Source organism: Hippopotamus amphibius, chromosome X (genome assembly GCF_030028045.1).
Source record: "Hippopotamus amphibius kiboko isolate mHipAmp2 chromosome X, mHipAmp2.hap2, whole genome shotgun sequence".
Taxonomy (NCBI): Eukaryota; Metazoa; Chordata; class Mammalia; order Artiodactyla; family Hippopotamidae; genus Hippopotamus; species Hippopotamus amphibius.
Window position 1 is genome coordinate 64,111,837 of NC_080203.1, and position 121,896 is coordinate 64,233,732.

The window sequence follows — 121,896 nt, forward strand, 5'->3', positions numbered from 1 at the left end:
GAAGTTTGCGCTTGGCTTCTGGCTATGTGATTTAAAAGGTTGGTAAGCTAATTTTATTATGGCAACCAAGTCCCTAATTGTCTAGCCACTCTCATTAAAAGTCCATGAGAATCAACATTTCACTCAGTGACCCTGAAAGGTGAGGATCCAGTGTTTGTCTCTGCAGGTCAGTCTGAAGCAATCATGATCATGAATCTAGTGGGGCTACCACTGTATCATTAGTGCAGGTTCTTTTCCTCTTCCAATGAGATATGAAAGGTCTCAATTACCTTGGAAACTTTCAGGCTTTTGGGAAAACTCCACCATTCTTTGCCACAGCATATATCCCATATCCTACCTGTAGTGGTGAGGGCTATAATAATTAGCTCAGCTCTGGATTCTCACTTTCCTCCTCCATTAGGTCTAGAGCACAAAGGAGGCAGACATTTAAGATTGCTTGTGATTTACCTATATCTTGTGAGTCTATGTGCTCTTGGTGAAGCCCCTTTTATAGGAAAAAGAAACCTATTCCAGCCATATTCCTGGTGCTAGAAATGTAATTGGACACCATCGCTACCCTCAAGGAATTCCCTGTCAGTCTAGATCATCAAGTCAATCTCCTGTTATGTATGGTATATACTTATGTGTAGTGGCGATTGCTTTTGAAAAGTAGCTTTTATGAGAGAATAGATATTTGTAGTGTGATTGCACCTAATATTACACTTACATTGGGACAATGCTGAGAACATTATCATTTGATGAATGTCACCTCCTGTTATAAAAGTCCAAGAACATGGTCAATCTATTCTCCTTTGGTGTGGTGGAGATTTTTTTCTCAGTATTCTTATCTCCTCCCCTACCACATTTATATTACACTGCTGTAATTATTTGTCCTAGCTTTTATCATCCAACTGCACACTGTTTACTGCTTCTATTAAATTTGAATACTTTGCATAGTTGAAATTTTTTTATATTTGCAATTTTTAATCATGCAGTTTTTGCCTTTAGTAACTGGGTCATTTTCTGCTCAGTAATATCTGATTCAAATGGTCCTACCCAACTAAATAGTTTTGCTTTTATTATTTAATATTTTGGTTTTTAAACAAAATCTTGTTTATGTAACTTAGTATACAATCAATATTTTTAGACTTAATAGTTTTTATTGATAAGCATCCCTCACATTCATTTTCTTCACTGTTTTCAAGGATTTTTATGCATATAACTTTGTTATATATTTAGTATAATAACAGAGATTGAAAATGTGGCCATAGTTAGGAATATGCTACAACATTGCTTGAAATACAGAAAAAGAACATGGGTCCTAAATGTTTACAAATATGGAGATTTTGACTTATAATGCCTCCATACCTTGGAATATTATGCAGCTTTTTATGAGTGAGAATTTTCAATATGCTATTTATGTAAAAATTGCCCATGATAAATTATTTGGAGGAGAAAGCACATTTCAGAATATTTGTATATGTGTCTATGCATGTAAATATATATGTATACCTATCTATCATCTATCTATCTATCTATCTATCTATCTATCTATCTATCTATCATCTATCTATCTATCTATCTATCTATCTAATCTATCTATCATCTATCATCATCATCTAAATGTCTAGGAGAATACACACAATACACACAAAACAGCTAACATTATCTATGGAGGGTGAGTGGGGAGAGATCAGGAGGATTTCAGTTTTTACTTTATACCCTACTGTATCATTTGAATTTTCTAACCAAATGTGTATTATTCTTGCAGTTCAATAAGTAAATGTTAAAATAGAGAGGAAGGAAGGAGGGAGGGAGAGAGGATGGAAGAGAGATGCAGCCATATCATGTGGGAACACCTGGAAAGCTAGTCCCTAGCTTCTCAATTAAGGAGAGAGTAAATAGATGAAATAAGCAACCAAGTCATTCAATGATATTTGCTGAAGACTTCTGAGAACCTCTTGAACATGATAGCATAGAATAAGATGATATTTAGGTTACTTTCCAACCTTCAGATTTTATTTTTCTAGCTCCCAGTAGTCTGCTAGGTGCCAAGGGAGATATATAAATAGAATAAAAGACTTGTCTTCAAGAAATTATGAAACATTTATCAAGTACAATTTTTATTTTTACAAAAAAGGATTATAAGATCTGTGCGATGTACAAAGATGTTAAGACATAGACAAGTGATGTATTTTTATAAAAGTAATATACATATAATAAACATTGTTGGTTGATTCTCTAATAACCATTCTCCCCTTCCTCTTTTCTAAATAATCTCAATCTGTTTAGGTATCCATTCCTTGCCATTTCAGTTCATATGCCTCAAGGAAATTTTACCTTACCTGTTTTTCCAGAGATGGATCTAATTGATCCAGGAGTGAGCATGTGACCCAAGTTGGTCCAATTCCACTGGAGGGCTTCCAATCAACTTGTTCTTTCAGATTGTGTGAGAGAGATGTTATTTCTGCTGCTGGATGTGAATGAGGAAGCCTGTAACCCTGGTTGCTACTGGCAAGTATCATATAAACATAAGAGGAAATTTCTTTAGGATGCTGTGGAGAATAGATTTGAGAGACTCAACCTCCAAAATTAACAACCTAATGATATCACTGAGCTGCTGAATCAACCATCTCTGAATCTCTTCCTACCTCTGGGATCATTATTAGGATAATAAATATCCTTATTGTCTATGCCACTTTGAGTCAAATTTTCTATTACCTGTGGATGAAACCATCCTAATGTACAATGTGCAAAATAGTCTCTTGGTGGTGGTGGTATTGCAGAAGATTTATTTTCTTTTTTATAACTTGCTAGCTTTTCCAAATATTTTACATTAGACATGAATTACTGCTAGAATTAGGAAAGAAAAATAAATGTTGTTTTAAAATAATATTTCATGTTACAAAGTAAACATATACTCATTGTAGAAATTTGAGAAACAGTAAAACACAAAGCAAATAAAAATTCTTATAAATACATTACTTCAAAATAGCATTTTGTGCCCATCTAGTCTTTTTTCCATATATGCATATTTTTTCTTTTCAAAAATGAGATCACATCACATGACCTACTTTTATACTTGTTAATTTATTATTTTATGAACATTATCCATGAAATTAAATGAATTTCTATGATATAATATTAATGGCTGCATAATAGTTCATATTATGAATAGAGCAATACATTCTTGAATATTTGAGTTGATCTTTGCCCTGAAGTGGAATTGCTGGATCATATGGTAGATGAATTCTTAAAATTTTGAGGACCCTCCAATTTTGTTTTTTCTTTTGTCTTTTTTTTTCCCTTTGGCCTTGCTGCACAGCTTGCGGGTCCCCGACCAAAGATCAAACCTGTGCCCACTACAGTGAAAGCTTGGAGTCTTACCCACTGGACCACCAGGGAAGTCTCTCCCTTGTCTTCTTGTTGATAGCCATTCTAACAAATATGAGGTGATATCTCATTTGCTTTTGATTTGCATTACCCTGATGATTAGTGATGTTGAGAAACTTTTTATGTATCTATTGGCCATTTGGATGCCATATTTGGAAAAATGTCTATTTAGTTCCTCTGCCCATTTTTAATTGGACTGTTTGTTGTTGTTGCTGTTATTGAGTGGTGTGAGTTCTTTTTTGAATATTAACCCCTTGTTTGATATATGGTTTGCAAAGTTTTTCTCCCATTCTGTAGTTGCTTTTTTATTTTATTGACTGTTTCTTTTGCTGTGCAGAAGCTTTTAAGTTTCATGCAGTCCCACTGGGTGATTTTTCCTTTTGTTGTTTGTGCTTTTGGTGTCATATCCAAGAAATCATTGCCAAGACCAATGTCGAGGGGCTTCTTCCTTACATTTTCTTCCTGGAGTTTTATGACATCAGGTCTAATATTTAAATCTTTGACCGATTTCGAGTTAATTTTTCTAAGTGGTGTGAGAAAACTCATTTTCATTGTTCAGCATTTCTATCCATTACAGCAACATCAAAGAAAACTTACCATCACCTATATTGCAGGGGTTGGCAAGCTATGGCCGACACATTTCTTTGCATGTTATGTATGGCTGCTTTTGCAGTACAAGGCAAAGTTGAGTAGTTGAGTGAGAGACTATGACCTGTAAATCCTAAATTATTTACCATCTGGACTTTTAGAGAAAATGGCGCTTTTAGAAAAAAAAGTCCTTTCTAAGGAAGTCACTTCAAATTTTATCTAATTTATTTTTAAACTATAAATAAAGCTGATAAAAGATTTTCATATTGCAAATGCCATGCTTAAAAAGAAAGTTGTTAGCCCACTTGGAATGTCCATTTTACTTTGATTTATAATAAAATAAACCTGTTTACTTTAAATCCTGATTAATCTGTTTCATTTAACATTGCCAGAAAATGAAAGTGACTAATTGTCATACTTTTTATTGTTTAAATCATAAAAATTAGCAGGGTATACTATGAATGAACTGTAACACCTCTGATTCATGTGTATATTTATAGTCATTTCTAATCTGTTGCAGAATTACCTATACAGAAGCATATGACAATTTTAATATTTTGGTTTTGCTTTTAAAAGGGAGGAGGGAGAAGAAGAAAATAGAAAGGTAGTCATGGTTACTCTACTCACAAGTAATTAATTTCTCCTGAAGAATGACATTGACAAATATCAACCTTTTTATATAGCTAAACAAATGTGCATTTGGTGGGTCTTGAAAAAAGGTCTGAGAGAACAGAAAACCAGGGGAAATGCCCACTCAATGACTTCTCCCTATCACGAAAGTAAGGAATGCCTACCTAGTAATAGATAACTGTTTTCTTTGGATATAACCTGTTAGTAATTCATGGCCTGACAGTTAATAATAACCCTCTCCTTCAAGAAAATATTCACCAAGAAGACTGAAGGCTTCCTTGGGGCATGTATGCCTGACCTGCCCATCAGGAAGTCATAATTACAGTACTAATGGTTATCTGGATTTTTAAAAAATTGTTCATTACTATTATCATTTTTAGTTGACATACAGTAAAATTAAATTTTCTATTGGTGTACTCCTATGAATTTTAAGTATTTTTAAAAATATTTATTTATTGGCTGCATTGGCTCTTCATTGCTGCACATGGCTTTCTCTAGTTGTGGAGAGTGGGGGCTACTCTTTGTTGCAGTGTGTGGGCCTCTCATTGCGGTGGCTTCTCTTGTTGCGGAGCACGGGCTCTAGGCACAGGGGCTTCGGTAATTGCAGCACATGGGCTCAGTAGTTTCAGCTCTCGGGCTCTAGAGCATGGGCTCAATAGTTGTGGCGCATGGGCTTAGTTGTTCCGCAGCGTGTGGGATCTTCCCAGTCCAGGGATAGGACCCATGTCCCCTGCATTGGCAGGTGGATTCTTAACCACTGTGCCACCAGGGAAGCCCCCTGTTCTATGAATTTTAATGCATGCATGAATTCTTGAAATCACCAGCACTGACAGAATAAAGAACAATTCCAACACCCTGAAGAATTCCCTCATGTTACCTGCTTTGTATTCAGACCCTCTTCGCAGTGCTAACTCCCCATATCCATCGCCCCTATAGATTTATTTTTTCCATAAACTCATAAATGGAATAATATGTTATGTATCCTTTTGGGTCTGCATTCTTTAACTTAGTAAAGTGCATTTAAGATTCATCCATGTTGTTACATATATAAAATCCATTCCTTTTTACTGCTGAGTAGTATTCCATTGTATGGATATACAACAGTTGAAGGGCATCTGGGCTCTTTCCAGTTGGGGCAATTATGAATAAATCTGTAATAAATATTTGCACGTAGGTTTTTGTGTATGTTTTAACTTCTCTAGGATAAACACCTGAAAGTGTGATTGATGGGTCGCATGGTTAGTCTATATTTAATTTTATAAGAAACTGCCAAACTGGTTTCCAAAGTGGCTGCGCCCACTTTGTATTTCCACCAGCAATAGTAGAGTGTTCCAGTTGCTCCTCATCCTTTTCAGCACTTGCTAGTGTCAGGTTTTTATTACTATTTACTTCCAATCTAATAAGTATTTAATGGTATCTTATGACTTTAAATTTACCTAATGACTCATGATGCAGAGCATGTTTCATATGCTTATTTATCATCCATTTATCTTCTTTGGTAAATTGTTTGTCAAAATCTTTTGTGCATTTTAGTAATTGGGTCATTTGTTTTCTTATTGTTGAGGTTTGGGAGTTTTTAAAATGTATTCTGGATACAAGTCTTTTATCAGATACCCAATCAGCAAATATCGTCTGCCAGACTGTGGTTTGTCTTCTCATCCTATTTATGGTGTCCTTAGCAGAGCAAAGTTTTAAATTTTGGTGAAAGCCAATTTAGCGAGTTTTTCTTTTATGAATTTTGCTTTTGGTGTCATAATTAAGAAGTCTTTGCTTAACCCAAGGGTGTGGAAATTTGTTCCTATGTATTCTTCTGAGTTTTATAGTTTTATAGTATTAGATTTAGGTCTATGATCCATTATGGGTTAAATTTTGCAAATGGTGAAAAGTTTAGGTTTAGGTTCATCTTTTTTTATGCATGTACATATTCAGTTGTTTCAGTACCATTTGTTGAAAAGACATCTTTCTCTATTGAATTGTCTTTACATCTTGGGTCTATATCTGGACTATCTCTTCTGATTTTGTCATTCTATATATCTATCTTTTCTCCAATACCACGTGGTTTGGATTATTGTAGCTTTACAGTAGATCTTAATTTTGAGTATTGTGTGTCCTCCAACTTTCCTTTTTGTTTTTTCAAAATCAGTGTGGCTATGGCTATTCTAGTACCTTTGTCCTTCCCTATAAGTATTAGAATCCACTTGTGTGTATATACAAAGAATCTTGTTGGGGTTTTTATTGGGGTTGCATTAAATTTATAGATGAATCTGGAGAGAATTGGCATTATAACTATATGGAATCTTCCAGTCCATGAACATGGGATGTTTTCCATTTCCTGAGGCCTTCTTTGATTTCTTTCTTCAGCGTTCTGTAGTTTTCAGCATACAGCTCATATATTTTTTGATGTATACTTTATTATTTCCCTGGGGGGTATTTTGAATGATATTGTTTGTTTTTATTTCAATTTCCACTTGTTAATTGGTAGTGTATAGAAATACTGTTGATTTTTGTATGTTTACCTTATAACCTGCAGTCGTCCTAAACTTACTTACGTTGGTTCCAAGAAGTTTTTTGCAGACTCCTTGGGATTGTCTACATAGACAATCATGTCATTTGCTAATAGGGGGAGTTTTATTCTTTTCCTTTCAAATTTGGAATTCTTTTCTTTTGTTTTCTTCTCTTTTTTCACTGTCAATGACTTGAAAGAGTGGTGAGAGCAGACATCCTTGCTGGTTTCTGATTGTAGGGGGGAAATTCAGTCTTTCACCATTGAGTATATTTGCTGTAAGTTTTTCTTTTTTTTTTTAGATATCCTTTATCAGATTTACCATCAAGCATGAATGTAGGATTCTGTCAACTGCTTTATCTGCATCAACTGAGATGACTATATATTTTTTTCTTTTTTGGTTTTGTTAACATGATGTATTATATTGATTTTCAAGTGTTGAGTCAGTCTTTCATTCCTGGCATAAACTCCACTTGTTGATAATATATTATTCTTTTTATATATTGTTGGATTTGAGTTATTAATATTTTGTTGAGGACTTTTGAGTATATGTTCATGAGAGTTAATGTTTTATAGTTTTCTTGTATTATCTTTGTCTCTTTTAATGCTGGCCTCAAAATACATTAGTAAGTGTTCCTTCCTCTTCTGTTTTCTGGAAGAGATTGTATAGAAAATGTATTGATTTTTTCCTTAAATGTTTAGTGAAATTCAGCATTTTTCTTTTTGGAAGGTTTATTATTATGAATTCTAGTTCTTTTATAGACATAGGGTTAATCAGTTTATTCATCTTGTGTGAGTTGTGGTAGTTTGTGGTTTTCAAGCAATTGGTCCATTTTATCTAAGTTGGAGAATATATGTGCGTAGAGTTGTTCATAGGATACTTTATTATCCTATTAATGTCTGTGGAGTCAGTAGTGATATCTCCTCTTTTATTCATGATTTTGGTTATTTGTACTTTCTTTTTACTTTATCTTATTAGAGGATTATCAATTTTATTGACTTTTTTTTCAAAGAACGATCTTTTAGTTTTATTGATTTTCTCTATTCTTTTTCTGTTCTCAGTCTCATTCATTTCAATTCTTATTATTTCCCTTCTTATGTTTGCTTTGGATACTTTTGTACATATATTTTAAAATAATTTGATTACGTTAAAATAACTCCTTTATAGTTTCTCTACATTACAACACAGATACCTAGAACAGACACCACAGGAATTTACCTTCTAACTGAGCTCTTCCATTCTAGCCAAGCTTTTAAAATGATAAAAGAAAGCCTTATAATCAAGCTCCATTCTATCTCTCCTTTTTGTTAAGTTGACTGAGCCTTCTCTGTGGCTATGCCATCTGGCATTTCCCCACTTCTGATGCTTTCCCTTTTTTCAAGTCAGACCTGTCTCATATGATACTTTCTACTATAGGCAGATTTCTATCTGCAAAGCCATGGCAAGCCCTTTCTTTCTTTATCCCTAGCCCAATCTAGAGCATAATGCTAAGAACTCCCATTTATTGTGTATCTATTAGATACCGGACACCATGCTAAACACTTTACATGCATTTTATCTAGTCTACACGACAAGCCATTTGTTAGGGGCTATTATCCATTTCACTGAGAATAACAGAAGCTCAGAGAAGTAACATGATTTGCCATGCTATAGAATTAATATGTGGTAGAGCAAAAATTTAAATCCAGGTCTGTCTGACTGCAAAGCTATGCTCATCGACACTACACTATATAACCGTCAATATTCTCCTTTTATTAAAATGAAAATATTTTATTTTTAGTATCAGAATACCTTAGATAGCTATTATTAATGTACTACTCTGTAGTTCATTTTCATCCTGACTTCTTCATATATATAGAACAATGAGACTCTTATCCATGGTCGTAGATCACCTATACTTCTTCATAAGATTTTAATTACCCACTCCTGAGCAGCTTACAATTTCTTACCCAATGCATAGGAAGTCTCATCTCTCTGGCATTACTGCTTTCCTCTTTTGTCCAAGCCTGCCCCCAACATACTGGTATAATTCAGGAATTTTCAAAGTATTGTGCATCAGAATCACCAGAAGGTCTTGTTAAACAGATTGCTTGGCCCCACCCCTAGAGTCTCTGACTCAGTAGATCTGGGGTGGGGCCCAAGAATTTGCATTTCTAAAAATTTTCCAAGCGAAGCTGCTGCTTCTGGTTCAGGGATCTCACTTCAAGTATCACTGGTATAGTGATATGACTGATCAAACTGTCTTTGGTATGTTTTCATGGTATTGGTGGAATTATAAACTAGTTATGAATTCCCGCTCAATGAGGTTAGTTTAAAACATATGGAAGAAAAAAGCATAAAGAAGAAAAAAGTCTGAAGAGCACCAGTCACTAAAGTCATTCCACACAAAATATATTTCATCACCAACAAAACTTGAAAACCTCTACACATCATTGACCCATTTAGAAGATCACAGTGTCCATTAGCTTATGAAAGGCTGTGAGAATTATGTCAATAAAGCTACTTCTCAAATGATATTTAACCAAGTATTTCTTAAACTTATTTGGTCATAAAACACTTTTCCAGGTATAACACGCTGTAGACTAGTGTTATTTAGGACACACTTTGAGAAATGCTACTCTAAAATAATGTCTTTTATAGGAAAAGTCAGGCATCCCTGGGCATCTGCCAGAATCATAGAGGCTTGGTGCCTGTTCAGCTGTGTTCAAATCATACAGAGGAGTTGTTTACTCTGTTCAGAATCCAGGTCTGATTTTCTCATGTGACTCTTGGAATATCAGAATTAGTTAGTTCTGAGCAAAATTACGCCACATTTAAAATTTACTTAAGGACAGAGATTTAGAAACCATAATAGGGGATACCAAAGGACTTTCAGGAATCAACTATCTCTATTCCAACTATGTGTATCATCAGACACTTGGTAATCTGATACAGAGTTTTGACTTGAATTGATACCAGACTAAACTGTTTAGTATGTAAACTTCACCAATCAGTTTTTTTAAATCGAGACAATGATTTTTCATATCTGATATTCTGAAACATTGCCTAGTCTAGTTTCCCAACAGCAGTTAAGCAAGCTCAACTTTAAGTTCTGTCAGAAGGCTGGAATGGAGTTCTGCTGGATTAAGTGACTTGGACCTATTTAGTAAAACATAGATGCTTTCCTACAATCATCTCACTACCTTGGCCTTTAGTCCCTCTGACCATTGTTTGTCAACCCTTTCTATACGAACATACTTCTCCCTGATCATAGAGAAAGCAAAAGTAAAAAGGTTTGAATAAGTTGGCTTTTAACTCTATCTTTTGCCATTATACCATTAGCCTGAAGCAATGCTCCCGGGCTAGAGATAGATTTGAGCGTCAGCCCCATAAAACAGGAGGTGGAGTACAGGATTAGTTATACATATAAAAACCCCACTGCTGATGCTGACAAAAATTCATTTGGTGCTAAATTTATAATTAATTTTATTATTTAATATTCTAAAATAGTTCTGTACATCAATTTGATAAATTACTTAACTATTTTACCTTAATGGTTTTAGGTAGCTATGCTTTAAAAAAAAAAACCAGACCTATAGGCCTTGAGACATTCTTATTTGCTTTTCAAAGCCTGCTATTTCACAAAAATCACGCCACACAATCTGTTAAAAATGTATTTTAAAATTTTATATCTGGATAGTGTATTACAATTAGCAGGCAGTTTGTATTTAAACCTAATAACAATTTTATGAGGTAGGTAAAAATCAGGACTTTTTCAGATGGCCTTCAAAACAGCTTAGTCAAAATGCAAATCACTGTTGTTGCTGTTTTTATTACCAATAATGTATAAGGCAGACATTCCTGATCCTTACTCCATCCCTTGCTCTTACCATCAATATGGGAAATTTCATTTTCTACTTTTTCATGTCTTTATTTATTTTGATTTTTAAAGAATGTATTGCTTTTATAATCAAAAACACTAAAGATTTTAAAAAGTCTGTTAGAACTGAATAAGCTTCTAAAGGGATATCACATCTAAGGGGAAATCAAATCCACCACCATAAATGAGGTTTTATTAGTACTAAACATAAAATATCTATATGACTGAGTGAAACAAAATAACTGCCAGAAATATAATTAAGGATTCTCTGAACAAGTCTGGAGCTGAGAATGAGAAATCAACACAGTGTTTCATCCACCAACGTAAGAAGTATAGCATAATCATGAAACGTGAGGAATGCACAATGTCAATCCTTTGGGTTTTCAAGTAGAAAACAGAGCAATTGCCGTTATTAAATGATCAAATATATTTATATGCATTTATTAATCAAAAATAGGTAAGTATTAACATTATCTGCATAAAACAATTGGAGAAACAGATCAATGAAGGCACAAATGAATTCTCAGAGAGGAAGCAAAAACTTTGGTGAGAATGATTGATAAGCCTCTCTGAGGTGAGCAAGGGTGTTCAACATATGTTTCATATTCAGATGTAATTTGTCTTCCAGAGAGTGTCTAATCTCACTTCTTATATACTATTCCTGAGCTCAAGTTCTCTCTTCCTTATACCCAGGCACGTGGAAAAGTGGTGGATGAGGCTCAGGAATTGAAAGAGGGTATCAGTTTCACACATTAATTTTTGCCCACCTGCATTAAGGTGGTTGCCTCAAAATGCCATGTATCCAAGAAATATGGAGGGCGGGTATGGATGAAGGAATTTTTATTTTTCATTTCAATCTCTTACTTTAGTTACTGAGATGCAGATATTAACAGCACTGGATGCAGATATTAACAGCACTGTGTACGTGTTTGTGTATGTTTTGAATTCAGATTTCAACAATCAGAGCTGACAGGATGATCCCACTTAATACCCATTCCCTATTCACATATAAAGCTTATTCAAAATGATACTGCTAATGATATTAACAAGTTATTGATCTGATATTTTGCCAGGCTGTTTGGCAGGTCATGTGTTTCTAATTAAATTTTCATTGATCCTTAAGGAACAGCATTATAATGAACAAGGATTAGATTTGAAACCTCTGCACACAGTACACAAATATAAATGTAAATATACAATAAATTATTTTAAAGAGTTTTTAAGGTCGATTTTCAGCATTTTGCATACCTCTCCTCCATAAAAAATCCAAAGATTCTTTTTAAATTCACTTAATGTGCTAATGGTTCAAAACTGTTTGATTTTTCCACTTAAAAGACGTATTGAATGTCCAGTTACAGAACATAATTTAAAATTTTACTTAGCAGTATAATATAGTAGAGCTATAAGTTCTATGTTCAAATCCCAGACTCATCATTTACTAGTAGTTTAACTTTGGGAGGTTTCTCAGCCTCTCTGTGTCTTTGCCTCAGTTCCTCACCTGTAAACCCTCATACATTTGTGACGATGGTAGATATTCCACGCAAAGCTCCTCGCATGGTCAGAGTGAATGACCAGTAAATCACTACCTTTTGTTCACTCAGCAGATAAAAACCTGGCTAGTCAGCCTGATGATGTTCTCTTCCTCTCCAGAATGGTGGTGGTGTCCTGGGTTCTATGGTATATATACACACTAGGAAGACATCCCTTTTCTGAAGACACCCTCAGTGAGTATTCTAGAGTTCTGTGGTGCTGAAATATCTTGTAAGGTAAAATCTGGTGGATAAATAGGCATTATGATTATAATTTCAAGTAGTGATAAATATAAGTGCTGAGCATATTTAATCTCATTATATCAGGTAAGGCACCCCTCAGGACTTGCAGCTCCCTTAACAACTAGATATTAAAAAGGCAATCAAACTCAGTGTTTTCTAAGGCACAAATAAAGTCAGGGTACATTCTTTTGTAAAAATACGAAACAATAAATATAAATGCTAAAATGCAAGGCATTTGTGGAATGGTTAGATTTTTCTTGACCAATCTCCCACATATAGACAGCAATTTAATTATGTAGACAAATCTTCCTCAATTTAAATTAGAAGGCCACACGAGGCCTGGAGCAAGATAAACAGGTCCACAAATTAGAGAGTGTTGCTAGAAGGAGACCCCGTAGCAATCTCCCTTAACTGGGTTTTACAAAGAATGCAAATGTGTCCCTAGGCTAATACCCCTTATTTTGGTCAGGGACTCTGGAATGATAATACTCATGCTTGTAATTACCTTTGCTAAGCTTAAGAACCATGGGAAAGCCACTTTCATGTGACGTTTGTGATTTTTTTTCTGTAGTAAGTTTTGGCATGGGCATGTCCTTGTTTGTCTGTTTACAGTTCAAGTAAATTTCCAAGACTGCAGATTTGGAAGCTCTGGCTTTAGCCCTGAAATTCCACATTCCTCCTCTTTCCAGACTTTCTTAGCCTACTGGGCAGCCTTGTAGCTATCTCTATAGCAAAGCAAGGCCTCTCCTGGCAGGTAAACCTGCCCAGTGAATCCGCCTCTCAGGGGCGTGGCAGTACTATTTCCTGGAGCAATCTCACGGGGTGGCTCCATTTTGCATTTGCACTCAACTATTTTGCTGCCTCCTCTGCAGTTGCCACACCTGCTTCTGCTTCTGCTCAGGTAACTCTCATCTCTCGCTGGCACCACTATAGGCAGAGGTGGTTGAAAAAAGGCTTCTGCATGTGCCTGCCTGCCTGCTTTCCTACCCCTTTCTTTCATGATCTCTCTCTGTTTGTTCCTTAGGGAAAGCACCTGGGGAGTACCTTCTGACCACTACGAAGATGAGCTCAAGCTATTGGAGTGAGACGAACAGCAGCAGCTGTGGGACTCAGCAGGCCCCAGAAGTGCTGCAGTGCCAGCCCCAGCATTACCACTGCTACCATCAGTCAAGCCAAGCCCAGCAGCCTCCAGAAAAAAATGTAGTGTATGAACGAGTGAGGACCTACAGTGGGCCCGTGAACAAGGTGGTTCAGGCCTTGGACCCCATCAGCTCACAGGAAGTATGCTACCCTCTCAAAACTGCCTCCTCCCACCAAAGTTTGGTTTGGAGTGACCGTTCCCAGGTACCACAAAGACAACTTATGTCAGAGAGGGGAAATCTTGAACTTCATTTCTTTTCTTTCTGCTTCTCTGGCTCTGTAGTACAGGATATTATATGTGCAATGTACGGTCACCCAAATTCCATCTCTTGGCTGTTCTTTCCTTTGCTCGTGCCTGTAGCCATTTGTTTATCAGTTCCAATGATTTTCATAATTTAACTAGAACATAGGATGGTTCATTTTTTGTTGAGTTATATTGGAATAGCTGATCTGAGGTATTCTTTTGCTGCTACCACAAAGCAATCCTCAACTTGAATACAGTCGTTTTTATAAAATAGGTTCCCACTGATTCACTTCATATCAAAAATAAGCAGGTTTTTTGTATCAAATATGGTGGTGCAGGAACAATGGCATGTATGGAGTGATGAGAAATCACTTGTTTAGCAAATAGTATGCTGCTCCAGGATAAGTGACAGGCACAATGTCTATTTGAATTGTCATATGTGTTTCATCTTTGAAAATGATGCATTGGTTCTTGTATAGTCAAGGAGGATAATTTATGAATATTAGTAGAAGGAATATTGAAAAAGTGAATATAGGATTGAGGAAGGCAAGATGTAAGTAATTATTATATGAAAGCTAAAAACTGGTAGAAGACATCCTTTAAAATGAAACAAATTTGTTTTTAAAGGGGTTAGTTTAGCAGCAGTATCTGTGCTAATAATCTTGCCAATGAATGTGAAAGAACATTGTAAGACAATATAAAATTAACAGCTCTATGCCTGTCTTCATCTTTAACTCTCTTTATATTAAATTTGCATGTCTTTAAACTTTCTGGAAACTTCTGTCCAAACTGAAATCATGTTTCAAGATACAAGCAGTACTGTGAAGGGCTCAAAAAGCAACCATTGGGATGATATCCTATGTTGCATTGTTATGCTGATCTGGAATAATATGGATTATTTTCCCCAAAACAATAATTTTAAGTAGGATATGAAACAACATTTCTGAAATATGTAATAAAACTATTTTAAAAAGAATTTTTGAAAGATATAGGTAACCGAACAACTACAAAGGCCACAATTTTACTGTTTTATTTCACTCCTAGCTTAATTTGAGGGAAAAAAATATGAAGAAAAACCCAGCATTTACGGTCAGTAATTTCCTGTTTGAGAAAAACTCCACCTACATTGAAGTCAAAGGGAAGAAAAATAAAAGGTCAAAACTACTAGCTTGTGATAATGATGCAAATGTACATTCCCATATTCAGTACTAGGATGTTAATGAACAGCGAAGTGGGTGTCACCTCTGTTCCTGAGTAGCCCCCAAACAATGGGGAGATTGAAAACAACAGTTACCATTATCACAGGAATGCTAAAATCATCCTATCTGGCAGAGTTATTTAAATACATTAACCTGTTTTCTTACCAACTTCCTGGTAAAATAATAAACAGATAAAAATTTAAAAGCCGAAATGTAGCAAATTAAAAACGTTGACCACAGAGCAACTTTTAGGGTCACACTTTATTGTATAATCCATAGTTCAACTTTCCTTTTTAATAATCCTGGGACCAAGCTGGCTGAGTTTTTTATAAGCCTCACCTTCTTTCTACCTGATATTTGCTAAGTGATCCTCACAAGACTAGCTCCATCCTGACATGTAATTCCCCAAAGGAGTTATAAAGCGCCTTAGGGACAGAAAGTATGGCCACAGAAACAGGGTAAAGAGATTGGAACGGAGGGTGTTGTGAAGTCTGAAGTTATTTATAATTGAAAAGAAAGAAAAGGGCTGGGTGAGGAAGAGGGAGGTGAGATACTAGATATGTGGTAAAGGAAAAAATATAAGAATCTTCATTCCCTTAGTGAAATAAGAAAGAAAATTTGACTATAAAATTTCAAACTGAGTTAGATATCAAAGGTCATTCATAAATCCACTAAAAGATAATTTGTCAAGAAAGCTTTTAGATAGTTGCCACAAAGAATGTGACTAGGAAACTATTCTATTATTTTATTTCTTTTCTCCCTGTTTTGTGGCAGGATGGCATTGTATAAAGTAGGACCTAAAATTGATCTGAAATTACCTCCATGTTAACGAAATGGGTAAGATGTGGTGGCAGCTTTATTATATACCATGCCAAGCACAAGCAAGCAGTACACATAACTTAAAACACTTTTTGTTTGTTTTATGTTTTAAAATGCTCTCCTTAATATGCCATGTTTCAATGCTATTTTGAGTTGGTATATAGCAATTATTCTGATGCTAGAGTTTGTGACCATGGCAGCTCAGAAAATGGGTATTATAATCAATTGTTGGTTATCATGAATTCAATTCAACTTTTACTTTAATTGTTTTTAGCATTCTTGTGTTTGGATGATATTAAAAGAATTCATAAGATTAAAAAAATATATATAATTGCCAGTAGTAAAATATGTTCCCTTTGAGAAACTGAAATTGATGCCACTCTGCTTTGCTTCCTGAATCTTAATTTTAGCTGATGTAGTAGCCATTTTAGATTTAACCAAATGCTTTTTGGAGCACTTCAGTATTTTCTTTCTGGCTTTTTAGCACAGGTTTTTCCTTTTTTGCTTTCTTGTGCACTAAAATAGTGTTTATAGACAAAAACATATTTTAAATTTCTCCAGACATAATGTTGCTTTCTTGTCTACAGTTGATCAGATATATTTTATTATTCTCTCAGTTATTACTTTGTCTGACTGACAGAGTGTTTCTCAGAGAAAATTGAATGTAGAAACCAGTTGCTGGTGAAATTGCCTAAATTAATGGTAGAATTAAAATTACTAAGTTTATCCATATGAACAGGAAAAATCAAAAGCAGGTGTAACAAGGTCATAGGTGCATTTTAGAACTGAACATAGTTGTGTAAATAAACGGAGTTCTAGAAACTGCATAAAACTAAAGAAAAGAAAAACCTTATACCTTAACCTTTTAAAAGGCCTAAATATTAAACAAACATCGTTAACTCAAAATGAAATACTGCCTCAAATGAACAGCATTGATGTTAATACACATTGGACATATATATTTCTCCTCCATTAATTTTAGCTTTTTATGAAGTTCAAGATATTTTCCATGTATACAGAGAAGTTCTGTTGTGAGAGAGATAAATTGATGAAAATAAAATATTTTTAATACTAGTCACTCATTGAACACGTTTATTAAGTGCCTCTTATGTAGCAAGCATCATGATTATCTGGATAAATACTGTTTGCTTATCCAGGGAGAGTCCATATTGAAGACAGTTACGTATGACCTGGTCTGTAGGTATCCTATGTATCTATATTTCATTTTAGAATATAATTTTGTGCTTTAGCCATCAATATTTTATTGATGTTGAATATGTTTTACTGAATAAAACGTTTTGGTGCAAGAAGGGACCTCTTAGAGATTGTGTTTATGGATTACCATTCTTTGAAATTTGAAACTAACTCCAGAAAGCAGCCTAGGGGAGAATGTGAGTTTATGAATGACTTCTCCTCTCAATAATTATTCAGCTTGGGCTTTTCTTGGTTTACATAATTTTTTTCCTTTTTCTTTGGTTACAAAGATTGTGGATAGCTCCCTTACTGTGCTAAGATTTCTATACACTATCAGAAAATTTTCCTGTTCTGTGGGGATGGGTGTGTTGCTTTGATAAGTTGTTGTTCAAAGGCGTGGTCACTAAAGTGAAAGATTGTTCAGGGAAGTAGGTTGCCTGAAAAAGGAATGAGGTCATAGGATAAAGAAGCCTGAGTTTTCAGCTTTGGTCACCCCTTTTGTGTTTACAGTTAAATGAAGCTATAGAAATTGAGTGCAACCAATTGCTGGGTGAAAATTCCCTTGCCAATTGTCTCTTGTTTAAGGGAGGTCTGATAAATTGCTGGGCCTGTTTTTAGTCAATGGCACTCACAAGCTATCATTGTGTGTGTGTGTGTGTGTGTGTGTGTGTGTGTGTGAAGATGGTGGGGGCAAGGGGTAGGGAGGTGAACTTTTCCTTTAACTGTTGTGATCCAAATTTTTTTTTCTTGACAATTCTTGGTAAAATAACTGCAAGATTTGCCATGCTTTTAAACCCCATTTAAAAGTGAAAACCTTTCTAAACAAGTATATTTGAGCTAACTTTTTCTTAACAACAGCAGCTATCTTAATAGCCATCCTCTTTTGACTTCCAATGGAACGTATGTATTTTTAGTTTTTAAAGACAAAAAGCATGCACTGCAAAGTGACCGTATACTTTACTTTCTCTCCTATTTTCCTTCAAGAAAAGAAGAGAAAGAATCCAGTAATGGATCTCTTAAAGGAGGGATTTTCCTTGGAGGGAAGCGATGAGGGGAAGGAGTTCTATTACTATTACATTCTATTGCTTTCTTTGCATGAGAACAGAATCACAGATTTTATTCTAAGTTAAGGAAGTGTTTGTTTCATATAAAGAGAGATCATTATAATTTACGTTTCTTTCTGTACAAAGTTCAGAACAACATCTCAACAATAACCTAAGGCAAGTGTTTAACCATGTTACCGGCTTTGAAAGGTTCTAACAAAAGCATCTCCCATACTCTTCAGAGAATTTATTCAAATGGCAGTTTGCCTTAGCAAATTTTGTCAGCATAAATGTCAGGTGGTTTTGGAAGATACTGCCTCTTTTGAAATGGTTCAGCCTAGACTTTTCCTGAGTAACTATTAGTACTTTCAGTGATTCTCATAGTCATTAAAACTGACAGGAGCATATACAAGGCTCCCATATTTTTCCTTCTTAGAACATTATATTATTTACTAGCTTTTAAGTAAAGTTTTAAAATTCAAATTAGGCAACATGAAAGAGTTCCATGTTCATTTCACCAAGTTTCCAAATATTTAGAGAGCAAAGTCCTGTACTATGTATGTAATCTTTTCTATTACCTAATTCTCATTCCCAGCATTCTCGCTGTCTCTCCTTTATGTATTGCGCCAGAGTCTTGAACTCTTTGATCAGAGCGATCAATAGGAAAATGAAAGCCACTAGGTATTGACTGAAGATGTTCATATTTTGTAGAGCCTAAATATCAGTCACAGAGAACATTGTGTGGAGAAAATGCCCATACAAGTGAATCTATGTGTAATGTCTCAGGGAGAGCTACCAATAATAAATGTGCAGTGATGGGGCAGACTTTGGGAGAACTGAGCTATGAAACAGTCAAGTGTAGTGACTAAGACTGTAAGCTTAGGTTTTAAACTTCAGTTTAATTCCTGGTTCAGGGACTTGCTAGCTATATGCTTCAGTTGCCTCATCTATAAAATGGGGCAATAAATAACACCTAAGTCATAGGATTGTTATTAGAGTCAAATGCAATCATATATGGTGAAAAATACACAGCACAGTGCCTGACACATAGTGTTAATGTCGTATTACCCAGAATAAATGACTTGACCTCTCAGGACCTTGTGTCCTCATTTGTAAAGTGGGGACAATAATACTGTCCTTCAGAGTTGTAGTGAGTATTGAATGAGATAACATGTGAAGGTGTCCAGCACAGAGTTAGCACTGGATAATTCTTTCCATTTGTATTATTGATTTATAAAAATATAGCCAACAAACTATGATAATAAACTAAATGAATGGACTATAAAGTAAGAGTTCCTTTGACACTGGAAAGATAAGGTAAACACATATGCTTGAAAGGCTTATTAGGGCTCTACTAGAAAGACTAATGAGGAAAAATATTAAAGCAATTTTCTAAAACATGGCATATGATCAAAAGAATAGAACAGCAGGAATGTATTTATAGTGTTTACTGGCATAAATATCCTTTAGAAAGAGTAATTTGGACGTTCCCATGCTCTTAGTGCCTTTGAACTCGAACCTCAATATTTGAAATGGAGATTTTTAGTGTGTGGTTTTTTCCTTTTCCTTTTTAAAATGTAGTGACACTGAGCATTAAAGCTTGCTTGTAGTCTGCCTCTTACCTAATGCTTCCTCTAGAGCTACACTTCCAGAAGGATAGCATGTGGTTATAGTTGCAATAGTCATGTTTTAAGTGCTCAACAGCCGCATGTGGCTAGTGACATATACTGTACAAGACAGATACAGGGCATTTTCACCATTGCAGAGTTCTATTGGACACTGTAGATCTATATATTCAAGCTACTCATTTAAATATAAAAATACCTCTAAGATCATTGCATTCAAAGAAACACATGGTGGTGCAAATGTGCAATCAAAATGCTGTCAACGTACATGATCAGCTTTAATGGCCACATAGGAATGAAACAAAACATGAAGCCACAAACTTTCAAAGTATAGGTTTAGAATGACAATTTCAGTAGAAGGAGAATCAAATTCATAAACCTTTTTAAAAAGAGCTGAATGAAATATTTTTATGTATGTATGTATGTATGCTATCTGAGGGGAATTGGTATCTGGACCCCTGCTCCAGATACCAAAATCCACAGATGCTCAAGTAAGTATCTTATATAAAATGGCCTAGTATTTGCATTTAACCTATGCATATCCTTCCCTGTATTTTAAATCATCTTTAGATTTGTAAATACAATGTAAATGCTATATAAATAGTTGCCAGAGGGCACCAAATTCAAGTTTTGCTTTCTGAAACTTTCCAGATTTTTTATTTATTTTTTTTAATATTTTCAATCCTCCATTGGTTGAATTTGCAGCTGCAGAACCTGTGGATATGGAGGGCTGACTGTATCTATCCTTTATATAATTTCCCTAGAACCTTACTTTTTGAAAGAAAAAATGTTTAAAAAGAGGAAAAAGATGAAAAAATAACCCCTCCTCAATCAAAATTCACCTTCCTTTCTTTTAGCACATGATCTGGGTTTCATAGCCTCTCTAGAACTGCCTTTGTCCCTTAATCTACTGAATTAGTTTTAAACTTTAGTAAGTAAAGTTCAAATATCATTCCCATTTTTACAGATGAGGTAACCAAGGCACAGGGGTGCTACATGACTTACTCAAGTTCATATGGCTAGTATGTGGTAGAACTGGAATTTAAATCTAAGCAGTCTAGTTCCAAGTCTATGCTTGTAACCACCATGCTATACTGGATGTTCCTGGTCTACACATTTAACTGTTTTTATGTTATACAGTCTTTGATATCTGATTCCTCTTTATGTTTCACGATCATTTTCCTGAATGTGCTTCCATTGTGAACCACCCAAAATCTTTTGGGACACAAGCCAGGGCATAAATAAATAACGTCAGTAAACATTTCAGTGCTTTTAAAATATTATGTTATTTACCAAGAAGGCAGATATATTTTGTTGCTGTTCAGAATTCTTTTTTTATATTTCTCTCATAAATTTTATTGATTGTTTTGTATCAAAACGTAAGACTCCAGCACTGGGTAATAAGTTGATTAATTTTTAGTTATTTAAAGACTCATAAATGCTTTGGGAGAGATTTGATAGAAATATTATGAAGAAATAAGGTTGGCTTGTACCTTTTTGTGGAATTATGATCTCGGCAATAAAATGACGTTTAATGTGTAATTTAGAATCTTTTCAAAAACTTTGAAGTTCCAAAGTTACGTTCGAACTCCTCAACTTGATGATGTTAAAGAGCCTCCTTAGGACAGTCACACCCTATTTTTATACTTTTAACTGCCACTACCCACCTCCTCCCACTTTGTGTTCCAGATGCACTACACTGCTCTCTGTTTCTTGAACAAACTGAATATCTTGCCTCCCTCTCACCCCTTCCTTTGTTTATTCCATTACCCTCTCTGGCAACATCCACCCTTCCCTCACATTTCTGTTGGAATTCTACCTATTCCTAAAGATCTATCTGGAAAGTTGTCTTCCTCAAGACACCTTCGTCAACCCTGAATCTTCTTACTCTCTTCTCAGTGTAGTGCTCCACTCCCACCACCATCCCAGGTGTGGTCTCCTTTTAAAGCTAGTATCGCTTTTCATCATTTAACTATAAGTATCATAAGGTATGCATAATACTGAGTAGAATATTATTTCTGTCATTCTTACTTCCCTCCACCATTGACTTTACATTTGAAGTTTGAGATTTTTATAAAAATCAAAACTCAAAGCCAATCACAATAAGTGTTTTGGGGAATAGACTGAAACTTCAAATCCTTCCTCTCTCTTCTCTCCTCTCCCTTCTCTCTTTGTGATTATGACTTGCAAAAAATGCCTGAATGTGGCTGTCAGCAGTGACTTTAATAAAGATATATGTCTGACACTGTTTTGTGGATTGCACTCCTCTATGCCCCCTCTTTGAATTGAAAATGGAAAGTAGGGCACAAATTGCCTCTTTAAAAAAGTGAACAACACATAAAATAAATATAAGAAGGCTATTTAATAAGTCAATTAGTTTTCTATTCTAGTTCTTGGATCTTATTAAGCATCTGGGTTTGACTTGTTTATATTTGATTGATACATTTTTCCCCTATGGACAAATATTTATCATTACTTATGGCAAATGTTGTGTTGATCTGTCATCATATCATTTCCCTGGGATCTTGTTGTGATACTTCCTTTAACCAAATTAGCCTAAAGATGCTAATTACTCTGCTTATAAAGATATTCCCTTTACCTCCCCTTTATATTCTGCTTAGGGGAAATGTTTTTATTTATTGAATCTTACTCAATTACTCTGTAATTGGTTTAGCATATCAGTTATGTGCCCTGAGATTCTCTTATAAAAACTACTACTACTCTTCAGTACTTATCCACATACTGAAATACATTTGGAACTCTCCAAGGAAGGATTTTTATCCTCAAACATAGTATTTACCCATTTCTCTCTCTCTCTCTCTCTTTTTTTTTTTCTTTTTTTGGCCTTGCTGTGTGGCATGCAGGATCTTAGTTCACCAACCAGGGATCAAACCCGTGCCTCCTGCACTGGGAGCACGGAGTCTTAACAACTGGACCACCAGGGAAGTCCTTGCCCATTTCTCTTTAACTCAGACTTGAGCTTGGATGCACATGTCCCTGAATACAATTATTTTAAAATCTTCACAAACTTAATTGCACCTAAGAATATGTTCTCTAGAAAAGTTGCTTAAATTCCCTACAAACACCTCATATCACTCTTCTGCCCAAAAAACCTTCAATGACACTCAGTGTCTATAAATTTCACTGACTTTCAAATCTCTTCATTATCTGGCTCTCGGGGACCTTACTTTCTGGAACTCCCCTTCTAGTGTTCTACATCTCAGCCAAAGTGTAAACTGTTGTTCTTTAAATATAGCCCCTCATTTTCCACAACTATGTCTTTGTGCGCGATGCTCTTACAATTGAAATGCTCCTATTCCCTTTCCTCACCAATCTAGATATGCTGAAATTATACCAATTTTTCAAGAAACTTTCCTGAAGTGTAACCTTGTGATGAAATCTTAAATTGTCCTGGGCTGAAGTAATCTCTTAGCCCTCAAAACTCCTAGACTAAGTTCCTTATAGCTCTTATGATACTATATCGTTATTTACAATAATAGTTTTTACCCCCTAACTGATTGTAACCTTGGTGAGGGTGGAGAGTATATTCTCTTTCATTACCATTATATAACAAGTATTGAACAAATAACTTAGTTACATATGTTACCAATCCAGTAAAAATAACGCTTTGTATTAATAGATGCTATATTTTATTTTTCAAGATTTTTATATATGTAATTTACTCACTAGAACGCCAAAAAATAAGTAGAAAAAGACTTACTACATCCATTGCACAAACTGTACAGTGTACAAGTGAAAATATGCATTGTGTATTATTTGTCTTTTGTACAGATAAAAAAAATAGAGGCTCAAATTGCTCAAAATAACTTGTCCAAGTTAGAAAAGCTAATTAATGAATGCCCTGGGTTTAAAAATCAGCTCTTGATATTTCCACTTTATCAGCTATCTCCCTTATTAACCTTAGATATTAAAGAATTTTCAGTTTAAACAAGTTAATATTTTTTAGTTTCAGCAAATCATTTGATGGTTACCCTTACTGTATTTTTCCCATTCTAATGTTCCGTTATCAGAGTGCAAAAGTATCAAAAATATATTGGAGGACGAAAATAGTTTTGCTCTGATTTTCAAGGTCTTGCCCTGAAATAATCCTAGAATTCAGAGTATATCTTAAGTTTTTAAGGTTTCCCTTCTAACCTAAAGGAGAATAACATCTCTCCAGCTTCTACTTTAGCTTCTTTCTCCAGTGCACTGAACTACTCAAAAGCTATTTCACTGAAGTAAGTAACTGGGAAATTGGCCATTTGCATTTCATGTGATTTGTTAACTCTGAAAAAGTAGGTATTTTAACAAACAGTTAGAAATAAGATACAATTTTGTGACTAGTGAATTTTTCCCTAAGACAACTAGAGTTTCCCAACTCTGATTTAGGTTATACCAAGGTATAAACAATTATCTAAAGTGATGTTGTAAAATTATCCCAAAAAAGTAGACTGAGTTTAATCTACTCTGATCTTAAAATTGGTAATGCCCTGTGTACCTTAAAGGAGGAGGAGGAGGAGAAAGAGGGGAAGGAGAAGAGGTAAGGAGGAAAAGAAGGAGAAGGATAAAGGTGGGGAGGAGGAGAAAGAGGGAAGAGGGCTGCTGCAAATTTCCCAAAGTAGAAAATGACTTTAGTCATTGTGGGAAAAACAGGCTTGGATTTCATACTAAGCCTGAACCTACCTAATTATAAACAAAATTATTTTTCAACAAAACTCTACTTAAAGAATGTTGCCAAGAGGCAACATTTATGTATTTAGCAAATCGGAGCCACAGGAATAAACGGCTCAATACTATGTTGAATATATGATCAGAAAATGTAGGGCCTTCTTGCAAAATTGAAGGGTTTAAATGATATGAATATTAAATAAAAATTCCATGTTTTATTGAGTTTAGGAGTCTGTATGTACACTCTGTAGATATATCATGCTGTCTATTTGAAAAAAACCCTATTGAATTTGTAGAAGTTGAACGTTTTTAATCAGGGCTATTCTCTCACACGGTCAGTAATGCGTGGATTTCTTGTTCTCAGGCACCAAGAAGTTGATTTTGACAGTAAATAATAAAAAGAGACAAATATCTAGCCTCCTATTATGAGAACTAGTCAAATCTAACAGCAGAATGATGTTCCAAAACTTGAAAAACAGAGAATATAATAAGGCAGGCTATAGGTATGGCCAAGTATAGTGATTAAGGACATGAGTTCTGGATTAGGTGACTAAGTAGCAACATGCTACTCGAGGTGGAATCCCAACACCTTAGTATTCGCTGTGTAATCTTCAGCTAGTTACGTAACCTATCTTTGTCTAACTTTACTCGTATGTAAAATGGGGTTATAGTAGTACCTTTCTGATGGAAGTTTTTCTGAGTGTTAAATACAATGATTTCTGTAGCATATTTGGTGCAGAAAGCTCTTAATAGGTGTTAGTTGCCATTATCATCATCATCAAAGGAAAACGAGACCGACAACTTTCAAGGATTTGAAATTGTTTCGTCTGTATGGAAAAATAAGCTGGGAGTGACTTCCCATTGTCACAGAATGTCAGAAAGAGAAAGTGGCTTAAAGATCCTCCAGTCCACACTTACATACACCCACACCTCATTTCTCACATGCGGAAACAAGCTCAGGAAGATGGCGGGAGCTGTTCATTATCACACAGCTGGCTGGTCGTACAGTGGTGTAGCTAGAAGTAGTACCCAGGGCTCCTGACTTCAAGTCCAGGACTCTTTCCGTTTATTGTGATAGTCACCACCACCCCTTACCCAGCCTTCAGTTATTTTCTTATAAGGAACATGGGACTATGGCATAGAGGGCATAAGCACAAAAGATGTAACTATTCATAGGATTTAATGATTTCAACACGAAGGATTTAGGGAAGCTTTATACAGATGAGTGACACTGTAAAATTAAACATTGATGTAGGTTATCAGGAGAGAGATTTAGATTTCTATTCCTGATATGCCTTTAAAACTAAGACATCCTCTTCATTCATTCATTCACAAGCATTTTTGATCACTTCCTGTAGAATAGGCAATGGCTATTTGTGGAATGACTTGCTACAATCCTGCCTAGAGCCAGATGCCACTGAAAGTACCTTCCATCATCAAGACAATGTTCATTTTGGACATTTACTCACACTACTTACGAAATTCTGTAGACTTTCAGGGGAAAATGGTTTTCTTTTACAAGTCTCTCTGTAATTAATAAAACTTATATTCAGATAGTTTTTTTTCTACCTTACAATCAGTCTAATACTGCTGCAATTTAAATTCATGCTGGTCACTACCAGATGTCTTAATCTCTTTGACCCCTATTAAGCTACCACCTTAATATTTTACTTTTTGAAGTCATTCCATTTGTTGTTTGTTTCCATAAGGGTTGTGTGGGAAAAGCCACATTAGCCTAGATCAGTTCTAATAATGAAGGTTCAAAACAATTAAGTAAAGCATAATTTATGAAATTAATGTACCAGCTTTCCAAATGTAAGAAGACTGAATAATTTCTTAAAGCACCAGATTAATCTTTGTGCAAATACACCAATTTACCATATGAATACCTACTATCTTGGCATCTGAATAAAGTAACTGCCTATATTACTATCAATAAATGTCCTAAAGATGTAAGAGATATATATATATATATATATACACGCACATATATATTGGTGTATGTGTGTGTATTCTTACTTGGGTTAATTTCAGCAAGTTTTTAAACCTTCTCAGTACATGCTTTCATCTTCAAAGCTAGTCCACATAGCTAGTAAGTTTCATTCTGTTTAATTTGCTGATGTCATCAGATTTGAATAGGGTCAATGGAGGGAGAAAGAACTAACATATAAAACTAGGTACCAGGCAGTGTGCATTAACTGTATTCTCAAAATGACCCTAAAAAGGCTAAAAGTTTGCATAAAAGCATCTTCCAGACATGAGTACTTTCCACATTGCTGATGGATAGATATGTAATTGGCATAGCCAATTTGGGAAATCAATTGAGCTGTATATGTTAAAATGAATAATGCACATACTCTGTGCCCTAGCAATCCCACTTTGTAGGAATCTAGAGAAATACTCACATTGCACAAGGATGCTCTTTGCAGCATAGTGAAAACCTGGAAACAATTTAAAAAAGATAGATAAGTAACAAACTATTAAACAAACATTATGGAACATTATAAATTAACTTAAAATAATGAATTAAGACATATCTAATCTATAATATAAGAGATTGTTTGGCTTACATTACAGAAAAATAAAAGCAGTAAATATTTAAACATATATATGTATAAATATAGGTAAGAGATTTGAATGAAGGGAAGATGGTTAAGGGAAGATCTTTGACTTTGTATAAATTTTTATGTTAGGATGTATTCATGCACTATTGCATAACTAAAAAGCACCTTTTTTGTCTTTCTGAACTTGCTCCTGTTGGATCTGTGAGCCAAATCCACCTGCAATTGGTTGTATTTGTAACCATTTTCCTAAACTGAAGAACATGTACCTGTTTAGTGAACAATCTTTAATTCTGTGCATTTGTCTGAGCAATTATCCTCAGCTACCAGCAGGAAATCTGGGAACATATTCAAAGGCTGCCTAGAAACATTAAGCTTGAAGTATTGCTATTGATGTAACAGAGGGAGGAGGGATGAAAATGTTACAAGTTGAAGCAAAAGGAAAACCAGTGTGCAGAACATTTGGCAGTCTGAGTAAATGCATAGTCCTGTTTTAAGAACAGCATGTTACATCTACATTATAGCTATACTTCAGTATGAGTCTGTCAGTGTTTCCCTTGTTCAGTCTGTTATTCTGATTTTTAATACCTCCTTGGTCTCAAGAAAACAGTATTTTTATCGTTTTAGGAATATATCCTGGAGTTGTGTCAATTGGTTGTAAACTATAGTAATGTATGAAGAAATTGAGTAATGCTATCAACCCTTTGCACACTGATAAAATTATGCAGTTTGCTGCTTTGGTAAAAATGTAAAGAATGCCAGCATAATTGATAGAGTGACCGTTTCATCTAATCAGTATTAAAAATCATACTCTTACTTTTATGGATCATTTTCTAACATCAGAACCTACTCTTTGAAATTAAACTAGAAGCAGATCACACAAAGCATACTTAAAAATCAGCTTGATGTAGTCTAAGAGCAGTAGTCTTAGTTGAGTTTTCAAAGGTAGTTTCCCATACTGGTTTTGGATTTTTTTACATTTAATGTTTTTGTTTGATAAATTTTAAATTTTGTTAATTGCAGACATATAATAACATTAGGGGACATATCAGCTGAGTTCTCAAAAAAAGCAAAAGAATGCAAACTAAAAAGTGCAAGTATGTATTGTTACGAAAGCATTCTAGAAATTATTTTTCATTAGGTTACTTGTAGTGTTGACAAAAGCATTGGTAATGTGCTCTTTGGAAAGATGGACATCATCTAAGTAAGCACTTAATAATGTTCTTATTTCTGACAAATTGGGTTATTATAAAAATAAAGGAAATAATAATAATACCTTAAGAACCTAAGACATTTAAGTGACACTGCCCAGTAACAATTTCTGAACCCCCTTTTGTTTCTCTTAATAGGAACTCCATTCTCCAACTCTGAAAATATCTACTTGTGCCCCAAGCACTCTACATATAACCCCAAATACTGAACAGGTAAAATAAGTTATGGATAGATTACATTATTTTCTTTTTGTGTAAACCTTGCTCATTTGTTTAAGTGATCTTTAGGCCCTCATAAAGTTTTACACATTCACAAAAAATCAGGAACATAAAACTGGACAGGATAGTCTTAAATATGAAAGTCAGCTCAGCCCATTAAAGGAATGTGAAACAAGTGCTGAAACAAGTGCTGTGAACTGAGGTTTTTCAGTTTCATTGTCTACTAAATCTGATTGCTTTTCCTTTGAGTGCAATTTATTTTTAGCCAAGGATCTCCCACTGATTATGTATATTTTAAGGGTCCTTGATTTGAGCAGAAATAAAGTACCTAGATCTTGGATTGATTGAGGACGTGGCTTTGTAAATGATACTACTATACGTTTACACCCAGAGAGAATAATTTACAGGGTCAGAACTAGTCCTTCTCCAAGGTACATGATTTGAAAGACACACAAGCTCAAGTTCCCTTAATGTTTATGACCTACTAATCCCACTTTTAAGATTATTTTTGAGTGTATGCATTATATCTCCAAAAGGTACCTGTAATTATAAATACCATATTAACAAATACGTGTTTAATGAGCTAGCCCCATATACGAGGGTGAGTCAAAAATTATTCGCACTCCAGTTATATTAAAACTTCTGTTGGCCGCACTGTCTTATCAGCACTTTCCATTTGAGGCTACTGTCTCCTCAGTTACTCCTGTGCAGGTGTGAACGTGTTACATCAGTTCATCTGTAAGTGCGGTGCGAGCAAAAATGGTTGCCCCACTTGTGATGTGCATGAAAGAAGAGCAGCATACAGTGATTCATTTTTTGTGGTCTGGGGGTGTACCTGGTGCCGTTATTTATCGAAGACTTTGTGTGCAGTATGGACAAAGTGTTTTGCCGCAAAGAAGTGTGTATGAATGGATAGAAAAAGTCAAGGAAGGTTGCACAAGTGTTAGCCATCAAGAAGGAGCCAGACCCCCGTCCACATCCGTGGCTGATGACAACATCAAGTGTACATGTGAAATGATTCTGCCAAATAGACGAGTGACAGTGGATTATGTGGCAAATCATTTGCAAATCAGCCATGGCTCTGCCTATGAAATAATCCACGACAGACTTAGGTTTCAAAAAGTTTGTGCTGAGGCCTACACTTCAGATTAAACTCAGAGGATTGCTATCCAAGGGTGTTGTGATCTTGCATGACAATGCACGTCCTCACACTTGTGCCCACACTGTCGACACTCTGCAAAAACTTCGTTTTGAGGTGTTAAATCATCCTTCCTATAGTCCTGATCTTGCTCCATCAGACTTTCACCTCTTTGATCCCCTGAAAGCAGCCCTATGAGGACGAAGATTCACTTCTGATGAAGTGAAGACAGTGGTGCATTTGTGGTTCACAGCTCAGCCTAAAACATTTTTTTAATGAAAAAGCTTGTTGACAGATGGACAAAGTGTATAGAAAAGCAAGGAGATTATGTCAAAAAATGATGTATTTGTCTTTTCTAAAAGTTAATTAAATTCTACAGCCAGAGTGTGGATAATTTTTGACTCACTCTCATATTAAAAAGTAAATTCTAAGTAAATAAACCATAAGACATCCTAAGTTTGTTAGTACATAGGAGGGGAGTATAAAGGATGCAGGATTTGGAGTATAGGAGGGAGAAAGATACTGTTCTGAGAAAACATGCCTGCCCAGATTGAGGTGTCACGATGTGAACTTGAAAAGTGAGGGGATAAATGGACAAAAGCTGGTCACACTTTTATCATGTATGTTTTTGAGACTGAAATTAACCAGAACATGTAATCATTTATGTAAATGACTTTTAAAATTTCACTCTGAAAATTGCTCTCTATTATTATTGATGGCTCCAAGGTCACTAAATAACTATGATTATATGCAGCTTTTATCTTTTCTTCACAGGAACTCCATTCTCCATCAGTGAAAGTCACTACATATCCACAGACCACTATTAGGCGATATATAGTGCAAAATCCTGAACAGGTAAGTTATATCGTGCAAACTCTTGTCCCAACCTATTAATTCCTCAGAAGTTGATAGCTTAAACAAGAAGGGTGATTCAGTTACTAGATTCCTGAAATCAGATTGTTGGACTTTCTTCCAGTTATAAAGTTAATTTCTAATCATTAATGTAAAAAAAGTCATCTCTAGTTCCAGACAACTATGTGCCTCAGAGATGAAGCAGTTCCAAGTAACATGGAAATTCTTGGGTTATAAAGTCTTTCTGCTTCTATAGCACCATCCTTGTGCTACAAAGGATTTTTGTGCACTTTGAACCAAATAAAAAAGGGACAAAGTTCTTTCATAGGCTTCATATAAAACTATCACCTGTTGAATTGGCAGTTGGAGTCTTTTAGTCTATTTAGATTTGCCATTGAGATATGGGCTAGGAAGAAGAAAATGAAAAGTCAAAAGTTCAAAAGTATTTCCATGTCTTCGTGTACTATGGTGTATGAACTTTTGTGCCTAACAATGAGGTCTGTTGAAAATTTCATTATTATATTTTCTACAAAAATATATAACCTTATACTATACAAACTAGGATGTTATTTTCTGTCTCATTTTAAGGAGAAAAATTAAGAAAAAAATTTCCCCCACAGTAATAAGCCTTCCTCAACACACACACACACACACACACACACACACACACACTCACACACACAGCCTTACTTTAGCTGCAACAGGAGGTTCTTCTATAGGGTTATAAAGTCAAAAGTTTCACAAATAGAAACAGTGTGCCCCAGATAATAATACAACAATTCTTTGCTTTTCTCTTTATTTTTCCGCTATTGTGGGAAACGATTCTCCACTCTTTCAAAAATAAAATTGATCATTTGCTTCAGCTGTGGAAAGCAAAGGGTTAAATTAGGGTACCACACTTGGTACTAGTCTAGTTGGCTGGAGAGGATGTATTGGGTTGGCCAAAAAGTTCGTCTGGGTTTTTCTGTAACCTGAGCGAACTTTTTGGCCAACTCAATGCTATTCTTCTGCTTGCAGCTATCTCCCCTCTTCCTTCTTTCTTTATTCATTTAAAAATTATCTTCTCACATTTCTTGTGCATGTGTGAACCTTTGAGCATACAGGCTCTATGTTGGAGGGGGTGATTGTTTTGGACATTTCCTTGAGTTTTCATATATCTATGTAAATATCAAGAGCAAATGTGATGATAGTAAAGCAGCTGCTTGCTCCTTTTGCAGAATCAGTGTTTAAGCAACAATTCTGAAAAATGTGTGTGAGGGAAGGGAGACATGAGGAAGGCCTGGGAGATGAGACAGTGCCTCTTTCTACAACTTGGCCAATTACTTTCACTTTCCTCTTTTTCCTCTCACTCTCTTTTTCTTCCTTTCACAAATAAAGTGGGAAATAGGTATACTTGGATGCATATTACACTTGATATCCCTGGCTCTCAAAGAATTAGTTCTAGATAGCACTTTGTTTTTCATGATGTGAGAAGTGTTGTGTTTGCCTAAGATATATCCACAGAGAGATTTTAAATATCGAGTCATTTGAATTCCAACCCTCTTTGCCAGTGATTCTTATGTGACTTTGGATGCATTCTTATTCTTTAGTTAATGAGGAAGTGGAAGAATTAATATTTATTGGATATATACTCCATGCTAGGCAATTTACATATTTTATCCCATTTAGTCCTAAAAAAGTGAGAAAACAGAAGCACAGAGAAGTTGTCATTTATTTAGTGAATTTTTATTGATAGCCTACTATGTACCAAAAATTGCCCCAAGAACTGGAGATAGAGCAGTGAACAAAATAAGGTCCCAACCTTCCTGGAAGTGAAGTTCTTAATTGGCTCCAAACCATTTGGTTACAAAACAGCAGAGTTGGAACTGAAATTGAACAAAGCAGATATGGGAGAGAAACATTTGCAAATTAAGAACTATTGATGATGTAGGTGAATTAGGATCCAGAGACCCACCCACATACCACTTCTCTCCCCCATCCTCCCCAGCTACAGTGTAATCGTGAAAGCAGAGAAATTGAGCTTGCCTCATTATGGTTGTGTTCAACTGCAAAGAAGAAAATAGTTTCTCAGGGAGAAGATCCAGCAGAGAGTTAAAGAAAATGATCAATTTAACATTTTAAGCTTTTAACTCTTTCCATTATTGAGGGATAAAATAAATTTCAATCCCCATGCTTTGTAAACAAAAATAATCTAACTGGTTATGTAGAGTAGTCTGAAAATCCTGTCCAGATATATTTTATTTACCTAAGTATATGACTTTTTGTTTGCTCTTTTAAATTCCTTCAGGAGAAGATTCTGGCTACATTACAATATTTATAATAATCTGAGCTTCCTAAATGGCAACTTTATCATCTTTCACCTTCCAATTTATCTAATCTTTACTTCTTCTCCCTGTAATTAAACTGATCTCAATCCAATTCTCTCATGATTTCCTTCTAACTCTGTTCAGCCTTTTTATTTTTGGTTGTTCCTGATCTTCCTTATTTTCCATTTATTGTCATTTTAGTCAAGGGATTTATGCATTTTGGTATATGACATGACTCAGAAATGGGGAAATATTTTTGTTCCATCAGTGGATAGAATCCAACTGATATTAATCAATTAATTTTCCACTTGCAGAGCTCCTACTGTGGGAAGGGCACTCTACAGTCTTCAAATTGGAAAATAAAAGGAAATAAAATAGATAGCTAGTGGGAAGATGCTGCATAGCACAGCGAGATCAACTCTATGATGGGTGATGACTTGGAGGGATGGGATAAGGAGGGTGGGAAGGGATTGAGGGAAGGAGGGGGTATGGGGATATATGTATAAATACAGCTGGTTCACTTTGTTGTACAGCAGAAACTGGCACAACAGTGTAAAGCAGTTATACTCCAATAAAGAGTAAAAAAAAATAAAGGATATACAGCAAGATAGGAAGTAAAGTTCCAGAAAGGACCAAACTTGTATTCGAGGAAATAAGGTGAGCATAACTAGAGCACATAGAACAAGAGGATGAATGAGATGAGATAAGACATGGTGGGGGAAACAATCCAGCAGATACACATACAGAATTGCATCCTGACATCTGTAACCTCCTGGCACCATCTGGTGGGGAAAAGTCATCCGTAACCTCAAATTCAGGAAAAACAACAACAACGAAAACAATAACAACAAAACAACACACCTTTATGGCCACAGTCCACGTGACTTTGGATCAGATTAAGATGTTTAATCTACATATAATTCAATCTCATATGACCTTACTTACAATTGCCTGATTTCTGCTCAATTCAGGAAATGATCAACGCTATTATGTATTTTCTACATGAGTTCCACCAAGGAAAGTTACACTCTTGATAAAATATAACAGGTTCACATGTCAAGTCCACATTTCAAGGCCACATTAATGATTGACCCACTTGATGGTTTTGTAGCTTTTTGATCAAATATTTCAGTTTTCCATAAATGCCCAGAAAATAGCCCTGCAAAATAGAAAAAGCTTTCCTTGGGACAATTTTGTGTATTTTTACCTTAAGTGTAACAATATAAGATAAAAGTCAGTATTTACTGAAAAAAAAGGGAAATAATACATGGTTCTCAAAACACAGGAGCCTACAGTTCCTCTCAGGAAGGGGAATAATATATGTCCACAAACAGCTATGTAAAATGCATGGTTGGGTGTATGATAGATGCCATGAGAGAAATACAGATGAAGTCCTATTGAGGTTCAGAGGTTGGAGATAACACATTTGTTGGGGGGAATCAGAGAAAGATTTATTGTGGTATTTAAGGAATTATTACAATGAACATTGTTATTGGTACCATTTTACTAATGTGGAAACAAAAGCTTAAATAAGTGTGACTTGCTCAGGTCTTCTGACTAAATCTATCAACCTCTATCTTTTCTGACAGTTATTCTGGGGGTATTTTTGACAAGTTTTGATAACTTATACTGGATTTGGGGTTAAAAGAAGAAGAAAATTCAAATATGACTTAAGCTTTTCAGTATGAGATACTGGGAACATGGTAGCCCAATTAAAAGGAGTAAGAAGTAGGGGAGAGGAGAAGCTGGTTTCTGGAAGGGGGAGACTGTGAGATATGTTTGAACCAGTAGCATTTGAGGTACATGGAAGGGAAGATGCCCAGAAGAGAGTTAAAAAGAGACTCGAGAAAGGTCACATTTGTGATGGAGACAGGAGTTATTCCTCTTAAAGTTCTGTTTGTAGCTGTGGGAATGAGTGAGATCACTGAGGGGTAATGGAAAGAGTTGAGGTCAGAACCTAAAATGCCTGCTCTAAAGGAACAGAAGAAAGGAGCCACTTTCACAGGCAGAGTTGCTGTCAGAGAGGCATGTGAACACAGAGTAACTGAAGCAAATAGGGAAAGGGAGTGGTCAACCACCTCAAATGGCCAAAGGACAAAGGAGGATGAGGTTTGAAAATAGAGTTTGACCGTTAAGAAAGCAATGGTGTTGTTTGAGAGAGCAGTTTTGGTATACATATAGAGGCAAAATCCAGGTGCAAAAAATTAATGGGTGACTGGATGAACAAGTGGAGGAAATAAGTGAGGATTACTCTCCTAAAAGGGTTATTGGTCAAAGGAGGAGAGATGGGATGGTAGCTAAAGGAGAAAACAGAATCTTGGAGATCTGAGAGATTTATAGACAGAGCAAAATAACTAGTAGTAAGGAAGAGTAAAGATGCAACAGATAAAGGGGAGAAAGGGATACAATTCTGGAAGAGTCAAGAGTGGTTAGGATTCCAGGTATAGACAGAGAAGTGACTTCCAGATAAAAGAGGAAATATGTTATCCATAATGAGTGGAAGGAGCAGAAACTGAAGAGAGATTTTTGAGGTGGGGAGGAAGATAGAGGAATCTCATTGGATAGATTATCTTGGTTTATTAGAAAGTAGAAGGCGAATGAAGGAACTGAGCATGGTGCATCGACGAAAAAAAAAAGATTCGTAACCATGGTCATAGAGAACTTGGTGAATACAAATACGACCATGAATGTTGGGCCTCTTAAAGTTAGACAACTTGAATTTGTGCTGAGCCACCTCAGTAAATCTTTCCAGCAAGGTTTCATGACCTGGGAACAGTAAAGTAGATGTTGGGGATTATGTACTTTGTTAGGTGTGAGAACTACTCCCAGAGGTTCTAAAAGTAACAATTAAATTATAAGGTCAGCCATCTTTGAAAACATCTGTTAATTTTTAGGGTGGATCTGGCACCAATTCAAATGTACCTGTAGGAAAAAAAAACTGCCAAAAGAGTGAAACTGTCTAGCAGCTCATCTGTTAAATCTAAGATTTTTGATTAATTTTGCTGACCTGTTTTATGCAAAGTGATTTATTCATATTAATATTTGGTTTTACTTTCTTATAGATTTGGGGAAAATAATAGTTCATTAATTTAAGAAGTTTTTCTTTCAGTAGATTATTTAAAATAATAAGTCCAACAAACAGTTTGGGGGAATCAACACTCTTAGTACCTAAGTCATTTTTCTTCTTAAAAAATAATAATGGTCCAGCGTTTAGAGTGAATTTTAGTTCACAGAGAAGAAAACTTTACACTTTTGCTAAATTTTTCCCCCATTAGAAGATGCTTATATCCTTAACATAAAAGTTCATATCATCCCTTCTCATCCAATGATCTGTTCATTCACTATGGGTTATTCAAGATGGATAAAGTCCCTGCCCTCAACAAGCTTACTTTTGTATATTTTTAAACTTGATATCCTAGAAAAGTTCTAACAAGATTCTCAAAAATTATTTTAAATTCAGTATTGATTTTAAATATTATATGACTGTATTATTCAAAACCAATGCCATTTGTACATTAAAATGACAGATTAAAGGCACTTTAACATACATTATTTTGCTTGGTGTAAAGTACCCTGCATTACTATCCCTATGATAAAGGAGCTGAGCCTCAGAGAAGGTAAATGATTTACCTAAGTTTCCGCAGCATGTAGGTGCTAGAGGCAGAACTGAAACAAGTTTTATTACCCCAGGATTTTTTTTTCTATTATACCTACTTCCACTATTTTTAGTAGTCAAATCCAATAGATTTGTAGTAGTTCAAATCCAATCTACTTTGTAATTCAAACCTGTTGACCTCCCTGAAGCATTTATACCTTCACTCATCTTCCTATTGCTTCTTAAAAATTTCTCTTCTCTTGACTGTATGACATTTTTCTCTTATGATTATCATACATCTGAAGATTTTTAGTTCTATCTTTGATCTTCACTTCCCTTTTCGGCAATTGCATGGTTTTAACTAGAACTTCTAAGCATGTGATTCTGAAATCTAGAACAGTAGCCATGAAATCCCCACTCAGTTCCAGACGTGTTTTCAACTGCATGCTGTAAAACAGTCTTTTTGCTAGTTATTTGCCATAAGTTAACACATGTTTAAGGGATTACTATGCACTATATACTTTGCTAAATGTTATGAAAAATAAAAACATGAATCAGACCTAGATTCTTACCAGAAACACATAATACTCCATGTGTCCCCACTTTCACTGTTTTTCTTTTTGAGACCATTGGCCATATAGTAGATTACTCAGGTTCAAGATCTCAGACTCATCTTTGAAAAGCGCTGTCCTTGATGATTTACGATAATTTTCTAACTAGTCTCCTCACCTGTATTCTTTCCATTCCCCAGTAAATCTTCCTGAAGTATACTTATGTTCAAATCACAACCCTGTTTAAAAGCATTCAAAAGCATCTCACTGCTTGCAGAACCAAGCTCCATCTGCCAAGTATGTCCCTTACACATAACTTTACACTTTTCCAACCTTGGTGTCTTGACTTACTTTGTTTCCTTCACTTCAAATACCATTTTCTTTCACCTCCTTATATTCAAAGCCCACCTTAACCTTCTCTCAAATGCTACCTGATCCAAGTAATCTACCCAAGCACTGCCAGATGGAACTCAGTTTTTCTTCTTCTGAATTCCATCCCACAAGTTATTTCTCTGCACTTTTTATTAGCACTTGCCTCTTTCTACCTTGTATTATAGGTATCTGTGTTCATATATCATCTAGCTCAGGGATTAGCAAATTTTCCTCTAAAGGGCCATATAGTAAATATTTTATGCATTGTTGGCCACATAGGGTCTTGGTCTTCTTTCTTTTTACTTATAACACCTAAAAATATAAATACCATTCTTAGCTTTAAAACATTACAAATATAGGCTGCTGGATATAGTTTGAACCCTGATCAATATTCAATGTTCCTGGTAATAATCTAAGTTTGATTCATGCCTTATAATACTTAGCAAAATATATTGTGCATAGTAAGCTCTTAAACATGTGTTACATGTATCACCAAAGAGGCTTTTTTTTTTTTTTTTACAAAAACAAGCACAAAATAGTTTCTAGGGGAATTTAAAAAAAATATATCCATCTTTAGATTTAGTAATTCATCAGCTAGTCAAAATGAATCACTTATATGTTTATTTTACCAAAGTATCCCAGGAACATTTAGTTAAAGCACCCTTTATCCAAACTTGAATACAAGAAGTATATACTTTGGGTTCAAGAGTGTCTTGCCTTCTCAACAACCATTGTTTTAGTCCAGTTGTTCTAAGTTTTTACAATAGCAGACTACAAAAACGCTATCATATTTTATTGGTTTTGAAATGTCCTAAACACATTAACTGGTAATAGGTTTAGTCAATCCCCTTCTATACTGTTCCCCTGTATTACAAAAATAAATGAATGCAATTTTTGGTTTGTAACAAAATAACCCCAACTCCCCCTATATAAGTGAAAAGTAATATGAAAACCAAAAGAAAGGAGAAGAGTATAATACACATTACATTTATTTTGGACTCCTGGTCTGATTCTTATTAGCCCTTCTCTGCTTTTTTTCAGTTCTTGGACATGTCACCACCCATTATTTCATTGGTGACATCTTCTAAGCACTTGGATAATCCTACATCAATTTAGTTGATGATATGGAGATACAGTGGCTCTTAAAGCCTCTACTCTGTTCTCAGTATTCAAAACATATGTTGTACTAAGAGTCTTAGCTTTGATTGTAATCACAAGAACTGTACACTTCAAGGGCACCCAAATTGAGTTCCAAGAAAAAGAAACTTTAATATAATTCTACTTACTTTATAGCTCAGTGGTGCTGAATTATGCTTATTTTGCATTTCTCCAATACTTTTGCATAGAAAGAAACCTGCCAATGAACCCAATTTAGATAAGGTTGACCTCATGCCTGTCTACCTCAGAGGAAACATTATATCTTGCCTTAAGAACAGAAAAAAATCTTTCCCACTTCTTTCCAATTTCCCCAAAACACTTTGTTAGGCCTAGTAAAATGCAGTGGGAGATACAGATTGTTCTGTTTGAGAAAATGGGCTATTTTTATTACTGTATTCTTATATCTCTCAGAACCTTATTGGGATGTCATTCCACTTTCCTCCTAAAGTCTGCCACTACCTCAGAGTTTATTGGAGAATGTATATTTGTTTAAGTTAAGATTCCTCTGGAAAGGTAATTTTAAAAGCAAAACACAGTCTTTATTGCTTTATTATAGGAATCACTGCCGTCATTCCTAAGAGAAGGCCATTTCTTTCCAGGAAATAATGTTATTTATGAAAAAACCATAAGAAAAGTGGAGAAGCTAAATACAGATCAGGTAAGCGAAATTTGTTTTAAGGCTTATTTTATAAGTGTATACTTTTGAATTATGAATATTTTAATAGATTTAAAATGGCATTTAATTGTCAAGTGCCAGGCAAGATCACTATCAGTCATAATAATACCTCGTAATATTACAGCCTTTCCTATCATCCTTAACACTTTCATTTCCATTTCCTCATTTGAAGTATTATTGTTCCCATTTTACTGAAAGGGAAACTGAAATAAAGATATGTCCAGTCATGGAGGAAATTAATTGTAGAATCTGAACTTAATATAAATATCTCAATGCTTTGTATGTTTCCTTTAAACTAGGCTCACAAAAATCATAATTTAAAACATTGTAATTTTGTCAATTCATTTAATATGAAATGAATTTTTAAATGAACACTCTCTCTAAACAGATTTGTAAAATACTGTATACTGTAAAAGGTCTAGAAAGCTAAAGCTTGAAGTCAGGTTTTTGAAATTCCATTAAGCTTAATTGAGAGACCAAGTACAGAGTGCAAAACTGCAGCAAGATGGTGGTAGTTCCATGGTATCTAGAGCTCCTCCCTCCCCCTGCCCTTCTGTCCTTCAAGCAGAGGTTTCACATTGATCTGCTCAGTGGGTACAAGCATTCCAAGCCTAGACAAACCTTGGGATTTTTCTCTTGAACTAGGACAGTGTATCAGTTTCTTAGGGCTGTGGTAACAAAGTACCCAATCTCAGTGGCTTGAAACAACAAAAATTTATTGTCTCACAGTTCTGGAGGCCAGAACTATGAAATCACCATGTTGAAAGGGCCATGCCCCCTCTAGAGCCTCTATAGAAGGAATTCTTCCCTGCCCATCTCCTAGTTTCTGGTGGCCTCAGATGTTCCTTGGCTTGTAGATGCATAATTTTAATTCTCCATTGTCACATAGCATCCTGCCTGTGTGTCTTCATATGGTCTTCCCTCTGTGCATGTTTGTCCCTGTGTCCAAACTTCCCCTTTTTTATGAGGACACCAGTCATGTTTGATTAGAACCCATCCTAATGGCCTCATTTTAACTTGATTACCTCTGTCAAGACCCTATTTCCAAATAAGTTCACATTCTGAAGTACTGGGGGTTAGGACTTCAACGAAGCTTTTTTGGGAGGCACAATTCAACCCATAACAGGCAGTTAAATATGGTCAAATGAATTTTGATCACAAAATCATTTTTCTCATATACAAGTGAAACAGTAAAATATACTAAATTCTCCTTTTTCATTTTTTTGGCATGAGAACATGTCACTTTTATGAGCAGTTATGGGTAGTTGTTACCCAAGTCATAGGAACTAATACATTATTACTCATTTGATACCCAATAAAAATGAAATAGAATAAACTCTCAGAATCATGAACATCCAAATCTTTAAGATTCTGGTCTACTTGGAAAACTGGATATGGTCTGAGGGGTTTAGCATAGGAACAGCAGAATATTTCTGGACATTTTGGTACCAAACAGAAAAATTTCATGAAATAATGTTAGTTCTTCAAAAGGCACTTTCCTCAAGCTACCAGATTATAACATCTGTCCTTTATCTAAATGGACTACCGAAACAATAAGTCTGACACATTTTAAATAGTAAGGAATGTTTGAGACACATCATTTCAAGCTGCTTCCAACTTTCTGTTTCAAAGAGAATAAACAGCTTTTCTAAATCTTGGCCCTATAGGAAATTATTAAATATCCCGAACATTATTATTGCTATGCATCCAGAACAATTAAAGAAGAACCCCTTTAAGAGAACATTGCTGCTACTTACTATTAACTTGAATATTTACTTTTACATGTCCACTTTTCTTATTAATAACAAATGATTTGGGAGTTTTGGAACTGCCATGGAACAGAAATACAGTGGGATGAGCTGGATAAAGCCAGAGTCTGGATGAACCTGTTTAATGTCACATGAGACTAATTCAAATCAGACTAGCTCTTAAGAGATGGGACCTGTCCAAAAAAGAGATCTTTATAGCAGAAGGGTGGTAAAGTGGTGCCAGTTGCAAGATAATTATCCAATTCATCTAAATTGTACTCTGTGCATTTTTTTCTTGAGCAAAGAAGAAAAGATATATGGTAAATCAGAAATGTTTGATCTTTTGCACATTCAAAATTCAGCTTGTGGTATGTTTCAAAAGTATGAGAAACATATGAATATCTTCCTTTGGAACAATAATTTTAGCAGTCAGGTGTAAGGATTGAAAACTGAAAACCTGCTAAGACTCTAGTGGTACCAATGAATGGTTTAGAGGACAAATAGGCTCAGGAAAACCACTAAACATCCCAAATGGAGACACTGTCAGCATTCTATTCAAGAGCCAACTGATGCGTTAATAAAGATGATTGAGAAGTGGGTTTTGTTTTCTTTATTGTTCTTTCGAAGATTTTCCTAATCTGCTTTTTAAGGGACACATTTTTTTTTTCAGGAGGAATTCTACTTCAGTAGTGTACAAGCTCCCCACTGGGTGAAAGCTTTCTCTGACTATCACTCTGACTTTATCATAATCTAGTGTATGAAGGTATTTTGTAACATAAAAGAACAGATGATATATTCATCCCCAAAATTTGTACAAAAGTTGCTGATAGTACACAGTCAGAATTCTACATTGTAGAGCTCTTATTTAGTGCTAGCATATTTGTAAAGTAGGTCATATTTGAAAGGAGCCTAGAGAAAATGATTCTATGAACTGATTCTGTGACTTTTATTATCTATGTGTCTACCAAGGCAGTTTCTACTTGTAAAATGTGTTCCTTTATATATATTTTTTTTCTTTCAAAGTATTTTCCTATACATGAAAAGATATTTGTATACATGGTAAAAAATTTCAAAGCATAAAAATATGAAAAGGTACAAAAAGAGTGTAAAAAGAGAATAAAAATGTATATAGTGAAAAAAAGCTTCCCTATCCTGATCCTCTTGTCCCTCAGTTCTTCTTCCCAGAGGCAGTCACTCTTAAAATGTTTTTGCTCTATGCATGCATTTAAAAGCAGTTGTATATATTTGTAAATATACATGTATGTACATTAAAATATTATACAGAAGGAGCATACTATGTTCATTCTTATGCATTTTGCTTTCTTCATTTAATATAGTTTGAAAATTGTTCCAAATAAAAATTTTAAAATTTGAAGTGCCTAACTTTATTAATATAGGTCACCTTTCCACAGTCAAAAGGAAATAGAGTATTGAATTTATTCTTTCAAAGTTAATCGTATGTGCATGAATGTAGCATTATGATTCCAATAGAGTATTTTTTCTTTGAAAACTAGCTTTCAGGTGCCTGTTTTCAAAGTAGAGTAATAACAAAATAATATAGAAAATTCAAGCATACATACCTGAAATCCCCAAAACCAAAATAACAAGATATCTTTTCTTATTCTGTGCTCTACACTTACCAGAAAAAAGCCATGGTAAATAAGCACGCAGATAGCAAAGAGTTAGTTTGAAAATAAGTTCCAAAATATTTTGAGGACATTACAAATTCAGTTTAATGTTCTGAAGGAACCCTGAGCAAGAAATCATGAGTTCCAGCCCCAATTTTGCCATTAATTAGTTGTGTCATTATAAGTAAATCATCTTACTTCCCTGGACCTCATGGGTTTACCTACAAAACTAATGGGGTGGGTGGTGATTAAGTTGATGATGATGATGACACAATGATAAAATTAGTAATAATAATAATAAATGTTAATTACCCACCTACTTTGTACTAAGCACTTAACAAACATTAGTTAATTTACTCCTCATAGCAACCCAGTGAGATACATACTATCTCCACTTTTACACATGAGGAAACTGATACTTATAAAGGTTGCATATACAGTTTCTCAAGATCACAGAATAAGTGTTAGAATCAGAGTTAGAATCCATGTTTTCTGGATCTGAAGTCTCAGTCACTGTTTTCCAATCTTTTTTTCTTAATTTATGTTTGATTTTCATAAGCATAAGAACTTCACCTGCCCCCACTGTGATTCTAATATGCTTCCTGACATTGAAAATAACTACATTATATTATTTTCTAATTTATATCTGCCAACATCTTCAGTATTATTATTATGCATTTAGATCCTGCAGTGCCTGTTGAATCATCAAAGAAACATTAATATTAATATTCATTACAGTTTTAGTGTTAAGTAAGACTGGAGTATTAATTTAATCAGAACATGCAATTCCCTGGCCAACTTAGGTAAGTATTTAAATAGTCACAGCCACCCAGTCAAATAAAAATAGAGTTTGATACAACTTTTTCCAATGGAATAATTGGAAAAAAATAATATATCACTGATGAAAACTATAAACAATAGGGCTTGAATTACCTTGTGAAAGAACACATTAAATTTTTAAAAATGGATTCAGTTGGGTTTTCTTTTATTAGTAATTCTTATTCTGAGTGACTGTTTTTGGCATGTGCATGTGTTTTAGGAATGCTATCCTCAGGTTCAGTGCCATCATCACATTGTCCAACAGCCCCAGATCATCCACTCTTCACACTGTCAACAATCCTATCCTAGCCAGCAAATCCAAACCATCACAGGAAGTGATTCAATCTCTACAAACACTGGAATTGAACTGTGTCATGGTGGCTCAAACCATACACATGAGCAGGTAAGATTAATGAGCTGATTTCTTATAACTGAAATAATCTCCTAAACCCTTCTCACGTTAAATTTTCATCAAAATATTGAGAAGTAACACCATGGGGATTTGTGTTTTACTATGGCATTTTTAAAACAAAATTTTCTGTCTCTTCTCAAAAGACAAAATAATTCAGGTCTATTAAGACATTAAATCTATGAGGGGAGTTAGGAACTGACCAATGAATACCTAATTTCTAGCTGATCCTCAGTTTTAACATGGGTTCAACAGTTGTGCAACATTAACTATTTTCATGAGGTATGATATTTAAATGAACAATGAATTGTAAGTGATGTTGTCTAAGATGATTGTAGTGGTCACATTTCACAAGCTGGTAATTATTTTTTATATGTTTTTTTTGAAAATATGGTATATTAACCCAAGTCAGAATAGGCGTACATTTTATTGTATGTTACATCAACAAAATAGAAACTAAAACTTAGTTGCTAAGAAGAACTATCTTGGGATGCAATCATCAGTGACTAATTTATGTTCTGAATACTTTGGAATCTTGTAAACATCTGTTATACAAGTGTTAAAGGAATAAAGATTGTCTTGTATCTTGAAAAAACTAACAATAATAACTGCAACTGTGGAGAATAAGCCACCATTTGTATTTTTTCATATTTTTTTCCAATAAAGAGTAACTTGCTCAAATTGACCTCTCTCATAGGCAATTCCTACTGAAAGACAAAAGAAAAAGAATAAGAAAATATAAAGGAGCCTGACTACACAAGAATATGATTGTTTTATATGAAATATGCATGAGATTATTTTTAAAGACTGAAACTTAAAATATACACTTTGGCCATATTGGTAAAAAAGGAACACAAAAGATTTAAAATCCATATTTTTCCAATCTAAAAAAGCCTAAAATTATCATGTATGGAAATACTGCCCTTTAGAATTACTCTAAAACATGGTCCAGATGGTGTTGAATTTCTTAAATTAGATGGATTAGTAATAACCATTAGAAAGACATTTTATTAGGTTAAATCATTTGAAATTATCATTTTTATAGGACAAAGTTGATCAAAGACTAACAGTTTCATACAGTTCAATCTAATACTTAACCTTGCTTCACTTCACTTTCCTCATCATAAAATAATGATTCATCATCCATTTCTTACAGGGATATTGTAAGAATAAATTATGTCTTGTATGTTAAGCTCTTAAGCATTGTTGAGTGCTAATGGTAAGTACTTAAATAGTAATTAATAGTTTTTAGTAGTAATTATTATTCATAAGCATTAAATCTTTATGCCAGGTACTATGAAAAATACAAATGTGGATAAGACATTATCACATTTCTCTTGGGTGCTTATTGTCTAATAGGGGAAAGTGGCAAACATAAAACATTATGCAAAGCAAAGTGTTTGTTATAAAAGAGGAACATGCAATGTGCTTTGGGAACAGAACACAGAAGAAAATAATTTCAGCTGGGAGATCTAGGAAAGCTTTGTTGAGGAGAAAGAGATTGTCCTGGGTTTTGAAGAGTGAGCAGAATTTCCATGTGTGGTATTGTGGTGTGCAGCATGGACATCCTAAGAACAGGGAATCACATGAAAAAAGTCATATATTTGGGAAAGTATGTTTTGGGTTTCAGGAATAGTGGTTTGGTTTGTATGGCAAGGAAGACATGGGATGAAGAGTACAAGAAAGTAGGGTTAAAATGGTACATTAAGGCCCGATCATGAGGTCCTTGCCACTGCAGGATCGTAGTTCCCTGACCAGGGATTCAACCCTGGGCCCTCAGCAGTGAAAGCACGGAGTCCTAGCAACTGGACCACCAGGGAATTCCCAAGGGTTAAGTTTAAAATTTTGAACTTTATTTGGTAGGCAATGGAGAATGAGTGAAGGTTACCGAGTAGGAAAATATTGATAGGTATGATTTAGGAGGTTAATTCTAGAAGCTTTGTATAAGACAGATTGAAATATTGATTAGTTTTCTTCTCACAATGATCAGATGAAGAAGGTATCATTGTTGCCTTTATTGTTCAAGAGAAGGAAACTAAGGTTCAGAGAAGTTAAGTTACTTGCAAAGGCTTGCATAGCTAGCATGTGGTAGAGCCAGGATTCATACATAGGTAGCCTGACGCCAGAGCTTATTGAGAGTTCCCTCTGGAAGTTGAGTCAGTAATGTGGAGAGTCCTTAGTCAATAATGTAAATATGAATAGGGCAATGGATGAAGAGTCTGCCACTGGGGACGTATTGGTGTTATAACAGAAAGTGGACTATCTTCAGGGTCAGAAGACCTGGGTTCCAGTCCCAGCTATGTCCCTTTCAAGCTATGTGTTCTTAAAAAATACTAAATTTCTTCGAAATATCTTCATCCATAAAATTTTGGTAGTAATGTCTACCTCACAGTGTTGATGTAAAGACTAAATGAAAATACATGTTTGATGTGTTTCATAAACTATAAAGCCTACAACATGAAAAAATACCACAGAGAAGAATTTGCAGAGAGAAGATTATTAAAAGCTAAATATTTCAGTAGTCAAAGCGTGAAAAACTAGGACAATAGCAGTAGGAATGGAGTGAGGGACAATTATCAGAGATGGGAAAAATATCACAGGATTAAGAATCTTGTCCAGTGGCAATGGTAATGTTATGCTACCCTTTCATTAGCTTAGTGCAACTAATAATATATTTGACCAGACAAGATATTGTCTGTTTAGAAAATGGGCAAAGTTGGGTAACTAGTGCATTACTTTCTATTTTATTATTCATCCTTCAGTTTAAGATTCTGATTTAGCTTTGTTAAAGTCTAGAGGCTTTTTGTATAGATACTTTTCTTCTGGTTTTTCAGTATTTTATGTGGATAAAGTTGAAGTGCTGCTGAAAACAGAATAGTGCCCTGGGAAGCTTAGAGCTGGTAATTTCCACCTATGTGGATTACATAGGATCGGATGCATTTCTGGTCAGAGTGAGGATGGAGTAATCTGATTGTGCAGATCCCATGGACAAAGCAGGGCAGAGGATGAGTTGTCTCACCTAGGCTCCTTGGTGTTTACATGTGTCTTCCACATGAGTGCAAGAGTCTCTGAGGAGTAATAGAGCAGATGTCAAAGTTAGGCTTTTTTAAAACTAAAAGTTGGCCCATTTTATTTTGTGTTTAGAGTTAAATTCAATTCAGAGGTAGTATAATAAGGTAGAAAGAACATAGACTTTCAACTCAATTATCTGGGTTTATAAAACCTGAATCTGCTGAGCTGCATAATCCTAGGTAATTGACTTTAACTGGACTGAGGTAATCAACTTAACTGGACTGAACCTCAGTTTCCCCATCTATAAAAGAGAGAGAATCACATTTAATGTGCAGTGTATCTACAATGGACTACATGAGGTAAAATATGTAAAGTATCCAGCTTAATGCCAAGCACATAGTCGATGCTCAAATGAATGTTTGATTCTCTGCCTTTTCCTCCCCCAACCCCAGGCCCCAAATCTTTTAAAGTATCAAAATAAAAAATTGGTTCCCATTGTAATGGTATTTTTAAATGAAATGCAATCACCTTTAAAGTACTTTCCACGAAGCAAAAGTCATTAAAATATTTTTGAAAATCAGGTGTCCAAAAACCTGGCTTCAAAATGTTTTTAATAAAACTACCTTAGAAACATCATCATTTTGGTTTCAAATTCGAAACATCACCAATCACATTTCCTTCCCCGAGGACATTAAGAATAACATGCTGTGATCATTTTCCTGCCATTAGCAAGGAACAGATAATTCCACATATGTTAGTGACAGGGAAAAGCTCAGCTGAACTCGTTTTACAAATTGTCATACAGGTGGTGTTTATAAGAAAGACTCAAATAATTATACATATTGCATGTACAACTCTTTTGCACTTGGCTTGAGACTTCCAAGAAAACTTTTAGAGTCATGGGAAGATGTCAAAGAAAGAGTCCTGCTCACTTGGATGGTGCTATTGCCAATGGAAAATTCTCCAACTTGTGATGCCTTTCTTCTGTCATTTGAAAATTTAATTTTTGTCAACATCAAGACAGCACAGATCTTAGTGTCAGGTGCTTTTTCTGACAAGTATGCAGGAAGCTTGTTACAATGTTAATTTAACATAAATCATTCACTAATGATGGTATCATTCATTACTAATAAACTCAGCATTTCTGCCTGTTCCCTCACCTAGTCATGGGTGGCTCCAGTCCTTCTCCATCTTTATTGCCTTCTTCATCCCCATTATTGAAAATGAGTGTCTTTTGTGCAAAACTCTATTCCCTGCTATCTTTTCCCCAAATTTAATTAATATTTGTTTTGGACCCGTTTTTTTTTTCTCCAACACAACCTTTATCTGTCTCCTGCTACCTCCTGCTCTTGTGCCCTTTTGAACTCTTGTTCTGTGGCAAACAAAAATTGTTATTTATTTACTCTTTTAAAAATAGTTTTTATTTTTTAAATCAAGGTAATGCATATAGATAGCTTAAAAGTTCAAATATTATTAAATGGCATAAAACAAATAGCAATTTCCTGTCCCAACCCTTTGCATGCACACCTGATGCCCAGAGGCAACCATTTTCAACTCAGCTTTTTTGCTTCTGATATTTACTTCTGTATAGCTAAGTAGTATGAATATATTTATGCTGCTACTTTTTTATTTATCAATGTTGTATATTATCTGTTGGTGATTCTGGTACATAAGGATCTAGTTCTATTAATCCTCCATCTACCTGTTTACATCCCTTTCATCATCTCAATATACTTAAATCCCCATTTTTGAGGCTAAATCATTATTCAGTGTTTATATTATTATTGCTATGAAAGTATTATTTACTGCTTAACCAATTGTGTACTATTTTGCTGCTTTTATTAGTACAACTATGATTTGCTGGTATTACTAATTCCCTAACTTTTTTCATTTGTTTGGTTTTCTATGTATCTATTGCTAATTCTTTCCTCAGTACAATTTCATACAGTCAAGTGTTTTGGTTTTTATTGATCAACCATTTCTTCTCTTTAAAGTCCTACAATCCATATACCCCAGTCCTCTTGGCTCATATTATCACTACTACCGACCTTCGAGTCACTCTCCTTATCCTCCAACAGTTTCACTGGCAGGGTTACAATCTTTTCCCCACTTTCCCCTGACCCTTGCCCTGGAATCATCTATGAGAACTTCTCTACTCAAATGAGTGATCTTTCCCACGCTCTGTCCTCCTTGCTCATCATCACCGTTAATTTCTCCATTTCTACTACATCTTCAGCTCTCATAGACTTTGGCCACTCCTTGAACCTCCTCATCACTTGAAACTGTTTCATCTGGAATTCTGAATGTCTCTTTGTCTCATAATCACTTTCTTACTTCATCTCCTACTCCCTAATTCCAATTGAGCCTTGCCCTCTGCAAGCTCTCTAGCCCTTGGTTCCAAACCAGGCTGGTGTCCCTTGTCAGCTAATTCAACAATGCTCCTGCTAGAAACCCTTAAAATTGTTATTGCCTTCTCCTTTTAGTCCTCACTTTGCTGATCCCTTACTTTGGATAGACTGCCATTCACTTTCTCTTACCCTAGATTTTGACTTCTTCATGTGCTAGAGAAAGTTTGCAGACTAGGCCAATTTAGTCTAGTACAGATTATCTCTACGTTGCTGGACTCCTGTTGCTGGACAATCCTTTTAGTTAATTCTAATTGACTTGCCACTACGGTCCTCAATATATAATCCTTATTTTTTCCACCTTCTTCGTATTCCAGGTCCCACTTCTGTTCTCTTACTTTCTGGAGGTAGCCTTGCCTTCTACAGAGAATTGGCAGTGGAACTCAGTTTTTATTGTGCACCAGAATGAGTTGGTGGGCCTGTTTAAATAGTGACAGCTGGGGCTTGATAATTTCCATTTCCTAGTTCATTGGTTATCCTAATGCTACTTGGTCCAGAGACCACAATTTGAGTTCACTATGTGAACTTCTTCAACATCCTACTTCATTGAAAAATCTCTCTGTACTTTCAGTGAACTTTTGATTCTTTTGATCTTCGAGAATTAATAATCTAACCTCGTCTTCAAGGTGACTCCCTTAGCAACCCTACCAATCTACTGACTTATGATCTCAATCATTTTTGTTCCCTTCACTTGCAAAATCCCTGAGGCAGGAAGGTATACCCACTGTTGTCATTTCCTCATTACCCACACATTGCTTAACGCTTTGAAAACCAAATTCTAGTTTCTGCTTTTATTGACCTCTAAGTTGCAAACTCCACTTCCGTTTTTGCTTCATTTTCATCTTATTCCAGTTTGAATAAGATGGAATAGTTGATACTGTTGATCCATCGTATTCTTGATATTCTTTCTTCCCATTATACTGTACTGCTGCTTCTAATTCTTCTCAGGCTCCTCTTTCTTCTTTCATCAGATCTTCCCCAAAGACCCATCCTTGGCCTTCTTCTCCTTTCTCTACCCCTTCTTCCTTGACTATATGGTGTAAACTCTTGACTTCTATGACCTTTACATGATCACCTTTACGTGGACAACTCCCAAAACTTCCCTCCTAAGCCCTAATCCATAATTTTTAATGGACTAGTTGATGTTTCTACTTGGCTGTCCCACAGTCACTTCCAGATGACCATATACCAGCTTTTCATTCTATGCCCTCTATTTCTATTAATGATATCTTCAGTCCCCTAGTCACCAGACTTAAAAATTAGCATTACTTTTTACTTTCCCTCTCCTCTGCCACCTCACACCTAATCAGTTGTCATAGTCCGAAGAGTCTTCCTACATAAAACCACTCTCATATAGCTGAAAGTTGGGTTTCCTTCTTATAATTCTTTTACCATTGTTGTTGTTGTTGTTGTTGTTATAGCTAAGGTTTATTACAGCGATGTAGCTGGCGTGGGACTGATCCCCGGGGAGGAGACGCCCACTACACAGGCGCCTGCCGGAGCTTTGCAGGCCTTGCCTGGCTGTGGGGAGTGTGCATCACACCCACAGGGAATGGGGAGCGGAGTAAGGACCCGCGGTTGCCTTTGCACTCCAGCCCTGCTGCTCTACAGGGACTAATGTAGTCCACAGAGCACATTTAAAATGGTAACAGCATGGGAGATAAAACCATTGTCCACCCTGTAATAAGTAGTTACAAAAGTCCATGTTGTGCCCAGAATCGAGCCACAATGAACGAGGGTGTCCAGGGGCTCGACTTGCCTCCTGGGCGCGGTCTGGGATCAGGGTGACCATGCCGGACACTGGCCACTGCCAGGCCCCCTCAGTCCTCAGGCCAGTCCTTGGCCTTGCAGGCAGGCACCAAGTCAGTGGTCAGTGGTGGGCGGCCAGGCTTTTTTGACATCAATGTGCATGGCCTGCGGGAGCCACTCGCAGTAGTTGGCCAGCAGGTATTTGGGGTTTTTCCTCCAAGCAGCCAGCAAGTACTCTTCCGTTGGCTTTCCCGGCAACAAGAGCTCTCAGGAGTCTCTCTTTCCTGGGCTACAGCCTGGCCCACACCTTCAGCATCGTGCAGGGGCTGGACAGCAAACAGCCTTTGCACGAAGCCAGCTTGTAGAAGACCTAGGGAGAGACTAGAGGACGGGGTGAGGGCTCCAGGGCTCACATCCTGCCCATAAAAATATGGAACACTTCATGAATTGCTGTGTCATCCTTGCGCAGGGGCCATGCTAATTTGTGTATCCTTCCAATTTTAGTATATGTGCCAAATTACCATTTGATCTATGCTTTTCTTCATAGCTCGTATCAACTGGTCAATCTATCATATACATTAAAATTACTTAGATACATATCTTAGCTCTTCTAAAAGACCATAAGGTCCTTGAGAGAGGAGGAGACAGTATCTTATGTCTTTTTTTTCCCAGTAGCACTTAGAACAGTACCTTAAGACAGTACTTAGTAAGTTCTCAATAAATGTGTGCTGAATGAATGAAAGCATCATACCACTGAGACCTTTTAAATCCTGCATGTGGCTTATGGGTATAGATTTTAGCCTTTGGGTTAAGAAAATTTAGAATGTAAGATAAATTATCAATACATTGAAAGCTCTACTGCATATGTGCAGTGAGTTCTTCCACTGGCTTTGCTTACATAGTAAAGAAGTGCTTCCATTCCTTGAATAAATTACGTACTAAGGAATGGCAGAATAGAAAAATGACAGAGAGGTGGAAAAGAGAAAAAAGTAGCAACAAAGATGTTTCCAAGAAGTTATGCATTAAAAAGTACATATTCATTTAAAATTAACTTATTTATGGTATATCTCCTATTTCATTACAAAAAGTGTTTTAATGTGGCTTAAAAGAACAAATAAGATGTGATAGAACTGAAAAAGAAATGTCAGGAACTGTGTAAATATAATGGAGCAATAACACCAGAAGGAAAATAGAGTACACAGAATGCAGGCCACAGAGTTCCATGTCATTGGTAAAAAAGGCGCTAAAAACTTGCCTCTGAGATTTCTGGAAACCACAGAGGGAAAAAAAGGAAAACAGGATTAGTGACAAAATTCCCATTGTTCATGAGAAAAAGCTTCATACATTTTCAATAGTCACTTGTATTATAGGAAAATATATTTTATTTTCCAGTCAAAGAGAATAATTTAAGCTGTTACAAATGTTACAAATTCAATTACCTGCATTCATTATAAAATGACAATCCAAACCACCCGCTTTTTTTTTAGTTGGAGTGGAAGAATCATCTTATTTTACAACAAAATGTCAAAATCTATAAATACACACCTGTTGCAGAAATCGGCCCGTCAAGAAACCAAGCGTCACACTCAGAGGGTTGGAGAACTCAGGTTTATTAAGCTGGCAGCCCCAGATGAGCTAACGCTCCAAAGTTCTGGGCCCCGAGCTCAGGGTGCGCTTTACTTTTACAGGGATCAGTGCACATGTTTACAGTTAGCATGGGTAGATTGGTTACTTGGTTTACAGAGCACGGAAGTTTCCAAACAGAAACTTATAAGAGCAAGTGCAGAACATTCCATTTTTAGCAAAGCATCTTATGGTTACATTGGATTGCTAGGTCATCCTGTTTTTTTGTTTGTTTTTCTCTGTGCAGCAAGCATATTTTACAAAGGCAGAACAAGCATGGAGTTATTTTTAGCTGAGTGCAAGTTCCTAATTTTCCTCTTCACACCAAGAAGGGAGCAAGGACAACATTGACTAGGTTTCAATAAAGTCAATTTCAGTTGCTTTGTTAAAGCAACTCTTCCAACTAGTGCTTTCCATCTATTCTAGTTAATATTTAGCCTAAATTGCATCCTTTATGAAAACTTTCTCACGCAACAAATGTTTACTGAGCCTCTCTATAGTCAGGCACTATGGTAGGTGCTGGAATTAAAAAATTGGAGTTAAACAGTATCTCTACTCTCCGGTAGCTGAGAGTCTTATCGAAAATTTATAACCATCTTCCACTCCTTCTATCATTATTCAAATACCCAATTGTCCATATGTATTAAATAAAACCATTATTTGTACGATGGTTTTTACATGACCATTCAATAATTTACCTGCCCTCCCCCCCAAAGTAATACCTCCAGCAACTTTATAAAATAGGTACTAAATTACCTGCACTTTACAGTTGAGGGACCTGAAGTTCAGAGAGGTTAAGCAATGCATACACCTAACCCACAACTAGGAAGTAGGAGCTCCACTTTTGGCTCCAATTTCCATTCTTTCTTCATTGTAACAATTTGCTGCCTAGGGTTACTCATAAAAATTAAATTAGGTCTTTATTTCAAGTACAGAACTGTTGTTATGAGTCAAGTCTTCATTTTAGAACTGTGATTATATGTACAATACATTCAATTCAGTGACAACATTTATTGAAAATCTTCTGTATACCAGGTACTGTATAATGCAACAGTTTTTTTACTAAAATATCTGTGGAGATTAAAATAGCATTGAGGATTTTCAGATGCTTTTTCTCCTTCTAGGATTTCTTGTAGAAAATAGGAAGAGACCAGTTATTGTTTTTTTTACCTTGTTAGCCAAATGATGTTGTACATAAAATACATTTTATTTCATAGGGATTAATGTCCACTGGATTAACTATGGTTTCAATCAGTCTGACAGCTATTAAATGATCAAAATCAAAGCAAAATTAATGAAGCAGTAACCTTATTTATTTACAAGTGTCACCATATCATTATAAGGTTTGCAGGATAATACATTGTAAACTTTTCTTCATAGTGATCTTTTCTGTTGTCATGTAGCAAAAAGTTACTACCCAGGGGGGTCTAAGCACAGAAGCCCTTATCATTTAACATGTCCATGACCTTTTAGGAGGTTCGGCATTTATGTGTAATTGCTTTTATATAACATGGCATTTTAAGCACTTTTGAATCTGCTAAGCAACCATTCTAAATAGGTGAAAAATGCATACATAAGCCAGTTACCTAGTGGGGATAAATTTGATTAAGCCAGTACCCTCTACTATGAGATTACTACTGGATTATGATTTGTGCTTTCATCACAAACTATCTCTAGTCCTGAGCAGCATTCTCAAAAATGCATGCCTCTAAGCTTGAATGGGGCCAAGCAAGAAAATATAGATAGCTCAGCTGAAATCTGCAGCTATTGTGTGTCTACTATCTGTAGGACTCTATGTAATTACTACCACTGAATTCTGTAAATATGGTTGGTCAAAAGTATTATCTTTGAATATCAAAGTTTATATAATGTAGATGCTAGCAACAGAAATTCCACTCCTGGAATCTCATAGACCACAAATAAGAAACAAAACCCCAGACTGGAAATAGGACAAGAACTTGCAAGGCAGTAGTGAGGTGAAGCCCATGGTTTTCCTTTACAAGTTACTTCCTTTCTACAGATTTTCTGAAAAAATGACTGCTAATTTGCCTCTGGTTTCACACTTTAACATTGTTGCCTTGCTTTGTAATTGTAATCAAAGGCTTTTACCAGTGATCAGAGACAAGGAGTTGGACTGCTTGACCATTATCATGGTTAAATAGTGATCTGATTAAAGGTTTCTGATGGATGCATGCTAAAGAATCTTTAATAATTTTTGTAATTTTTTGAGAAATATCACATTTTGTGTATCTGGGAACAACTATTCTTTAGCACAGTTTGTATTCCTGCCCTGTTTATATGTGGAAAGCCAATGCTATTATCTTAGATTGACATTCAAGATAGCTCTCATTCATCAGGCAGAAATGTTGACGTGAGGTGCTTTTATCTCAAGTATCCTATCAACTCAATATTGTCACAGAGAGAAAACCTCCATCCATTAGAGCTACTATTATTCTGACTGAAAACATTCATGTTTCCTTGGGAGGCTCTCTATCTTGGCTTTTTCAAGTCAACAAGAACATGGTTTTGAGCCAAATCTAAAAGAAATGTCAAATCACACCTACCAACAGTTCGAGTAAAACTAAGATCTACCAACCTGTGATTCAGTAATGAAAATATTGCTAACTGGCACATCATAGTTTATGGTTAGGGAATTTCATTTTATTGTTGAGCGTAGTCCTATCAAAGACTTGGCAGATGTGAATCTGATTTCTGTCTGTCCTCTCCCCTCCACACTTTTGAACCCAACTGGGTTTTTGGTTTTTACTATGTTACTCAAATGTTACTGTAAATTGTAGACTGTGTAAAACTAAGGAGGAATATATACACGAAGGAGTGAAATTTTGCTTCCTGCTTTTCTACCTCGACAGCTGTTTTGTCAAAAAAAACCCAGCCTTCAATTTTAATGCTCTCACCTTTTCTCTAGCTGATTAAAATTTATTACCTGAACTTCAGCCATATTTTGCATAGTTTCACAATAAGAAAATCAAACTCTTGACTGTTTCAACTCCTAGTCCAACTAAACCTCCAAAATAATGCAGTTAGGGACAGTGTAAGTTGCTGAGAAAAACACAAGAGGTCTTCTAGGGAGGCAATATTGTGTATTGGTTACAAGAGAATATTACCTCATTTAATCTTTATGTCAAGTTAATAGCACAATGTCTGGTACATAGTAAGAGCTAAATAAATATTACTTATTATTATCATTTCTCAAAATAAAATCACTTCCCTTTGGTAACTTTTAACACTTCTTTTTATCTATGAACATAGACATGATGCTGATGTAAATCATTCCCTGTCCTGGACTCTGACTCTTTATTTGAGTGCCACATTGAAATCACATGAGCAAAAGTTTTAGTAATGGCACTAATTACTAATGTGGGCAAAGAATATTATACCCAACATGTTTACTAGTGTACAGTGCAATAACAGGAGAATATTTGTGCAAAAATAAAAAAAAGAAATAAGATAATTTGAAACTTTTATAGTTTACTAAATTACTCTGTCAAATAATCAAACTGGAAGGAAAAATAAACTCCATGGTTTTCACAGCATTGTAGTTGGCTAAGAGAGAAAAATAGGCAAAATACTAAGTGTATCAAATTAGTTGTTTGCCAGTTCTAATAGGGAGCTCAGTACTTGAATATCCTTGGCTAAAGAAATGCCTTTTTCTACTTGGGAAAGTTAGTGGTTTTGGAAGGGACACACATAGAGAGGTGAAGCAGGAGGGTGTTATCTACCTGCCTAGCTATAGCTATGAAATAACCTGAGCATCAGTGGAATGACATTGACGTGACAGCTAGATTTTCCTCTTATCCAGTTAATGTTGATCTTTAAAATCATATTTGAAACCATGTTTTTAGGCCACTCCCAGTTTGGTGAATATGTAGATGGTCTATAAGGGAGGAATGCATGAATAAAACATGAAATCAAAACTTAACAATTATTCTAAATAAAAACTTGCCTAACTTTGACCTTCACTTCCTGAGAGGGGTCTGTCACTGAGGAGCTGATCGCCAAGATTTAGAAATCTAGGTAGAACTCAAATGTCTATCTCCAGCTCTTACAAGTTCAGTTTGGTTGCTGCAATTAGACTTACCTGAATTTAGGAAGAGGGTGTAAGGGATCACCATTATGTTCTTGAGGAACTGCTGCCTATGCTATTTTGACTTTCTTAACCATTCTCAGTTAGCTGCTTTAAGATAGAAACCTATAAAAAAAATTCTTTCCAGAATCATTTGGCATTTGGGATCTCTTGTAACCAGGCAGATGACTTCTTTCATTTCAATGGTAATTACTGAACAACTATAGGGTGTTCAGTCAGCAATGTGCTAGGTACTGTGGAATACACCAGAAAGTATGACTCGTACTTTACTCTTGTTTGTTTATTTCTTTTGGGTAGGAGAGGGTGCTGAGAGAACCAAAAAGTCTTATTTAGGATCCTATTGATAGTAATTTGTGTTTAGGATTTCAAGTGTCTCTGAGGTCTATGAATTTTCTACATTTGGCTCCGAGATACTTTTTCCCACGTCAGATTAATTAGATATTCAGCCCAAATAATAAATGGAGGGAATCCAATAAGAAATAATAAAAATGCATTTGAATTGAGCAGGTTTATTTAATCTAACTTTAAGGCATTCTAGTATATCAAGCTGATTTTCACTGAGAAATGCAAGTCCAAATGAAATTAATCCATCTATAGTCAGTGTAACTCAAATAACTTGCATTTTCTTTTCCAAGGGACAGATGAATAAGCAATAATGAGCAATTCAGAGATTTTGATTTACTTGTTTTACTTTTAAGCATCTATATTCAAGAATTTTTATGTAAATTATTCATTTCCTATTCATTAGATCACTTAGACTTGAGTGAAATGAAACTGAAAATGCCATTACAGTGTTGCTTTTCCTTTAATTTACTCCCATGTTGAAAAATGTATACACCAGCTGCAAAGAAAATTTAGTGGCTTCATTTTTTTGTGATGACTTTGTGACGAGTTACTTGTATTAATAGGTTACTTCGCTTTTTCATTTCACATCAAAATATGTGTGAACTTAGAAACACTTAATATTGTTTATAAATGTGATTGATGTTTTCTTCAGGTGATAATTCAAGATGACAGCCCTGAAAAGTTGGACCCCAAATATTTTGGAGAGTTGCTTGCTGATCTAAGCCGTAAAAATACAGATCTACATCACTGCTTATTAGAACATTTGCGGAGAATTGGAGGAAGGTACTGTAAATATATCATTTGCCTTGATGTTGTAGCTTTCAAACATTTTACAATACCCTGGTATTTTTTTTAATTGACTTTATTTTTTTTAAGCTCTTTATTGGAATATAATTGCTTTACACTCTTGTACCAGCTTTTGAGGTACACCAAAGTCAATCAGCTGTATTTATACATATATCCCCATATCCTCTCCCTCCCGCGACTCCCTCCCACACTTCCTGTCCTGGCCCTCTAAGGCATCACCCATCATCGAGTTGATCTCCCTTTGTTATACAGCAACTTCCCACTAGCTATCTATTTTGCAGTTGGTAGTGTAAATATGTCTATGCTACTCTCTCACTTCGCCCCAGCTTCCCCTTCGCCCCCCGCCCCCCCAACCCCGTGTCCTAGAGCCCATGCTCTGCATCTGCATCCTTATTCTTGCCCTGTCACATATATATAATGGAATATTACTCAGCCATAAAAAGGAATGAAATGGAGCTATATGTAATGAGGTGGATAGACCTAGAGTCTGTCATACAGAGTGAAGTAAGCCAGAAAGAGAAAAACAAATACTGCATGCTAACTCATATGTACAGAATTAAAAAAAAATGGTACTGATGGACTTTATTTTTTAGAGCAATTTTAGGTTCACAGCAAAACTTGAGTACTTTTAATGGGGAAACAGGGCAACTATATGAGCAGATCTGAGGAAATATCTCATTTTAAGAGTTAATGTACTTTATGAAAATCATCAAAGAGATCATACTGGCTTTTTAGGGTCAGTAAAGAATTACATGGACCTTCTTTTCTAATGTACTTTGATGACAAATGCAACCTCTTAGGCAACGTGCTCAAAAAATGCATGGCATGCTATGACTTGTTTTAAGATATTACACTGATGATATAAGATATAATCCCATTGCCAACACACTACTGTTTATCTTCCATTGATGTGTGCTCAACATATGAAGACCAGAGTTTAATATACGTTTAGGGTTATACATTATTATAAATGTCATATATTATTTTAATATTATATATTACATATAACATATGAAATGTAAATTATATAAATATTTATAAATCAATGTTAATATGTATATTATACAATATTATATAATATAGAATACATATTTAAATATATAAACATAAATAATTTATCAACTGTTCATGTGTAGATGAAAGCATATTATGTCATGAAATGAATTTCATAAGCTATACTATAAAAGTTGCCTTCTACTACATAGTCTCATCATATATGTAGTCATCTGTCAGGCAAAATTAGGAAAGCTCCATAAATTCAGAAAAATCTGGAGGATAAAGGAAAGTCAGTAGAATATTTTTCTAGTTCAGACTTCACCAACTAGATTCTTCTACTTCTTAGAGATCTTTCATCTCTTCTCTATCTCTTTTCTCTCTGCTTATTACAGCTCTGTTTATTAGTTCCTTCCTGACTTTTCTTGCTTTCATATTCATGATAGTAACCATTCTCTTACCATCACCCTCAACTGCCTTGCCTCTTTATCATATTATCCCTCCCACTTAGCAAAATCCCTACTCTGGATTAGTCTAGTCCTCTGCTTTATCTATTGTTTTCTTTTTTTTCTCCATCCAATACTCATTGCCCACTACCCTTAGTATTCAGACACTATCCCATGAGGGCTGTTTTATTTACCCTGGTTTCCTTGGTGCTTAGTGTGGTGATTGATTTACTGTGGTGCTTAATAAATATTTGTTGAATGAATGAGTGAATGCCTTCTTTATGCTACGTCCATGCAGTTGAGCACAGTTAGAGAAAAACACAGCCGTTTATTTGAATTGGGTCATTATTAACACATGGTTTCCATCTTCAGCTAGGCTTTCATCAATGTTTTATATTAATCAATATCCCCAACCCCATTATCCAAACAACTATTTCACATATTCATTCATTTGCATAAGGTCACTACCTTAAAATCTTTCCCCTCATTCTGAGTAGTCTATTACCTATTGAGTGTCCTCTATTGTGCCAGACACTGTGCTAAGTGCTTTTTAAATATTATCTAATTTACACGGTAACCATAGAAAGTTTCAAATGGACACCCAAAGAGAATAAGTTATTTAGATCACATAGCTACTAAGTGCTTGAGATGGATTCAAACATTTTTGAGTACTCTTATACCTGTAAGCCATGACTCAGCTTTTCTGCAAAGCCTTCCCTAGACGTTCTTTGGTCTAGGTGTTCTTCTTCTGTGCCTTAATCATGCCCTGTGAGTATTTCCGTTACAGTATCACATTGTAAAATCAAGAGCGTATAGAGACATATTCTTAAGTACCCTGATTGTAGATGCAGGGTTCATATCCTGGGTTCATGTCCCAGCTTTTGTTACATACTAGATTTGTAATATCAGGCAACTTGTTTAACCTCTCTGTACCTCAGTTTCTTCATCTGTAAAATAGGGAGTATAATAACAATACTTATTTCATAGATTTGTTATAAGCAATAAGTGATTTATTTAAGACATGTTCTTAGAAGTAGCAGCATCATGTGAGAACTTGGAAATAGACCTACAGAATGAAAAACTCTGGGGTAAGGCCAAGCAACAAGCCCTCTAGAGGATTCTGATATATGCTCAAGTTTGAGAACCACTGACGTAAGGCCACAAAAGTGGCAAAATCTGGGACTAGAACCTACGGGAGAAACTTTTTACCTTAGGCAAATCACTTAACCTTTCATACTAGGTATGCGTCTCTAAATTGTTTAAAATATTGCTGACAAATTAAAGAAATTATCAATTTTTGAATCATATTTGAACAGGTTGCAAGGACTTAGACCAATTTTACATTTCTCAAATTTTGCCTTAGATCAATTATGTTTGCGTGATGTATAGGACAAGATAATATTTGTGTTTGGATTGCCCAAAACCAGTTCAGAGCACATGGCCTTGACAAAGTCGCTACTCAATAAAGGTTTATAGAATGAGAGTTAAATATATTCCAAATGTATTGGTCTCATAATAATTAGAAGTAGACAAAGTAACTGAGCAAGGGAAGTTAAATTATTTTATACTGATCATCCAGGTAAAGGTGTAATTTGGGGTTTTGAAATAACTTCCTTTCATTGAGGGTTTTGGTAAATATACATGGGTGACCTAAATGTGTAATTAAGCACTGCAAAACGTTGAGTTTAATTTCTAAAGTAGCTAAAACTACCAGAAAAAAAAGCTAGTGTCTCCACATTAGTAAACACTCCAGAGTGGAGAGAGTCTCATAAAATTTTGATGCTTGAGTTTCTGTTTGTCATTTTCTCTTCATTCCTTCTTTCTCTTCATTCCTTCCCTCTTCCCCTCCTTTCTTTCTTCTTTTGTTTTTTCCTTATTACATTTCCTCCTTCCTAGGAGGTGAGATGACATATAGTGAGTGCCATTCTTTTTTTTTTTCTGCCCACTGTAATTCTAGCCACCATCACCATGTACTGAATGGAGATGTAATCCACACTGATCTTTCCACCTCCTGGCTCTGCTCTGTTTGTTTCCACTCTCTCTGTCTCTCTCCCCCACCCCTTTGTCCCCACTTTTCCTCTCTTTCTAAATTGGAATTCAGCAATGAGTAGGCTGGGAGGTTAGAATTAAGAAAGATAGTCTTATGAAACCATTTTGGTTACATTTGTAAATTCCAGTATTGTGTTGTTGATTGTCCTTTGTTTTGTTTCTTTGTTTTGTTTCCTTATTTATAGAAAGAAATAAGTGGCTAGGGACATGTGTACTAGGTTTGCATTGGAATTGGAATTTTAAACATAAAAGGTCTATTAATACTGTGATAATCCTAGTTAACAGTAATGCAAAACTACTATAACTGCATTGTGATTCATATTTTAACTTGTTTTAGCTTCCAATATATGCATGCAGTTACTTTAGTAACACATTTAAAAAGTAGAAGGTATTTAATTTTTTTCATTAGGGTCTCCCCACAATTTCTATTTTGGGCAACCCAGGAAATACCACATACATACAGACAGACAATTGCACATATGCAGTCATGCCTCAGGAAATTAAGTCTTCAGTTCTCATTCTCCACCTTAGCTTGTGTATTTTTATAAATGCATGCAAAATGTTCTGCAGTGAGTGACCCACCTATCTCTGTAAGCAATATGTTACTCACAAGCACTTGCTTAGAAGGTAAATGTAGGAGCTAAGGTACTAGCTTATATCTCTAAAATACTTTTCTGTTGTGCTTGACCATATGGCAGTCATATATCTATGATTTCCTAAGATTGTCTTACATTAAAATACTCTGTCTTGGTGTCAGAACGTGTGTACTGTTTTTTGTTTGTTTGTTTGTTTGAGAAGTATATTCACCATACATATTTTGGGCCTAATTTTTCTACTAAGTGCAGAGTGAACAAGTAGGCAAAAATAAAGGCCTATCTGTTGCCACTGACAATGCTAGAACTGTATCCTTCCCAGCTTTCACCATTCCCCAAAGGAGCCAGTGCCAAACTGATATAACCACTAATAATTCTCTTGCAGCATTTGCCTACCTAACATGACTCCACAAAGGGCCTTCCAACCCTCGTGGACAAAACTTCATTTTGATGCTGGAAATTCTATTATCCCACTAGAATTTTGGTCATGTTGCTTAAGGCTATGTCCCTATGTATACATTTGAATATCCTTTAAGCTTTGTCACTGCCATATATACTGTAGTGTAGATTAAATGAGTTACTCAGTCTTGCAAGTTTTGGTTTTGATTAAAAGGGTATGTAGGGAGACATACCTTAAAGACACTGTAGGGAGAAGCTGGAATCAGCATTGAAAGGGAGCAATACAAGGAGAAAAAGGAGGTGGAAATACAGAATGACTATTATTATATTTTTACTCAGATAGTGTTTATTGCCAAACAGTGAAGACTTTTATATCTAGTCACAAACAAACTGGTGTTAATGGATGGTACTAATTCTGCATATTCTATATTGGTTTGTTATTTGAATGTTGTTCATCTTTAATAGATTAGCTACTTCCAGGAAAATTATCTATATTTTTGTCAAGTGCCATTTTAGTTAGATTGAAATTTTTCATTTGGATTATAAATTTCATTTGAATATATTATAATATATCAAAAGTAAGATAAAATATTTAGAACACTAACATTTATATATGATCAACATATATTTTTTCCTAAGGTTGTCTGTTTTGTTTTTTTTTTTCATTCTTGCAGCAAACAGGACTTTGAGTCTACAGATGAGGTAAGTGCAAAAAGAGTTGAAAATCAAATATAGTTGATAACAAAGCAGATTCTGATATTTGCAATAATAATATTGTTTTAGTTTGGTATCTTTATTAGACTGAAAACACAGGTTAGTGAAAGATGCAATGATCCTTTTTTCTTTAAATTGATATAACCATTTATATCATTGTACTTGCTGTGAAGGTGATAATAGTAAAAGTAATAATCATTCACACAAAAAATGTTTCATCAGCTGTCACCTTATGACTTAATTTGTCTTTGCTTACGAGAACATTTAAAAGTTCATTGACTACACACTCAATGTTTTAGAAAACTGAAACCTACGGTAACTAAATAAATAGCAAATTTAGTTTTAATGTGTTTCAAAACTTTGTATGTCCCATGCCAAATAGCCAGCAACTTGAAGTAAATTTTTTCAAGTATCAATTCTAAATACTACATATATACATTTTGTTAATAATTACCTTTAATGGAATAAGTCATCAAATAGAGAAAGAACTGATTTCAATATAATAACAAGCACAATGGCTTCTTTTGTGTTAATTTTCATTATTTCCAATGTATTGGTACACTGCATTTGTTACAATAATTCAGTAAGCCCTAAATTGCCTTTATGAAGTACTGACTTCAGTTCAGCTTCTCACTTAAAATTTGTTGAAGCTTCTTAATGTTGCTGTGGCAACATCATAATCTTTCAAAAGTCAGGACAGCTCTATGCAAATTCTCAATAAACCTTTAATTTTATTTTATTTCCTCAAATTTTCATTATTTAAAAAATCAGCCTCTAAAATATCATATCTACCACCCAAAAAAACTTCCAGTTGTTGAAAGATACACTGAAATGAAGTGGCAATGGGATTTAAGTGACCACCCTTTTGTTTTTAAGTTGCTCTTTTTAAAAAATAGAAATGGGACATCTTATATGTTGCCCCAAACTTCCCCCTAAAATTCCTGGAATTCAGGATTCGTTCCATGCTGTATGTAGTATAATCAATTTTTTTAAATGTAAGAACTGATAAGACTAGAAGTAAAGTTTGTAGCAACTGTTACCTAAAAAGTGAAAGAATCTGAAGTCCCTAAAAATATGTCTCTCTACAAAAGTCCTTTGACCCTATGATTGAAATGCTAACATGTATCTGTTAAAGGATAAACCTCTCTTTTCTTACAGTCAGAAGACATTGAATCGTTGATTCCTAAAGGATTGTCAGAATTTACAAAACAGCAAATTCGCTATATTCTGCAGGTGAGATGGGATCAAGAGTGGCTGTGAACTCAACAGTAACAAACCGCCAGCCTAAGATATTTCCTTTAATTAAGAACAGAAAGTTCCAAACAAAAATCCTGTTTCACAAGAGTTGATTACATTTTGATTAAACAAGGATTGCTTTATAGTTTGCTCAGACTATCAAACATTAGTATTGAATGACTAGCATTCAGGAAATCATTATAAGAATATTATTCCTGGCTGTAGAATGCCCTTATTCTCTCCTCACTGCTGTACCACAACCTGTTTCTACCTTATAGGCTTTGCCCTCCTCTCCTCCATTCTACTTACTATACCTCCCCACCCTACCCCTGGCAGATGGAAAGACCAATGCCTTGATTTTCCTGAATTGTGGAAGGCTAGAGACCACTGCAGCAATAAATTCCCCCACATTGACAGGAGAGACAGATCAAGATAGGTGCTAAAGAAATACGGCTAAAAAGAAGAGTACATGTGTTTGCAAGAAAGTATTCTAAAGATAATCTAGTTTTGTCTAGTGAGGCAAATTTCTAAGTTTGATATTTGGTCTCAGACCTTTGTTTATAATCCAAATATTGGACCTGGCTTCTTAATCTGTGAAACAAATGAAATATGATTTTTAGTGGCGCAGTCTGTATCATAAAGAGAGTGGTATGGGGAACACATGTCCTGCAGAACCTGAATCTTGGATACATCCTTAATATTATTTCTGGTGGCAGGACGTCCATCTAAAGTGCATTCAAGGCCTATTTCCTTGAAAAACTCAGAATGTTTGCATCTATGTTCCTGAGAAACATTAGTCTGTAGTTTTCTTTCCCTGTACTCGCTTTGATTCTGGTGTCAGGATAATTTAGCTTCATGAAATGAATTGGTAAATATCTCTTCCTTTTCATTTTCTGAGAAGAAAATGTATAGATGTGGTGTTTACTCTTCTTTAAATATTTGATATAATCCTTCAGGGAAAATATCTGGGCATGGATATATATTTTTCAGGAGTTTAAAAAAATTCTAAATTCAATTCCTTAGTAGTTATTAGGTCTATTCAAATGATCTGTTTCATATTGGGTGAGTTGTGGTAGCCTGTGTTTTTCAAGGAAATAGTCAATTTCATCTAAATTGTCAAATTTACATGTGTATAATTATTCATAGTATTCCTTCATTATCCTTTTGACATTTGTAGGGTCTCTATTACTCTCCCCTATTTAATTCCTGATACTAGTGATTTGTGTCTTCTCTTTTTTGTTGTCAACCTTGTTAGGGGTTTTATCAATTTCACTGATTTTTTTCAAAGAACTATGTTTTAGTATTTTTGATCTTCTCTATTGTTTTGTTGTTTACACTTTCATTGATTTTTTTCACTTTTGTCTGTATTATTTCCTTTGCTTGCTTTTGGTTTATTTTGCTCTTCTTTGTCTAGTTTCTTGATATAGAAAGTTAGATGATTGATTTCACACCTTTTCTATTTTCTAATGTAAGCATTTAGTGCTATAAATATCCTCGCAGCATGGCTTTAGTTGTGTCCCACAAGTTATAATATGTATTTTCATTTTCTTTCAGTTTTATTTTTTAAAAAATCTCCCTTTAGATTTCCAGCTTTGACTGGTGGATTATTTGGAAGTGTATTGTTTACTCTCCAAGTGTTTAGAGATTTTCCTATTGTCTTTCTGTTATTCATTTCTAGTTTGATTCCACTGTGGTCAGAAAATATACTCTGTATGAAATCATCTTTTTGAAATTGTTAAGTTTTGTTTTATAGTCAAGGATATGGTCTATTTTGGTATATGTTCCATGAGAACATGAAAGGAATGTGTATGTTGTTGGATGAAGTATTCTATAAATACCATCAACCAGTTAATCCTTTGGTTGATGGTATTGTTGAATTATTGTATTAAGTACTGTTGCTCATTTTCTGTTATCAGAAAATGATAGCTCATTTCTGTTATCTCAGTTCTATCATCAGTTGCTGAGAAAGTTATATAAAAGTCTTCAGTTGTAGCTGTGAGTTGGTCTATTTCTCCTTTCAGTTCTATCAGTTTTTGTTTGATACATTTTGTAGCTCTGTTGTCTAGTGCTAAACATTTAGGATTTCCATGTCTTCTTGGTGGATTGATTCTTATTATGTAATGTCCCTTTGTGTCCCTGGTAATTTCCTTTGCTCTGAAATCATTTTTATCTAATATGAATATAGCACCCCTGCTTTCTTTTGATTAATGTTTGCATGGTATATCTTTTTTCCCACAGTTTTACTTTCATTATATATATTTAAATTTTCATTATCTTTGAAATGAGTTTCTTGTAGAAAACACATAGTTAGGTCATGTTTTTTCTTATCACTGTGTCAATCTGTCTTTTAACTCATGACCAAGTTGTAATTATTGATATGTTAGGGCTAGATCTGCCATCGTGTTTTCTGTTTGTTCTGCTTTTCGTTTCTCTGTTTTCTTTGTCTTGCTTTCATGTGGATTATTTGAACATGTTTTAGAATTTCATTTTGATTTATCTCTAGTGCTTTTGAGTGTGTCACTTAGTATAGCATTTTTAGTGGTTGCTCTAAGTATTACATTATATATCCATAAATTATCCCTGTGTATTGGTGTCAACATTTTATCAGTTTCGGTGAACTGCAGAAAATTTTGCTTCTTTTATCTCTCTTTAACCTCCATATTTATAATTTTTAAAATATTTCCTCTATGTGCATTGAGAACTACATCAGACAGTGTTATAATTTTTTTTGCTTCAGTCATCAAATATAACTTAGAAAATGCAAATGGAGAAGGAAAGCTTACTGTATTTACCTATACTTTTGCTTACTGTGTTATTTCTTCCTTCTTGATATTCCAAATTCCTTTTTTTTATCATTTTCTTTCTCTTCAGAGAACTTCCTTCAGCCATTCTTTTAGGGTAGGTCTGCTAGTGAAAAATTATTTTTCTTTTCATCTGAAAATGTGGTTTCCCCTTCATTCCTAAAGGTTGTTTTTATTGGATACAGAATTTGTAGTTGACACTTTTCTTTCATCACTTAAAAAATATGGCCTCTATGGTTTCTCATGAGAAATTGGCTGTCATTTGAATTGCTATTCCCAATAGTTAAGGTTTCTCTTGCTGCTTGTAAGATTTTAAATTTATCTTCAATTTTAAAAAGTTTGGCTGAAATGTCCAGACATGGATTTCTTTGGGTTTATCCTGTTTGGGGTTTGCTCAACTTCTTGAATCTGCATGTTTATGTTTTTTTGCTAATTTGGGGAAGTTTTCAGCCATTATTTCTTCATACACTTTTTCAGCTTCACTCTTTTTTTCTTTCTAGGATTTTGATGACATTAAGTGTTAGATATATGTTATACTCCCATTGGACACTGAGGCTCTGTTCAGTTTTTTTTTTTCCAATCTATTTTCTCTCTGATATTCAGAATTGAATATTTTCTATTGTTCTGTCTTCAAGTTCACTGATTCTTTTCTCTATCCTTTCCATTCTACTTTTTAGTCCATCCACTGAGGTTTTTGTTTTTGTTTTGTTTTTTTTTTAGTTATTGAGCTTTTCGGTTCTAAAATTCCATTTAGTTACTCTTTATAGCTTCTATTTGTTTTCTGAGATTTTCTGTTTTGTTGCTGAGACTTTCTAGTTTTTATTTGTTTTAAATCTTTGTAATTTCTTGTTGAAACTTTTTTTAATTTTGTGTGTTTTTTATTAATTTTTATTGGAGTATAATTGCTTTAAAATGTTGTGTTAGTTTCTTGCTGTTCAGCAAAGTGAATCAGTCATATTTATACATATATCCCCTCTTTTTTAGATTTCCTTCTCATTTAGGTCACCACAGAGCACTGAGTAGAGTTCCTTATGCTATACAGTAGGTTCTTATTAGTTATTTATTTTACACATAGTAGTGTATTTATGTCAGTTCCAATCTCTCAATTCATCCCCCCCATCCTTGGTAACCATAAGTTTGTTCTCTACATCTGTGACTTTATTTCTGCTTTGCAAATAAGTTTATCTTTACCATTTTTCTAGATTCCACATATAAGCAATATTATACAATATTTGTATTTCTCTTTCTGACTTGCTTCACTCTGTGTGACAGTCTCTAGGTCCATCCATGTTTCTGCAAATGGCACTATTTCATTCCTTTTTATGGCTGAGTAATATACCATTGTGTATATATGCCACATCTTCTTTATCCATTCCTCTGTTGATGGATATTTAGGTTGCTTTGAAACATTTTTAAGATGGCTGTTTCAAAATCCTTGTCAGATAATTCTAACATTTCAGGTATCTTGATGTTGGCAAGTATTAACTCTTTTTTCTTATCAAGCTGAGATTTCCTGGTTCTTAGAATAAGTGATTTTTTTTTTATTGAAACCTGGACATTTTGAGTATTATGTTCTGACTTTGGGTCTTATTCAGATCTTCTGTTTTAACAGGGCTCCTCTGATACTGAGCAACAGGGGAAGTGGGGGCACTGCTTATTATTGCCAGGTGGGGTTGGAAATCCAGGTTCCCCACTCAGCCTCTGTTGACACTGGTTGGGAGAGTAGCTCTTTGTTCTTCCTTGACAGGGGTAGGAATTGTGGCTCTCTATTCATTGACAGGGGTAGGAATTGTGAAAACACCCTGGTTTGGATGGGGAGGTGTGTTGTGCTACTATTCCCCTCTTGGCCTCTACTGACACTGCAAGGTGATGGCCTCATTTCTGTTGGGCAGTGATGAAAGTCTTGACTCTTCACTAAGAATTCTCTGACATCACCCAAGCAGGGAGGCTGAGAGAGAGAGAGAGAGAGAGAGAGAGAGAGAGAGAGAGGGAGAGGGAGAGGGAGAGAGAGGGAGTCTACATTCCCTTCTTGGCTTTTGACAGTTTGGGTGGGAGTAGAATAGAGTTGCAGGTCTTTTTGCTGTGGTGTTTGGCTGGAGTAGACTGATTATTATCTAAATGCTATTGGCCTTGCTAGGCTGCCCTTTTCATGGTTCTTTGGCTAGAGAGACTAGGCTTTTCTAGGGAGTTTGTTGTCTGTATCCACTGGTGTTTCTGGGTTACTGGTTTCCCCAACACCACTCACATATGAAGCAAAAAGAAAACCCAGGAAATCATTTCTGTATTATTCCTTAGCTCCCAGTGTTCTCAACCAGACTTCATTCTTTTCGGAGTCTTTTTATGTCTGTTTTATACATAAAGTCCAGGGCTTTTAGTTATACTTAGCAGGAGGAATAGAGAAAACTATTTCTGCTCCATGTTTTCAGAAACAGAAGTAGCCTGTTTTTAAAACCACTTTTCTTTGAAAAAATGAGTTTAATCTAGTGAAAGGGTTTTTCTCCCTCCTTAAAATTTGAGATATTTATGTACTTCAAGGTTAAACTTAATTTGTACTATATTCTTTTCAACTCAGGCAAAATCCATGTATTTTGCAGCACACTTAGCAAGATGCAATTTATTATTTGAAGGTTGACCGTCTCATCTTTTCAATGTTTAAATAGAGAATAAACGTAAACTTGAGAATTTGCTGATACATTTCTGTCATGAGAAAGATGATACTTTATCACAGAAGAAATGAGAACCTTGTTTTAATAACATAGCTATGATCTCTTTAGGAATATTGCTTGAATTGCTAATGCATGTTATTGACCAGCTGCCCTGCATCACTATTCTAATAGTGCCATATCAAAAGTGAAACTGTTAATGAGTTTGCTTGTAGGAACAGAAAAATAAGATTACTATTACTTATATTGCCTATTTTTAAATGTAAGTAAAAAACCATCAATCATTTTCTTCCTCCAGATGAGGAGTATGTCTGATAAATCACTCCGGCTAGTGCTGTCCACATTCAGCAACATACGGGAGGAGCTTGGACATCTTCAGAATGACTTGACAGTAACATTTATTTTGATTTTTCTTTCCAAAGTTTTTCTAGTTTCTGGCTTCTAACAGAGAAATCAAGCATTCAGTCTACCTTTTAAAAATTTAATACAACACAATATTGTGCTCACCCAGATATAGTTATTTTCTTGAAACAGTTAATTGGAGCTGGGAGAGGAGTAAAGAGCTATCCAATGTGAAAATGAAAGAAAGTTGGGTGCACACTTATTATTTAGTTTATCACTAAGCTAATTTAATGCTTAAAGTCAGGAAGTAGTTTGTAAAATTAGAATAATCTGACTCATTGATTGGGAATTTCCCCTTTTTTGTAATAATAAAGCATATTTTGAATTTCTTTGAATACTTGAAAACGTTCTTTCTCTAAGAACTTAACATTTTCTATTTTCTGTTTTAATTGGTATTCTTCATGACATTAGCTAGATACATTCAGAATACTTTCCATACAATGAAAAACTCCTTGAGGACTTTGGAGTGGGTTTTTTGTTTCTGGGTTCTAATGAACACATTTAAACTCAATTTGAAAATTCATCACCTGCTGAGATTAACAAGGGGTCTTTGTAGATTGAAGAAAAACATTAAAGTAATTCAGAAGGTTCTGCTTCATTGTACTTACAATTAGTCACTTCATCAAAATGTCTATCAATGCAGGATTTTAAAGTTTCAATCCTTTTGTATCCCATATTTTGATTAACTTTTAAGAATTCTATTTTATTAAACAACTACATATAAATAAAACACGTGCTGATTTAAACCTTCCAATGTAAACAGGTCTTTGTATTATGTAACTGTTGACAGGTTTTTATAATTCTGAGTCATAACAAATAATTTGTTTCTAGTCACTGGAAAATGACAAGATAAGACTTGAGAAAGACTTGGCATTCAAAGAAACTCAAATAAAAGAATATGAAGAACTCCTAGCATCAGTAAGAGCAAATAATCGCCAGCAGCAGGTAAGTTGATATTTTCATTGATAATAAATTAGATTGATAGTTTTTCATATGCATAATTCCTAGCTCATTGGAGTTATGAGATACAATCTGGACAATTAAAATATGATGGAACAATTTGTTCATATGGGAATTGAGTGGCTTTGGGTATTTCCAATTACTGAAGCCCTCTCAGAAAAATAGATAACGCCAAGTATTTAAGATATAAAACATACACAATCTACAATTATCTGTTTTTTTGGGTGACTAAAATTGTATAAATATTGAAAATCTAAGTTCACTCATTCATTTAATCTACTAATGTGTCGATAAAGTTTTTATAGATCTTAACACGTTTGTGCAATGAATAATTGAATGAACTCTAGAAATTTTCTCCAGATACCTAAGCAGAGATGATTCTTAAGAAATCATAATGAGCCTCTGAGGCTGATCCATTCCTAAAATTTGCTCATATGATAATCCCAAATTTTGGCTGAGTTTTCAGTTGTTACATAATCAGGCATGTGGTCATTTTGGTGCCTACTAGAAAACAGGTTACGGTATTGTCAAAGGGTGGTAAGAGTCAGATTGCTAAACTGGTGAAAATTCATCTAATCTTGATTCCTTCTCACTCAAGATAGGCAAGTGAGAGTAATATCTTTCATAGATGATTTAACTTACCATTTAAGGGTAAATATATAAGAAAACTGGGCATGGAAAAATATATTTGCTTTGTTTCATTTAATTAATCAACTAAAAGCACTCTCTCCCAAAAAAGTAGAATCCATTTGTTTTATTTACTGTGTCTTCTTTACAGCAAGGACTTCAAGACTCAACCTCAAAGTGCCAAGCATTGGAAGAAAACAATCTCTCTCTTCGGCATACACTATCAGACATAGAATATAGACTAAAAGAACTGGAATACTGCAAGCATAATTTAGAGCAAGAGAATAAAAATCTAAGAATGCAGGTATTCAAATTTTGTTTTAAATATATGCTATTGCCATAATTATACCATTGTAATCCTAGCATTGGCTATATATGTGTGTGTGTGTGTGTGTGTGTGTGTGTGTGTGTATATCGAGTTCATCTTTAGAAAATATGTAGACTGCTTTCTGATGATGTCACATGCACTTAGGTCTTAACTCACTGCCATTTGAGCTGTATAATGTAGTTCCTAAAAATCACTCTCATTATTTCAATGTCTTGTTTAATCATGTGGTCTTCATCTATTAATGTCTTGTAATATAATATGCATTTCCTTCATAACAGTCTTACTACAGAAAGTTATTTTGTTTTGTGTAGGTTTCTGAGACTTTCACAGGCCCGATGTTGCAGGCTAAAATGGATGAGATTGGCAACCATTACATGGAGATGTTAAAAAACTTAAGGATGGAGAAAGAGAGAGAGATCTGCAAACTAAGGGTATGTAGATCCTACACTGCTTAAATATACAGGTCAGCAAAAACTTTTTAATAAGATAATGATAGTTTCAAGTTTAATGCTACAAAGAAAAAGCAACCGAAGGTAGAGTTTTAGGAGTATGCCATAGAAACTTTTATTTAAATACATATCACTGTGTAGAGAATATTGTTAAATTGTTTTGTAATTTAGCTTCATCATTTCTAGGAAAGCAAAAGAAGACATTAAGTTCAGGGTTGTTGGTTTTTAATTTCTATTTATTTATTTTTTTGATGATGGGGGTAACACTTTATAATCTTGCTTAAAGCTTGCTCTATACTGGCAAGAGTAACTTTCGAGATTATCCAGTGAAGCTATATTTGAATTCATAAAAATCCTCACTTGACTTTGAGGGGTGATGCCTAGGAAGAGCTTTGGCAAGCGCGTGGATAAAAACTGTTGAATTATGTACCTGTAATTGGCATCAAAATTAAGGTGATATTTGTGAGAATAAATATACATTGCTTTATTTTGTCATTCTAGGTCAAACTGACTAACCCTTAATTTACTGATTCCTAATTGTAGTTATACAAACTCAAATATTTTAATAGAAAAACTGACCACAAAATTTTTTTTCCAAATATAATATACAGTCTTTACCAAAAATCAAAATGAAACAAGATAGAATTTGTTCAAAGGTCTACTGACTTTTCTTGCAGATTTCCTCCACTGGTTTCTTTCCCATATGAACATTACTGATAACACTTTAACCTAACAGCCATCTGTGCACACATAATGCAGTAAAGAGGGAAATGGATAGGACATGGAGTCAGAAGAACTGTCATGGAGTTGCAGCTATGTTGCTTACTAGCTGTTTGTGCCTTTTTGTCATTTAACATCTCTGGATCTCATTTACCTGTTTTGTAAATAAGGATTATACTAATAGTTATCTCAGAGGGCCACTGTGAGGACTGAGATAAGTCATGGAGGAGGAATATTTTGTAAACTGCAAAACATGATATAATATTATTGAGTTTTCCTTAATTAGTATTTGAAGGAATGTAAAGTACCTGTTTTCTTAGCTTTATTTTAATTCTTGTTGCCTAGGATTTTTACTTAGGTAATGCCTAAGCCTAAATAGTAAAGTCATCTTTAAAAACTGAGAAATTCCTAATTGGCTTTTCAATTCCCATTTTACATTCATAAAACTCTTTAAATGTTTATAACTATTGGTATTTTGGTCTTCATTTCATAACTAGCTGTATGGTGTCACTTAACCTCTTTGGAACTCAAGTTACCCATTTTGTTAAATGAGAATTAAAGTAATTCTTAGTTCTTTTTAAATCCTTAGACTCAATTAAATCAGTACCAAAAAGATGTTTCAAGAAGAGAAGGAAGTTGCAGTGACTTCCAATTCAAGATTCATGAACTGACAACCTTGCTGGAACAGAAGAATTCCCTTATAAAACGTCAATCAGAGGTAACAGAGAAGGGGTCAAAGTAGAGAGGAGCCATACAACTCAGCCCTGTAGGATAAATACTTCTCACAAACAAGACAAAAACACATTTCCAAGATTTACTTTATCCATGAAGTAGAATGTGAGTGCCTACGAAGACGTAGAAGACATATTTCAGGAGAAATAATTCAAGTAGAAGCTAGAATTGAAGCAAAAAATATGTGCTATTGTGCCTTTAATATTTTTAAGACATTGATTTTCTACCTCATTAGCAAACTCCCAGTAAGGCTGAGAGCTGCTTCAGCAAAGGACTGTGTTATATTCTTTTCTATGTCTATAGCATGTAGCCCAAGAACTGTTATAAAGGTACTGAAGGAAGAAATTACCCAAAATGGTGCCTAATGTTGTATTGATGTTATTGAACAAATGGTACTGGTAGTAACATTTAATGATAGATTTTCTGTTAGAAAAAATATCTGCTTCCACTCTGAAGTTTCAGTACTTTTCTGCTATGGCTACACTTTTAAATCTTTTTGGAACAAAAATTTTCACATCTTCATCTTAAGAATCATGCCCATTCTATCTCATGTTATCCCTTAGGTATAGAACCAGTTAGTGGATTCCTGCAGAGACTTATAATGTAACTTATTAGGTACCATGAAGCAAGACTATATGGAATTCAGCAAGTGGGATTGGAACATTCTTACCTCAAGGCTAAAAAGGAAGGGAAAAAAGTAATTATTGTTAGTAATCTTGTTAAATAATCAAACATACTTCTTACCTCATATTTCTATGGTTTTCAAGTGATTATATTGTCTTTTATTTGTAAGGAACTCTTGAAGTTGAGACAAGAAATATATTCATCTCATAACCAACCCTCCAGTGGTGGAAGGACAACTATTACCACTAGAAAGTAATGTATTTTTAATGAAATTTGGATATGACTTTGGTTATGATATAATCCAAGTTATAGCAAGTTTAATTGATGTATATAACCCTAGACAGAGTTTAGTGTTTTTTCCTGACCAGTAATTCTACTATAGAATGGATGTTCACAAAAAGACATAGCTATTATGGTCAATAAAAGTCAACAGCACACTTTTACTGTATTTATAATACATTAAATACCATGAAAGTGAAAAGTAAATAATTAGTTTTTTAACCAACCATATTAGTCAGGACTCTTTCAGTTGCACATGCTGGAAACCCAACTTAAACTGGAATTAGTTAAATCACTTAATTAGAATTGCTTGGTGTCCAGATGGATTTGTGTGATCAAAATATGTATTCAGAAATCTGTCTTTATCTTTTGACTCTGCTCTTTCCTACAGAGATGTCATTCTTAGGCAGGGTCTCTCCTCATGTTAGCAATCTGACCATAGCTTACATCTCAACAATATAGCAAAACCAAGTAGAAAATGACTCTTTATGAATAGTTTCAACAAAAGTCTATTTTGGATATTTCATATAAATGGCATAATACAAAATGTGGTCTTTGGCGACCAAATTATTTCACTTTGCATGTTTTCAAGATTCATCCATGTTTTACTTCATTGGTTTTTGTTATAATATTCCATTTTATGTGTGTACAACAGTTTATTCATTCATCAATTGATGGACATTTGGAGGCTGTTTTCAATTTTGAACAATGCTACTGTAAACATCTGGGTACAAATTTGTGTGGGCATATGTGTTCATTTCTTTTGAGTATATATCTAGGAGTAGAATTGCTGAGCACATGGTAACTCTGTTTAACTTTTTGAAGAACTGCTAAGCTTTTCCAAAGCAGTTGCACCATTTTACATTCCCACTAGCAGTGTAAGAGGATTCCAGTTTCTCTCCATCCTCTCCAATATTTGTTATTGTCCATCTGTTGGATTATAGCCACTCTAAGGGGTGGGAAGTGGTATCTCCTTGCAGTTTTGATTTGTAGTTCTCTAAAAATTAGTGTTGCATAGTATTTTTTCATGTGCTTATTGCCCATTTGTATATCTTCTTTGAAGAAATGATTAAAGTCTTTCTTCGTTTTTTGAATTGGATTATTTGCTTTTTTATTGTTGAATTGCAAGAGATATTTATATATTCTGGATACAAGTCCCTTATCAGAGATATGATTTACAAATATTTTCTTCCATTAATGGATTGTCTTTTAACTGTCTTGATAGTATCCTTTGCAGCACAAGTTTTTAATTTTGAGAAAGTCCAACACATCTATTTTTTCTTTCCTTACTTGTGCTTTTGGTATCATATGTAAGAAACCATCGCCTAATCCAAGTTCATGAATATTTATACCCACATTGTCTTCTAAAGAGTTTTATAGTTTTATCTATTACATTTAGATCTATGATCCATTTGAGTTAATTTTATATGTTGTAAATTAGATATCTAAGTTCATTCTTGTGTGTGGGGATATCCAGTTGTCCCAGATTCATTTGTGGGATATGCTATTCTTTCCCCCGTTAAACTGATTTGGCATCCTTGTCACTCAAACTACCATAAATGTAAGGAAAAATATGTAGACTTTCAATTTTACTCCATTGATCTATTTATCTGTCTTTATGCTAGTACCACATTGTCTTGGTTACTAGAGCATTTTAGTTAAGTTGTGAAATCAGGAGTGTGAATCTTTAAACTGTTCTTTTCAAGATTACTTTAACTATTTTTGGTCCTTGGCTTTTCAATATGAGTTTTAGGTTAAGCTTGTTAATTTCTGTTTAAAAAATCCTACTGGAATTTTTTGCAGAAAATTCATTGAATATGTAGAACACTTTAGGTATTATTGCCATGTAAACAAAACTAAGACTGCTGGTCCATGAGCATGGGATCCTTTTGCATTTAGATCCTCTTTAATTTCTTTTTTAAAAAATTTTTATTGGAGTATAGATGATTTACAATGTTGTCAGTTTCATGTGTACAGCAAAGTAAATCATTTATACACATACATTTATCCACTCTTTGTTTTATATTATTTTCCAATATAGACCATTACAGAGTATTAAGTAGAGTTCCCTATGCTGTACAGTAGGTCTTTATTAGTTATCTACTTTACATACAGTAGTGTGTTTATTGTCAATTCCAACATCCCAATTTATCCCTCCCCCCTTATCCCCTGATAACCATAAGTTTTTCTACATCTGTGACTCTACTTCTGTTTTGTAAATAAGTTCATTTGTACTCTTTTTTTTTTAGATTCCACACATAAGTGATAACATATGATATTTGTCTCTCTGTGTCTGACTTACTTCACTCAGTATGACAATCTCTAGGTCCATCCATGTTGCTGCAAATGGCATTATTTTGTTGCTTTATGGCTGAGGAATAGTCCATTGTATATATGTACCTCATCTTCTTTATCCATTCCTCTGTAGATGGACATTTAGGTTGTTTCCGTGTCCTGGCTATCATAAATAGTGCTGCAATGAACATTGGGATGCATGTATCTTTTTGAATTATGGTTTTCTCTGGGTATATGCCCAGGAGTGGGGTTGCTGGGTCATGTGGTAGTTCTATTTTTAGTTTTTTAAGGAACCTCTATTCTGTTCTCAATAGTGGCTGTACCAATTTACATTCTCACCAACATAGGATGGTTCCCCTTTCTCCGCACCCTCTCCAGCATTTATTGTTTGTAGATTTTTTAATGACCATTCTGACCAGAGTGAGGTGATACCTCATTGTGGTTTTGATTTGCATTTCTCTAATAATTAGCGTTGTTGAGCATCTTTTCATGTGCTTTTTTGGCCACCTGTATGCCTTTTTTTAAATTAATTGATTTATTTATTGGCTGTGTTGGGTCTTCGTTCCTGCACACAGGCTTCCTCTAGTTGCAGCAAGTGGGGGCTGCTCTTCATTGTGGTGCACAGGCTCCTCACTGTGGTGGCTTCTCTTGCTGTGGAGCATGGGCTCTAGGTGTGTGGGCTTCAGTAGTTGTGGCACATGGGCTCAATAGTTGTGGCTCATGGGCTCTAGAGCGCAGGCTCAATTGTTGTGGCACACAGGCTTAGTTGCTCCATGGCATGCGGGATCTTCCTGGGGCAGGGATTGAACCCATGTCCCCTGCATTGGCAGGCAGATTCTTAACCACTGCACCACCTAGGAAGTCCCACCTGTGTGTCTTCTTTGCAGAAATGTCTATATAGACCTTCAGCCCATTTTTTGATTGGGTTCTTTGTTTTTCTGATATTGAGCTGCATGAGCCGCTTGTATATTTTGGAGATTAATCCCATTTCAGTTGTTTCATTAGGAAACATTTTCTCCCTTTCTGAGGGTTGTCTTTTTGTTTTGTTTATGGTTTCCTTTGCTGTGCAAAAGCTTTTAAGTTTCATTAGATCCTATCTGTTTATTTTTGTTTTTCTTTGCATTACTCTAGGAGGTGGATCATAAGAGATGATGCTGCAATTTATGTCAAAGAGTGTTCTACCTATGTTTTCCTCTAAGTGTTTATAGTGTTTGGCCTTACATTTAGGTCTTTAATCCATTTTGAGTTTATTTTTGTGTATGGTGTTAGAGAATGTTCTAATTTCATTCTCTTACATGTAGCTGTCCAGTTTCCCCAGCACCACTTATTGAAGAGGGTGTTTTTTTTCTCTGTTGTATATTCTTGCCTCCTTTGTCATAGATTAGGTGACCATAGGTGAGTAGGTTTATCTCTGGGCTTTCTATCCTGTTCCATTGATCTATATGTCTGTTTTTGTGCCAGTACCATACTGTCTTGATTACTGTAGCTTTGTAGTATAGTCTGAAGTCAGGGAGCCTGATTCCTCCAGCTCCATTTTTCTTTCTCAAGATTGCTTTGGCTATTCGGGGTCTTTTGTTTTTCCATACAAATTTTAAAATTTCTTGTTCTAGTTTTGTGAAAAATGCCATTGGTAATTTGATAGGGATTGCATTGAATTTTGTAAGTTGCCATTTTCACAATATTGAGTCTTCCAATCCAAGAACATGGTATATCTCTCCATCTGTTTGTGTCATCCTTGATTTCTTTCATCAGCATCTTATAGTTTGCTGCATAGTGGTCTTTTGCCTCATTTGGTAGGTTTATTCCTAGGTATTTTATTCTTTTTGATGTGATGGTAAATGGGATTATTCCCTTAATTTCTCTTTCTGATCTTTTGTTGTTAGTGTATAAGAATGCAAGAGGTTTCTGTGTATTAGTTTTGTATCCTGCAAATTTACCAAATTCATTGATTAACTCTAGTAGTTTTCTGGTAGCATCCTTAGGATATTCTATGTATAGCATCATGTCATCTGCAAACAGTGACAATTTTATTTCTTCTTTTCCAATTTGGATTCCTTTTATTTCTTTTTCTTCTATGATTGCCGTGGCCAGGACTTCCAAAACTATGTTGAATAATAGTGATGAGTGTGGGCACCCTTGTGTTGTTCCTGATTTAGAGGGAATGCTTTCAGTTTTTCACCATTGAAAGTGATGTTTGCTGTGGATTTGCCTTATATGGCCTTTATTATGTTGAGGCAGGTTCCCTCTATGCCCAATTTCTGTAGAGTTTTTTTCATAAATGGGTGCTGAATTTTGTTAAATGTTTTTCTGCATCTATTGAGATGATCGTATGGTTTTTATTCTTCAATTTGTTAATATGGTATATTGCATTCATTGATTTGCATATAATGAAGAATTCTTGCATTCCTGGGATAAATCCCAGTTGATCATGGTGTACAATCCTTTTAATGTGTTGTTGGGTTCTGTTTGCTAGTATTTTGTTGAGGATTTTTGCTTCTATGCTCATCAGTGGTATTGGCCTGTAGTTTTCCTTTTTTGTGATATCCTTGTCTAGTTTTGGTATCAGGGTGATGGTGGCTTCGCAGAGTCAGTTTGGGAGTGTTCCTTCCTCTGCAAGTTTTTAGAAGAGTTTGAGAAGGATAGGTGTTAGCTCTTCTCTAAATGTTTATAGAATTCGCTTGTGAAGCCATCTGGTCCTGGACTTTTGCTTGTTGGAAGATTTTTAATCACAGTTTCAACTTCATTACTTGTGATTGGTCTGTTTATATTTTTTGTTTCTTCCTGGTTCAGTCTTGGAAGGTTGCACTTTTCTAAGAATTTGTCCATTTCTTCCAGATTGTCCATTTTATTGTCATGTAGTTGCTTGTAGTAGTCTCTTATGATCCTTTGTATTTCTATGGTGTCAGCTGTAACTTCTCCTTTTTCATTTCTCATTTTATTGATTTGAGTCCTCTCCCTCTTTTTCTCAATAAGTTTGGCTAAAGGCTTATCAATTTTGTTTATCTTCTCAAAGAACCAGCTTTTAGTTTCATTGATCTTTGCTATTGTTTTCTTTTCTCTATTTCATTTATTTCTCCTCTGACCTTTATGATTTCTTTCCTTCTACTAACTTTGGGTTTTGTTTCTTCTTTCTCTAGTTGGTTTAGGTGCAAGGTTAGGTTGTGTATTTGTGATTTTTCTTGTTTCCTTAGGTAAGATTGTATTGCTATAAACTTCCCTCTTAGAACTGCTTTTACTGTATCCCATAGGTTTTGGCTCATTGTGATTTCATTTTTATTTGTCTGTAGGCATTGTTTTTATTTCCTCTTTGATTTCTTCAGTAATCCATTGGTTGTTTAGAGGCATATTGTTTACCCTCCATGTGTTTATGGTTTTTACAGTTTTTTTCTTATAGTTGTTTTCTAATCTCATAACGTTGTGATTGGAAAAGATGCTTGATATGATTTCAGTTTTCTTAAATTTACAAAGGCTTGATTTGTGACCCAAGATGTGATCTATTCTAGAGAATGTTCCATGTGCACTTGAGAAGAAAGTGTATTCTGCTGCTTTCAAACGGAATGTCCTATAAATATCAATTAAGTCTATTTGGTCTAATATGTCATTTAAGGCTTATGTTTCCTTATTAATTTTCTGTCTGGATAATCTGTCCATTGGTGTAAGTGGGGTGTTAAAGTCCCCCCTATTGTTGTGTTACTGTCGATTTCCCCTTTTATGGCTGTTAGCATTTGCCTTATGTATTGAGATGCTTCTATGTTTGGTGTATAAATATTTACAATTGTTATACATCATTCTTGGATTGATCCCTTGATGATTATGTAATGTCCTTCCTTATATCTTTTAATAATCTTTATTTTAAAGTCTATTTTTTCTGATATGAGTATTGCTACTCCAGCTTTCTTTTGATTTCCATTTGCATGGAATATCTTTTTCCATCTCCTCACTTTCAGTCTGTATATGTCCCTAGGTCTGAAGTGGGTCTCTTGTAGACAGCAGATGTACAGGTATCCTTTTTTATCCATTCAGCTGGTCTATGTCTTTTGGTTGGAGCATTTAATCCATTTACATTTAAGGTAATTATCAAAATGTATATTCCTACTGCCATTTTCTTATTTGCTTTGGGTTTGTTTTTGTAGGTCTTTTTTCTTCCCTTCCTCTTTTGTTTTTTCCTCTTGTGTTTTTTTTTTTTTTTTTTTTTTTTGCCTAGAGAAGTTCCTTTAGCATTTGTTGTAAAGCTGGTTTGGTGGTGCTGAATTCTCTTAGCTTTTGGTTGTCTGTAATGCTTTTGATTTTTCCACTGAATCTGAATGAGAGCCTTTCTGGGTAGAGTGTTCTTGGTTGTAGTTTTTTTCACTTTCGTGACTTGAAATATATCCTGCCACTCCGTTCTGGCTTGCATTCTCTGCTGAAAAATCAGCTGATAACCTTATGGGGATTCCCTTGTATGTTTTTTGTTGCTTTTCCTGTGCTGCTTTTAATATTTTTTCTTTGTCTTTAATATTTTTTGTTTGATTAATATGTGTCTCAGTGTGTTTCTCCTTGAGTTTATCCTGTATGGGACTCTCTGTACTTCCTGGACTTGGGTGACTGTTTCCTTTCTCATGGTACAGAAGTTTTTGACTATAATCTCTTCAAATATTTTCTTAGGCCCTTTCTCTTTTTCCTTTTCTTCTGGGACCCCTATAATTTGACTGTGGGTGCATTTAATGTTGTCCCAGAGGTCTCTGAGATGGTTCTCATTTCTTTTCATTGTTTTTCCTTTATTCTGTTCCACAGCAGGGATTTCCACCATTCTGTCTTCCAGGTCACTTATCTGTTAATTCCACTATTGATTCCTTCAAGTTTATTTTTAATTTCAGCTATTGTGTTCATCTCTGTTTGTTTGTTCTTTAGTTCTTCTAAGTCTTTGCTAATCTTTTCTTGTACCTTCTTGATCTGTGCCTCCATGCTTTTCCCAAGATCTCGGATCATCTTTATTGTCTTTACTCTGAATTCTTTTTCAGTTAGATTGCTTATCTCCTCTTCTTTTATTTATTCTTGTAGGTTTTCATCTTGCTCCTTTGCAACATATTTCTTTGTCATCTCATTTTCTTAAACTTAACTGTGTTTGTGGTCTCCTTTCTGCAGGCTGCAAGATTGTACTTCCTCGTACTTCTGGTGTCTGCCCCCTAGTGGGTGAGATTGGTCCAGAGGCTTGTGCCATTATCCCCTTGGTGTATGGGGTTTAATTGGTATTGTGGTGATCAGAGCCTGCCCTAGATATTGAGTGAGGACTCCCTTTGTTCTGTGGTTGTCACTGGCCTGTCAGGGGTGGGGTCTGCTCCATAGTTGTTGGAGTAGAGCCCCCCAGATCTGTTTCTTAGCTGTGATTCTGATCTGTGGTGAGAGGTAGGTGGGATTGGAGCTCTCTGACTGGGAGAAAAGCCACTTAGTATTCCTCCTCTGGAGCTGTTCACCTGTGAATGTGCTCTGTTGTATCCCCTTTCACCCATTGTGCAGGATTACAAAGTATATATTGTTGTTGGCCCTGCTCTTGGTCTCACCTTAACTGTGGGTATGCCAGAAATTGGCCCTGGTGACTCTCCAGTGTTGTTTTCACTAGGCCACTGGTGCAGATCCACTGAGGTCAGGTCCCAGGACTATAGTAGTTGTGAACCTGGACTCACTTGGGAGCTATGGAGGCAGCTCAGACTCTGGCTTGGCCCAATCCTTGCATGTGTGTGCCCACAAAGCCCATAGCTGCTAATGCTAGACCCATCCCAGCTACAGGAGCACTTGCTGTCCTTTTGGATGTTTCACAGGCACTAAATTTAGGAAACTGTCAGCAGAGGTGTAACTGCAGTTTGTGCAGCCATGAGGAGAGATTTCAGCTGTTCTTCCTTAGTCACTCATCCGCTGGGGGTCAGCTGTGGTTTCAGCCCCTTCTCTGGGTGGATTTCCTAGTGGTAGAAGCTATCAGTGCCTTCCTGGGAGAGTGTGGGCAGGTTCCAGCACCTGCTGATGGACTTCCTAGTAGCAAGAGCTGTCCACACACTCCCTGGTTAGTGGGCCAGGTCCTGCACCTGCTGACAGATTTCCTAGTAGCAAGAGCTATTGAGGTGATCCTGGGACAATAGGGTGGGTTCCAGGGTCTACCCATGGGTTGGGAAGAGGTGGCCAGTGTCCTCCTCTGGGGCCCAAGATGGTGGCGGCAACTCACACCCACCTCTGGAGCTCCTCTAGGTGGTGTCCTGTTGCCTGGGAACACTCACAGGGAAAGAAACTTTTATGGTGGTCCCACCCCTCTCCTCATGTGCCTCCCAATAACGGGTCCTTGCCTCTCTGGAGGGCCCAGGCTTCTTCCTCGACAACCTCAGTTGCCACAGCCTGATCTCTTCAGGCTGTTTCCACACCTGACCCTGGTCCTCTCCCTGGGACTGAACTTTGGAGTCTGAGCTTCAGAACCCAACCCCCGCCCTCACTGACAGAAGAGTGTCTCAGGTTGGGGAGTGCAGGGTAGCAGTGCCAACTCTGTGCAGGTTACTCTCTATTTTGCCTTCCACAAACCAGTTGCTGCTCTCCCTTAGGCTCTGAAACACCCCCTCCGTTCAGTCTGATCTCTCCACTGGTAAGGAGAATTTTCCGAGGTGCAGGAACTTTTTCCTTCACAGCTCCCTCCCCAGGGTGCAGGCCCCTTCCTGATTTCTTTTTCTTTTTCTTTTTATCCTACCTGGTTACGTGGAGGTTTTCTTCTTTTCTGACATCTGAGGTCTTCTGTTAGCACTGTTTTGTAGTTTGTGTCTCTCAAGGAATTTGTGCATTTCATCTAAGTGGTTGAGTTCTTTTGGCATAAAATTGTCATAATACTCCTTTATTATGTTTTCAAAGCAAAGGATCTCCTTTAAATTTTTGAAAAATTGAGATATAATTAACATATAACATTATTTTAGTTTTGGATGTACAACATAATGATTCACTATGTGTATATTGCTAAATGATCACCACAGTTAGTCTAGTTAACACCCGTCACCATCCATAGTTACAAATTTTTTTCTTGTGATAAGAACTTTTGAAGGGACTTCCCTGGTGGTGCAGCAGTTAAGAATCCACCTGCCAATGCAGGGGACATGGGTTCAAGCCCTGGTCTGGGAAGATCCTACATGCCGCAGAACAACTAAGCCAATGTGCCACAACTACTGAGCCTGAGCTCTAGAGCCCATGAGCCACGACTACTGAGCTTGTGTGCCACAACTACTGAAGCCTGCATGCCTAGAGCCCATGCTCCACACCAAGAAACACCATCACAATGAGAAGCCTGCGCACTGCAACAAAGAGTAACCCCCACTCGCTGCAACTAGAGAAAGCCCATGAGCAGCAACGAAGACCCAACACAGCCAAAAATAAAAAATATAATTTTTTAAAAGAGAACTTTTTAAGAGCTAATCTTTTAGCATCTTTCAAATATACAATACAGTATTATTAACTATAGTCACCATACTGTTCATTACACCTCTGGTAACCACCAATATATTCTTTTTACCTATGAGTTCATTTTTTTTTTATATTCTACATATGTGACATAATGTGGTATTTGTCTTTCTCTGTCTGACATTTCACTCTGCATACTACCCTCAGGGTCCACCCACACAGTCCTAAATGGTAGGATTTCCTTCATTTTTTGGCTGAATATTATTCCCGTGTGTGTATAAATATGTATATTTTTATATATTTATTATATATATAATATCTTATTTATCCATTCCAACATTGATGGACACATATTGATTCCATGTCTTGACTATTATAAATAATGCCACAATGAACATGAGGGTGCAGATATCTTTTAGTGTTTTCATTTCCTTCTGATAAATACCCAGAAGTGACATTGCTGGGTCATATCGTAGTTCTACTTTTAATTTTTTAAGGAACCTCCATATTGTTTTCCATAGTGGCTGCACCAGTGTGCATTTCCACCAACAGTGCACAAGGGTTCCCTTTTCTCCACATCCTTGCTAACACTTGCTATTTCTTGTCTTTTTGCTAATAGCCATTCTAAGACAGGTGAGAGGTGATATATTCTCTTTAATATCTGTAAATTGTGTGCTCTTTCTTTGCTGACCAGTCTGCTTAGAACTATATCAATTTTAGGGATATTCTTAAAGTTTTTTCATTATTGTATTTTCTCTATTTTTTTTGGCTTATTAGGTATATTTCTTTTTTATGATTGGTATAAGTTTTAAAGTATTCTTTTTTTTTTCATCTTATCACAGTCTATCTTCAATCTTCAAATAATATACTTCATCACATGTAACATGCAAACTTCATGGTAGTGTAATTCCATTTCTCCTTCATGATCTTTTTGCTATTTTTGTCATCTATATTTACTTTTACATATATTATAAACCTCCAAATACAGCATTAGTTTTGCTCTCAATAGTAAAATAATTTTTTAAAGACATATTAAAACAAGAAAAACAGTGTTTTAAATTTACCCACATACTTATAATTTCTGGTGCTATTCATTCTTTTGCTAAGATCCAAATTTCCATCTGACAATTATTGTCCCTCTATCTCAGGTACTTCCTTTAATATTTTTTGTCATGGTGCTATGCTGGTGAAGACTTCTTTTGGCTTTTTATGTCTGGAAACAGTTTTAATTTTTCCTTCATTATCCAAAGTTATTTTTACTGTGTATAAAATAGTAAGTGGACAGATTTTTTTCTTTCAGTACTTTAAAGATGTCATTCCACTGTCTTCTGACTTTCATTGTGTCTAATAAGTTTGATATTAATCTTATGATTATTTCTCTGAGTGATGCTTTTTTCTCTGGCTGTTTATGAGATTCTTTATCACTGGTTTTCAACAATTTGATAATGATGTGCCTCTCTGTGTTTTTCTTCCTCATTCTTTTTCTTGTTATTCACTGAGCTTCTTGGATCTCTGTGTTTATAGTTTCCATCAAATTTGGAAAGAATTAGGTCATTATTTCTTCAATTATTTTTTATCTTCTGCTAATCCTGTAGGACTTCAATTACATATATATGAGGGAAACTGATATTTTGCATAGCTAACTCATAGTCTGTACATCTTTTTCAGTCTTTTTTTTTATTGTGTTTGATTTTGGATAACTCCTCTTGATGTCTTCAAATTTAGTAGTATTGCCTAATCTGTTGTTTAATCCTACGCAGTGTAAATTTCATCTTCATAAATCTGATATAGATCATTATATCCTCCATCATTCTCCCATGTTCATGCTTTCCTCTAACTTACTGGTTATACATTTTATATATTTCTCTTTTGCACCAATAAAACTTTATTTGCAAAAACAGATAACAGACTGAATCTGGCTTGTGGGCTCCTGAGTTGGACAAATAAATAATTCAGATCTGGAAAAGTAAGAGCACACAAGTACAGTACTTTGTATATTTAGCATTTTATATATTTCTAATAGCTGAAGCCTTGTTTACTTATTTATTTTACTTATGTCATTTTTTGGTTTGTTTCTACTAATTTACTTTTTCTTTCATTATTACTCATATGTTCCTGCTTCATTCCATGCCTACTAATTTCTTATTGAGTGCCATGTAGTATGATTTTACATACTTGAGTTCTGGATATATATATATATATATTTTTTTTGGTATCACTAAGAATTTTGGAGGTGTGTTCTGAGATGAGGTTAAGTTACTTGGAAATGGTATAATACTTTCAAGTCTTGTTTTTAAACTGTTAGAACAACTTGCAGTCTAGGACTAGGTCATCCCACTACTAAGGCAATAGTCTTTTGTAGTATTTGCCTGATGCTCTCTAGGGCATCTAGTATTAGGAGGTCTCTCCACTCTGGTTAGTGGAACACAGACTGGAGTTCCCTTCACTATGTGAACTCCAGGAATTTCAAGACTGCTCCTTTTCAGTGATTCTTTCCCCAGCCTCAGTAGCTTTTTCACTTGCTAGACTGATCAGTACTCACCCAAAGACTTGTGGAGGAATTCTGTACAGATCTGCTAACCTCTCTCCAACTATGCAACTCTCTCTTGTCTGGTATTCTGCTCCACAAATTTTGACTCCCGGCAGTGAGCTAGGCATTTGTAGGGCTCATGTCATTTGCTTCCCTTCTTCGGGATCACTGTCTTGTGCTGCCAGTGGTCCATCACTGCCAGAAGCAAAAGTACTTCCCTCTTACTCTCTTGAAAATAGTACAAAATCTTTGTACCACTGAGAGGAGATTTTCTTTTTAGAAAGGTCATTCAGAGCCAAATTAATTAAATAAGGAGAATCAAACTAGGATTGACTAAAAAGTAATTAAAGTTATTTTCTTGTCCAGCTTATAAACTGTTTTTTTTTTTCCTGTATAGGTACAGGACACAATATCCAATCCTAGGCCTCCTGTATGATGACTATGAATATATACCACCAGGTAGTGACACACAGACTATTGTGATTGAGAAAACAGAAGACAAATGGACTTGTGTAAGTTCACTTGGGCATTTCTAGAGTATATGATTAGGGAGAAAAAAATCCTAAGGCCATTGTGTTGTGTTAGCAGAGTTTCTCAACCTCAGCACTATTAACATTTTGGGTTGGATAATTTGATGTGGGGGACTGCCCTGCACATTGTAGGACATTCTAAAACCATATAGAATCTGACTTTTAACACTATGAAAAGGACAGCCTTTGTCTTGTTATGTTAAAAACTTCTCAGATACTGAAAGCAGGTAAAACTCATCTATGGTTATTAAAGTCAGGAAGTGGTTGGTTATCTTTGAGGGCAAGTACTGATTGGAAGGAAACATAAGGAGGACTACTGGGGTACTAATAATATGCTGTTTCTTGATCTGAGTGATAGTTGCATATACATGTTCAGTTTAGGAAAATTCATTCAGTTGTACACCTATATGTGCACTTTTTCTATGTTTACTATACATCAATAAGTCCTAAAATGCTTAAGTATATCATGATGAACAATACATAAATATATGTCAATCAATTATTCTGTAGAACCTTCTGAGGAAATTTTTAAATGTAGATTTATCATTAATAAAATACTGTAGATGTATAATTAATAAATTACTACAGATGTAGTTAATAAAATTAAACATCTGTTAAATAACTCACTTTAAAAATTATCTTTTGGTTGAACAAGCTCAAATATTTGATAAACCAAAAAATTCAGAAAGTTGTTAGCTCTGAAGCCCTTCTCCAACTAAAATCAAGCCATCAATCTTGTACATATGGTTATCTACCATCAGTGAAAACAACAGACATTTAGTAACCCTAAAATAAAAATAATTTGAGCTTTGAAATACATTTGTGTTTCTTAGGTCATTAATTAGTTGAGAATTATTTATTACTAAGTATTAACTGATGAAGGGTACTTGGTGTCCCAAGAACAAGATGAGCAACAGAAGTCAGCACAGGATTTAAAATTTGTCACTCAAAGATTATTTGATGCTGACGTTTAATACTGAGAAGCAATTGCTGCTATTAACCACATGTGTCCCAGAGGTGGCATCAATGTGAAGACCTGCCAAATAAAGGGTCTACAGAATAATAGTCATTGCTTCTTTCATTAACAGTGTATAGAAATAGACATTAAACTCAATAACTGAAGGGACTAGATACTGATAGCAAGTTAAAATATATTTAAGTAAGTTCACAGATGATAGATCTGTATTTATTAACAGAGACGTTTGGACATATTTAACCTCTAAATATGACATCAAGGAGTAAATCTACTCAAATCTCCATCCCTTGTGCTTAAAGTCATTGGAAACATATACCTTGACTAAATCAGACAAACCATTGTTTCATTGAATATACATATAAAAAAGTGCCAAAACAGTGCATTTCCTTTGGTATTATTCATATCAATTTAAATCATTTTTATGACTGTGTGCATACAATTACAGTGTCTTAAATTAATTAGAAGCCAGTTTTAAACTAACTTTTTTTTCTTTCCTAGCCATGAATGAATCTCCAACTCAAAGGAATTTTCTGTGTGTCTTCATCAGTACTTTGTTATTTTTCCATAACTAAAGCCAATCAATGTTTTGAACCATGCTACTACCCAGCAAGCCTAATGGAATTAATTAGATACACAGATGACAGTTTCTCCAGCCATTTATAAGGCCTGAATCCTTTCTATCACATTTTCGTATTCAATATAACAACACAATACTTTTTAAAACTCAGTTACAGACACTGTAGAACTTAACCCACTATTTTTCAATAGGGTGCTTCCTGGACACTGAATTAATTTGTTGGGGTAGATATTTTACAAGTTATTCCATTAGAAGACTTCCTATGATATTAGATGTGCAATTTAGCTACAAGAGTAAATACTGTTTTTTTAACAACAGCAACAAAAAGCAATACTATTGAATTAAAAAAAAACAGTTTAGTGCATGGTGTATATACAGCATGTATTTGCTTTTCTCACATTAAATCTTGTGATTAAAAGAGATGATTTATTACATGCTATTTATACCTCTTTGAGATAAAACTAAATCAAAGGTGATGGTTAATTTCATTTAGCAGGGAAGTGGGATAATATTTTTTAAAATACCTAAATCCACTAAATTGTACATTATGCTATTATGGTTCTAAGTTACATATCAGTAGCTTGGCAAATCTGTTCTTTTGAAGCATATCATCCCCAAATGAGCCCACCCAATTCCTTAAAAACATGTAACACTATATTGTAGTAGCAGGTGGAAGGAAGGTGGGTTTTTTTTAATAGCAGTAGACAAAACAACATTGAAATACTGCATAAAAGCTTAGGGAAAAAAAATAGCAAAAACAAATACTAGAATGAAATTTTAAAATTTCAAGCCCTTTGGTTAAAGTTAAGAATTAGCAAACATTAAAATGTTTGCATTTGACAAAGTATAGATTAAGGTAACAAATAAATTTGGGTTTACGTGTGAATGAGATTTTGCACTGAAATGTCTCTGCAAATATCTATACAGAATCCTGTCATTCTTTATAATTATATTCCGATAATTATCTATTATACTAAGAAACTGTTAAGATAGAAACATATGAGGCACTACATTAAATCAAACCACAAATGAAGAGAAAAATGCTTTTAGTACGTATATAAATATTCAAATGTCTTGATATGTAGCTAAAAGCCTTATTTTATTTTCTTAATACTTCAACTAAAATGTTAAGCTCAGGACATCCCTGGTGTTCCAGTGGTTAAGACTCCACCCTTTCACTGCAAGGAGTGAGGGTTTGATCCCTGGTGAGGAACTAAGATCCTGCATGCCGCAAAAAAAAAAAAAAAAAAAAAAAAAAATTTTTAAAAATTAAATGTTAAGCTCTATAAGGTGGATTGATACAATTACAATCTTAGTAGTTATTTTGTGATAGAAAATGTTAATATTCTCCATGAGCTATGTAGTCCTTACATTTTTTCCCTTGGTGTAGGAACAACAGGGTAGTTTCTCCTCTCCTAACTATTCATATATGTAACTGTAACAAAATTATGCCATGTTATGTACCCATTACATATAAGTGGAAGTTTTTAGTAGCCTGATAGAAAAGTGCCACCATAACTGTTTGACAATCAGAATAAGTGTGATTTTCCTAAAATACTCTTAAATAAAAATAACAGTGTCCAAAATTTGGGATAGTTAAGAAGTCAGCACTTCACTGGTTCACTTGATCCACGCATAGTAAGAGAATGGGGGTCATAACAAGGTCCTTATTATACTTAACAAAGTTAAGTGTATGTATTTCTTTTCCAATTTTTGATTAAGTTCAATAGAAACAGTAGTGATTTTTTTCCGCTCACAAGTTTCACACAGCTTATCTCTGAAAATTGCAAAGACGTTGTCAGGTGACGAATGCCTGTTTATCTAATTTCTCTTCCCGGTATATTTTGCTTTAGATGTCGAATAAAATGGAGACTGTGCAATGACATGCAAAGTAATTTGTGTGTAAATAAATATGTATCTGTATGGTCTTTGTGGAAGTCCTAGTAGGAAACACGCAGGATGAATTTTTAGCTTAGCTGTATATTTTTGTCAGGAAGTTATTATCATGTGAACATTTATGTTAAAGCTAATAAGAATCACTGTAAAAATAATCCTGATGTGTACTACTAGAGACAACAGTTTAACATAGTTGGACCTTTGGTTGATGCAGGTTTCTGCTTTAAATGAAAATTTTTTGCTTACAAACCGAGTCTTCTAAGTTCTAAACTCACTAAGTTCATAACTAGATGCCATAAAGCATTCTTCCCATCTTTGTAATGGTGCTTTAACTGTAATACTTTGTGTTTACACAAACAGTGCAAAAGGAACGAAATAAAACTCAAAAAATTGCATGTAACCACCCAATTTAGATCACTTTAACAAAAGCCATTCTCACTTCTTTCCCGTTATTATAATCTACAAAGATACATGTAGACATAATTCCCTTGAAAGTAAATAATAAGCCATGAAAAGATTCTGCGACAAGGTCTCTCTCCCCCACCACACACCACTACTAAATTTGTTTGATTTCCATAGTACTTTTTTGTCCAATAAAAAATACAAAATATTTCATGCCTATTCTAGGATAAATAAAATAAATATATTTTAAAAAATAAAGAACAGAATAAACAACTAAATCTGTCGTATAAAACCATTAACCTTTGGTGACAAAATAAGACATACTGCTTTTGAGTCTACAAAGGAATACTGGAATAGTTATATGACATAATAATAATACATGATAGCCAGACAGTCTTGGTAATCTTGGATTGGTCTCTTGTAGATGGGATGTTAAGTCCAGGGTCTTTACGTTTGGTTTCTATCCCATTTTTTCATTAATAAAGTTTATGTTCCAGAGATTCTTTATGCCAAGGGATAGACTTTGCCACATAATATTTTGATTTAATATTTGGTTTGCTAACACAACCAGTGTTGAACACTCCTTCCTCAAGTGTGCCAAGATATAACAAATCAGACCAATTTCTTAAAATGGGGAATTACATAGGCTTTTTGAAGTAGTTTCCTAAAGGGTCTGATGAGCCAGCTATGTTATGATGGGATCTAGGCTGACAGGGTTTACAAGTCAGATGGGAGGTGACTGGGACTTGCATTATAGGTTAAATAGTTCCAATACTGCCTATTTGTCCAAATTTTAAAATGGAGATTTCCCTCTGGAATAGTTGCTTGGGTGATGCTCAAAGAGAGAGGCCTAGCAACTAGAACAAGTCAGGTGAAATATTTTTAGTTTGGGATATCTAGTGCTAGAGCCTTAACTCTACAAAATATACAATTTCTTCTGCAGGGCCTCTAGATTGCCAATAACAATAGCCAGTTCCTATCTAGGATCCAAGGTTCTAGGAGACCTTTGTTAACCAGTATCAAATTTACAAGTTAATTCTTTTGGTAGGACAGGGTGGAGCTGAACAAAATTGAAAGAATTCTCTAATCCAGTGATATTCTAGGGTTCTAATCTAGTTCTGCATTTTCTCTAAATGAAGGCTTATAAGTCCTAAAAGCCTTATTTGGTAGAATTCCAATTCTTGCCAGTTTTTTCTTGATTCTCACAATAAAGGGAAATAGAAAGATCTGACCAAAAGGATTCTTTAGTTCCCCTGCCTTCATGGGAGGCAAGTAGTCTTCTGGAAGTAAGCATGTATAAGATTAAGAACTGTGCTGTATCTTCCTTCAAAAATTCTTAAAAATATGTCTGGGATTTACTTCAAATTAAGCCAGAGAGAGAAGGGGGCATCAAAATAAACCAATGAGGGGTAGGTGGGTAAAAGTAGGAGTGAGGAAGAGTAAAAATGAAACAAAATTGGCCATGAAGTAATGATTGCTGAAGCTGGGTAATGGCTATATGGGGGTTCATTATATTGTATATGGTTGAAAATTTTTTGCAATGAAAGTTATCTGTCATACTACATCTATCATACATATCCTTGAGGGAAGGTCAAGGTTCAAACTGGTGGTTGTCCTATATGAGACATGAATTGAATTTGAGAGCTCTACCTGAATAATTCTAAATATTTTCCTCTCCATCATGGTATAGGCCACCTAGAAGTAACAATCAGACAAATCCATCTCCACATAATGACTCTGAACAGTTCTGGAAAAGTGCCTTTTTTTTTTTATACTAAAAGAATAAAGATTTTTATTAAGCATTGTAAGTTGCATTCAATAGCCTTCAGATACACCACACCACAACCCATCTACAATCAGTCAAACCCAACAGCAGTTCATTCTTGCACAATCCATGAGTTAGGGCAACTCCCTTCAACTTACAGTAAGGTCCTACTCAGGTCTTGCGGGCAGGGATTGGAGAATTACATCTCATTTCTGATCACTAATGTGTGATGAAGAGCATCAGGAGAATTATATGAAAATGAATAAGAAGTGATTCTGATTTCAAAGTACATTGTTTGGAAACATTAACAAAAACATCAAAATGATATAAGTATACCTGCTTCTACTAAATTCTTGATGGGAAAGTTCTCAAGAACAAGCAATTTGTTTCCTGCTACAGAAGGGGGGGTTATTTTTTTTTGTTTTTGTTTTTAAAGATCAAAGGGATTTTTTTTTTGTTTTTCACAGAATTTCATATTTTGCTAATATGAAGGCATAAAACAGCAACAAAGAACAATAATGCATACAGCAGTGAATACACCAGGGTAATGTTGATATTCGAAACAGCTAGATAATTTGGGGGGTTTTAGAATAAATGCAACAGAGGTCAATAATCACAAAATTTTAAGGTTAGACCAAGATCAGTCAATGACTAAACAGAGTTAACATCTTTTATAGGACTATTACTGATTATTAGCATTTTTGTTTTGCAAATGGGCACATACTGGTAAGAATGGAAGAAAGGACAATAACATGCATAATATTAACTACACACTTTAAAAATTATGAACCATGCAGAAGTTTAGCTCAAGTAGTAGCACTAATGGTCTACATCCGATTCAAAACCACATAGTTCATTGATCACAGATGCATGGTATTAAGTCATGAAAAGTTTCAGAACACATTGTGTTGATTTTGAAAGGTTATTTGCATCTTCTATGATTTCAACTTTATCTCCATTTAACTTGCTTGTAAAGTATGTATGATGTACTGTATATTTAAAATCAGCAGAACGGGAATATTACTCTATAATTTTTTTTAGTTTTGATAGTTGCACTTTTTTTTTTAACACAAAAGAACCACATCAACAGTGATGAAATTTAAGTAAGAAAGAAAAACTGTGGTTGTGCCTTATTTCTTTCATAATCATAAAATCAAAGCCTTAGATAAAGCTTTCTTGTGAACAGTAATGCAAAATCGAAGATAATGGCATACATATGGTGCCAAATGCAAAAAATGGTATTTTAAGCTATATATACTTAAAGACTGCCAAAATTTGTTTTCTTTATAGTTCAAGAAACACAGCTATAGGCATTTGTCATTAACCAGTTTAAACTTTGTGTGTACTTCATTTTAAGTGTGGGAGTCAAATGCTCTTCATTTTCTTTCTCTCTTTTTGTTTTATTGTAGCATTTTGACTACAACTGGTTAAAACTAAAAATGTGTTGTTTAAATCTCTGATTTAAGCGCCCTTTTTTTTTTAAAGTAATTACCAGATTATTTCTCCTTCTTGTGAAGGTACTTTGACCTACATTTTTAGGTCATATAAGGCAGGCCTGTACTGGTAAAATCTGTATTTTTTAAGATAATCTTTTGTTTGTAACATGGGCTGAATTCTTACGTGTTCTATCTTGGCTGAGGTTTTCTAGATTCAATTTATAAAAAAGAAAATCCATTTGCTTTTCTCCAGCTCCACTGTCAACATGAACAACTAGAATCACCTCTTCACACGGCTCCCTTGCTTCCCTTGGCTCCTCTACAATACATTCCTCACACAGCCTCCACAGTGATCTTCAAAATGTAAATCACTGTCACATCACTCCTTTCCTTAAAACCCTCCAATAACTTCACATTTCAAATTCTCACAGGTCTCATCCCTTATCAGTCCCCCTCACCATGATCCAGCCAAAGCTTCTACCATCTCAGGTTGTTTGCATTTGCATATGTTTCTCTGCCTTGAATGCTCTTGCACAATATCTTCATAACTGGTTTCTAACTGCCACTCATGTCTCAGCTCAAACGCCAAGTCCTCAGTATGGATTTGTTTAAGCAAAGTTGGCAAAGTGTACCAGAATTACACTGGGGGCTTTGTCTAACACCTTTCTATTCCTATGGTAGTAACTCACTGGGGACTTGCTAGTAATGGAGAATTGTAGGCCCCAGCCCACACCTACGGAATTAGAATATGTATTTTAACAAGATCCCTAGATGAACTCTATAGACATTAAAGCTTAAAGCACTGGTCTAACATGTAATAGCTAATAGATTTCTTCTTTTTCTTTTAGTGACCATTAAAGAATAATTAACCCAACTGATAAAGAATCTTAAGCAATAGTGCTATATATTATATCTAGGTACATGAACCCTATTGAATGCTGAGTAGTTTGACATAGTAGATTAATTTAATGTTCATCTGCAGAAATCTTTCCCAAATACTTGATTTAATACTCCTCCTTTTGAATATATATTGGTCTACTGGGAACATAATTAGATTCATTTTTCAGGATTGTGTTACTTAAGCAGGTTAAGAATTTTTAGTTTTCTCCATAATACTAAGTCTCAAGTCTTAAAATGGACAACTTTAAAGCATTCCATCACGGTTTTAGCAAAAACACAAATTTCTGAGGAATAATCACGCCATAGTCATCATAATTGTTTAAATTCCTAGCTCATGTTGTTGTTAATGCACAAAATTCTACAAGACGTTAAAGTGCAGACAAAACTGCCTAAGAGCAATTTTAAATGAAAAGTCTTAATAAAGGACATTACAACACAACTTTAAATAAACTCATAAAACCTTGAAGTGCAATAAATGCTTTTTATTGTATGCTCATTTCAATGAGTAACATTTAGAAATAATAATCCCACGTAACAGTGACAATCTTATTTTACAGCGTGTACATCATTTACAACCACATGACACACAATTTTAGATTTTCCAAATTTAATATTCTGAAGTTAAGAAAGATAAAAAATTTCTTCTCAAGGAACTGATTCTTATCTGGTGCAAAAACAGAAAGGTGAACATTATTTGAAACACAAAGCCACAATATAGCATGAAGTAAAATTACATTTTAATTATGTTGAACAGCTGAGTGTAGACATGAAGCAACTAAAACTTAAAAGTACACATCATATGCATTACATTAATGAACAGGATTTTCATTAAATTTCCCTAAACCAGCTTTTTATATTAAGCGCCATGTTAATTTGCAGCATGCTAACATAAAGCGTTGTTAAAGGGATGCATATTTTAAATTTATACACTGTAAACTGAATATCCACCTCCAAGCTCTACTGGCAGCATAGTGTTTTGTTAAATACTGCATAAATACTGCCTCATATTGAAAATGCATGTTAATAATATGGTATATAGATTTTAAAAATCAAAATTTTCAATAATGGCATAAAATTGCACCTTTAAACATTAGAGCAAGTAAGACTAGAACAATCATACTTGCTATGACTGTCCTAAAAAAAACCTCTAAACATTATAATATTTAAGAAAACTGTGTTCTCTCAATTTAATCTTTAGATCATTAAGAAATATAGTGCTAAATCTGCAACATTACTGTTGCATCCATTTTAGAAAGCCACATTTGACTCAAATATACTATTATCATATATGCCATACTGAACAACCATCAACTTGAACATCAGAAAAAGGGGAACTTTAATCTTTAGACTTCAGCACGGAATGCTATGTTTTAAACATCTTATCCTGTGATAAAATCTTAGCAGCTCTGAAATTCTTTTAAACAGTACTGAATTAATCTAACCTGTTTTCCAGTGAAATTTCTTTTGATGAGTACACAAAACTGCAATTTCTGGAACTGAATTTCCAAGTATCATATAAAGGCTCAATGACTAAGTGACTGATGGATGACTGCATTTTATTTCCCCACCCCATTTCTAAAACTGCATAAAAGTGAGGCTTGCTTGCCAAAGCAAAGCATTGCTAAACTCCTCAATTAGGAACGACCATTTCAGAAACATTTGTCTCTAGTATGATCAGCCAAATAAACTGGTTGTCTTTGCTCTTCCCCTTTGTAGTTGAATTATGCTTATAATACTATTAAATAGACAATAAGGTTTTCTGCAACCATTCTATGGTGCCCCTTAAATTCTTTAAGCAATTTCAAAGGGCTATGAGATCCCCTCTCAATTCAAATAATCTTAATATCTTTAATAAAAAGAATGTAAATTTATGATTTAATACCAAGCTTTGTAACCAGGTGAAACAGTTTGTTAAATTATCTTCCCATGTAGCATGTCATATTTTCTAAACAGCTTATTTCTTTATATTGATCTTATTACATAAGAGCCTCCTTGTGGTGCCTCATAATATGCTGATTTTTTTCTGATGGTCTTCGGAATCCCTTCTTGCAGAATTCACACCTGTGTGGATAGTCTTTTGTATGTATTGATATCACATGTCGTTTAAAACCAGATGCATCTGTAGTGTTGTATTCACAATACTCACACTGGTAAATCTTCCTTCCAGTGTGAGTCTTCATATGCTTTTTGAGCTCATTTTGCTGTCTGAACCCTCTTTTGCACCTTTTACACTTCAAGGACTGATCCTTAGTATGAACTGAAAGGATATGACCACTAAGAATAAATGGATCTGACGTTTTAAAGTCACAGTGCCTACACTGATGAATCTTCCTGCCCTTATGGATATCACTATGCTTTTTGAGCTCAGAAGGACGATGGAAACCTTTATCACAGACCTCACACTTGTGAGGAAAATCCTTAGTGTGGACAGATATGATGTGCCGCTTAAGGTCACTTGAGTTGGTGCTCTTATGGTCACAATGAGGACACTGGTGTGTCTTATGTCCTTGAAACAAATCGAGATGGTGTTGAAGTTCCCTCTCGTCACCAAATGCTTGGGGACAATGCTCACATTTATATGGCAAATTGCTACCATGCTTAGACTTAATGTGAGTTTTCAAATTTGATTGATCTGCACACCTGAAGACACAATACTGACACTGATATGGCTTCTCACCAGTATGGGTTCTCATATGTTTCTTGAGTTCAGAAGGATGTCGAAAGCCCTTCCCACACTCAACACAAACATGAGGAAAATTCTTGCTGTGAACAGCCAGTAAATGTCGGTTTAACAGTCCTTGTTCTGCAGTTTCATAGTCACAGTATTTGCACTTGTGCATCTTCGGCTCCTTGTCTCTTAATATAAGTTTATTTGAACTCAGTGGACTAGCCTCTCTGTATCTTCGTGTGTATTCTGTAAATTCATGGGTTTTGTCAACTTTGTTTATAAGCTTATGGCTTTCTAAGTGGTTATGGAAACTCACTTTCTTGTTAGTTGTAAAATCACAATCTGTACACTGATATTTTTTTCTCATCAAATGATCAGGATGATTCTTCATGTGTCTTTTCAAGAATCCCCTGGATTTAAACTTTTTTGTGCAAATATGACAAGGGTATACTGTCAGGGGCTGTCCATCGGGGCCTATTATAACAGCTAGATAAAAAAACAAAACAAAAAAAGGGAAGCTGTGACATTTGGCCAAACTGTTTTAAACGGTTTTATAACAAAGGCGGCAAAATTAGCTGACATTCACAATGTGAGAACTATACTAGTGGAATTAAATCCCATAAGATAAAATGCACATTAAAAGCAATTTATAATAAAGTAGCTCACTAAAAAGTAATGAGCAGCACTCTACTATAGACTCTTCACCTGCCAAAATGCTACATCACATGCACTTTGTAAACTAGAAATAGGCACCCTTTATTGTTAAACCAACCTGAAAATTAATAAAAACATCATTTGGGTAAAAAGCAAACAAGCATAGTTTTATTAAGTGCCAGTAAAACATTTTTTAAAAACCCAACTATTTAGATCAAACACAAGTAAGTACATGGGAGTAGGACTAACTACACTATAAACAACTGACATAGTCTCGGGTTACCAAAAATACTACTGTAATTCAAGTAATTATAATATTCATAAAGCAACAGATTAGTATTTTACCTGTTTGCCACTGCCTTGTTTCTCCCCTTCTCCTCTTCTTAGCTTTTTGTTTAAGTACTTTGTTTGTATTAATGCTATCACAAATTTGAAGGTATTGTGCTGCTGTACTACTTCTGCTTTCTAATGTTGAGTCCAAAGTATTTCCTGAAAAAAAAATTGATACATCATTAAACTACATATATTTATACTTTTTTTGGTTTTGGTTAGATGAATTACTAGAGAAGACATGGCATTCAGTTGCCACTGTAGTACTAAATTTCACAAAGTATACCCATCTTCTCTTTCTCTCTCTTTTATACTCATATACACACAGATGTATATGCAAATACTTTAAATACAATACCATGTGAAATTAACTTTAAAATATCCCAATTTATTCATCCTAAAGGAACAAACTGATAAGGTGAATGAAACATAAGAAATTGAATTTTATGACTCTAAACAAAATCTTGACATCATATCACTTTCTCATCAATGAAAGCTGATGAAATTAGAGATTTAGCAAAGAAATTTACTCATGTCAGTTAACCAATACAATCACAGTAACTGTAATACATGACAAACAACAGATTTCTTGTATTTATGCTTTAGAATAGTTTACTTAATGTTAAAAAGTATTAAGACTGATTTTTTTTAACTTTTAAATGTGGCAGGCGATTTACCACAATTTCAGTGGGATCAGTGCATACAGAATAAAGTACTTATTTAATAAAATCTCAGTTCTCACAATCTCTTGTTACGCACTTTAGTTTAAAAATGTAGCCCTAGGAAACTGTTTAGCTTAAATGCTATGATATATATGCCTCTCATTAATTCCCCTGAAATCTACATTTAAATTTAGAGAGTCAAATACTTCATAAAGGTACAAAAACAGACACTTCATCATAAGAAAAAGTCTCCCTGTGTAAGAAAATAAAAAGAACTATCAACCATGGAATAAATAACACTAATGAAATGTATTAAAACTAAAAAAACTTTACGTCGATACATGAGCTTTATGTAACAGTTATATAAATCTACTGGTTGCCATAGAAATTAAGAAAATAGTTCCATCTCAAGGAAGACATTAACAAGTGGTTGATATCATGGACAAATTTAACTCTCATGTCAGAATAATTTCTATTTTGTAATTTTTCCATAATAACTTTTTATAGCCCATGTAGTGAGTGGCCTGATATTTGTATCTTGAGGTAAATCTATTTTTTCATTTTTATTTTTTGGCCACACCACGTGGCAAGTGGGATCTTAGTTCCCCACCCTAGGGATCGAACCAGCGCCCCCTGCAGTGGAACGGCAGAGTCTTAACCACTGGACCGACCACCAGGGAAATCCCAAGGTAAATCTAAAATGAACTGCATTCACAGCATAACACACACTATGTCTCTATATAAATTCATCAATTCCCCAAAGAGGTAAAGTTTTCTAACTAGATATGATCAGGCAAGTAAGTCTAACAAATGTCTGTACACACAAACTACTAACTCTGTATCTACCAAGCAGTATACAAAACCAGCTACTTAACTTACATCTCACATATAATGCTCTCTCACCTGATGACTGACAATCATCATACCTTCGAGAAACTCTTCTTTCATCTCCTTAAAAAAAAAAGACTAATTAAAAACTGATAGACTGAGTATAATGATTTCTAGTGGATCACATGTTAATCTATAAAATCTTAATTTGATCACCGTTCCTTAAACATTTTTTGTTGTTGAGTTCTTCCACTCCCATAGATTAGATAATTTCACACACTGAAAATAAAGGCTGCTGTCAGCATCCTTGGAACTACTAACATCTAGGACAACCTTACTTTTTAAATAAAACCTGGGTAGCTATTTCTGCAGAATACCCTCAAAATTGAAGATGCTCAATAAATGACTGTTGAGTGAATGAACCTTTGGAAAAACCAAGTTAAGATAAATTAATGTATGTGAACAACAACATTTTTCAAAGTATATACCTGGACCATCTTGTAAATTAAGTAGGAATTAGATAAAATAGAAAGCAAAAAAAAAAAAAACTTGATAAATTTACCTTTCATTATGTACTTCCTAGAAGAGCACACCTGGATTTCTGTTCCTTTGAAAAACCCCAATATCTTATTATTTGTGGTGTTAATACATGAAATAAGTTTTTCCAAAAGGGGAAGGATCAATTTTCAAAGGATATTCCTATTTTAGAAAAATAAAACTTTTCATGGCACTCACTTATACAGGTAGGATTTAAAATAAATCCTACTGAAAAACTGCATTAATGCATTAAGCAAGGTTCATTTTAAATAACACAAGATATGTGGTACAAAAATCATGTAAGTAACTAGAGATGAATCAGTTTACAGCAAAACATTTTATAATATTAGCCAACTCATGGGGGGGCATTAGCACAGCATATTTAATGACCTAAAGGTCAATCAAATAGATATGTTATGTACTTATCAGGTGAAAAAATGCCAGTGTCCTACCATATGCCGAAGCCCAGACAACAGGGACAATTGTTTTATTAACATCAGAGTCCTCAAGCTGAGTCTCAGGGAGAGAAGTTCCTTCCTCTTCCCCTACAATGACTTCCATGTAAACTTCATCTGCTATTTCAGCGCAACCTAAATTTTAGAAATAATTTCTTGTTTATAACCCCAAATATTTAATAAATGGGTAAAACTTTCCAAACTATTATCTTTCAACTTTCGAGATTTCAATTTGGTTAATTTAAAAATTACATTAGGCACTTGGGAGGCTAGTGCCACTAGGAAACAATAATTTATCAAAATTCTTATCCTCCTGTTAGAAGCTAGTCCTATGAAAATGACTTTTAGATTATATAAAACATATGCGCTTGAAATATATTGACTGATTTTATGGTCCATTGGGCATTACAAATTTATAAGAAGAGTTGTATTCCATAATTCTGCCTGATAGTTCTTTGGAACTCACAAAGCATTTCCCATAAAATCAATACTAGAAAGTGGTCCATGTTATCCCACATGTTGTAACTTAAATGCAGTACTGTACACACAATGAAAAATTGTCAAAAATACTAGTAATTGAAAAGGAATTAAAAATGAAAATAAGTGAAACCATATATATATGTTTATAATATAAAATGCTGGTGCTCAAGGTTATGTGGACACCCATTAGGAGGCAGGATTTTCACAGACCCTACTGAAAAAGCATTAAGTGAGACATTTAAAAAAATATAGTATTAGTGTAAAAGAATTTAAACCTAGAGGGTCAGTAAGTATATTTTATGTGAAATAATCCATTTAGATTTAACCTGTTAAATAGAATATTGGCTTTAATTTATGCTTTTCCTTTGATTCACATACTAGGATTTTCTACTATTTTTTTTTTTTGGTCGTGTAGCATGTGGCACTTCCCCAACCAGGGCTTGAACCCACTCCTCCTGCAGTGGAAATGTGGAGTCTTAACCACTGGACGACTAGGGAAGTCCCTACTCACTACTGAAAAATGTGGAAAAAATGTGGGAGAAAAGTATCCCTCTTCTCCTAGGTTTCCCCTCTTTCAATTAACAAGAAAGAGACACTGGTCTAAGTTTTGCACATCCCTATGGAATTCTGGCACCAGCTAACCTAAGCTTCAGTCTCCTACTTTCTACTGTGCTCCTTTTCACTGACCAATGAGTGAAAGAAAAAATAACGAATTTAGAGATCAAATAGAAATTAATTATTTTTCTCTCTAACCAAATCCTCTAGACTCATTTGTTTTGACATTTTCAGCTGTGGCATATTATTCATGTTTGGGTTGGAATTCAACTCCCTATGACTTTCTAGGCAAGGAAATTTGAGGAGTAGGGATCATAATGCAGTATCGGTAAAGCTAAGTATTGTCAAGGTAACGCACCGAAGTGGAGGCTCTTGCTCTTCTAGGGCAAAACAAAGTAATTTTTGTCTCAGTATGGCAAGAAGACAGAAAAAGCCTTAGGGAAGGGCTGCATTCCTACACTGAGGTGAGGAGAAGGTAGGAAGAAAGTAATACGTCTTCATGAGGAAATGTGTCCCATGGCAGGAAAGGAAATGTGAGTTTTTTTTCACCCTGTGGTACTCAGTCCCAAGAAATCTTATGCAGCAACTATTTGGAAACCATCAATGGCATTACAAGTAAAAATCCTGGTGACTTGACTTGGAAGAATACTTACTCATCTAATCCCTCAGTGGCAGAAGGAAAACAACCAGTTAGCCCTTCTACTGCTAAATTCAGAGAGAGGTCAACAGTGTTCACTGCAATGTGCAAAGAACACTGGCAGCAGAGTTAGGCAGACATGAGTTAAAATCCTATCTTCCTCACTTAATACTGGAATAACCCTGCGCAATTGCTTAACTTCCCTGAGCACTTTTTCCTTCCATAAAACGGATAATACCACCTACCTCAGAAATGAGTTATGAGAAATAAGTGAGATAATATATATACAACATATTCAATAACACACACAAAGCAGATTCTCAGTAATTCCCTACATATTTGTGGGCTCTACTAAAGTCAGGAACCATATATTGCTGATCTCTGTATCCCTAGTATCTGAGACACAGTATTTTATGTTTGCTCATTTGAACAATACATGTATGCACGAACTGTCAAAAGGATACTTCCCTTTTAAATTAATTATAGCCAAGGGTCAGACTTATTTTATTGAACTCTATTTCTATGTAGTGCTTGAATCTGAGATTGCTTTTTTTTCCTAAGAATGCATGATGACTACTGATAAGTCACTACAGTCCCCTTTTTTCTTACTGATATCATCTTCTTCTTGAGAAGAATCTTTAACTGCCATGTAAACCATCTTCTCCCGCTGCATTCGGCTCTGGTCAAGCACTCCAGCTACAGAATGTCCACTGGTGTACTCACTCTCTGTGACAATTTCTGTTCCACCTTAAAAGTTAAAAACACGTATCAAAATCAGTTAAGTATCATGGAATAATTCCCTAAATTAATAAGGAAGATACATAAAAATATTTCCCTTCAGAAAAATATTCCCCCTCAAATATTCCAACAAAAATTTCTTTAACTGTCAAGAGAATTTTCTTACAAATTGCACTTTAAATTTTGTCATCACTAAGAAATGACATCAAATGTTAACACTTTCATCACACTTGTATATGCCAAGCACTATGTGAGTCTTTTACATGTATTTACCGATTTAATCCTCACAATAGCATTATAAGGTAGTTACTACCGTTATGGTATAGATGAGGAAACCGAGGCAGAAGGAGGTTAAGTAATTCACCAAAGGCCACTCAGCTAAATGGCAGAACTAGAATTAACATCCAAAGCACCCTGACTCTAGCCTGCCCTTAAGTACTCATAATTTCCTACTCTAAACCAAATCCTCTTTGCTCATATGTTTTGAAATTTCAACTGGAATCTTCTAGTCAAGTTTGAAAAAATCTAAGAATGACCTGTTCTGTATCCCTGCTTTATATTTATAATTTTTAAATATTCCATCCCCAAAGAAACCTATAAAAAGTTGCACTTTGAAGGCAATATTAGAATAGTCTCCAGAAAAGATAACTTCTAATTCCTAACCATTATAGCAATAAATTAAAATTAGTATTTGTACCTATTTCAACATCATCTTCAGCCTCGGCTTTAAATATATACACTTTTATTACTTCTGAACCAAATCCATCTTCTTTAACATCTTCTTGTGAACCATCACTGCCGATTTTTAATGGTGTGTTCCCCATATGCTCTAATTTTTCCCCAACATCATCTACTGTAAAATATAAACAGGAAACTATTTTAGTCAAAAAGTGCCATTGACATTTTTAGTGGGTGTTAAGTATTAGTGCAACATGAAAAAATGTGTTAACCACCTACCCACTATATTCAATTAATGACCTACTATGCAACCATTAAAAGTGGTATATTTCATGAAAAAAGTGTACACGACAGATATACTATATGATCATAATTATATAAAAAACATATTCACAGATTTTAATTTATGTATATGAAATACTCTTAGCCATACAGCTTTAATTAAAGTGGTTTGGGAAAAGATTAATCTTCCATTATGTTCAACATTTTAAGCTAAATCCTAACACCAAAATTAATAATAAAAATTAGAATATAAATTATATTACTCATAAAATAAGCTTCATAAACAATTCCAAATTAAATAGCAGTATATCTAAAACCAATTAACACATGAAATCGAGTATTTAAAAAGAGAGAAAACAGAAAACACCTGAATTCTTTTATAAAAAGGGCTTTTCAGAAACCATAAAAATAATATCTTAGTAAATACTTTTAATTCCTGTTGAGTCAATGGAAGAAAACTTCAAATCAGAAATTTTATATACTTCTAGGTTTACCATTGTATGCTTTGCTTCAAAATCATATATAAAAGTAAAGCAACAATAATTGCTTACATTCTAAGTATACTTAAAAATTTGATTCTTTAAGAATAGCATTTAGTTTCAAGTGAATACTGTGCACAAACTATGCAATGAATATATTATATTCATAAAGTTTGTTCTTTGGACATAAATATTAAATGATATATTCCCCCAAATATTATATGCCTACCATTTTTTCAGTGCTTGTCCTGTCCCCATAAAAACTGAAATGTAATTCAAATTGAAAATCTGCTCCTCTCTACTGTATGTATCACAGTATCATATATGAAACACAGAATCATGAAGCCTTAACTATATCTAAACAATTCCAGAACTACTGAAAACAGAATAAAGTGACATTAAAAAGTTTTTAACTCAGTACTCTTAAAATATGAATTTCAGTAAGATCTAAATGGGTCAAAGTCTAGATTTTCTCTACCTCAGTTTCAAATTTGATACATGCAAATAAAAAATATTCCTTTGGCCTTTCAAAATGTTGACAACGCATTTCAGAAATTCTTACAACGTAAAGCAACTTTAACTTTGTGATTAAATGTAAATCATTCCACACTATTTAAGAGTTCAAATAGTTTATTGTCTATGAAAGAGAGCACCTAAATGATCAAAATAAATAGAAACAAATATTTTCATTCCATCACAGACCCTAATTTCATTACTACTTTTTTGGCAAATATTTCTTTGACAATGAGACAGATTAAATGAAAGAAAAAAAGATGAAGAATCTGATAAATCTGAGGTTTAATAGCCTCTCTTTTAAAATATGTTGAATGAAACAATATCATAAAAAAAAATAAAAGAGGCAAGTTAAGTCTTCAGAAAAAAAAAATACTTACTCATTCTTGGAAACAAAGACATAGGATATAAAAAACTCAAAAAGTGTCCAAAATGTGAATTTCTTAGGTTGGACTAACTTAAACTAATGAAAAAAATACTCTCATCTGATAAATACTACCTTTATCACACTTCAGTGGTTAAAAGTGATCACAGTTCCTCCTGGGATAAACTGAACTAAGACTGTAATTCACAAAATTAAAGCTAATGAAATTAAATAGACATTTGTTTGGTCATTTCTCAACAGTTTTGTACCATAATTTTCACGTTAAGTATTGAAATTACTGTTGCTATTCTGATTCCATTTATACCTTTCCCTAAGGTCCACAGTTTAATGTATCCATTATTTTCTACTTAGATTATATTCCTCAGAATGAACAATTTTGAAATGTATTGAGTAATTAAACTTGTTCTGTATTTTAAGTTCACAGATGATAAAATTATTAAATATGTTAGTGTACAGTTTTAAGAGATAAGCCATCAACTTCACCAAGATTTATTCTATATCCTTTGTTATAGAAAGTACAAAGTTAACAAAGATTTAACAGGCAATCAACAGACTTTAGAAACAGATCCTCAAAGACTCTTCTTAATGCAGATAATACTCAAAATACCCCAAATTCAAGCTTAACCTTTTTGTTCGTTATAAGGCTTGCAACATTCAAGACCCACAGTGTTGTTTCCCAACCCACATGACATCCCAGTCAGTAATAAGTGGGTAATATATACAACACAGAATTCTACTGCGGCTAAATACAACATTAAAACAGTAAGGTGTGGGGGGTGTGATGAAATGGGAGATCAGGACTGACATATATACACTACTATGTACAAAATGGGTAACTAATGAGAAGCTACTGTATAGCACAGGAAACTCTACTCAATGCTCTGTGGTGACCTAAATGGGAACGAAATCTTAAAAAAGGGATATATGTATCCATATAACTGATTCACTTTGCTGTACAGCAGAAACTAACACAACATTGTAAAGCAACCATACTCCAATAAAGATTTAAAAACAAACAAACAAAAAACCCCCAGTAAGGTGCATTATTTGCCAACCCCACAAAGTTTGCTATTGTTCAATATTCTTCTACAGCCTATTGGTATAATTTGATTAAAATTTCATTTTAGCAAAATGTACAATATGATACTCCTTTTAAAAACTAAGTAGGCTTTTTTACTGTACCCATTTCATGTTACATCTACCAAAATGACGGTGAATACGATATTATCAGTATAGAGTACAGCTGAGCCTTGAACAATGTAGGGTTTAGGGGCGCTGACTCTCCACAGTCAAAAATCCATGTATACCTTTACAGTTGGCCCTCTGTATCCGCAGTTCCACATCTCTGGACTCAATCAACATCAGATTATGTAATACTGTGACATATATTTATTGAAAAACATCCTTGTATTAGTGGACCCACACAGTTCAAACCTGTGTTGTTCAAGGGTCAACTGTATATTGATGTACCACAGAGATGGGGTGAGGCAATGTGTAATGGATCTGTATTATGCAATGATGAAACAAACAAAAACTAGTAATATTTAAACTACAAAGGTGTTCCACTCCCAGGTGTATATATCTAAGAGATCTGAAAACCTATGTGCATAAAAACTTGTACGTGAATGTTCAGAGCAGCATTATTCATAACAGCCAAAAAGTGGAAACAACCCAAATGTTCATCAACCAATGAAATGATAAACTGTATATCCATATAATGAAGTATTATTCATTAATAAAAAGGAATGAAGGACTGACACATGCTACAGCATGGATGATCCTTGAAAGCATTATACTAAGTGAAAGAAGCCAGACACGGAAGGCCATATATTATATGATTCCATTTACATGAAATATTGAGAACAGGCAAATCTATATAGACAGAATTTGGATTAGTGCTTGCCTGAGGGGTGAGTTGAGTAGGGGGGTGATTGCTCAAGGGTATGGGGGTTTCTTACAGGAGGATGAAAAAATTCTAAAATTGATTATGGTGATGGTGATACAACTCTGTGAATATCTGAAAAGCCACTGAATTGCACATCTTAAATGAGTGAATTGTACGGAATGTGAATTATATCTCAATAAAGCTATTATACTAAAAAAATACAAAGGTGTTAACTTTTCTCTTTACCCCTGAAATTGGTGAGGTTTCATCACTTCTCCCATAATGACCCTACCAATATATTTTGCTTTATACAAAATTATTTTCCTTTAAAAACTGATTTTACAGGTAAAAAAATAATTTGAATGCATTATATTGGTTCATTAAAGGAACCTCCCTTCTCCAGTGAAGCTTTTCATAAAGGAAATCATCACCTATAAATGTCTTGTGGGTGTTAGTTTTTTTCAAAGAAAAGCACACCTGGGATAACTTTAGAGAGATACAGTTATCCTATATTAATTTCCAAGTTACTTAGCACAAGCGGAAGAGCCTAACCAACTGCTAAGATAAAGAAATTGTGACATTTCATCTGAAAGTGGAAAAAACTCAGATGCACCTCAGAGACTGAGAGAAGACAAACTCCCTACCACTAAAACTCAGCTGCTGATAAAATTTCCTTATAGGAATAGTTAGGGATTCAGGAACAAGATAAAAGTCTGTTTTAAGTACTCAATTTTCTCTCTTAGAGTAGTTGAAAATAAACTGGGGAAAAAAACCAGAGGACTTTTAAAATTACCATTGGGGCTTTTCAAAGGCAATGTATTCTCTAATGCCTGAAAGATTCAATGGTCAACAGAAACCAAGGAGTAAAAAAATGAATTAAAGATTAAGAGGTGAAGAAAAAAAGGAAAAACAATCAAAATAGAATAAAATAAAAGAAAATGATAAGAAAGAGTAACTAGTCCCAATTTGACTATTCTAACCATTATAAAAAATTAAGGATCTGGGTGGTGAGAGAATGATACAATTTTTGTATATTATACTTTCTACAATAAAAATTATTTAAGTTTTAAAGGGATTTTTAAAAAATTGTTGCTGTTTCTTTATTAACAATTAAGGAGGTAATTAATCCCCAATCTACATTCCCCCTAAAATGATCCCACAGCAGTCCCGATAATATTTGAGCAACACAATGTTCCTTATAGTTTTCAGTCTAATTCTATTAGACTAGAAGGACAGAAGTATTTTAAATGAAAATACTCTAGAAACAAACAAAAAAAAACTTTTGCAGCATCCAATCACAGAAGATATGCTGAGGTGTGACTATTTACAATACATATGATGTCTAAATTTTAGACCACTTTAATACCAAAGAGTTTAATTTGATAAGCATCCTCTTAAAGGCACATTGAGTTTGTTTTGGTACAGAAAGACTTCCGACTTTTGCCATACCATTTTATATAACCATAAGCATAGTTTTGCTTTTTTAAAAAAAAAGTCGCTTAAGATGTAAATACAGAGTTGCTTTAGTAATCCACATTAATTTAAAAAGAAGTAATAACATTTGTACAGTCTTTCAGTGGCTTAAATCATTCCCTTAAAAACAATGTAAATATTTACTTTAAAGTGCTTATAGAGGAAAAAAGTTAACAGGGCAGACTTTAGAACCACATTTACAAATTAAATAAATCTAATTTGTTTTTAGTTTTAAATTCACTGATACAAATATATAACATAAAATCACTTCATACACACATACACATATTCTACCTGTTAATGCACTTCCCAATCAACCATTTTTTATTTTAAAAAGAAAAGAACAAAAATCCTCCCTTGAAAAGTGAAGTCTTCATCTAATCTTTACTCCTAGCATGATGCCTTCAAATTTTATAAAGAATAGACCCACTTCTTCCTCAAGCTCCATCAATAACTTATCATGAGATTTTTATTTCAGGCAAACCTACCACTTAAAATGAGAATAAGATATTTCTATCTTCCTCATTCAGATAGAATGTCTTAAGGACATAATAAAGCAGTCTGAAATAAATATGTTTAAAGTATTTTTGCATAGGCTATACACACACATATAAAAACAAGAGAAAATAAACAGAGGCAGAACTGTAGAACACAATCTGAGTTGATTATTTACTTTTCAAGTATTTAATTCGAAAAACTAATTACACATTCCTTAACATATTATGCTTAAATTCCTAAGCAAAACTGAACTGACAATTCCAGTATCTGTCATATTAAAAAGAAAACAATGGTTGCATAGAATAAACTTCCCACTTTGAAATATATATATTTACCATTAAAATTTTGTGTCACAGTGTTCTTTTCGAACCTTCCAAATCTGTATTTTTGTTCTAAGATATTAATAAACTGCATTTTATTCCACTGTGGGTATGAATTTTCATAGAGTAAATCAAATAAATTAACAAATTCAAAAAAGCACCTCAACGACATAGCTCTGAAAAAAATTATCCTTCAAAAAAATCACCCCCATGACTTTTACTGAACAGATCCCCATTCCAGAAAACCTGTCCATGTTATACAGAAACTAATTTCTACCAAATAATTATGGACTTTGTTTCACTTACAAGATATCATTAAGTAGTCTTCAGAAGTGCTCTTGACATCGACATCATCATCATCATCTTCATCATCATCATCATCATCTTCATCTTCAGTTTTAATAGTAACTGTGGAACCAGGAACACCACCAGTTGCTTGAATCACAGTTTCTGTATCTGAATTAGTTACAAGAACCTCCTCTGATACCATTGTGGGAGAGTCAACTCCTGAAACACAGTCTTGGACCACATGTTCTAAGTGTCCATCAGGACCAGTAACAAGGTCAGCCACAAAAACCTGCTCAGGTACTCTTACGGTTTCTGTAATTAGCTCAGACGTCAAGATGTGATCACCATCATCTTCCTCTAAATCTTCTTCAATAGCAACATCAGCCTCAAGTACGGCTTCAGGAACAATTACACCTTCAGTTACTACATCAGTCTCGGTGATGATATCAGGCCCATGGACAACTTCAGCTGCGAGGCCATGATCAAGAGTTATCCCATCATCTGTCACAACATCAGAAACTAACACAGCCTCAGGAACTGAAACAACAATATGGTCTCCATCGATATGCGCAGTACCAGCCATTCCAGCCACTATAATACAAACAATTATCCAAAAAAAGTAAAGTTATTTTATTAATTAAAAGTACTATATTTATATATCAGATTATATAAAATAGTTTTTAAATATGAAACAGCCCTGGGCAAACATTTATTTTAAAGAACCACTGACAAATTTAACTGTAATAAAAATCATCACCAACCAGGAACTGGGGTGGAGCTGGGTGAAAACAATGTTAGTAAAATCTAAATTAAGACCTTAAAAATAATGTACTTTATTTTCAAATAGAAGAAAAGCTACATGCCAATTAGAACAGCTAAAACAAAAGACAATAACACCACAGGTTGGTGAGGATGCAGGGAAACTGGATCTCTCATATGTAATGGTAGCAGCCACTCTTGAAAATAATTTGGCAGTTTCTTATAAAAAACATGCACTTACCAATACAACCTAACAACTGTACTCTGTAGCACTTCTCCCACAGATATTAAAATATGTTTACACAAAAAACTATAAATATCCATAACAGTGCATAGTAGCTATTATTCCCAGTAGAAAAAAAAAAACAACTCAAAATGTCCTTTGGCAGATGAATGGTTGGTTAAGCCAACTCTGGCACATCCTTACCATGGAATACTACTCAGCAATAAAAAAGGGACAAACTATTGAAACATTCAACAACCTGAATCAACTGCCAGAAAATTACTGAGTAAAAAGTCAATTACCCAAGGTTACTGTACTGTATAATGTATAAATGGAATCATTTATAAAACATTCTCAAAATTCTTAAACTATAGAGATGGAGAACAGATTAGCAGTTGCCAAGGGTGGGTGTGTGTGTGAATATTCTGGCACAGCATATACGTGGTGATGGAACCGTTCTATATCTTTATTGTGGTGGTGTCTACACAAATCTACATATGGAATAAAACTGCACAGAATTATATATACTCACACACACAAATGGTGAAAACTGAATGAGGTCTGTAGTCTAGTTAACAGTAATGCACCAATGTTAATTTCCTGTTTTTGATATTGTACTACAGTTACGTCACCATTGGAGGAAGATGAGTAAAGGGTATACAGGACTCTATATACTATTTTTTCTACTTCCTGTGAGTCCAGCATTTCAAAAAATTAAAATGAAAATAAAAAGGACACACAAACATAAAAGGTTGCTGATATGTTAAATTGAGTTAATAAAATATGACAAGCTTAATACATTACAAAATATATATTATAAACATAAAAGTCCCTGAACTTCTTTATTTTATAAGAATTACTATATTCAAAAATGGAAAGCATCTTTTAACATCCGATTCGGGGAGGAAAAAAAACAACTCATTTTGGGCAAATATTTGGTTTATTAAAATAACACACATATAGACTCTAAATTGTATTAAATTCTAAATTGGCAAATCTGCAGGAATAAAGTTTTAAATAACATTTTTCTTGAGCAGCATGGTAAACACCAATTCCTACCACCCTTGTAAATATTGTAAGAGTATAAAATTCCTTCATGAGTAATTCTGTTACATTCTGCCTCTCTGAGGTGGTACAGAAAGCAAATTAATAGAGTTTGTGGACCAGGTTATAACAAAATTACCTACATGAAATAATCCAGTACAAAGCCTTTTCTACATAATGATCACTTTCTATACAGTAATACCTGAAAGAGTGCCATTTGTTATATACTGCTCACTATTATTAACCAATTCATTATGGAAATTTGTTAGCAAGTTAGGATGGAGACCAGTAAACACTACTAACACCCTAACACATCAAAAAATAAGGTGAGAAGGGAAAGCCGCCTTTTAGGATTATCTTCCTTTCAATCCTTCTGTAGCCTTCTCACTATTCTCAAACTCTCACCTAAACCACCATATTACCCAAAAGGACACAGCCTCAACCTTGAAAATCTGGTAGACAAAGGGAGTATGTATAGAACAAGTACTTTCCATTCACTTGTTACTCCACTGGCCATTTTTGGAGACAATTAGAAGGTGAGGGTTCAAATTTAGTATTCAACAAGACTGGAAATGTGGTTTTTAGCAAGGAAAAAATAAATGTTAAGCCTATAAAATTCACAGTATTGAAATTCCATGTATATGAACAATAAAATTAATATTTTATAAAATCTTTTCATAAGTTAGACTTAAAATGTGGGAAATTCCATTTATTTTAGAACATTTCTGGAGGGTAGTTTGGTTCCTGAGAGTAAACACTAGGGAAGAATGGAAGGATAGAATAATGCTAGTGCTGGCTTGGGTTCAGATTAATCTGTTTGGGAGGATTCTAAGAAGATGGAATAAGTGTTTTTCAGTTTACCTAGTCTTTAGCAGGAAATTACAGGTCAAAATAAATCAGATCTAAACCAAAAAAATCCCCAAATATGCTTGTTTACCCTGAACTAAGTAATTTAAGGATCCTAGATCAAACATTGACAAGTTCCTCACAGGGTAGTGGCAGATTACTCAGACCAAGATCCAAGATGCCTTTTATTAAATTTCGCTCTTTCCTCTTATCAGCTCATCTGTTAGATTCCACTGAATTTCTAAACAATGTCACTTATTTTAGCTATACACTAGCTATATTTCTTGAGTACTATGCACCAAGCAACCTAATACTTTTACATACATTATCTCATTTAAGCCTCAGAACTGTGTAATAAGGTGTTATTATCCCCATTTTAAATATGAGCAAACTATGGTTTAGAAAGATTAAATAAGCTTGCCCAAGGTTCAAGCTGGGAACTGAACTCATTGTTTTACTCCAGACTGGCTTTTTTTTTTTAACTTGCCTAAATGACGAGAATAGAATTTACTTACTTTAGAGACTATTTTTCAAGAAATTTATAGGGCTAATCAAGTAAGTCACTACTAAAGGAAGAGTTTGAAAGAGAAAGAATAAAAAGACCTACCATAGAGTCTCACTCGTTTAAAATTTAAGGCATTTAGTAAGCAGCATTAAAGGGCATTAAAAATTTATCTCACTAGGTAGCAAAGTATAAATGATGTGAAGATCTTTTAAAAAGTGTGAAATCAATTAGATAACCAGATAACAGTAAGAAACAAGTCATTATTTCAAGTATTTCCCTTTTTAATACAGTTATTTGACTTAAATGTGAATACCTGGAATTTCACCAGAAAGACAGCATAAACTTTGGTATTTGTTGTGTCCGTCTTGGGCCACCATCTAAGGCTATTTTGCTACTTAAGTCCCAAAGCAATATGGACTTTTTTCAGCAATAAAATCTTAAACAATTAAATTCAACAGCACAGATTCCAAGGACAACTATTATACTGAGACATGCACAAGTTATTACATAAAGTATACTACTGTAAAATTTAAACTCTGAAGTATCCTTCAAAAGAAACTGATCCAATAAATTTCTGAATTAAATTAACAGTTCAGATTCTTAATATAGTAGCTATTTCATACCAACCAAAAACCTTACAGAATTTAGAGATCTTGTACCACATAGTATGTTTACTTGGCTAGCTCTACCTATGTATGCTAAACTCATATATTTCACAAGTATCACTAATTTATGGGATTGCAGATATCTAAGTTTTGATGTCAGCAAAAACTTAAAGAGAACGTATCTAATTTCTAATCAAATTTTAGAATTTAGAAAGCTCAGTATTAGATATAAGGGATTAACTAAACCTCAAGACACTGAGGAGGAACAATGGAAAGAAAGGTAAGAGGAGCACCAAGTAAATCTTCACCAGCACCAATCAAGACATTTTTTTCAATCTTTGAAAGAAATAAAGCTTTACTTGCTAATGGGCAATCTCTTCAGGAGTGGGGTGGGGTTCTGGCACTTTACCAGATGCTATAGGGTAGGTAATATTTTGTGTTAAATGGACAAAATACTGCCTTTCTTCCGCTTAAAAATACCTTATTTTTAAAAGGTAATGGGACTTCTGTGGTGGCGCAGTGGTTAAGAATCCGCCTGCCAATGCAGGGGACACAGGTTTGAGCCCTGGTTTGGGAAGATCCCACATGCCTCAGAGCAACTAAGCCTGTGCGCCAAGACTACTGAGCCCGTGTGCCACAACTACTGAAGCCTGTGTGCCCTAGAGCCTGCATACCGCAACTACTGAGCCCATGCGGCACAACTACTGAAGGACTCACGCCCAGAGCCCGTGCTCTGCAACAAGAGAAGCCACCACACTGAGAAGCCCACGCACCACAATGAGGAGTAGCCCCAGCTGGCTACACCTAGAGAGAGCCCAGGGGAAGCAACAAAGACCCAATGCAGCCAAAAATAAATTTAAAAAATAAAGTCGTGTCTCTAAAAAAATAAATAAAATAAAAGGTAAAAAATTAAAGTTGACATTTCAACTAAAACTTAATTTATCATACTGAATTTCAAGTGTTCTAGAATTTTAAAAACTATCTCCAGCAAAGAATTCACAAGATTCTTTGAAATCTCTTACTCTTCAGCCTTTTGTCCTTCTTCTAGAGTTTATTCGTATACTTTTTTTTCACCTAAAATCACTTCTAAGTCATCCATAATCAACACAACTCACTTCTGACTCTTTCAGCAGAATAAATCTATGATTCCCTTCTATTTCATCAATTTACTACACAGTCATCTCGACTGCCACCACATTAAATCTTGATCTACGCATTGCACCTTTAACATCAGACAGAAATGTCAAGGAATCATAGAACTGGAGAGGACATTAAATGTTTTCTAGTCCAACCCCCTCATAAAAGTAAATTAAGTCATTTGCCCGTTTACACAGATAATTTAGTAGGACTGCTAAGACTAGAATCCAGTTCTTCTGACTCTCATTACTGTGGGCTTTATAACAGGAGACAAAATAACGTACTCAACCATATTATCTGAAAACAGTAGGAGCATTTTCTTAATTGAGTAAAGTATCACTTGTTGTAATCCCCCATTCCTAATTTCATCTTTAACAATTCCACAATATCTCATGTTTCTGTTTACCTTTTGTCCCAATTTACCATGTCTTTTCTACTCTCACTCTGATCTTTAATTCTTACCACCCTATCCCTGCCTCTTATACTTCAGATACCTCTCTCTTCTATCATTCAGACAGACCCTGCCCAAATTCAGTTGCTCTGTTGACTGTCAAGGGAGTCTTATCTTCATCAAAATGACTACTGTTAAGAGGCTACTGAAAAACTTGGGTCACAAAAGTAGAGAATTTTTTATTTTTCAAAAAAGAAAAAGGTAATGCTATTAGTAACAACTTTCTGAGGATACGGCATCAAAATATAATTAATGACCTGGTGCAAGATATTCCTCTGTCACTATATAAGCATCTAACTTCTTTGAAATGACTGAAGTACTTCTTTTCCACATTTATTAACAATGCAACTGAAAAGGTATTTTATATTTTAATATTTCCTACGTATGAGAACTGATGCAGGTATTTATACAAATTGTTTTTCATTTCCAGTGACATACTACCACTATATTCCAAGTTTTCTTACCTCAACCTTCCCACAAAATTATAAGAATGATTTTAACTAGACTACTGACACATAGCTTTAAGAAAATAAGCCCTACAAATGTATTCCCCTGGCAAAAGAACAATTTTTCATTGTAATTCTTCCCTTCCTGAATACAGTTTTGATATTTAGTATGTTCTGACTTTTAAAAAAGAAAGAAAAAATACAACAAAGAAAATGCTTTACCAAAATCCTGCATAATCATGGTATGAGCCATTCTAGAATCTGATGTGTGCAATCCAAGACTTCCACCACCTGAATCCATACTTAGCAAAGTTCATTCACAAATCTCTGTAAAAGAAATGGTTTTAAAAATAGTTTAAATATATTTAGGCCAAAGTCAGTTGTTTTGAGAAAAAAATGCAATTGAAAATGTGTCTCTCAACCAGGTGTGCAAATCTCATCACAAAGGAAAACAAAACCAATAAACAAAAACCCTGATTAGATGCTTTATGTGACAACCATAAATAAAAGAAGGGTCAAATGGAAGTAAACCAAAGATAATGGAGAATAAGCACAGTAAGGGTGATGGCCATAGGGAAGTGATAGAAGCAAGCAACAAAACAAGACTGTAGTAGCACTGAGGCTCCAGTTAAAATAAACGTTATTAAATAAGAAGAAAAAGGAGAACAAGATGACAACAGACAATAGTTGGGATATTTATACATTACTAGAGGACTCAGGTGTCTAGTATTAGTGAATTTCATCCAGTGGCTCTCATCCATTTCTTCCAGACCCAGCTCAGCTCTGCAGCGTAGTTCTGCAGATAAACTTGTGTTTCACCTCTGGCTCCCGGGGTTCTACTTAAAATGTAAAATGTTCTATCCCAGTTTCCCTGGAGTTCTTTGAGCCAGTAAGGACTTCTGGCCTTACTCTACTACATTCTCTTGTCTCACAGTTTTGAGGACTCATGAAACATGACTGCTTCCTAAATATAGTAGAGATAAGATCAATCACATACAAACATTTAGTAAATGTTTTCTTCAGAATATTTTTTACTTGTACAACTAATTTTTTTCATTAATGATGAATAAAGTCACACTAGCCTCATGCTAGTTTTGAAAGCAGGGGCTCAACCTATTTCATTTCAAATGATGTATCCTATATTTAAGATCACCAAATAGCATGGAACCTAAAGGATTCTGTAACTCAACATATTTCTTAACTACATGTATACTTTGCTTTCAAACATAAGATTCTAAGCAAGTCAACCAAAAAAACCTGTCAATTTTGTAAAACATTTCCTCATTTTTAGTTAGGAATGTTTAATAAGTTGGGCTATACTACACAATAGATGAGGTTGCATCATTAAGCTTTAGAAAGTTTTGGAAAGCTGCCCTGTAAGACAACTTAATCTATCCTTAAGTACAGGAGATCGCTAAGATTTTTTTCCCTTGCCTCAAAATTCGATTAGGTATACAGGAGGCAGGAAAGTCTCACAGAGTAATCTTTATCAACATTTAAGTCATGCATATCAAAATCCTACAGCAGAAGGTGACATTTCTGTATAATTCAATGATTCAAACAAAATGATTCAAACAAAATTGTGTGAGCAAAATTACAAATTTTTAGAAATTCTTAGTTGTATTTTGTTATTTTTTCAAATACCACATTGTTTTCTGTCTTAAAAATGAAGTCTAGAGGGGCCAAGAGAGTTCACAATAAACTATCCAGGTCTTCAGAGAAATAAATTAAAATGCCAAAAAGACTTATTTTTAACATTTAAAAGTATACTATTTCAAATTTAATTACAGTAATTGCTTTCTTTATCACATAACAGAACAATTACAAATATCTTTAAAATGTTTTAAACACTTAATTTTGTTTAACTATTAAATAAGATAAAACATTAAGTAATTTGTTAATCACCTTAATATGAGTATCCTGAAGAAATTGTCGATTTTCTTACATATTGTAAAATAAAATATGCGGCACTTTTTGTTTAAATTTTTCCTTCTGAACTACGTTACTTTCTTTGGAAAAATGTTCTTTTTACCTATTGTAAAAAATACATTCACAATTAGTTATATTTTAAAACATTTTAAACCAAATCTCTTACACAACTTAAGAATTTTTCTTTACACTGTAATGTGCAGGGTGAGATTGGGAAGGGTTCATATGCTCAAAACTGTTAATCTAAAAAGCAACTGAAGGGGTTCCAACAGAAACAACTACCTACAACGATATAAGCAATGTTGTTTCACTTAGAATTCGACCACCTGATTAAACCAAAATCTTCCTTAAAGCATATTTTAAAAGTCACTAGCAATACCTTATTTTGGAAAGTGAAAGAGAACCAACCAAGGACAAGCTTTATCTTTGCCAAATTCATACAGAAAAATCTGCACTAGTGCTCAATGAAGTGTAAAAATTTTAACACAACTATTATGGGAAGCATCACACTGTAAGAATACCAAATAAATAAACTGGAGCACCTTTTTCCCATATAGGAAGTTTCAGTACGATCAATAATGAATGAGGTATGAGAACAGCAGTGGGTTAAGGATTCAATAGCCAATAGATAGCCAGGCTTCTCAGTCTTCTCAAGAGTGTATTTCACATCCTTATTGAATGGAGGTAACCACCAAGTACTCTTCAAGTAAACATCTTTCCATAAATGTATGGGGAGCAGAAACCACAAAACAAAAATCAAAACAAGACAAAAAAAACCCCACATTTTACTCTCATTTGTCTCCTCCTCTCCTCTAAACATAGCTCTTTCAGGACCTAGCGTCTCAATAATGTAAATAGGGTGAGGGACGGGAGAGAAATCCTAAGCCCGCAGAGCAAGAAAATGTGAAAGTAGTATTAGCAGAGATAGGAGACAAAGGAGCCCTGGCAAGTAGCAGTATTGCAGCTTTGGACGCAACCCTCTTCCCGCAGAAGTCTCCCTTTCCCACGATCATGCCAAGTTTCAATCATTCTGAGCAGAACGCACACATGTGCCCTCCCATATATTACCCATCTGCCTAGATCTTCAACCAAACAAGAGAACCTTCGCAGCGGAAAAGCAGAAAGCGAAGAGACAAGAATACCCTTTCCCCTCCTCCCTCACTTGGTGCAGCGGTCGCCACCGCTGCTACCCACGCCGTGCTGCCCAACCCCTCATCCTCCTCCTGCTCCCTGTGCCCTGCTTCACGGGAGACGGCGGCTGGGAACCAAAATGGTGGTGCTTTAACGGAGGCGACAGTTGCTGCACACGGCCCCCCACCCCCACCCCCACCCCCGGCTCTGACGGCTGCCTAGCCCCTAAAATGCCCGATTCGGTGCCACCTTCTCGCAAACGCCGCCATGCCTCGCGCGTTACAAGGTTACCATCCGCGGCGGGCGGGAGCGGCGGCGACATGGGGGGAGCGCAACAGAGAGGATTATTGGGGGAGGTCGCCGAGAGAAAAATGCCAGGGGGCCGCCACATTCTTCACTGTTTTGTTTTCCGCCATTTTCCCGTCACCCTAAACCACCGACGGCCTTCACGACGGCTCTCGCCCCCGGGGTCTCTGGCCTTGGGGAAGAAGAGGTCGGCTGAAGGGAAGTAATTCTCTCAATGCCTCCAGCCACCCGCTGCTGCTGAGGTGAAACACTGTCTGCCCGAGGGGGAGGAAACGCTTAGAGACTAGACGCCACTTCCATTGTTCCCTTCGCCCTACACTACACGCTGGGTGTGAGCCTCTCCTCAACTCACTCGAGCGACACTGAGCGCAGCGGACCCGAGTCGCTCTACTTTCTCCTCAGGAGTCCCCTTACCTGCAGCCGCCGCTGCCAGTTGGATTCTGACCGCGCTCCGGATTTCTGCGGGGGGCGGCAGCTGTGGATCGGTAAGCTCCTCACATTCGGGTTTCCGAGGTTCCGCAGCTCGAGCCAATCACAAGCTACTCTGCGTCTGGGAGGCGCGCCGCCTCGTCCTCCTTTATAGCTCGGCTGACTTGCTGAGGTTGCATTACGTCACGCTCCCCTTGCTGCAGGGTAGGGGGCCGCCGGGGGAGCGCGCACGCGCGCGCGCGCGGTCGATCCAGCAGCCCGCGCTGGGTTTCTGCCCGGAGACCCGGCGGACTTGCAAGTGGGGGCTGCGGCTCCGGGCGGGCCCCAGTGCGCAAGCCTAGATCTCGGCGCGATCCTGAGGAGTTTCCCTGGGAAGATTTTCTGTTTTCCAGATTTCCCAAAGGAGAGGAAGAGGGGGAGGGGGGGAAATCAATATCCGAATGGCCACTCACTGAACCTCTCATAGATGTTGGATAATGTTAAAAAAAAAATCGGCCCTACCCTCGAGGATTTGACCAGTTAGGCTGACCAGAGTGGTAAGAGGCATACCTCCCCCAAATGAAACCCTTGTGTGTTTTGCAGTTTTCCTCCTTCATTCCTTTTATATTTCCTAATGGATGAAGAAAGTAAAGTGAAGAAAAGCATAGAAGGGAAAGGTGGACAGAGGACCTAAATGAAGTGAATACTAAATATCTCTTGAATGTGTCACTTTCAGCTTGTGTCTGAACAAAATGGGAAAACAGTGAGAAATTCAGTGGTGACGGGTGGAGAAAAGTGTTGCGATGTGACTAAAAGGTTGCATTTGCAAAGGGCCTTAGGTTCTGAAAATTTAGCTTTAGTACTATGAGCGTTTGGAATAAATAGCAGTGTTTAAGGAGGGAAAGGATACGATCCTTAAAAAGAGAGAGAGAGAAGGTAACATTACCTTTGCCTGAGAAATTTCAATATTTTACAAATAAAACATGTTATTTTTCTCAATCAGCTAGATAATGTCTCCAGGTCTCTGTAACCTAATATACCACTAAAGGTTTTGAGAAAAGTAAAGGAGACATGGTGCGAAAGCCCTGG

At 35.0% G+C, this 121,896-nt stretch overlaps 2 protein-coding genes and 1 pseudogene across 12 annotated transcripts; 1 reads left to right on the top strand and 2 right to left on the bottom strand.

Annotated features, from left to right (window-relative positions):
- The first annotated feature begins 13,545 nt into the window (after positions 1–13,545).
- POF1B (POF1B actin binding protein) lies at positions 13,546–91,156 on the top strand. Of its 3 annotated transcripts, none has more exons than XM_057718703.1 (16): positions 13,546–13,626; positions 13,750–14,069; positions 28,568–28,642; positions 30,561–30,641; positions 39,177–39,278; positions 43,712–43,894; positions 57,792–57,922; positions 63,101–63,128; positions 64,299–64,373; positions 70,139–70,231; positions 71,074–71,187; positions 71,981–72,133; positions 72,469–72,588; positions 73,916–74,044; positions 74,852–74,934; positions 87,588–87,741. In XM_057718703.1, exons 2-16 carry the CDS (start codon positions 13,788–13,790, stop codon positions 87,724–87,726), a joined length of 1,788 nt encoding a protein of 595 aa, XP_057574686.1. In that variant the 5' UTR covers positions 13,546–13,626; positions 13,750–13,787; the 3' UTR covers positions 87,727–87,741. The 3 variants fall into 3 exon arrangements, with proteins under 3 accessions (XP_057574686.1, XP_057574687.1, XP_057574688.1); XM_057718704.1 differs by lacking the exon at positions 13,546–13,626 and adding an exon at positions 89,195–91,156 and having other exon boundaries at positions 13,652–14,069; positions 87,588–87,702; XM_057718705.1 differs by lacking the exon at positions 13,546–13,626 and adding an exon at positions 89,195–91,156 and having other exon boundaries at positions 13,652–14,006; positions 87,588–87,702.
- On the bottom strand, positions 51,491–51,587 carry LOC130842738 (U6 spliceosomal RNA; annotated as a pseudogene).
- Positions 91,157–96,191: 5,035 nt separating the features above from the next.
- ZNF711 (zinc finger protein 711) lies at positions 96,192–120,942 on the bottom strand. Of its 9 annotated transcripts, XM_057718697.1 has the most exons (12): positions 120,814–120,933; positions 119,505–119,676; positions 118,939–119,065; positions 117,736–117,997; positions 117,256–117,360; positions 111,036–111,608; positions 104,914–105,069; positions 104,088–104,225; positions 101,804–101,941; positions 100,890–100,937; positions 99,340–99,483; positions 96,192–98,826 (listed from the first exon to the last, which is right to left on the bottom strand). In XM_057718697.1, the coding sequence occupies exons 5-12, from the start codon at positions 117,332–117,334 to the stop codon at positions 97,649–97,651; spliced, it is 2,454 nt and encodes an 817-aa protein (XP_057574680.1). In that variant the 5' UTR covers positions 117,335–117,360; positions 117,736–117,997; positions 118,939–119,065; positions 119,505–119,676; positions 120,814–120,933; the 3' UTR covers positions 96,192–97,648. The 9 variants fall into 9 exon arrangements, with proteins under 9 accessions (XP_057574680.1, XP_057574682.1, XP_057574681.1 ...); XM_057718693.1 differs by lacking the exon at positions 117,736–117,997 and having other exon boundaries at positions 96,193–98,826; XM_057718696.1 differs by lacking the exons at positions 117,736–117,997; positions 120,814–120,933 and adding an exon at positions 120,105–120,126 and having other exon boundaries at positions 96,193–98,826.
- Positions 120,943–121,896: the final 954 nt, after the last annotated feature.

Coding starts and splice junctions, on each gene's coding strand:
- POF1B (XM_057718703.1), top strand. CDS start 13,788: ATGAGCTCAAGCTATTGGAGTGAGACGAACAGCAGCAGCTGTGGGACT. Junction 70,232..71,073: donor ATCTTCAGAATGACTTGACA/GTAACATTTATT, acceptor ATTTGTTTCTAG/TCACTGGAAAATGACAAGAT. Junction 74,045..74,851: donor TTATAAAACGTCAATCAGAG/GTAACAGAGAAG, acceptor TTTATTTGTAAG/GAACTCTTGAAGTTGAGACA.
- ZNF711 (XM_057718698.1), bottom strand. CDS start 117,334: ATGGATTCAGGTGGTGGAAGTCTTGGATTGCACACATCAGATTCTAGA. Junction 111,609..117,255: donor CATGATTATGCAGGATTTTG/GTAAAGCATTTT, acceptor TTTGTATTATAG/TGGCTGGAATGGCTGGTACT. Junction 98,827..99,339: donor AACAAGGCAGTGGCAAACAG/GTAAAATACTAA, acceptor TTTTTTATCTAG/CTGTTATAATAGGCCCCGAT.